The sequence below is a fragment of the Squalius cephalus genome (assembly GCF_949319135.1).
Source record: "Squalius cephalus genome assembly, chromosome: 7".
In the NCBI taxonomy this organism is placed as follows: Eukaryota; Metazoa; Chordata; class Actinopteri; order Cypriniformes; family Leuciscidae; genus Squalius; species Squalius cephalus.
The window spans coordinates 11,722,484-11,857,421 of NC_137128.1; the positions used below are offsets into that span (position 1 = coordinate 11,722,484).

Genomic DNA, 134,938 nt, shown 5'->3' on the forward strand with positions numbered 1-134,938 from the left:
TATAAAATCATTATTTATGGGCTACTTTCAATTAGGAGGTGGCTGTCCCAAACCCTAACCCCTAAATTTCAACTTGTGAAAATTATATTGAAAAAATTTTTGCAAATTTTTCCATTCTTGTTTTAAAAAATATATTTTTGTTTTCTTTTAAAAAATGAAGTTAAAAAAAATATTTATTTTATTTTTTATTTTTAAATCATGAAACTTTATCTAAAAAAACTTGTCCCGCATTTTCATGTCACTACCAAAACAGTGAATGTTGTAGTCCATTGGCTGAGACTGATTTTAACCACAGCCCTACATTTTTGATCAGGAAATATTCCTGTGTCCCTCTCTCTCATGTGCTATATGGTGAGTAGATTGATCCCATCATTTTGAAGTAAATGTGTTCTAAAGTCTAAAAATCTGTGTTGTAACTTTAAGGAATGTCACTACCAAACTCATTTTTTCTGCTATTGAGAAAACTTTTTTGGATGTTATTCCATAAAATTTAGTTGTTATATGTGTTCAACTGTTCTGACCAGTGATTGCTAACCATGTGCTGATTAGCATCTTCGAGCTAGGCTCAAAAGTATCTAAAATTGTCACTACCAAAACAGTCACAACCGTAACATGTCTTGAAGTTTCGGTTGTGACATTATTGTTTTGGTAGTGACAAAAGGGAACACATAATCCTTTATTTGGAGGAATAAACTACATTTTAGTACAGTTATGCAAATAATTACTACTGTAGTATGTTTTAGTAGTGTTTTAGTATGCAAGATTCTGTTAAAATTCTGTAATGTGATGAGGTTACAATTACTTAAGGTTGCAGTCCATGATACTAGCTTAGGTGTAAGGTTGTTGTCAGTAATGTTAATTTCTATGATTAACTTGACAGGGAGAATGACAGAAAACACCAACATGACAAAAAAAAAAAAAAAAAAAAAAAACTACAACAGAGAGACAGAGAGAATACAAACAAAGGTTGAGGGAAGACCCAGTGAAGTACGAGGAATACTTAAAGGATTAGTTCACAGCAAAAAACTTTTGCTGATAATTTACTCACCCCCATGTCATCCAAGATGTCCATGTCTTTCTTTCTTCAGTCGAAAAGAAATTAAAGTTTTTGATGAAAACATTCCATGATTTTTGTCAATATTATGGACTTCAATGGGCCCCAAACGGTTCAAGGTCCAAATGACAGTTTCAGTGCAGCTTCAAAGGGCTTTAAACGATACCAGACGATGAATAAGGGTCTTATCTAGCGAAACGATCGGTCATTTCAAAAATAAATAAAAAAGTTTAAGTTTTATAAGCACAAATGCTCGCCTTGCTCTGTTCTTCTTGCTTCTGTTTTCATCAAAAACCTTAATTTCTTTTTGACTGAAGAAAGAAAGACATGGACATCTTGGATGACATGGGGGTGAGTAAATTATCAGCAGAAGTTTTTTTAAAAGTGAACTAATCCTTTAAGGAAAGAAAGAGAAAGAAATAAGAAACAAAGGGAAGGGAAGGAGGAAAGTTGAAGAGTATCAGTGAATTATCTGACAGGGAGCAAAGACAGGTCAGAAAAGCATGGAGGAAAAGACAGAAAAGACACAGGATGATGGTGAAAAGACAAAAAGAGGTGGAGACATTTTGCAGGGCTTCCACACCACCTAGCACTTCCAGTGAGGGTGATCAGACACCAGTACACACACACACACACACACACACACACACACACACACACACACACACACACACACACACACACACACACTTCAGTGGTTCTGGAGATTTATCTGAATGAGGAAAATTATTCTGAAATTAATGTTTTATGTAAACACACACACACACACACACACACACACACACACACAGTTCAGTGGTTCTGGAGATTTATCTGAATGACTCAAACAAAATGTTGAAAATGTGAAAATAAAACAAAGTGGTTCTGAAACAGTCTACATTGTAAGTTGTTGTTGTTTTTTAGGAAGAAAAATCTATGAGCATACCTCTTCTCACTTGCACCTCAAGACCCAAAGTATAGAATAGCTCTAGGTGTGCTTATAAGATCTTTACTGTCAGATGTGTGTCTGCTATATTTACTGACTGCATATGTGCATCATAGTTATTTATTTATATTAACATAAAATGTGGACAGTCTGATTCAGCCATGGCAAACTAAGTATTGTGGTCACTACCAAAACATTACTGTCACTACCAAAAATGTGAAGTCACTACCGTAACATGGGATGTTTTGTCAAAAATAAAGTATATTGAATTATCAACTAAGATGTTATGATAGTGTTTGGTTCAATGCATATTCAAACTAATGAATCCTTAACTTTGAAATCAGTATGATAAATTTTATGCCTTCTACAAAGAAAGATTGGATTAAAAATACAACAAATCTCATAAATTACATTTAAAATATTATTAAAATTATAACCTTTATTGATTTAACCTGTAAAAATATTTTTTTAAAATAGAAAAAATATATATTTATAAGGTAGATGTAAACAAAATCTTAATAGGTCATTATAAGCCTTCTTAATAAATTATTTAATATTGTGTTTCGGTAGTGACAAATTTGGGGAGAAGGAAAATATTCCAGGATTTTCTAAAAATACAATATGAGAATTAACTGCACAATTACTAGAAAAGCGTACCTTGGATATTATACAATTTACATACATGCAAAATTTGTGTAAAAAAACAAAAAAATTTCAAGATGTTTCCAACTCTGACTTTGCACCAATTCTGTAGAATGGCCCATACAGTGAACACACCATCTGCTCTTCAGATTTTCCAGAGCTAGACCAAATGGAAGGACCCGATACTTATACGTCTTTCCCCAAAAGGCGAACCGGAGGATCTTCCTGTGGCGTGGAATGACCTGGATGTGGTAATAGGTCCATGGTGACGAACCAGTCCCCTGTTCGAATCTGCGCCAGGATAGTTTTCAACGTCAGCATCTTGAACTTCCCTTTGTAAAGGGAAAAATTCAGACGACGCAGGTCCAAAATGGGGCGCAGACCCCCATCCTTCTTTGGGACGAGGAAGTAGCGCCTGAAGAAACCACGGTTCAAGTCTGAAGGTTTACCTGAATTTTACTAAACCTGAGGCTTAGTATAATGCCACCTTTATACTCAAAAACATCTATAGAGGATGTAACCCATGTTCTTATTACATATGTATTACCTTATTCAAATTGAAATGAGTGACCATTTTAGAGGGTTCACACACAGGCCTCTGTTTGGGCTAATTCAGAGTTGTTTATGATCAAAGTTATACAACTCCAATTTAAGTTACTTTTGGGTGCAATAACTTTTACATTGAAAGTCAAGTCTGTGTTTTAGAAAAAAAAGGGTATGTGTCCAAAAACACATACTGAGTAGGAGTTACATGACATAGGCTAAATCGTTTACATCTCTGGTTCACCCCAAACAAAGATAAAACCTTACAGTAATCTCATAAAATCATGTATTCCATAAGTATGCAATCATGTCAGTGCCCAGAAAACATGGAGTTAGGCGCCAAGATTACTTGACTAGGTCAAATAATGAAGGAGAATAATAATAATAATAATAATAATAATGTTAGGACATTTTAAGGGCTTCCTGCCCATCTTGGACGCCATCTTGAAAATTACACCTTTCTAGTTGTCAAACTTTGGTAAACTTTTAGTATGTTATTAAGGACACCTAATACTACAAAAAACAGCTGAGAAACCTTTTGTTAGAATTTTTTTAGGGTTAGGTGTTTTTTTTTTTCATATATGCAGTCGCCTTCTGTAGGTTTAGTACTATGAGCTCCACTGAGGGCTATCGTAGAGCTAGCTGTTATCGTTATGTGGGCCAGGTAGTTTTTAGCCTGAGCGAGGAAGAGCTTCCATCACCATTTATCATAAGCTTTTACTGTAATGTTGTCAGTGTGAGAAACATGGACAGGAACTGTAGAGTTTAACATGTAGCGTATGTGCTCTTTTTATTTATTTTTTTACAGCAACAGCAGAAGTGACAGACCAGGAGGATGAGGGCAAGGGCATACCTGAGGTGCCACAATCATCATACAGCACTATTTCCACCCAGTGGGAAGATCCATCGCTTTGAGACCACATCTATGGTGAACAGCAGGGTGTTGACGAGACGGCCAAAGATGCCACAACACAAACTGAAGATTTCAGCTACTCCATGCTCCAGAGTGATGCCGATTCGTTCTTCTACACTGGAGTCTCACTGGAAACCTTCAACTCTCTTGTTTCCACCTTAGATGGATTTGCTGAAAGGGCTTTTGTTTTGTCAGAGCGTGATCATATACTAATGACACTGATAAAATTGAAATTAAATCGTGTGCTGGGTGACCTTGGTAGGCAGTTTCATGTGCCTCAGAGTGTTGCCAGTAAGGTTATCTCATTCTGGATTGATAAAATGGAGGAGGTCTTGCACCCTCTTATTATCTGGCTCCCAAAATAAACCATTAAGGCCACTATGCCAACTGCATTCAAGGAGTGTTTTCCCAACACTACCTGTGTCATTGACTGCAGCGAAAGTTTGTTACAGAAGGCGAAAAATCTTGACTCTAGAGGGGAGTCCTACAGCCATTACTACTCGCACAACACAATCAAATACCTTGTTGCTGTTGCCCCATGTGGCTTAATCATGTTTATCTCAACTGGATATTAGCGTGGCCATTTCCATAACACCAAAAAGGCATTTAGTGAGGCAAGAATAATTGCATAGGACTCTGGTGAACTCGCAACTACAATACAATGTTGTCCATCATATCAATGGTATCATGATACAGTGATTCTGAAATAGCCTACTCTATTCATTGCCAGACAATTTGATCTACGATATACCTTGATGTAGACCTATGTATAACAGAAGAGGAAAAAAAGTGTTTGTTCACAGTATTTGTATTTATTCAAGACATTGTGAGGTCTGTTTCAAAAACTGACCACTGAGATGAACCTGTCTTGAAAAGTGCACAGTGCCAGAAAACAACATTTCTGGACTTCTGGAAATAACAGAAATACATAAATAAACAAATAATGTATGCGAAAAATAAATAAAGTTCTTAACAAAGAAGTTCACTCTCTGCAGCAGCTCAGGCGACAACAGCACCTCTACGGTCATCATGGCCACCAAGCCCCCATTGCCTCTGGGCTTGTTCATCTCAAGCAGGGAGTGGTACACATAAAAACATAGCAAAAATAGTGTTTTCAGCCTTCAAAAATCTGTATTGTTTTAAACCCAATACATATTCATATTTCATATAGCCCATTCATAAAATCAAAATGCTGCATTAGAGAGCAATTTGGCTTAGGAGCTTCCTACAGGAAATGAGTGAAGCCTATATTTGCTTAATTAAATACAATACACAGCAAACTAACTGTATCAGATTTGTGAACACATAAGACTAGTGTACTCACCAAATAGTTGATTGTCTATCTGCAATACTTCTGCCCTTTCCTGGCTGCATCCAAGAGTTTTTCGTTTCCAAGGAACTTCTTGTACACGTCTGTGCAGGGACTTGGAGCTCAGCCTTGACGCTGTCCACATCCAGACGATTCCTCTCGTATCTCCATGCAGATGTCATCATTGAAAATACTCGTTCTGTGTGTGCATTTCTGCATGGGATGGAGAAAATATAGGAGCTGATCTTCCTGAGATTCACAAGTGGTACGTCTGCTTTGGAAAACAGTTTCAGATATCGCTCCTCACTGTGGCAACCTTTCATTTCTGGAGAGGTGAAGGAAGCCTCCACCATGGTATATTCCTCATACAGTCCATCCATATCAATGTCTTTCAGATTGCAGGCCTGGACGGCATCACTGAATTCTTCATATGACACAGCAGTTGTGAGGTCAAACTTTGCCACTTTGCTATGAAAGCTGTTCTCAGAGAAGTCATATCTTTCACTTATATATTTCTTGGCTCTTTCATAGAAACCAAGAAAATCCTCCACACATTTATTTGCCAGGTAAGGGAGCAGCTGCTTGAGTTTGCTGTTCACAGTAAAGCCAAAGAACCTGTCCGTCATCCTTCTCTCAAGTTTCTGTTTTGTTCAGTCATTACCTTAAACACACATGTTATGCTGAACGATTTGACCTCAAGTGTTTCAATGGTGTCTGAGAACACTTTTAGAATGAAACTGAGGAAAAGAAAATATAATGTCTCAGACACTTCAATGCTTTCCTCTCCAAAACATTTCCACAAAAACTGGGAGGATTGCTCCTCACCTTCGCTCTGAAAGTAGCTGGTCAGGGGCTTCCAATACTTCAGTATTCTGTCAATAGATGGAAGCAGGGACAGCCACCTTGTGATGACGTGCCGTCAGGGGCGCAACTACCCAGTGACAGAGGTGTATGCAGCAACAATTTTGGCATGTTTTTTGGTCAATTTTGAATTCATCAATCTAGTGCACTTTGAGAGTTCAACATTAAAAGCTCTAACCCATATTCAGTGTGCAAATTAAACAAAGAAAAATTCAAACCTTTTTTAGTAGCACTGTCTGTCTACATTACACTACTACATAATAGTTATAATATTAATCCCATGATAGTAATAGCCATATATTGTAAAACAAATGCACTGAAAAATAAAGGAAACTTTCATAATTAGTTTTGTACTAATTTCTATGCTTCACATTAAAGATGTGATTGGTCAATCAAGAAAAGAACCAATGGGCCGCTGATCTACGTGTTTAATGAAAAATGTCAAAAAAAAAACTTAAAAAAAACTAACGCTGACTTTTTTCTTTTTTTTTTGACCAATGCATTACAACGGCACACCCAAAACGAATGAGCCGCCGATGTACGAGTTTTATGGGCCGTTAAGACAAAGACACAAAAAAACAAAAAAAAAAAGCCTATTTATGTATCGGTCCAAAAAGCACGTCGGCCCACCGGGAATCTCCTAGCCTACATGCGTGGACGTCACACTTTAAATCCTGTTGCCTTTGACCATCCACTTATTTAGCTGCTGGCGCATCAATTGACATGCCATCTCCTTTTCCCTCTTTCTTTTTCTATTTTTAGTCCCGACAGCTTTTTTGCTTTAATCCCCCCCCCCCCCCATGTCAAAATTCTATGATGGAATCTTATGAATATCCTACTCTAGCCTGTTAGTCCTCTAAAAAGTTATATAACATTGAGGAAATGAAGAAATTATTTAGAAACGCACAACAGCAGCTAGGCCTACGTATAGATAAAAAAATTAAAAATAAATTACCACCGCTTTGGCGCGCCCCTATGCGCCGCATATAGCGCATACCCACTTTTTGCGCCACTGCGTGCCGTAGCAGGTTGCATTCTTCCACTTCCACAAACTCACAGAATTCCTTCAACTGGGGTGTTTGGTAGTGGCTGAGCACCTGACACCCTAATGCTAAATTCGTCCCCTGCCCTGTGGTGACTGAAGTTTATGTCCCTCAGTTGTTTTGGCTCAATGTTCCTGACTGTCCCTGCATTCCACCTGCGCTGCTCATCTGTACACGCAAGCCCTGTCTTCCCGGTAGTAACTGCATTCTCAACCTGTCATGAGCACATTAATCTAATACGTTACCAGAGTCTGATCAATATCCATTTGCCGTGTGTTTCAGATTGTGTCATCCCCACATCGCTGAACTAAATCTAAAAAAAAAAAAAAAAAAAAAAAAAAAAATCAAAAGTGATCTAATCACATTATTTTTATTAAATCACAGATAAAAACAAAATGAACATTTTTTTTCTTCATACCTTCATACCAGGATAGCTGTTGTTGCTGCTGCAAAAAAAGACTTAGTAATTTTACACATCAAAAACAAAACAAGATTGATTAAATAAAACATCATTCTTTCTTATAATGTGTGAAATGACAAATTTTCATATAAAATTAACAAATCATCTAATGCTGTTAAATATGAAGTGTCTTTTTTGTTATTTTGTGAACAAATGTGTCTTTAAATACAAATTTACGGCTAAAAACCATACAGACACTGGTTCATGGGTTTGACTTTTTATTTTAGTTTATTTTTATTATGTATCAAACATAAAGGATTGAAAATATATGTTAAGTTTCACACACACACATGTAATTCATTGAAGTAGCTGTGCCTTTATAGTAACATTATATATTTTAACTGAAATGATTTGGAAGAATCAAGCGCTTTATACCTATGAAGATATAAACTATTTCAAATGTTTTGAGTTTTTTCACACTGGAAAAATAAATGGATCAGTGTTTCATCCCACAAAAGTGAACCGCTGACATATCGAAACATATCAAAATAGTTATGACTTAACGAAGCCTGGTTTACTGAAATCACGTGACTTTTGGCAGTATTTATGTGCTATATTTTTGTATGTTGTTAAGTATGTTTTGTTAAGTCATCTGTGATCTGTACCTTTTTTTATTGCAATAAAAAAAAAAAAAAAAACGTGCCTTTTGGCAGTTTGAAACGCGCTCAGATTCACTGGTTCTAAACAAATGATTCGCAAAAGATTCGAAGCTTCATGAAAGGAAAGCTAATAACAACCAGGCGAAAATGGCTCCAAAAGCGAGAGCATATTATATTACAGCGCATTCCATAATAAAAGTGACATTTGTGTAATTAAACAATTGGCTAACCAAAATAATGTCATTCTTTGCCCAATAACTTATCATAATAAATGGATTCATTTTTGTACAGCATATCCTTGCTGTGACAAATGATATAGCTCTGTGGAGATAAGTTGTTTATAAAAACAGATAGTTTGACAGGAATTTTATCAGCGCTGTTGTTAAATTAACAAAAAAAAAAAAAAAAAAGTACTGTATTGTTTCGTATTTTTCCCCCATATCCATTTAAATATTTAATTTCAGTTCTACTGGAGACTTTTATTTTGATTTTATCCTTCTTCGCGTGACGTCATAAGCACTGCGCCCGCGTCTTCTCTAATGTCCGCTGGATAAAAGGTTTGTGTTTTCAGCGGTATAAAACCATACAAAACGTTCACAAATTTATACACATTTTGCTCCAGCAACTTGGTAATGTTACTACAACTGTTTTGTTCAATAAAATGTTGAAATTAATGTTGGTTGTTATTGATTGTATTTACAATGCATGCGACGTGTTGACAACGTCTTTTTACCACAAACCTTAATGTCTGAGTGTTATATTCCTAAGATCACCCGTAACAGAATACCGTGTTGTGTCCTTTTTTCCTTTCGATTTGATCTTCATCCTCGTCTCGATCCTAATCGCTGACCCGTTTCCAAACAAGCAAGAAAAGCCAGAGGTTTGTCGATCGAGATCTGCGTGACGATGGAGTTTATTAAAGTGGAGATTGTGGATCTGACTGATCTGGAGCCATTCAGAGTCAAAGAAGAAGAGGAAACCGAGGAACAAAGAGGTCGGTGTCTGATCCTGAATAGACGGAAAATATAAATGATCATCATGATGTTGTTTGTATTTGTTTACCAACGTTTGATGCCATTTTATCACATCAATAATCATAGTAAAATAATTCATCTTTTTACCTGCCCTCAAAATGAGGTTCATTTATTCATCATCTTTCACCATTGTTGCTCTTGAATTGATTATCACCGACTTGTTCGTTTCAGACCTGACTGAAGTGGAAGAGGCAAGTCAAGACCAGAATGAAGTGGAGAAAAACCAGGAGCCTCAGAGCGTCACATCAGGAGAACACTCACAAATGACACAAAGCAAAAAGTCGTTTGGATGCCCACATTGTGGAACGAGTTACAAATGTAAAGAAGACCTTAAGGATCACATGACTATCCACAGCGAGAGGCCGTACACGTGCCTTCAGTGTGGGAAGAGTTACACGCAAAAAATCAACCTCCAGAACCACTTGTTAATTCACAACGGAGACAAGCCTTTCACATGCACTCAGTGCGAAAAGAGCTTCACGCGCAAGGGAGACCTGAAGAAACACATAATATGTCATTTCGGAGAGAAGCCTTTCACGTGCCATCAGTGTGGGAATAATTTCAGACATCAAGGAAACCTCACAAGTCACATGAAAATTCACGTGGGCGAGAAATCAAGCCGAAGTCCTCACAGTGACAAGAAAATTGCGCAAGTGTGCAATTTCAAAACTCCTGTGCTCTATCATGCTGGAGAGATGCCCTTCAAATGTGACCGTTGCGGTCAGAGGTTTATCCTGTCCGCACACTTAAAGAGACACCTGAGATGGCACGCGAAGGAGAAATCCTGAGTGTCTTACGCAAAGAACCAGAAAATATAATCTGTGTGTGTTGGGTGTGTGTGTTGGGAGTGGGAATGCAGCGAGTAACCTGTACCTGAGCTTTCACCCGGTCGTAGAGAAAAGCATTGTTTCAATTAGTGATGGCAAATTCAAGAAAATATTGAGAAATATAAAGAGCAATTTTAGAATATTACAGGGTAGTTTATTAAAATGAACTTTAGTCACGAAGATTGTGCTTGTTTGTGAAGGACAAGTCAAAATATTCATTCGGAAAACGAATAACATTGCTTTTGTTTATGTTGGGACTAGCAGTTGTAAATCATATTAATTGTAAATAATTTATTGTACAAGAGGGTTGCTAAATAATATTATCTCTTCCTCCATGTTAGTTTAAGCATTCGATTTAATGAGAAGTGAAGTGTGGAGAACTGAACTTGCGTTGAGACCTGGAGTGATTATTGCGGAGAATCCCAGATAAAAACACACTTGCTTGCGCATGGTGATTGAGTAACGGAGCCGCGGGCTTAAAAGTTCACACTGTATTGTGTAACTATCAAATGAGAAATGAATTGACTTGAGCTGATTAATGGCACTATATTTTCTCCTCTTGAGGTGCGTTTTAGTTATTAGAAGTGGATTCATTGTTTCCTCATTGAAGAATTTTGCAACATTGATGATTTGATTATATGACATGTTTTTTTCTTTCTCCTTTGTATGACTGTAAAGATGTTCTGAATTAATCTGTATCGTATAAAGTGCTATATAAATAAATGTGACTCAACAAGCAGTGTTGGCTTTGTACATGTGAAATGCATAAATACGTTACATTCATCTGTTTCAATCTCTTGACTTTCCCCAGTGGTCTACCGTACTTACGATCATCGGCTGGGAAAAGTAATGATCACTGAATGACATTGGATTTGATCCCAGAAAATGTAATAACAGATTTCAGGGTAACACAGACCCTACCAAATTCAACATTTGCAGAAATATATATAATCCACCATCATATACCAGTAATACAATAAATGTTCTCATTCCACTTTGCTCATTATAGGTACACTTTATCTTCTCGCCTTCCATATTGTACATCTATGAACCAAAAATAATCACATTTATCCTAAATGAAGAGATTACGCTGACCAGTCATGTTTAACTCTTGTTCAGCTCTTATGATTATTTAATAAAATATGAAGCACTGACACCAAAAAGTGGGCTTATTTGGATAACAGGATATCTTAAATGGTACACATGAACCACTACAGAGCTCTTATTTACATTAAAAAAGATATTTTTGGCAGTTTATGATGAGCGATTATTCTTTGATTTAATAGACTCTTCTGATGTGTCCGAAGGCTATTCAGATATCCATAAGAAAATATCTTGGACTACGGCGTTATATTTTTATTGGCTTTAGCTTTGTAAAATATGTTCAGGCTCAATGGTCTCTTTAGCCTTCAGTTATTGCTAAGAAATTCATTCACATATTGCCTTATTATCTCATGCAGGTCCACAAGAGCTTTCGTCCACGAAAATCTGCACGCGTGGCATTAGGTGACAGAAAAATTCAATGTAATTCCTTGCAAAATCACGGATTAAAATAAATAAAAAAAATCATTATGGAATAAGCCCTTTCAGACTTAAAGAATCAATTTAATAATGGTCATAATTTATTTTTTTACAGTACATATAGCCAGATGACAATTCTTAAAAAGTCCATGTAAAAAAATTGTTCTAGAGGCATTTGCAATCGAGTTGCACAGACCACCATAGTTCATTTCAATTGAAGATTTTAATGGTCTAATAATGTTCTGAAGTTTGGATGGCATCACATGACAGAAACCATGAAAAGCAACAGAAAAAAATCATGTCCACTGGAACAAGTGAGGGTCTGAAAGTGTTAATATGCAACTATTTACTGATTGCCACTATATTAAGTCGCTGACCATTTCTAGAATGATTTTATCTAAAGTAACAGCAATTATGATTTTTGGGCCTTATAGGATGTCTGGGAACGTACATAGAAGCACATTTCCAAGGCTAAATAGAAATGATGAAAAATCCAGGCACTTTAAAGGGTTGAGTAACCTTGCTCAAGCATTAGATCTGCATCAAGCTAACATGCTTAAAGCTCGACTCCTTGTAAAAACTAGATTCAGTGCTGCTTTATTACGACCCAAAACAGCTTTAATTATGCCTGCTGCACTTAAGCTATAAAAAAAATACATACTGAGTAAGTACAACATTTGATGAGAAACACCTCACAAATGTATTCATTGGGTAACGTCAAGCTCCAGTTTGATTGGTTGCACGACTGGCAATTCTCAGGAGTTACATTAGGGTAGTTATCAGTTATTAGTTATCAGTTTAAAAGGAAGCAAAGACACGTTTACGAGGCGCCGGCCGCAACAATTAGCATGTCGGATTGTTAAACTGGAAAATGTTTTCAAAGTCAGTGCCATCAATCTCTGATAACCTTGAGCACATCTGTATATTCAGATTTGTTAAGAATTACAGAATACTATATACACCACACCTGGCCATAATGTTAAAACAGTTGACCGTTACTGTTTGCTTTAGATGATGGTCAGGCAATAAAGTTCAGACCACCAATACAACTAAACAGAAATGTAAAAACGTCACCCTCTGGAAGTATGGAACAGATGAACACTTAAAACGAATACTTGCTGAAATGATTTTAATAAACACATTTCAAGGAACATAACAGAAAATCAACACTGGCTCTCACAGTGCAGTGCCTCAACACCGCCGCATCCAGCCAGAGGCACGTCAAACAAATCTCGGGAAGTTTGAGTCAGAACTACTTGTTCTGGGAACTAGGAAGACGCATTTCTATTCTTCCGCTCATGCAGATCTAGTGTGGTCTTTCAGTGAGGGATTTAGATGTTAAGAAGCATTATTTATTTAATACAAAACAATCGTGGAATAATCATCCAACACTCCGCTGGTCCAAGTTCAGGCCAAAGTGATTTCTAGGTTCCTTCGGAGAGAATCCTGTAAGAACATTATCAGCATTAAGTGATGAAACCATTTATTCCTGACCCAGAAAGACACGAGTAGTTCTTGAATGTGACAAAAACCAAACGAGCAAACCTTGAAGAGGCCCGTAGACTCACTGGAGGGTCACAGCCCACGAACGCTCGGTTATCATACGAGTACTGCAGCAAAGCACTGAAACACGGGTCCTGCAGGAATAGATGCGCACACACACACACACACACACACACACACACACACACACACGCATTTAGACAAACACTACGAGAAGGACCAAATGAAACTGTATGCCAGGCACCATCAACAATCCAGAATTATTTCTTCAATAGTTTTAATTTCACAAACACATTTTAAAGCATTAATAGTGTAGTCAAATAAAATTAAAATCTGTAAATTATCAGCATCATAGTGAACTTGCTCTTCTATATCTTCAAAATATGGCATTCAGAAGTACAAGAACCGATCTCCTTTACCCCTGCTAGATATATTACCATGGTCTTTTTTGCCCTTCCTTCCATGTAAAGAATGAGGTTTGTCTAGATAGTGAATGTAAGACTAGTTAAAATTGCAGCAAGACGTTATTCCATTACTCTATTCAGAAGCTTGTTGTGATTTTATATGTTTGATATTTCTATATTTTTACTGCCTTGCGGAATGTCATACTAAACTACTTTTTTTGTAGAGCAAGTGATAACTCTTGAATAAAAAGACAATGAACTGCTGTATAACAGAATAAAAAAATAAAATAAAAAAATCAGGTCAAACAAAAGTCGTCATGATTCCTTTAAACCGGCTCGTGGCAGCCCTGATCTACTGCTCAGGATCTATAGAGTGGTGCAGGAACGACATCATCACTTTGTAGACCAAAACGCTGTATTGAGTTCACATTTTTGCACTTCCGGTTCCATCGTCCCGAACTCAGTGGGTTTTTTGAACAGGGTTTTGGTTAAAAGGCTGAAATAAGGTCTGTGTGAACACAAGCTCAAGACTCTTTCACGTTTTATTCTACGACATTAAATACATCAGTATTACCCCACTCGTGATTTTTTGAAGCTGTTACGTGTCTTGAAAAAGGCGGTTGCTAAAAAGTGGCTAATGAGACTACAGAGGCTGTCGAGAATAAACGTCATCAGACGAACAGTTAAAGTCCTCTTTTACAGCAGCGTTATGCTTATAATTGTGCTCTTATAAACTATTCTACCTCAAACACACTGGGAAAATGTTTTTAGATAAAAACTGAAAGCTTTTTACTTCTGGCGACTGCATTTAGGCTTCAAAATTCATAAAAGTTGTGTTCATCTGTGATAATTATCTTGATGGACAAAACATGCAAGTATCATAAACTTTTGTTGATCACAGAGCTTGTTTTTGGCCATAATCCAAAAGCCTATGGGAAAATCCTATTGGGTGTTTGTTGAGGGACTGACGATTGGCCTACAAAGTGCTATCATTCCTGCACCACTCTATACTGAGTTGACAGAGAAAGTTTATAGAGTGTAGCGCCCCTCATTGGATTCTTTTTTGCATATCCATACAAAAGACATTCAGTTACTGTAAGTAAACAGGGCTTTAAATCTCACCTTGATTAAAATGTGTGGGTTTCCGATAACAATGAGGAGAGCTTTGGCTCGTGTAATGGCAACATTGAAACGCTTTGGGTTGGAGAGAAATCCCAGCACGTTTTGCAGTTCTTCATTCAGCAAGGACTCATTGGACCGGACCTACAGTTAAAAAAAAAGAAAAGAAAAGTTGATTCATCTTAGAAGAAAGATGAATCTGAACACCTGTCACTTATACCTGTGTTAAATCATTTAATAGACCACTTCATACATTTCTTCTAGAGGTGGGCATAGATAAATTTTTTTAATCTAGATTAATCTAGATTAATTTTGAAATTAATCTAGATTAATCTAGATTAAAATGGCTCATTTAAATTCTGCCGAAGGCATTCAGAATATGTGTGCTACCCAAATAATGACTATAAAAGTAAGTCTTTGAGAACGGGTTTCTCAAGCCAGGTGGCGCATTAGACCAGGGGCTCATCTCCTGTTTCCAAAATGCATCACAAACTGCTTGAGAAAGCTGTTCTACTCATAGACTGCAAAAGGTTACTACTGTACTGTTACCGTCCGTAGGCAACATTAGGTAGGCCTATGTTATTATCAACTACTATAGGCTATCAATTAGGGATGGGCGATATGGCCTAAAATCCATATTGTGATATACATTGCAGCCTCTTGCGATAACGATATTATAATAAAACCATTTCAGAACAGGTTACACAGACCCTGCTAAATAACTGCTAAATGTTTTTTTTTTTTTTTTTTTTTTTGAAAGGGTGTATGTAGTTTTGAGAACATATATTGTGCAAAACTGTAAGTATACAACATAATTTTGCAGATAAATAAAATTTAAGTACACTAGCTGCAGAGACTTAAGTAGGTCTAATGTTTATTATGGCTTGGAGCTTATGAAACCCCAAATTTAAAATTAGAATATTGTCTAACTGATGTCTTTTCAGTTAAAAAGAAACACAACAAAGATTCTTAAAATCGGGCGCTTTTAATAAAAAGAGATTATGTGCTACACCACTAAGATATATTGGGAATAATACGCGCGCGCTGGTATTCAGTGATATGTTTCGTTTTGAATTTGAGGTGGTAGAACGGATTAGTCGTGTGTTAACTTACCGAACTGTTACACCACACAGTCTACGTCGGACGGCTTAAATACAAACCAAGTCCAAATAATGGATGTTGCACGGATCTTTTACACCAGCTTTCACTTTCAGCCGTGTTTACTTAAGATGACGACGAATATGATACGTTGCAGCCGGGTGTTCCTCGCGGCTGCGGGTAGATTGCGTCATCATAGCTTGTGTAGCTTGAGCCAGCTCCCAACGCTCCCAACCCAACTTGGAGAATAGATTAACGGCGATATTTTTTTTATCGCGCGATAAGAGTCTCGCGTTAACGCAGCGCGTTAACGCCGATAACAGCCCACCACTAATTTCTTCTAAACATTCATTATAATTTGTTTGTCAGTCTGGTTGTTAAAAAATGGCATTACATGTTACAGTGGATATAAAAGTCTACAAAATGGCCTCAGTTACTCCCAAATTAGTTAAATTAGGTCTCCGGATTCAGAACTTTTCCACAGTTCACTTATTTCCAAAGCACCCATCCAGGAAGAGCTTCTTACCGTTGACAGGATCATGATGAGGAACTCCTGACCCTGAAACTCTTCCACTGAGCCCACCTTCACATCTCCCAGACCCACCCTGTGGAGCAGCACACGGATCTTCTCCACCTGACAACACACACACACACACGAAATCTGGGTGATCCTGGGTTTCAGGTTAATCCTGGGTATTCATAATCTGACATCACTGTACATTCCTAAACTCTGGGTTAACGATCTTATTTGCATATTTGCTGTGTCAGTGTCATTGACTGGACGAACAAACTATGCGAACCATTTACATAAAAGCTCTAGCACCGCACATCCTTGTATTATATATTGCCGACTGTACTTTTCTGAATGGACTTTTCAAACTATATGAAACTTCACTCAAATTGGTGAGTTTTCCATCACCATGTGACATTTCCTCCCCCTCAAATGCTGAAACAACTGTTTACAAACAGCACATGGGGTGCTTCTCAATTCTTATTTGTGCATCCTCGTTTCCTCTCCTCGCTTCCTTTCCTCGCGTCTCAGCTCCGCCCCCTGTAGGATGCGAGGGAAGGCTGCAAGGAAAAGACGCGAGGACGGAGGGATCGAATGAAAGCTTTTTTTATACATTGGAATACTTGATCACTCGAGCGTCACTTCATCGCGTCAGCAGCAGCGCTCAGGATCTGCCCTCATGTTGTTGAAATTTGTTTATTTAAGAAATTCATAATAAATAATAATAAAGAAAGATACCCTGTTGAAATATGTGAGGTGTGTGGTTTATATAAACTGCAAAAGTAAAGTATAAATCAAAATGATTGTGACCGATGTGAAGGGGGAGGAGAATTTAGACGTGCGTCACGTTTAAGTCGATAAAACTCTTCCGCATAGGATGCACCTGTGTATCCTCGCTCATGACTCCTCAGGAAGCCTCCTAACTCCTCGATCCTCGACTCCTCGCAGTGCAATTAGAGAATTGTGATGTCCTTCAAGATGGCTGTGCTCGATCGGTTTCCGGGTCATAGGATGGAGGATGGAGGAGAGAGGAGACGAGGAGGGATATTGAGAAGCACCCATGGTGTTTCCGTGACTGTCCAAAGCACATGAATATGAGGCATGCAATTGGCTGTTGGTTGCTAAGCATCTAGCCGTTACATTCTAACACTGAATCGTTTCACACTGCACAAATTTTTGGCAAAATTAACAGCACAAGAGCAAACTCCAAATCATCTGTCCTTATTCTACTAGACCTGTATGCAGGTTTTGACACTGTAAACCACCAAATTAGAGCTTAGATCAGGCCCAAAAAAAAAAAAAAAAAAAAAATCAAGCCCGACCCTACCCGAGCCTGTGCACGTTGTGTCCGAGCCCGGCCCGGCCCGGCCCGACACATTAACTGTAATTATGAGCCCGAGCCCGATTTAAACCCGACCATTTTTTAATACGTGGGCCGTTATAACCAGGGGCGGCGTCAGAGAATGTAACGCAGGTGCTGAGGGGGTGCTAGTCTAGAAATATTATATATAAATACTATTAATAAATGAGCAAACATAGGCCACTTAATATTTAATATTCAATTATTTTAATTATCACAATTAAAGTATTAATTTTATTAAATAGAACAAGCACAACATTCAGCATTCAGTCAAATATTCGTAAAGATTTATTATTATTAAAAATGTTATTTCAACATAATATCTCGTTATTTCATAATATGTACATAATATGTGTGCGTGCAACAAGCAAGATGTGCATTTGTAAATCCGGTGACACGCATGCATTGATTTTTATTAATAAACAGTGTCGGCTGCAAAGATGAAGTTGATGATCGCCATCTCCGTATCATCATGGACATCATGGATTACATAATCAGAGAGTAGCCTATTTCTTTTCGTTTTGAATCGTTTCGTTTAAAGACATTTCAAGCTTTCTTTAGATATATTTCTCATGTCTGTGAGGCATACACTGAGTTTCGGTTAATTTATGATGAGATGCGCTCCAGTTCACGTGCAATGCAAGTGACCGTGCCGGCGCCTCCATGATTGTATTGTCTGCTATATTTGCTTCTCATTTAAGATGCAATTTATACAAAACGGAATTCACTTTAAAGAAAGGCTTTCTACAAAACAAAACAATCAACTCAATGAAATGAATTATATTTTAACAAATATGAAACTAAATGAGCTTATTTAATGGCTACAACACGCATATAAGCCTACAGACTCTCTATTTGTACAAATTGCTGCACATTCATTTACTTCTGAATTTTGCACACACAAGTTGAAAGGCATTTGTTTGTGCATAGTAAAACATATCTGCAACATTTATCAACATTCATGGATAATTGTGCGTGCATTTATTAATTATCTTAATGAATAATGCAACAAGGACGAAGCATGTAAACTGTGTTTTTTGTTTATTCAGAATGGATCGCAAATGTATCCGAATGAAGAAACATAAAAAAACTAAAAAAACAACGTGAACAATGATGATCTCAGAAAATGAACAAGAATGAACTTTCCCTACTCTAATATACAGTACTGTGCAAAAGTCTTAGGCTACGTTTACACGGAAACGATCTGAAGAGAAAACGCAAAAGTGATCACTTTTTATTCTGCGTTTAGACGAGCGTTATGGGGGGGAAATCTGCGTGCATACGGTGACGCAAAAGTGTGTGAAATTCAATGTAGTATGCACTCCAGGCGGCTAGGTGGCAATGTGAAGCACTGATCGGTGCCTTCACTGTCTAGCAGACTTTTGCGTTTTTACCGTTTAGACGGAAACGCGACAGTGGAGCGTTTTTAAGATTTCCACTCTGGAGGGTGGTTTCACTTTTTTGCGTTTTTAAGCCCCAAAAACGCCGTCGCCGTCTAAACGAAAGGCACATCTGATAAAATATTGTTACGTTTTCACCCGCGAGCGTTCTCGTGTAAACAGGGCCTCAGGCATGTTAATACCCCCCCCCCCCCCTTTTTTTTTTGGGGGGGGGGGGGGTATTAACATGCCTAAGACTTTTGCACAGTACTGTAATTCAACAAGGTTTTAGAATATAGAATATATTTTAATCCTTATAATTTTGGTATATTTTGCTTCTATAACATGTCGTCTTTAACAGTAAAACCATAAAAAGGATTTTTATTTTTAGACATTGTGTTCTTACGTCATTTTCCTCTAACTTTGTCAAAAGTTAGCATTTTTCATACCAATATACCTCAGTGGTTGCTTTTAAAAACAGTGTGTGTTTGGTATCTGGAAAGCTCATTCTCTCTAGCGTCATGATAGCTAGCCTAAATGTGTTAATTTCCTATTCAGAGCTCACCAATAGGGAGAAACTAAAGGCCAATCTAACCCACAAGGTGAAATTTCATTGGCTAAAGAAGATTAAAATCCATTTCTGGTAACCTGATTTGCCAAAATGTGTCACGTCATGTGACATCAATGCAATGGAGACATCAATGCGGTAGAGATGGTGAAAACGCAGAATGTCCATGCAAAAGCATCAAAAGAGAGACCTAAGCAGCTTTCTATAGCTCGAATAAGAAAGGAAAGTACATGAAAAAAAGATTCTATTTGCGAGAAAATAGACGTTTATAGTGCATCGAAGCGCAAAATACATGCAATGAATAACGATAGGAATATATCTGTGGATTTCAGCCCAGTTACACAGCAGTGGCTAATAATGCACATCTCACGTTTGAACGAGTTGATTGAAGAATTGATTTGTCCAAATCGTATGTCAGATGCTCTACAAATAAACATAGATCCCCAAAATCAAGGTTTTGTGGCAGTCTGTTGCTAGAGTGCAAAGAATGTAAATCACGAGAAAATGGGTACAGGAAAAGTGTTTTCTCATCCTCACGTCTACAGGAGTCATCAAGGAGTGATGTAGCTTTTGATATAAATGTAAGAATGGTTCTGTTAGCACACGAGTTAGGACTGGGATATGCTGCTCTAAAGAAAATATCCAAAATGTTGGGTATCCCTTTACTGCACCTGAAGACATTTCAGAGACAGAACTGGAGAGTGACGGGTAAAGTCAGCCAGTTAGAAGTTGTCCAGCAATGTAAGAGGTTGTTCCGACAATTCAGGGTAGGCCTATCATATTTCCACTGCACAATGAACGAATAACAAGTTAATTATTCAGCCTGATTTATGCTTACATTTACAATTTATTGTGTAATACTTTGATTAGCACTCGTATAGGTACATTTTGATAGGTCGAACAGTCTTTTTATAAACTACACTTTTACTTCCAGTGGCAGAGATCCAGCAAGGCTTGGAGTCATTAGGAAAGGCCAGAGAGCAGGTCAGACAGACATATGAAGACACTGACCCAGATGTGGCAGAAATTCTGAGGGAACATAAGTGTGTCTTTTGATGGGACTTGGCAGAAAAGGGGCTTTACTTCACACTATGACATTGGTGTGTGCATAGACCTTATTACAGGGCTTGTGATAGACTTTGAAGTTTTATCATCTTATTGTCATGCATGTGACAATATGAAAGTAAAGGAACTAAAGGAAATTTCAAAGAGAGAAAGAAACATCACAGAGGAAGAGTGCAACACATGGAAAGAAATGTACAATGACTGTACAAAGAACTTTTCTGGTTCCAGCAAAGCCGTGGAGCAGGAATCATCAGCTGCGCTACACTCAGATGCTTTCTGATGGAGACAGTGCAGCGTTTAAGGAGGTTGTTGCACTGAATCCTTATCCAGGAAATGAAACAAAACTGGAATGCATCAACCATGCACATAAACGTATGGGTACAGCTCCTAAGAAAACTTAGTGCACAGGGGGAATTGGGTGGGAAAGGAGCAGGCAAGCTCACAGCTGCAAGCTGTAATAGCTTGCAAAATTATTACAGAGGGGCAATACTTACTAATCAGGGCAATGTAGAACAAATGAGAACTTCTATTTGGGCTAGCCTCCTCCACTCCATGTCAACTGACAAGAATCCCCTGCACAACAGATGTAAACCCCCATGGTGCTGGTACAGGAAAGCAGAGGAAAATGGTTTGACACCAGAGAGTCACAATGAGCATGCAGGTTGCTCTCTGACAAAAGAGGTTGGCAAAAAGCTTATTCCTTTATATCATAGGATGTCCAGCGATAGGCTATTGCAGAGAACGCAGCATGGGGGCACCCAAAATGCAAACGAGTGCTTAAATTCAGTCATTTGGTCAAGGTGTCCCAAAACTGTATTTGTTGGCAAAATCAGAGTTGAGGCAGCAGCCAGTGTGGTCTGACGTTTTGCAATCTTTATAAATAATAAGACCATAATATGAGGCATTGAGTTTGGACATAAACACGGTCAGATAGATTTTTTTTTGTGGGGGAGGGGGGTGCCCTTTTTTCAGGTCAGAGCAACTGCCCCTCAAAATTCCTGTGCACGTCCCTGAGCCAGTGTGGCTATTTCAACATTCAATGAAGGTGCTTCAGCCATGTTATCTGTAATGGACAGACTGGGACTCGAGACCACAGGGGTCACAATTAACGCAATTAAAAGTGTAGACAGGCTTCGAATAGTAAAAGCATATTCTCTGACTTCTGCTTGTGCAAAACATAAAAGAAAGAGCTGTGACAGCCAAAAAGGTCAAAAGACATAAGCAAGAGCTCAAAGAGGGGCCAACATATGAGGCAGGCATGGCAGACTAATCTCTCCATCTCTTACTTTTCTCCTCTCTCTACTCCACTTCTCTATTTTCCCTCCTCTCATCACATCTCTGTCTAGAATATAGTTACACAAGGCTATATATGCATCCATTTGTGTAGTAGAGCTTTGAGGGAAATGGTAAATGAGTAATTGTTACAAAAAAGTTATTTCTAATCTGTAAATATGAGATTATGCAATCTATATCTTAACAGCCATTTTCTCAGAATGAGTTTTTTCCCCCAACATTCTGAATCAAAAATGTCAACTTGTGTAGCACTTACCTAAGCCATACTTTCCATGTTCATTCTCAGTTATATCCTGATGATTATTACAGAAGGATTTATTAACACAATGATTTTTACTTGATTTACATACCATTTTTGGATTAAAAACATGGCAATAATTATATTTTAATATTCGTGCATATTTAAGGAGATAAGAGCTCATTTGCATATCTAAATATGTTTTTTCAGTAAACTTGCAATGCAAAAAATAGTTATTATTATTATTATTTTTTTTTTTTTATATATATATATATGTGACCCTGGATCACAAAACCAGTCTTATGTTGCACGGGTATATTTGTGGCAATAGCCAACAAAACATTGTATGGGTCAAAATTATAGATTTTTCTTTTATGCCAAAAATCATTTGGATATTAAGTAAAGATCATGTTCCATGAAGATATTTTGTAAATTTCCCACCTTAAATACATAAAACATTTATTTTTATGAATAGATGCAGCACTATCGCCAATAGAAATGGACAACTTTAAAGGCGATTGTCTCAATATTTCGATTTTTCTGTACCCTCAGATTCCAGATTTTCAAATAGTTGTATCTCGGCCAAATATTGTCCTATCCTAACAAACCATACATCAATGGAAAGATTATATATTCAGCTTTCAGATGATGTATAAATCTCAATTTAAAACAAATTACCCATAAGACTGGTTTTGTGGTCCAGGGTCACATATATATTGGTAAAGTTAATATCTTTATAATTAAGAAAAAAATCCCTGTTTACCTGCAGTGTCTCGCCTTAAGAAATAAATAGTGAAGTGACGTGTAGCCAAGTATGGTATCCCATACTCGAAATTTGTGCTCTGCATTTCACCCATCCAAGTGCACACACACACACACCCAGAGAAGTGGGCAGCATTTAACCACTCCAAAACCAATGCACTTATAATATCTCCTTTTTAGGGGTGTAATGATACACTCATGCCACGATTCGATACAAATCGCGATACTAAACATGCAATACAAACCATCACGTTATTTTAAGCCAAAATGAAGAAGATAGGTTTTTTTTTATTATTATTACTTTATTATTATTAAAAATAATTATATTATTATTTTATTTTTATCAGGACCCACAAATATTCCTCCACTGAAAGCATGATTCTATATGTTGAATATAGAATGCAATGCAGGCATTTGCTCCTACACAGATAAGCCGCGCACACACAGACTCCCGCATTTGAACGTACGTGTTTACTATTCACTTTGTTGTGAATCTGTTCATCATATAAAGCCATCGTGTCTCTTCAGGCTTGGATTTGGATTAGACCACTCGATAGATTATTTTTACGAAACTTTTAAGTTTTAGAGGAATGGACTTTAAAATGGAGGGACAGAAATTTCTAAGGTTTCAAAAAAAAAAAAATTTTGTGCTTCATAAATACAGTAAGCTTGGATTTAACTAACTCTATATCACGAATCATTGTTTACATCAACGATACATATCGTCGCATTTTCATATCACAATATCTCGATATGACTGTGTTGTTACACCCCTACTCCTTTATAATATAATATAATATAATATAATATAATATAATATAATATGTAAGGGATAATGTATAGTGAGGCGGTTGTTATAGCGAATACAACCCCGACAGGCTGATCAGGACCCCGACACGTAGCGGAGGAAATTTTTTTTTTAATGTGTCCTTGTTACAGAGCAATTACAGGCTGCGTTTACACAACATTGGCTGAAGATCAGATCTGCTTGATCACATGTTAATTTAGGGGACAGCGCATTTACACTGGTCAACATCAAGTGGCTTCTGTATCTGGAAAACTGATCCCATCTCCGTTTCCCACACAATATTTAAAACATATATTTTTAATATTTAAAAGTCTTTAATGGAAAAAATGACACTGGTGTAAAGTCAACCTGATGTGATGAGGTTTCTTTTAAAACTATTTTCCGTCATGGGGCTATATGCATTTCAAATTTCATAAAACAAGGAGGGGGAGGTTGCAAATAATAATAATACATTGCATCGATGTCAAACAAAACAGTAAAGAGACATAGGGTCTGAAATGGTGGCCAGATGGTGAGAAAACTGTCCATCTGCAGTACAGGTACTCACCTGCTTTTTATAGGGCGCGATGACGCCGATGTCTGTAGCTGGTATGGGGTTGTAGAGTCTCTTTGCTAGCTGGCAACAGTACATCATGACCTGCACTGCCTCCGCAGGATTAAACCATGATGGATTACTGCCCTCCCTCATCTCAGTGCCCTTCAAAACACAGTCGACATGTACAGCAGACAAAAACACATGCAGGGCCTGAGAAGTGACATTTAAGCCTTTACTTACCCGAACTCCATGAAAAATAAAGGGGAAGCCCTTAGTTGGAAGTCTGTTCCAGTGGCAGAGAGCATCCACCACAGCTCTCTGAGAGCGCACACACAGCTCGCCCGCGTAAAAGAGTCGTGAAGGCAACTCCAGCAGAGCCTCGTGGGAGCGGTAGTTATAGACCAGCTTAGTCACCTACAAAATACGGATTAAACTAGATTCAACAAAGGGGAGGTTTTGTGATGGAGAGCCTGGGAAGTGGTTCCCCATCACAGGATCTGAACAGAGCCACTCGTTCATTGCTTTATCCGTTCTTGTAGTATTACTCATTTGGAGTAGTACTACAAGCCTAAATTAAATCGGTTCATCATAGAAAGCGATCGACTCCCTTCAGAAAACTTTTCACAATCTCTTTATGAACTTTTTGAAGTGTCAAAATGGTAGTTGCGTAGCTGTCAATGGAGGAACAGAAAGCTGTCATATTTCAACAAAAAGATCTTCATTTGTGTTTCGAAGGTGAAAGTCTTGCGGGTTTGGAACGACATGAGGGTGAGTAATTAATGACAGAATACTGAAATTAGTCTAGAGAATGGACCATTTATATGCCTCATTTTTAAATAAAAATTTAAAGGTGATGTCAATTTATTTTGTGTGGTAACTGACAGCATTTAACTCAGAATATTGCTTTATATCACACAAATAAACAGTAATCATTTGTGATCTCTCCTGACCAGCAGGGGGTTGTAGCCTCTCTCGCTGCAGCTGTAGAGTGGATTTCCCATCAGCCTCTCGAGAAGAGAAACCCCTAGTCCAAACACAGCAGCAAGTCTCGACTTCACCACTGGCCCCAGTTGCTTTGGATCACCAGCAAGCACAATCTATTGAATAAAGATTGGTAAAAGTCAGAGGATATAGGCTAATAAACAAGTGAACAGTATAGCTCAATATAGTTCCAAAGGGTCAACACACAAACATTGTCAAGTCTCACCTGCCCACTTGCCTCAGACAGCAAACCCAGAGGGATCAGAGTTTCAGGTTCAGTGGCCTGACCAGCCTCATCCACAAACACATGGGTAAAATGACCAACCCTAAAAACACACGTTAAAAAAAATAAAAAAAACATCCAACATTAAATTCAAACCTCGCTGGTTCTTTGCATGGCATGTGACATGATGCCATTGTGCAAGAACCAATGACATTAATTTGAGAGTGAATAACCCTTATATTTCAATCAGTATACAAACAGTCATCTGGATTACTTTTACGATATCTTTACGTCCTTTTCAGAGGATGAAACTCTTGGACCCCATTAGATATGTTTACATTAGGGCATTTCGATATTTTGTTTTTCTGCAATATTTATTGCGATATGAAAATTTTCAGCATTCTAGAATGACTGGGGTGATTTTGTAGGGGACTGAATCTGCATAGAAAATAAAGAAATGACCTAGATAGCCTAGATAAATACAATAGAACAAAGATACAAATGAAATAAACAGTGCTTTATGTTTTTCAGGTAAGTCTAACAGTATTCAGGTACAGGGATTGAATAATCAAATGTAAAATAACACTGCATAGTCTTCACTGAATAAATTAAATATAATTAATCTTTATTAAAGCTACACAATCGGTTTTCTCTATGTATGTTGTTGGTTGATTAACATGAATGACAGTCAGCAGCAGGAATATTAGGCTGCTGTCACTTTAAGACCAAATGCACAGATAAGCCATAATCGACTGCGTTTCCTAGAATACTCACAGAGAAGGACATTTTTACATAATATTTGCGTGTGTGTTCGTTCAAGCTTATTCTTGCACTCGAACGGTTTAAAATCGCTTGAATGTTTAAACTGACAGGACCTAAAACACATGCAAATGATCAACTTTCCCTCTATGATGGTTAAACTTTGCAATTAATCCAAGACTCACGTGCGTTTGAAACAGGGTTCCTGGTCTGTACGGATCAACTATGATCCCTATACGTCGTACATCCTGCTATGTGACTATCGCGGATGCGTACACCATGATATCGATGCTAAAGCGATATATCGGGATTTTGGATTCTGAAATATGATCTCTTTGGATCTCTGTTTATATGACCCCCAGTCCGATCACATTTTTGTTTACATGTGCATTTACATAGCCTGGAAATCCAGACCTAAATCTGAAAGACTAATGGTCTGGCGTCGACTAATGAAAATGGGCCAGCTCGAGGGGCGGCACCAAGCATGCAATTGAAAATCTCACTGCACACAATTGGATAACACTTCGACCAATCACAACAAGCCCCATTCGCTTAGCTACCAGCGGAGCTAACTGGTAGATTAGACTCTTGCCGTATCCGGTCGGCAAAACAGCAAAAATGCCCTTCTTGCAAAGGAAGGATTCGAGCGCCGTCTTCTGTTCCTCTTTTAGATAAAAAGCCAAGTCTAACTCGTTCATTGTAGCGGCCAAAGCCGTTTCAAACAACTGGTGGTCATCCATAGCCATCTTGCAATGTTTACTAATGACTTCGATGTCACAGCGCTGTCGTCATCTCGCCTCTGGCCCGCCTATATCAGATAACCCGATGTGATTGGTGCAGATGGATACAAGGGCATATTTAATGAGCATCATTACTCGACGCCAGAGTAACTCGCTGAGCAAATTCAACTTGTGCTCTCGCGAGAACTCTGGATTACCAGGGTAGCACTTACATGTATTCAGCACAAAACTTCAGCGCATGTGCCATATTCACACGTCGGTCGTTATATTCACAACTGAGTGAATGATGACAGCATTCTCATTTGTGAACCAACCCATTTAAGTGTGGTTTAAGTGTCAAAATAAAGCAAAATAGTTTATGAAGTATATTTAAGAACAGAGCCATGTAGTGCACATTATGCAATAAAGGCCATTAAATGTCAGCGTCTTACCGTAGACCAATCTGGTTGAACATTCCAGCACTGGAACAAGTGCAAACAACAATACGATGAAAACTGGCATGTCGAATATCTTCTCCAGCTCTTGCGTACTGACGCAACTCCTCTGGCATAGACTGTAGAGCACAAAATGTGATCACAATAAATAAAATGCTTTACTGCCTGTAAAGATCAGAAGGTCCTGGAATAAAACCTCCTTGGTCTATTTAATCAGTGTAGAACCGTCAGATGGGAGAGAACGACAGAATGAGAAACGCATTAAAACAACAGGCTGCAGTTCCAGCTGAGACACAACACACCTCTTCTGGCCTGCAGGTGGCGTTAACACGAGCCAGAATGGCAGTGTTCAAGTATCCGCTGTGGTGCAGGCGCGTGCAGACGAGGTCAGCGGCGCTGTTGGAGGGGGTGCACACCAGCACACGACTGCAGGGGATGCGGTGATGCACCTGCGCACACACACACACACACACACACACACACAATCTGACTTCAAGACAAACTCAACAAAATACACAATTTATACTACAAACAGTGCTGAGAGATTAGAAATTCAGCGATGAATTATTTATTTCCAACCCAAACAGCAACGCTTGCTCTTTTATTTAGCAGCAGTGCAAGAGTTCACTATTGCAGGTTAGTTATTGTTGTGGGGTTTGTCTTTTGACAACTTGCACAGATTGCATTGCAATTAACTTCTCGTCCACATAATGTTTATGTACATTATTATGCTTTGATGTGAGAGAAAAAAAACATGTAATCTTGGAACGGAAAACGGAAATGTAATCATATGTTCTAATAAAGCATCAAATGACGACTCTGATTCAAATGATGACTGATGATTCTGTTTTAGTACATTTCCTGTATTCTTTCTGACTCAGCTTTACATTAATGTTATAATAAAGAGAAATATACTTGTTTAGTGACAAATTGAGCAAACTAGTGATCGTTTATATGAATGCGTATTTGCTGAATACTGACAGTATATGAGAAAGTATTACAGTGTTTGCCTTTCGATTACCAATTAAAGGAAGCCAATTCTGTTTAATAGTCTAATAATTTTATAAGACAGAACTTTAAAGACAATAAGCTAATGAAGACAGAGAATGGGACGTCCTGTGTATCTATGTACTTTCAAAATAAAAGTCCTGCTTCAGACACTAATAGGTTTAAAAATGGCAAATATCAGCCGACCTCTAGAGCACACTTAAACATTATGCAATCCTTAAACATTTATTAATAGCATTTGTTTTAAAAGAATTTGCTCTGCCTCGCAGATTTCCAGGCACATGCACAAACTATGTAGTAACTACCTGCAGAATAGCTTCTATGAGTGTAATGGTTTTGCCTGTGCCAGGAGGCCCAAACAGGATGTAGGGCGTGGGTCGACACTCTCCACTCAGAATCCGTTTAATGGCCTCTTTCTGGGCAGAATTCAGCTGAACGTTGAAGAACTGGCCAGGGTTTGGGATGCGTTTTGCAGACAATGTCAAATCTGAAATGGCACAGATTTGTCTCAAATCACATAATGACAAATTCCGAAGGAAATATAGATGCAAGCAGCAAGAGCCACAATAAAAAACAAGATCATTGATTAGTATGCTAAGCTAACATAACACAGGGCAAACACACACACACACACGGTCCACTTCAGAAAGGTGAGCGCTAAGTGGCTCTGTCTTCAAACTTGTCATGGACCTTCAGGACATGCTGACTATGATCTCTACCAAATTTTGTGCTGATGCATTAAAGTGTAAAAAAAAAATAAAAAAAAATAAAAAAACAACAAAAAAGAAAAAGAGCAAAATTGGTATTGACGGATTAAGCATGAACCACAGAACACATTGGCAGATCATGATATTTCAACAAACATTTCAATGTAGGAGCAAAACCAGACATTTTTCAGATCTCTTGTCCTGTAGGTGGCTCTGTTCCCAAATCTGGCCAGTACCCTCAGATCATAGTGCTGATTAAGTTCATGTTGTTTAAAGTGCCATGGGAAGTCAAACTTCACTTAACACTTTCTTACACTGAAAAAGTTCATTTCCTAGCTACTCCTTAACAGTTTATCAAACTCAATGACTTGTCATCTCTTGGAGTATCTGAAGGACAGGTTTTTCCTAATATCGATTGTTTGGTCAATCAAGAAGGTCCAGACTTTAAAGGTCCCGTTCTTCGTGATCCCATGTTTCAAACTTTAGTTAGTGTGTAATGTTGTTGTTAGAGTAGAAATAATATCTGTAAAATTATAAAGCTCAAAGTTCAATGCCAAGCGAGATATTTTATTTAACAGAAGTCGACTACAGTGAACGGCCCGTTTGGACTACATCCCTCTACTTCCTTCTTTAATGACGTCATTAAAACAGTTTTTTGACTAACCTCCGCCCACAGGAATGCTCCCTCAACTCTACCGAAATTCGTTTATGTACTTGCACACTTCTAATAACTTACTGTGTTTACTCAGCTCTTACGGTGATTTTCTGAAGTAAAACTGACGCTTCATCTTTTGTGTGATGTACAATAAACTTTATTAAACTCATCAGTATATGTTTGATCATCATTCAGACAGCAGACTTGTAGGCTATTAATAAATAATGGATACATACAAGCAGATGACAAATACGTTATAATAACCGTAATTAAACTACTAAACTATACCTGTTTCATCTCTATACAGCACTCTGAATCTGTAGGCATTATTGTCCGACTCGAAATGAACACCGTTACTGAGAGTTTCTGATATTATCATCCTTCCGTGAGGTGAAATTGTCCTGAGAGACTGAGCGCGAGCTCATGAAGCTCCGCCCCCTGTGCCATCCAGCAGCAGCTTATTTGCATTTAAAGGGCACACAATAAAACAGCTCGTTTTTCTGAGCCCCAAAAAATGACAATTTAAACATGCTGTAAAAAATGATCTGTTGGGTATTTTGAGCTGAAACTTCACATACACACTCTGGGGACATCAGAGACTTATTTTACATCTTGTGAAAAGGGGCATAATACGGGACCTTTAAAGCTCTTGATTAACTACAGCATTTGTTACAATAAGGCTATAATTACAGGTAAGACTGATGGCTTCTCACAACTATGCTACGGCCAATGTTGATTATTATTTAAAAAAAAAGATCTATAGCATTTGTTATGAAAAATAGCAGCCTACACATCTAGAAACTATGGCTACACTGGGCATACACTGCGATTTCAGCAAGGTTACCTACTCAGACTGAACGAGTAGATCTCATGCGATGTAAAGCCAAAGCTCGCGTTTTATGTGCTCACACTATACGGTCTGAACGTCGAGCTGCGACTTGACTGCTCACACTATACGTGTGAAATATGTGCGATAAACCCGTGTTGCGCTAATAGACCATGATATCGTGTGTCCAGAGATAGTCAAAACAAGCATCAGCTATCAATATCAAGAGGATTTAGCATTTCCAATTTATGTATTAAATTATTATTAGTATTATTGTATTATTATTATTATTATTATTATTAGGGAAGGCCTACTTTTATTATTAAATTGATAGACTATTATAATTCATTTGCCACACAATAATTTCATAGTGCATCACAGCATAAGCAAAAACTGAACATTCACAAAGCTGAAATTCGGCCTAATTACTAAAACGATTAGTAATTAAACTCTGTAGCAAGTTAGTCAAAATTTACCACAATAAATACACTAAAACTTGATAAATCATAGTAACGGTGATTCAATTTCCAATAGAATTCAATTGGGTCACACATTTTATCATTATTTTATATTTATCAAACAACTGGGCTACAGTCATACTGTGCTGATAATTGATCCGATCAGCTCATATGGGAACTCAGAGCTTATAAAAGCTCACAACACCAGTATATACGATTAATTAATAGCCTGATTCTGTTTTCATTAACCATGGTATAAACATTGGGGGGGCTGTACTTGCTAGTTTTGGTTAAGACACTGATTGTGATCAGCATGAGAAGAGTAATCGGGTGAACAAGGGGTGTCACCAAAAGAAAAGAGAATATTGGAACTGCCGGTGGTGCTGTGGAGTTGGTCCGAGAGTCACATTACTATTCAGGAGCACCATCATCAGTGTGCCAAATTTCACCAGTTTCCTATGAAGGGTTCCCTAGGGCGTCCATAGACAGTTTTAGGAAGAAAAATAATAAAGAAATCCAACCATTACAATAGGGGCTAAAGCACTTGGTCCCTGAAAGAGGTGTACAGTTAAAAGTGAAGAAAATGTAAGTTAATTCCACTTATTATTTTCTGAGTTACCTGTTTTAGTTTGTGTGGCCACAGACACCATCTCCGCTGTCAGTGACGAGGAGCCATTGATTGTTTGGGTTGCGTCATTCTCCTGATGACATAATCAGAACACAGCCAGACTTATCAAGCACATGATCATAATTACGGACTCCAAGCGTGTTTAGGTCTCGTCATAACTAAGATGAATAAATGAACGCCCTCACTTTGACCTCTTCTGGGAGATGCTCTTCCTCTTCCTGAGGACCCCACTCTCCGCTCCACAGGGGCGGCTGCTGTGCGAGCATGCTGGGAAACAGAACTCAACCGAGACAAAGCAACACCAAACATAAACTATTGTTTCTCCATACAAAACAACTCAAATGTTCATCCACTTTATATTTTTAAATGGTAAAAATCTCAACAGTAGGACCGGGATTCATCCAGAACAAAACCACCATAAATTTTTAAAACCCGATAACATGCAAGTCTTGTTGACCCCTTTCTGTATTGATTGAAACACGCTGTATTCTTAATTCTTGACAAAATGTAATATCTTGTAATATGTAATGCACTGCATGCTGCGCCAAAGAGAATGCGCACTCTTGTGTAAACAAGCCCAAAACACATGAGCAGCGCATGGCGGGATGAGTGAAGGAGACGCGCTGAATAAAAACACACTCTCTCTCTGACAGCAGGTGGCGCTGATGTATCGATATTAATACAGAATAAAATATATTGATATAGAAATGCAGCGGTTACCCCGGTAACCCTGTAAACAAAGCAACCGCTGCTTTCTGTAAATGTACCGAACTCGTATCGAACCGTGAACACAAAACCGAGGAACGTACCAAACCATGACTTCTGTGTACCGGTATACCCCTAGTATATATTTAAGTAATTAAATTAATATCGTAAACGTGCGACTAGAAGACTAGCTGAGGGCATCCACTAACAAATAGAGTTCGGTCACAATTGATTGAACTGTGTAGCAGTAGTCCGATACTGTCATTAGATTGGCCATTGTAGCAGTGTCTGAGTGTCTGAGACTGTCAGAGGCTGTGATTCAATGAAAAGATATTTAATTGACTGCGGTTTAGCATGTCACACTAAATAATCCAAGACTGTGTTTTTATCTCTCATAGGAGCGCTAACGTTTTCTAGACATTATGTCAGGAACTTCAGAAAGGTGTCGAGACTCGTTTTTAACTGCTACTCACATTTTTACGCAAGAACATTTTCAGAAATAAAAGTATGGGAGTGTTATATAATTTGCCAAATGGTGAAAAAAAAACATTTGCAACCATTTGAGGAGAGCTATTCCTCAAAGCAATATGACTTTGCAAATATATATGATAATTGGCACAATGTGGTTCTTACTGTTGTCGCCAAAATGTTTGACCTGCTCCAAAGCACAATGGCACCTCCTCGTGGTCACCCTGGGAAAAACAGGATATTGGTGTAAGAATCTTTGGACATGAAATGCCAGCACTGTGAAGGGGGAGCGAGCCAGCAGCACCTGTTGAAGGTGAACTCCACGTCCAGAGGTTCTCCGAGGTAACTGTGCTGGAAATCAGCATTCACACGTAAACTCACGTCATCTTCTGAGATCTGGGAGAGTCAATACACAGAGTCTTTGACTGACAAATCTCAATCACATTACAAACCGTGACCAAAACAAGAACACATTATATATAGATGTGACATATAATACTGTTATACTGCAAAACAAGTGTTTGTGAAACTACACAAGCCACAGAATAAGAGTGCAAGTTAGGGTTATGCTCAAAAGCATTTTATCAGGTGTTTTTTTATCAGATTGCACGTGTTGTTAAATGCACATACATTTACAGGACAAAGCTACCTCAGTAATGCATTACTATGTTCAGAAGAGGGGATTTGAGTATTCCTGCAAAACATTCACCCTCTTATTGGTTACAAATTCATTTGTTTATTGAAACATGTTTGTTTTTTTGTTTTTTATGGGTTTGATTACCAGGAAATGCAGATAAAAGCATTGATAAATGTAAACGTAAATTAATTATTTGAAGAAATGGTCAGATTAATAACTGAGATGAACAGTCATTAGTTGCAGACCTAAAAGGAAAGAATAATCTGAACATTATGAATAGAAATGGTCAAGATACCTCTGTGATATATGACATATACTCAAGAACAAATCCTCCACTACAGGGTTTCTTCAGAACCACTTTATCACCTAGAGGAAGATTAAACAATTTTAGTATTCTGTACACCAAACAAAACAGTAATACAAAATTAGATGCAACATTTGCTATTTTCCTTTTAACTGATCACCAATGTTAATAGTTGTTTATTTTTTTAAAGGAATAGTTCATTCAAAAATGAAACTTTTTTTAGCATTTACTCACCCTCACATTATTCTCACTCAGTATTATCTCCTATTATCAGACAGTGATTAAAGCTGTAGTCCGTAACTTTTGACGCTCTAGTGGTTAATAAACAGAACTGCATGCGTCTTGTAGAAGAACATTATAGCCGGATCTACTTCTCTCGGTTTATGTCTATGACGAGTCACGCACGTACTGGGCCAGTCTAAAATAGTCCCAATATAAACACACTTATTATAGGTGTACCGTAGTGATTCAGGATAAGACAAAAACACAGTTTGGAAAACGGATTCATGATGTACTTGCTCATTTTACAAATTTTGAACACAAAATTATATACTGCAACTTTAAAGATACACTGTGTAATTTTTTAAGTTGATTATTAGCAAAAAAACACTTTGTTCTTTCAAAATGATATGTGCTCATTAATGTGTAATTACTTCTACCAACTAATCAAGTATTCTCGTAAGCATAGAATCTGCCATTTATAATGGGAGTTAAAACGCCCTCGGAATGGGAGGGGCTAGAAAGTAATATTCAGTTGGTAGTCATAAACAATTTCACCGCTAGATGGGAGAAAATCCTACACAGTGTAGCTTTAACGATTATATTTTGGATTCAGTATTTCTCTAGTTCCTCCTTGCCTCAGTGCTTGATTTAGTGGGGCTATTTTATGACATATCTTATGCTTTCCAATTAATTTTAGCTGAATCATTTTTCCCCTAAACGTATACATGCTAACGATTAAAAGTTACAGATTACTAGAGAACATCCTCACCAATGAAGAGGTTTGGCCGGCCCTCTGTGAGTCCTGGCACCTCCAGGTGTAAGTTTACCGCTCCCTTCCTGAGGATGGCGCCGATGAGGCTGAACTCTCTGAGCTCCCTCTCAGCCTCCAGCTCCTCCAACCACAGAAGAGCAGAGAAACGCGGCAACATAGACGACAAACTCAAGGGCTGCAAAAACAGGAGAGGAGCTATGATGGCTTCTATTAAAAAGCGACGTGTATTAAAAAAGTAGCATTTCAAAATACTTCTATCAAATGCTGAGATTTGGGGTGGGGTTATGTTTGTCCAACCAGATGGAGGTAGTGTTCAAGAAATGCATTTAAAAGTCATTATTGTGCAATTCTATTTGGTGATTACACTTTAACTCCCAAGCCTTGTTTACACCTGCTATTAAAAAGCCCTTGTTATGCTATTAAAGGTTCCTCGTTTTGTTTTGGAGGTCTCATATAAGTTTGCATGCATCAAAGGTCAAAAAACACTTTCTCATAATATACATCGCGAGATCAGCTCTTTTCTCACAAAAACATAATCTAATCATTTGTAATTAAGGTGTATTGAATGTTAAAACGGCTTTCAAATATAAATGTTAAGTGGGTATCGTTACCCATTTTATTCTTAGTAATCATTTAAAAGTTCTGTTTGGAGGCATCATATCAGTATCGATTTCAACGTATCGGTATTGTATAGAAATTGTATAGTAGAATGTAGAATTTGTGATTTTAAAAATTCAGTTAAATCATTAAAATGGAATACAGAAATCACGAAAATTTTTATAAAAAAAATTATAAAAAAGGATTTCATAGAGCCCTAAAAATTAAATTGTTAAACTTAATATATTGTTGTTAAATTATGAGTTTCATAAATTCACCTAACTAGACATGCTTTTGGATAACAAACATTTAATTTAACCATTAAAACTGAATCCAGAAAAAGTTAAACGGAAAACACAGAATTTGGTAATTTCATCAAGCCCTATGAGCAACGACTGAGATGAATGATGATGTGGGAGAGACAGCACTGAAGTCAACGTTACCTCTGCCAGAGCCGGCTGGACAACCAGCACGTCCTTCTGGGCTTCAACACAATCTCTGAGAGCCTGCGGCACGGCGTACTGTCCCAAGAAGTTTGGAAGATGCCGCCTTGTAAGCCTGTCGAAAGAGACAAAATGCTCAAAAAAGTAAAAAAAAGTTGTACATATTTAGTGTACATTTTCACTATTCACACAATTATGCACAGTATATTATGGAAGCTTGTTTCCGCCACAGAATGAAACAATTTAAAGGATAATTGTGACTTTTCATCTCATAATTCTAACTTCTTTTCTCAGAATTGTGTGATATAAATTCGCAATTGCGAGTTATAAAAATCATAATTGCGAGTTATAAAGTCCAATTCTTTTTTTCTTCAGAAAGACTTTATAACTCGCAATTGAGATGAAGATGAGGGAATGTAATAAATGTAATAGAAGTGTAATGTAATGTAATGGAAAAACAACAGTTCCGAGTTTGTAACTATCCCCCCCCCATTTTTGATCATTGATCTGAACTCAAATGGTTGTAATTCATGAATGCTTTGGAATATGGTTAGTCTCTTTTTAAAGGTGGGGTAAGCGATATTTGAAAAACGCTGTTTGAAAGTTAGTCGGACCGACACGACAACAAATGTGTAGCCAATCAGCATTAGGGGGCGTATGACGGTGGAGGAGAGAGAACGAGCAAGAGGGAGATGTGAAGAAAGACTGTAGAAAGAGAGATGGCTGAGAGACATTACAAAAGAGAAAAGCTTATAAAAATATCACTGGAAAGAGCTTTAAGACCAGTGTTAATATTAGAAAAGCTTTCCAGCGCTGGAGAAGGCCTGAAAACAGACGTGGGGGTTGCTTTGATTCGCTCCACATGTGAGTAACACTGGGTTTGAGTGTCATGTGTGTCTGGAGCTGCTGTGCTGTTGGCAACGAACAACCAACTCTTGTTTGTATTTACTCTTGAGTATGTATGTTAATTTTTTGTGCTTCCTTGTCGTTCGTTTATCATCTTCGCTTCATTTTTCGTGAAGCATTATTTTGTTGAACTTCTGCTACGATAAACAGACATCCACTCTTGCAATGCGTGTGTAACGGAGGCCAGCTAGTGAGAGTTGAGCAGGCTGACGACTGCTAGAGAATGCTGTGTTTAACGCATGCTAGCGATCGGGGTTCGAGAAAGGGCGATAGGATTGGAGGGTGAGCTTTGGAGACGGAGCAATGAAAAGAGGGGTGTGTTTATTTGGGTTTTCAAATATCAACAATGTTCAAAAACGACTTTGAGAAATAAGATACTGCACCTTTAAAGAGGACACTCAGCAGATTATTGTAGAAAAAGCAGCTTCAATAAAATGAAAGTGTAAAAAAAAGTTATAGAAGTTTAACCTGTAAATTCTCAGTGTGCCGGAAACGGATCATTTGGTGCACTTTCTACTGCCTTTTTTCAGACATTATTTATAATGATTACTAAAATATGTGATAATTAAAAAACTTAAACACTCAACAATTCATACTGTGAAAACCGTTTTTCGTAGATACTTTAAAACCGGTACTTTAAAACCTTCTGACGGACTAAAATTTTGTCAACTTCAAATTTTTAACGCAACTTGGTTAGACATGTGTCTTTGATTTTATAGCAGTTTTAGAGGCCAAATTACTTAAAATTAATATATATAACTTAAAGGGGTCATATGATGCGATTTCTTGTTTTCCTTTTTTTTTTTTTTTTTTTTTTTTTGTTTGAGCATGAATAAGATTTGAAGAGTTACAAAGTTCAAAGTCTCAAACCTAAAGATACATTCATTGTAAAAGTTAAGGCTCAGCCACGCCTTCCTAAAACCTTTCATTCGATCACGCCTCCACAAATCTACGTCAGTGTGTGGGGGCAGAGTTTCATAACACCACCCAAATGTATACGCAAAGAAGGAAGGGGTAACTTTTATTCTCGCTGTGTTACTGTTGCCGCCGGCACGTCATGTCGTGGAGACGCTGTGTTTTTCGTTGCGAAAGCCAAACTACTTTGTTTGGCCTTCCAAGAGAGGACACAATTAGAAAATAGTGGGCAATTTCATCTTTGCAAGTACAGTCTGGTGCTTCTGACTCACAGACACAGCCTGTAAGTATGTTTTCATATTTCTAGAATTTTCTACTAACTATTCAAACAGTGTTTTGAGCAGTATAGAGTAGCACTTTCTTATCGTTTCTACGATCACAAATGCAGACATGGTTTTATGTTTACATAGTGTTCTCCCCCCATTCTCACTGAGGAAGTGAAGGAGGAAAGGAGACACATTTGAGCAGACGATCAGTGATGTTCAGGATGAGATCAGCGAGCGTCACCTGATGGGAGCCGGAGGAGCCGTGACCGTGAGCACCTGGACGGGCTTCGGCTGCGCTGGCACTGCGGTTAGAGCGGTGTAGGGCATGCTGGGTTTGAGCAGACCCTCCTCTGCACAGCTCACCAACACCTCCAGACGCCTCGCGATGGTGAACGAGGAGAAGTGCAGGAGCAGCAGCTCAGCAGAGCGGCCCAGAGTCCTACAGCAAACACATTCAAAGAGCATTAAAACACCTCACCATGCGTTTCAACCAGGAAGACGTGTGCAGCCGTCAGCTTGCACACACACACACACCAGAGTCATTATAGTCAACTAAAACCATTAAAGAAAAAACATTTTTAAACTTTTTTTTTTTAATTATAATTAAAATTTAAATAATTATTTTCCTTAAGATTGCTACCAAAGCAATGTTCCTCATTTTCATTTTAGTCTAACTCGATACACTAAAATAACCAAAACTGAAATTAAAATGAAAAAAAACACAAACAAAAACTATATACATACAACCGGCGTAGCGTCATAGAACGTCTCTGAAAAGGTTCACGCCCACTTTTAGGGGAAAACAATCCGGCGAGCGCCATACACAGTATCGGATTGAGGACGTGTACTAACCCTTACAAACATGTAATTTGTATTTAAACATTTTTTTTTCACACAGTAGGCTACCCCTATTATGTATTTGTATTTAATCAAATTTTTCCACACAGTATTTTGTATTTTTATTTTATTTTAAATACATTTCCATGTATTTATGCCCATCTCTGCCTGCCATCATCATCAATATCTTGCTGTTATGGAAATATCATGAATTACGGATGATGCTATCAAAAGCTAAATCAGGCTAGTTGTATAGCTGGACAGAAAAGTGCACTCAGTAGCTACTCTAAATATAAAGACATAATATTATACATTTAAAGATGTTTACTTCTTAAAACCGTAGTAAAATCATTCACTGGCTACCTGGTGACTCGATGAGGTACGAGTAAATGTCCGGGTAAGACACTTCTGGCCAATGGGTGGGGTTGTTAGACCAATTTGACGATGGTAGAATGAAAGGGACATGTTTTTAAGTTGCCCAAATTAAGTTTATAAATGTATCGTTCACGCTCTATGGAAAGCAGTGTGGACATATAATTACTCGACATATTTCATCTAAGTGATTTCTGAAGTTACACACGTCTGCCGGCTGTGTACGGACGTTGTTTTGTGCCGCTATTTTGTATTGAAGTCTATGGGAAGTCTGGCTTGTTTTCCCCTAAAAAGGGGCGGTTACGAAATTGACAGTGAAGTTCCCGGATGTGCCGGTTGTATGTATATTAGATATTTTAAAAAGAAAGAAAAACCCACAACAAAATTTAAATTTGTTAAAGAGGACCTATTATGTTTTTTTACATATGTATCTTTAGTGTGTAATGTTGCTGTTTGAGCATGAAAAAGCTCTGCAAAGTTATAAAGCACAAAGTCCCTCCAGCGGGAGTTATTCTCTATATTACTGAACTCCCAGAAACGCCTCCATTGTAGTCTTGAGTTTTCTTCTGGGAACGAACACGTCACAATATTCCTCATTTCAATAATTCCAACCCAAGGCATCCGCAGAATAAAGGTGCGGGCCTGGTTGAGTTAGTTACTAGTGTGGGACATTTCCTAAACACGCTGGTTGACCAATCACAATCAGAGCACAGTGTGCTTTTCAGAAGGAGGGGCTTCATAGAGACAGGAACTAGCTTTTTCCTTCAGTCGCAACTGTTTCATGCCGTTTTTGTCTACTGACATTTTTTGTTTTATCGGGAAGACGTGATGTCAGCTGAATAATGCATGTTGTTAAATAACAGTACAATCCACTGAAAGTAGGGATGTAATCAGGGACGATTAAGCATTTTTTTTAACTGATCGGCCCAAGCCTTTATTTTACATCAGCTGTCAGATTCAGAAATATACGTTTCAATTTAAAGGCAGAGATCTGTAATATCAAACAATACAAAGTTTTGCCTATCAAAGTTGTGTTGTGTCCAAAGTTTGCGTCAGCTCCGTCACAATTTTTTTTTTTATAATTCTGAATAAATCAGGCAATGTCATGGTCATCTTTAACTTTGAGGACCCCTTTCCTATTTCCTGCTCATCGTGGATCTCACAGTAGGACACAGTCCTGAAAGTTTTTTACATTTTTATATTTTATACAATGCTGAAGTCTCTGCAGTCCCAGTTGTTGTTGTAACTTCAGTTGTAAGTTCAGTTTTGTCAACGCCGTCAGTTAACACAGTCAGATGAAGGTTTCTGTTCAATTTGAGATAAATATTTCATTATTTTTCCCATTTATTGTGTTAAAACATTAAAACCGGACTAAGGTCTATTGAAGTCAAGCAAGCATAATAGAGTACGCATACACACCCCATCCTCATACACACCCCATCCATACATATCCCATCCTCTTCATAACATTGAAATTCTAGAGTTACATAGTTCAGTTTAGTGCAGCAGAAAGCAAATTGGTGCAAGCGAGAAATTGGTTAGAGACTGGCGAAAAGGTGAAACAACACTTAATGAAATGAATATGACTAAAGCTAATGGTGGACACAAAGCTCGCTGGCCTGAGCTGGAGGAGAAACTTCACAGATGTGTTCTCCATCAGCGTACAGTTACGTCTCCCTGCACAGTCACTTGCATTTCGAAAATTTGTTTAGGCTCGGCATTTATGATAAATACTGTTTATATGAACACCACTATACCTAACATTATTTCTGAATGTAATAATAAAATGCGACTTAAACAGATTTTTTTTCTCAACAATGCAATTTTGCCCCAATGGTGCATGATGTGGTAGCTAAATCAAGATTTCAGTTTTATTCCAATATATCATGCAGTAACAATAGCCCCTTTCACACATCCAGTCTTTACTGGTAAATTACCGGTAACAGATCATGTGTGAACAGGACCTTTTCAAAAATAGTAAGGGAAGTTGTAACACTATCAGTATTTGGAACTGATGTGTGAATGGTCCGTTACCGGTAAAAAGCCAGAACACTGTTGCTTGTGTGAACAGCACATTTTTGCATTTACCAGTAAAGTCCTTCAGGCAATTTTACGGTAATTTACCGGGATTGCTGTGTGAAAGGGGATATGGAGTGAATTAATGCATTTATAAACCCCTCACTTGGCCTGACAGCCGATGGTCACGGACACCTTCTCTCCGGGTTCAATCTCCAGCATCCGCAGGGATTGAGTCTCCACAGAATCTTCATCTTCACCGTCCTCTACCTCCCCGCTGCCGGAGGCACGCATGTCTTGAGTTTTGCCACTGCTGAGAGACACAGAACTGAGACAGAACTGCTGGCCCGAGTCCCATCCTGCAAACTCACAGCACTTCAGCCTGTGACTCTCTGAGCCCGTGTTTCTGTTTTAGAGAGAGAAGCAACATATGCAACACGAGCAATCAATTTCAACTCATGAAAAGATGTCACAATGTAGTCCTTTTAATTACGTCACATTACTGTAATAAAGGCATTCAAGCATTAAAGGAACAGCACACCTAGTAATGAAATGTCATCACTTACTCATCTGAGTGGCTATCTTTCATTGAAAACGATAGAAGTTCAGCAAAATGTCATTGCTCTCATATATTTTTTTGCTAATTTGGTGCAGCGCAATCAGTCACGCCACACACAACAGCAAATGCCAATCCTGTTTTTCCTGCACATGGGTCATACAGGTTACTCTTTATGGGATTTTTATTTAATTGTATGGAGAAAAAAACAGCTCAGACACTGCTAAACATTTCCTTTAGTGTTCCACAACAGAAGTCACACAGGTTTGGAACTGGCGGTGCGAGATATGCATCTTCTCAGTAATACGGTAATTGTTGTCTTGATGCTGTGGAAGCAGACATTATCGAGTACGTCACTCACTTTGCCTTGACAGTCCTAGTCGAATGACCGAGAATATCAGCACAATTGTGAATGTGTTATTGATTTTATACAACAGTTCAATAAACTAGAAGTTATTTTTGCAAGTCATAAGCAGGGGTCTCCAAACTTTTTTCATTTGAGAGCTACTTTTTAAAAATGAAAGTGGCTGAGAGCTCCTCATGTAACACAATACTTAAATCTCTTAAATAATGTCTCATAACTCTCATATTAACAACTATCCAAACTGTTTTAGACCTAAAAGAGTTTTTGTAGGTCTATATGTCACCCTTAAATGTCAGAGAAAAGAACAGAATCAGAGATTTGTTTTTTTTCCGAAAATTGTACTTTGCATATTATACTGAAAAAACACAATTATAGTTGATTTTAGTTGATCATAACTAGAGATGAAATGGCATGAAAATTTCATTTCATGATTATAGTGACCAAAATGATCACGGTTAATCACAGAATTCAAAAAGTACTAATTCTACACAATGAAATCAATTCACCAAGTTTTACATCGAATATAAAATAATAACATTAAGAATGATGGCCAGATTATCTACTAACATGTACAAGTTCAAATAAAGTTTTGACAAAAAAGGTTTTATGAAAAGATAAACCTCACATATTTCAGACTTTAGAGTCAAAAAAGATAAATTACTGACATTTACAATGCACTTTAGCTTATCTTTTATTATTAATAGTAAAATTCGGTCCGATTTTCCCGTGGCGTATGTCGTTGCTATCCAACCATGCACTGCGCTCTCCACAACGACAAAGAAGTTTTAGTGGCTAATGGATTTCCACCACCGAAAAACGTTTGCTGTAGCTCTGCTACAAGATTTATTAACGGAGAAGAGAAAAACACCCGTAGTATTTGGGTGCACCCCCATCCTTCATGTTGACTGAGCTTTCAATGTTGTTACGGAAAGGGTGAAGCTGATTGGTTGGTTCTTGTCACATGACCTGCGGTGCGCTTGCGGCATTCTGAAAAGTTGAGATTTTTTCATCTCGCTGCACCTGGAAAAACTGAGCGCATCGCTTCAATTATAACGAACTCGAGCGTGCAAAAGACGTGATATGTGAACGGCCCCTTGGCGAGCCACCTCCTGGTACCTGGCTACCACCTACTGGTAGCCCGAGAGAGGTGTTGGAGACCCCTGCATTATAGACACAGTGTCTGTTTTGCTCAATTTCGCCAAGCTAAAATAGTTCCAAACAAAGCTGCAACAGAAGCGAACCCAGCTGACAAACTGTAGTTTGACAAGCTACGCATAAGTTAAAGTAGTTAAGATATAGTCAACTACCCCTCTCAAAAAGTAGTTAGCTAAACTACAAGTTAATATAAAAAATTAGCTAGCTACATTGAAACTTTTTTTTGTTTTTGTTTTTTTACAATGGCATTGTATATTTTGGGGTTTAAAGCAACGTAATGCAAATTATGATTTTAAAGAGTATTGTTTTCATTTGTGAAACTATTCAAAGATACTGACTGTCAAAGTGCAAAATTGCCACAAATGTAACATCAATGCAAGAACAAAATGTATGTAAGTTAAACTGGATGCACAGGAGTAGAGTCAAAAATGCAGATTAAACTCACAGCACATGCAGCGATGGAGCTCATTTTCTGTGAACTGTGAACAATCATGAGCTGCTGGCGTGAACAATGCGCTTCGCTCTGAAACCCGCCACAACCTATTCAGTAAGATCGCAGCCATTGCCGTGTGATATGTGCACTAAGCTATGTCACAATTTTGTTTTCTGTTCGATTAACAGATGCTTTGCCAAAGCAATGACGCAAAACACCACGTTAGTGATCTTTTAGGTTCATTACAAAACAGGACAGAGTAAACTATGGCGGGACAGAGTAAATTATGGCGGGTCATCATTGTAATTAAATCAGAAATAAACATTTGAAATAAGAGTGCAATAAAGCAGGATAATTATCTATTCACCTGTATGTGCTTGAAGTCTTCGACGTAGACAGTTTTAATCTTTCGTTTGCTTAAATTGCATACAACAGTATAACCTATACAAGCCTATTCATGTGAAATATCAACCCACTCCTGTACGTCCTTTACATTTCACTGAGATCGTCTGATGATTATGTAAAGCCTCAAGATGTGCGATATAACTAGGGCTGTGACGGTGGCAGTTTTTTACCACCGTGGTGGTAATGGCCCAACTACCGGCGGTGACACCGTGGTGTGTGTGTCAGCCACGGCGCTACCATTGGGCCTGGGTGGGCCTTTCCCCAATCTCAAGAGATGCTGTTTTTCGTAAGTCTTGTCGTCATGTCCCTGAAGCAGCTTATGAGGATAGATTCATTAATACGGGCTTCAAAGACTGGAAACATTTTTCTGAGGGTTGTGGCAAATATGAAGCCAGCAGGGCACATGCTGCAGCGCTGGGGAAAATGGATGGTTTCAAGCAAAGTCACCTGCCAGGACGGAGAAATATTATTAACCAGCTGAACAACGATGCCAGCGACAAGTCCTTCTTCGAAAGACATAGACAGCACATCATGATGGTACTGCACCACGCTATACAAAATGAGATACTGGAAATCGCAGCATCACTCCTTGTCAAAACAATAAAAGGCAGATTTGCATGATGAGCCGGACACATATTATGCGATTTTAGCAGATGAGTGCAAAGACTTGTCAAAAAGAGAGCTAGTGGCAGTATGCGTCAGATACCTGCACAACGGCACATTGAAAGAACGGGCTGTGGGATTTGTGGAAACGGACAACATGACTGCAGATGCTATATCGGCTAAGATTTTGGAAGTGCTGGAGCCATTGCAGCTGGACCTGGGGTTGTGCGTCGGATTTGGGTTTGACGGCGCATCAGTCATGTCGGGGAACAGAGGAGGGGTACAACAAGACCACAAACGAGAAAAAAGAAACACTTGTAGAAGTGCTCGACGCATGCCCCCGTGATATTTTCCCCAACATGAACAGTCTCCTGCGGGCCCTCCTCACATTGCCCATGACGACATGTACTGTGGAGAGACTCTTTTCAGCTGTCAATCGGATAAAAACAGGCACCAGGGCAACAATGTTGACAGACAGACTGAACTCTTTGTCCCTGCTTTCATTTGAAAGGGAATTGACTGATTCACTGGAATATCAAGACATTCTTGCTGTGTTCAGCACGAAACCCCACTGTCTCCTGCTGTAACAAGCCCCAAGTCCCACAAGCAAGTTTGAATTGAATTGTGTGCATGTGTGATTATTTATCAGCCATCTCGGATTGTTATGCTGTTGTTTATATGGTTAGATATGTTATTCATTTAATTATTCTGAAGAAAAAAGCTACAGGAGAAATAATTGTGGAATGTCGAAATGAAATGTCGATACAGTTCTTCTGTCATTCTGAATTTATGAGAAACAGTTAAATAATTTTGGACAGTTCCCTGCCCGCCGTGCTGGGTAAATAAATGGAGAGAGAAACAGACCCTCCAAAGATATAATTGAACGTATTGAACGTTCAAAAGAGATAAATGAAGTTAGTAGCCTGGCAAGCCTCAATCGGCTCAATCCGAGGGGCGGGATAAACGGTTGTCTCTCAAAATCCCTCTGCACGCAATAGGACAGCGCTACAACCAATCAGAGCAACGAAGGCAGCTAGTTGGTATATTAAACTTTTGCCGTATCCAGTCGGCAAAACTCCCAACACATCTTCCTTTTTTAAAAATGACTTAAAGCAACACTAAGGAACATTGTTTACCTTAAAATAATGTTTTCCAAAATCGTATTAGTGGTTCATCAAGTCGTAACAGGGTGAAAGGCACTTCTGGATTCGCTTTGCAGCCCTATATCTGCTATAACCACACTATGCAAGTTTGCCAAACCGGGTCGCGTTTCTGTAGTTCTAATGAGACATAAGAAAACTACAAATTTGACTTGCTTTACGTCAAGCATTACAATAGTCATTATTTAGTTTTTCTTTGTTTCTGATGTCGCAATACATCATATTTTCATGAAATCATGCAAAATACTCGACATTGTCTGTGGACGTCGTTCATTTCAAAGCCGGTGCTGGATAAACAGCGAGCGTGCGGGCAGCGAAATTATTTACAACAGCGGTAATGGACAATTCCGCTTCCAACCTGTAGGGCAACCGAAGAGGAAAAGTTCCTTAGTGTTGCTTTAAGTGCCGTTCTTTGCTCTTTTCTCAAAGAAACGCTTAACTTCAAGTCCTCCAGAGTCGCGGCCAAAGCCGGTTCGAAAGACCGCTGTTCGCCAGCAGCAGCAGCCATTCTTTGTTTTCAAGTAGCAGGGAACCGTCGCAACTCTGTCGTCATCACTTTATATTGTATGTGTACTGGAAGCTACTGTCACCAAGACAAATTCCTTGTATGCGCAAGCATACTTGGCAATAAAGCTCTTTCTGATTCTGATTCTGATTATGTTAAGCCCGCCCACCGTCTCTATACATGATGTGATTGGCCTGACCTGAGTTTGGTTTTTCCAGCTCGAAAGTCAACAGAGAGTTGGTAGACCACACTGGCTGCAAAATAAAATTTGCTGCCGCTAGGGTGCGTCTAGATTTCTAGGCTATGAAGTTAGGCTTACTGCCAAGGTGTATGTCTTTGTCCGCTTCAGCACTGAGCTGAGGACAGCGACACAAGAGCCACACAGGTAGGCTACTGAGTCGCTGTCCTCAGTACCGCAGAAAAGTGCTGGAACGGAGATGAAGGGGAACCCGTTTTTTTGGGGAGGCTTATTTTAACTGGCCCATCCAATTTTCTGGAGGCCCACCTACAATCAAAATCCTGGCGCCGCTAGTGGTGTGTGTGTGTGTTTGGTAACAGCGCGTGTCTATTTTAGCATTAGTGAAACACCACACTACAGCCTGTACAACATTGAAATACATATCAGTAAATATTGGTAACCTAAATAATATAAGTTACATATTTAAAAAAACATTTGTTTTATATTTTCCGACAAAGACGCTTTATATAGCCTACCGCTCTGCGCTTGGAGAGGGATGTGGGACACAAGCAGGACAGAGACCATCTCTTTTCTGATATCTTCATGTTTTCTCCTGATGTTCCAACAACGGACACTTGTTGTAAAAGGTCTGAAGAGCGAATTTTATCTTCCGCAGTGTCAAGACATTTAGGCTATGTTTGATTTTGTGCTGCCAGCGAAAGCGAAACTAAAATCCCAAGTGTGTGTGAAATGCACTCGACAAATGCACAAATAAACTTGACGCGCCTTACCATAATAACAAGCGCAAACTGTGTTAAATAGAATTTGATGTGCAAGCAAAAAGGCATCAGGCCTATTCTATTCGCCTTTATACTGTGGTAAAGTAGAAAAAAAACGCTGTAGGACAAATTAAAAGTGAATCAAAGGAAGAAACGTTTATAATCCCCCAGCGAAAATGGTCTAGACCAGAGTGAAGATTTGGGAAAAGAAACAAGATATTTCACGTCCAATGGAATATTGATAATCGGGTGACCAGATTGCAAAACATAAGCCGACAAAGCTTAAATGTATGGGCTCACGTGATGTACCTCTCTCATTCGGCAAGAATCCAAATGCTTCCGGCAGACGGTCGTACAAATCGTTTTACGCCAAAAGAGTAACACTTGAACTTGACGCACAACGCAATGATGGCAATTGACACCTCTCAACAACACACACAGTTCAAACACACAGGGCTGGGCAACCGCGTTCGTCATTACGTTGTGCATCAAGTTCAAGGGTTACTCTTTTGGCGTAAATCGATGTCTTACGGCCGTCTGCTGGAAGCTAGTTATTTTAGTCGATAAAGTTTTAAATATGGATATTTTTCGTACACAAACGCATCGCTTCACTTCAGAAGGCCTTTATTAACCCGCCAGAGCTGCGTGGATCACTTTTATCATGGATGGATGCACTTTGATGGACTTCCAAAGACATACAGCCATTCACTCCCATTATAAAGCTTGGAAGAGCCAGGACATTTTTTTTATATAAATCTGATTGTATTCGTCTGAAAGAAGAATATCATATACACCTAGGATGACTTCAGGGTGAGTAAATCATGGGCTAATTTAGATTTTTGGGTGAACTATCCCTTTAAGTGACTCATTAAGACAGTGACTTGCTGCCACATGCTGGCAGTTTTAGCTTCATATTTAAAGTATCATTTCATTAAAAAAGGTTAATAAAACTAATTTCATATTTTAATACTTAACATGCATTTAAAACATTAATCTCATTGCATTATTTATTGCAATTGTAATTATAGTGTAAATACATCTAAATTCAGCTTCTGTGCCACTTCTGCAGTGCAAAAATGGATTTTGATATTCAGATTTGATTTATTTGATTTATTTACCACGGAGGAAAAGATTCAGGAGGTAAAAGTCTTTAACCAGATGCACTTTAAACAGTCAGTGTTCGATGAAGAGGGATGAAGAGGTGTTTTAGATAACACTAGGCAAGTGCCTGTATCTTGTTATTTTAATTTAATGTATTGATTAAATGTAACAAAAGATAAAGGATAAATTCCCCGGAAATCAATTCAAGGTGACAAATATCGCCTTTTAATGGAAAAGTTAAATTCACTGCTGTGAACTGACCACTGCTCAGAAAATGAAAATCATCAGCAACCAGTCATTCATTGATACCAGCATGAAAAACACTGCAAAATATTGTCTGATTATTACGATCAACAAAATACCTGGATTGACAAAATCCCAGAAAAATCAATATAATTTTTGGTCAATGTCACCCCAATTTGGTAAATAAATTAAAGGATTTTCGTTCTAATTAAAACTAACTAACATGTGTGCGTGTGTGAACTCACTGGATCCAGATCAGCAGCTCCTTGCAGTGTCCCAGTAGGAGAGGCCCAAACTGTGTTTCCTGGCTGACCTGAAGCCCACCCTTATTCTCCAGCAAACTGTGAATCTCAGCGTCGGGCATTTTCAGCTCCGAGGGGTTTGGACTATCAGAAACACACACGGAGAGAAGATGTGAGGGGAGAAAGTCATGACTGTAAGTGAATGAATGTTTCAATTCACGATTATGACAGTTTGGTTTGTGACTGGTTTGTTGTAAAAAGAGTTGCAATTAGCAATTGAATTGTCTTTTTTGTTTTCTTCTTTTATGAAACAAAACAACAAATATTGCACAGGGTAGAATGCCAAGAATTTAATATTTTAAATAGTGATGTCCTACTTTTTTTTTTTTTTTACCGAAACCAAAATTAAAGTTTCGGTAATTACATTTAACTGGGCAACTGATCTCCTTATTTCATTTACTCAACTGATCAAATTAGTTCTTAGAACAAACTTTTCAATGACTGGTTTAATTCATGATGCAGTTTATAATTAATTATGTCATTAATTATGTAATTATGTCAATTATGGAGAGGAGTGTTCAGTTTGAACACTTTCCAACACTTGTGCTGAATGGCCCCTTAAAGATGCTGAGTGGTACTTCATTGGTCTCTGGACTGTCATTGGAAAAACTGTTGACAGTTTAGATTTTTTCCGTTCACATTATACATAACACAGCCTGCTAAAGTGTTCGCTTTCTCAAATTACTGAGAACACGCACTGTTTGTTTAATCCCCCTCTCGAAGTTCATTTTTCGAGTTTTTGAACATATACAGTTATATGACATTTCCAGTTTACAAGCCGTTTTATTGATGCCTTTCCGCAGTTAAAACACTGATTAAGCGATTACATGTGACATGATACACATTTCAGTAAATTCTACTATATCTTTCAACATACCTCCTGAAATATATTTCGTGTTATAACTCGTCAAGCAGAAAGAGATGATCGCTTTCACATGTGTAATGGTTGGGATGCTAAAAATGATTTTAATAAACAACTGTTACCCAATCACAGCAGTGGGTGTTGACTTCTAAGTCTCGTGTGGTGTGCTCAAATTCTGTGAGTGGACAGCAAAACACATGTAAAATTTGCCGGTTTTCTCGGATAAATGGCAGTCGGTGTAAACGTGGCCACGCAGGAGCAAGGGAAGACGTCACCTGTGCTGAACGGGCGTCATGCAGAGAGCTCTCCAGCAGTAGAGCGACTGACTGCTCTCCAACACCACCACATTCACCACGTCACCGCGAGCAGGTCTGAAGCCCGACGGCACCATCAGAGACTCCAGGCTGAAGAACACGCTGTCCTCCACGACGCCACTGTTGCCTTGTGTTCTCGTCACACTGACCTGAGAGACAGACGGCACAAGAGTCCTGAGCAACGCACGAACGCTCAGCACAAATGACAATAACTTGACTTATCACAACTAAATTCCCATTCCAGCTCTGGTTTCTGCATTTGACAAGTCACCTTCATTTTTGTAGCGCTTGTGCTTGAATGGTTTAAAACCACATTAAAATGCACACACGTGAATCGATAAGCAGAACAGAAATTTTAGTTTTATAACAAGTATCTAATTCCTGATCTTAACTCTTTCCCCGCCAGCATTTTTTTTTTTAAAAGTTGCCAGGCAGCGCTTTTGATCATTTTCACAAAAAATGTCATGGCCCACAGAATATCTGATTGTATGAATAGCTGAACATGCAGTATATCAAAAGAAAGAACAGACCCTCTGCTTAAAAAAAATAAAAAAAAATAATAATAATTCTAGCTCAAGGGTGTCCAAACTCAGTCCCGGAGGGCCACTGTCCTGCAGAGTTTATCTTCAACTCTCCTCAACACACCTGCCTGAAGTTTCTAGCCTAGTAAGAGCTTGGTCAGCTGGTTCAGGAGTGTTTGATTAGGGTTGGAGCTGAACTCTGCAGGACAGTGGCCCTCCAGGAGCAAGGTTGGACACCCCTGTTCTTGCTTCATGCATTCTTTATCATCAACATTTGAATGTGGATACGTTTCATTAAAAAAAGCAATATTGAGCAAAAAAGCTGGAAAAAAATAAATAAATCACATTTTTAATCAAAGACTACATCTGGATCGGATTCAGAACAGTGATCAAAACTCAGATGGAGTAGATCGAGTCCATCAACACCCCCAAAGCTTCACAGTCCTGTACCTCGTCCTGGGTCGACATTTCATACAGTAACATTAGGCAGTTTTGATTTACAGTCAAACCAAAATAATATTAAACCAAATTTATATCGTTTTACTAGTGGGTGCAGGACACTATAGTTCATTTATGTAAGTGAGGATAGCAAAATAAACTGACATATTATACCCAAAAATTCTTCATACAGAGACTACCAGTAAAATTTATAAATATTTGGGACCAAAAATTATTCAGACACTTTGACTTTAAACCACAAACTGAACAAAATGAATTATTGCTTGGTAATTGGTTGAGCTAAATGGGTATTATCTAATTGTGTAGTTAAATTTAACAGCTGACAGATATTCAACATGATTCATTTGTGAGACAGTCTAACAGAAGGATGGCCAAAACCAGTGAAATATCAACTGATATGATAACTCTGAGTTCTTGTCATATTTTATTACCATTTTCTAAACTATAGGGAATAAACTGTGATAATGTGAGAAATGTTGAAGGTGTCTGAATAAATTTTGGTTGGACTGTATATTCTGTTTAATGTTGATGATCGCGTTATTTTACATATGCATATGATTATGAGATCACTTGTTTCTGCTGCTTTTTCACATATTTTTTGATCAGGAGATTCAGCACTTTTTCACCTCTACCGTATAACAGTGAAAAAACACGGAAAATTCCGTCAATGGCGGGGAACGCCGATTCCAGAATTGGAACAGATTTTCAATTCCCAACCCTACCCTAGCCAGGACATCCCTAAGTGTGATCACTCTTGACTTTTAGAGAGCCCAGATTTTCGCACATGCCCAGCGTGAGAATGACTGACCCCGTCCATGCGGCGGTAACGCAGTGGAGAGACAGCTTGAGCCTGACTGCTACATTCTGCAGGACTGACCACATACTGCGCCAGCACCCAGTCACCCTTCATCGGCTCGAACCCTGAAACACACACACACACACACCATCAACACTCTGTGAAACTGATTTAAAAACACTGTTGCATTTCTTTTTTACCATTTAAAAAACAATTTTTATATGTGATGTTTGTATGTATTTTACATATGAAATTCTTTGTTGTTTTTTCAGTTTTTCCTCTTTTACACAGCCAGGATCAGCTTTATGTGGCATTGCCTCCTCTGCTCAAATCCTTCTCTCGGTGTAATGGATTCGTGATCTCAACAAAACCTAAATGTTTTTAGACCATTTGACACATCAGAGACAGACCAGCTGCAAAAACCCTGTAAAGGGTTCAAATTCAAACTTTTGAAAGTGAATAGCAACCTTCACTCCGTTCATCATAGAAAGAGGTCGCATCACTTCAGAAGACCTGGAGTCATATAGATTACTTTTACACTACCTACATGTCCTTTTTCATGCTTGAAACTGTTGCACCTCATTGACTTCTCTGGACAAAAACAGCTAAAAGATTAAAGCTTCACTATAAATTTGGGTAGCTGGCTAACTTAAATCAGTATTCAGTTTTTATTACAATCTATTGTTGAAATATAAACAGTGGCTGTACTAAAAACTAATTGTTTTGACAGATTTATTCAAATACATTAAGCTGTTAACTTTCAGTCCCATTTTTTGAGCACAGACCTGTAAATGACATTTCCAGCTTAAATTGTTATAAATGATGCTCTCGAGTTTTCTCTTCTAGCTGACTAATGAGTTAATATTCATTGAATGACTTTTCTGAGGTAAATGTGACATACTATTGTTTACAAGCTGTTTTATTGACATCTTTCCTTGGTTGAAACACTGATTAATCGATTACATGAGACATGATTGATTTCAGTAAGTGGTTCTGTTATCTTTCAACATTCCTTCTGATGTTCATTCATGTTAATTGCTATAACCAGTAGTAAAGAGGAACAGACAACCGGTTGAATTTGAAAGGTCAATTTAAATGCTGAGACTTTGTTTCATAGCAAAAGAAATGCACAAAGCATATTGTGGTTATTGGATGGGAGGCGCTGTTCACGCATCAACTGAAAACAGCATAGACTAAAAGATTGAATTTGGGGATTTGAGAATCAATATTGTTCATTAAAAAGATGATCGTATAAAATCAAGAAATTGTAAAAGCCTAATTTCAGCCATAACCCAATGTTTTTCTTTTTGCTCTTTCTGTAAAAAATAATAAATCAGTTTTTATTGAAATGTACAAAATTTCTGCATTATTACTACTAGCCTAAGAGGATTGTTGCAACTGGCTGCAAGCCCCTGGATTTGAATAACAGCATCTATTCTCCTTTCTCTTTATTACTGTACCTCACCATGACTGTGAAGACCAAGTATTAAGACATCCAACATGTGTCACTGACATGGGCGCTTGTGTTCATCGATGTCATGTCACAGAGTTCAGAATAAATTCAGTTTTATAGCTCAAACTAGTGTTCATTTTTTTTTTAACGAAATTATGACAAAAGATTTCCGTTGACAACCTTTTCTTTTTATGACTTACGATGACAAAACGACACCAACGCCACTAAACGATAACTGTGATTATATCAACATGCAATTTCGATGACAAAAAATATGTTTTTAAACAAGCCTCTACAAGCTTTCCTGTTTGCGGTTACCAGATGTCAAGATTTTAAAATCGCCCAATCAGAGCTTTTCTTGGATACATTTTCTGCCAGGTGTTGTTTTTTTTTCACTTAATATTTGCAATCTGACAACTATGCGCGCACACTCTCTCTACACTGCGGAAGCAGCGGCAATCTGAAAACACAGAAAACACAGACAAACAAGTAAACTGGAATTCAGCGATCTCCATTTGAGATATTCTTCTTAAATTGAAGTGTAAATCAGTCAGTCTGTGTTCCTTTATGAGCTGCTTGCACTGGTTTCGGTGACTAAACCTAAGATCCATCCTTCTCAGTGACGTACTGTTATAAATCCACACATGGATCTCGACTACATGAATAAATGCACTTGCGCAGCTCTGTGTGACAAAACACAATACTTTTTTTGCTGTTGTTTTAATAGAAAAACATGAATGTAATTTGGAATTATTGAAATTACTATGAGGAATTTCACAAGTTTTCATTTGTGAGAGAATGTGTTAATCCATGACAAATAGCCTGTTAAAAAACCCCTCAGGAAAAGGTAAAGGATAAGGTAAAATAAGCCATGAGTAGGAGTTGACATTCTTTAGATTTGTGCTTATACTGTATATGAAAGTGCAATAATTCTGATGAAATGCAATTATTTCTTCTTTCCGATTTATCAATTTACGTTTTCATTATCTAAAACACATTTAGTCGACTAAAACTTGACTAAACAAAAACAGGACAAGGTTGACTAAATATGATAAAAACTAAAAAGAACATTTGACACAGGACTAAATTTAAGACTACAAAAATAGCTGGCAAAATTAACACAATAAATGCTTTTTGGGGAAATTCAATCATGCTGGGGAAATTGTTTTGTGTTCAGACAGTTACAGATACATGATAAAAGCCCTTTAATTATTGACACATTGAAATACAATATCAGTATGTGAGCTGCAATAAAGGCCTGTCACAGCATCCTATTGAGCATTAAGTGAATAAACTGCTCTTCTGACCTTCGCAGAGAGCCGATCGTGGGAAAAACGTGGTCTGGTTTATAAGTCCTCCATCCCGATCACATGACGTCACTGTTCCAATCAGAGGCCTGGGTTTGTCATCCTGATTGAGTGCCTCTGATCCTCCACTCTCCCACATGTCCTTCTGTAGCTCCACCTGAAAACAACAAAACAAACTGTACACATCATTTACTTTTTAATAAATGCATTCCAAAATCAACAACACTTCAAATAAAAAAAGATGCTCATAATATCACTGCTTTCGAAAAGAGGTTAATGAACAACACCTAGACTGCACAATCAGTTACTTTTCACTCTCACAACACAACTATAGAAATACCCAATAAATCAATGATTCTCAACCCTGTTCCTGGAGACAGTGTGTGTGTGTGGTCAAAGTCAGATCTGTCTGTTAAAAATAGACAGATTGTGAGTCTCTGGTCTCTTTATTTTCGTAAAAAATGTTTTAAATTTAGATGTCTAACTAAAGCCACAATTTTATTGTGTTAATCAGCAAGAAATTCCTTCATTTTTAGTCGTCTACCCTGTTTTTTGACAGGTTGAGAATGGTGTGATGGGGTTAAAGACTGTAACCGGTTTGAAGGGAGACATTACCTTCAGTTTTATATATTTCTTTATTTTGTCTCTCTCTCATATTGTGCTCTTCTCCCGGGTCACCATATTTCTACAACACTGTCTTTCTGCTGCTGATGTGGCTGCCATTTCTGACATAGGATGCTTGTTAGTGTTTAAGTGGACACATTACATCAAATATTCTATTCATAACAAAATTATGAGTTGTCAAGTATACCTTTACTGAAACCATGACTATTTTTTTTTTTTGTATTAAAATTATTCATAAATGAAATGAAAAACTCAACCCTGTCACAAGTTTGCAACCCAGAAACAATGAGAAATATACATATATGTGAGAGTTTGAGGGGGGTTGAGGTTTTTTGCACAAAATGGCCATTGCTCCTTGTGTAGTGTAGGAGAGTAGACCATATATGGCAGCAATGAAATAGGCTATATTGTACAAAATAAAATTTTGAAAAATAATAATTTTCCATCTTTTTTTTTAGTTGTTAAGCTTGACAGTACACTCCCTGACTATAATACACATCAAAAATATGAATATGTATGACGCTACTTACCATCTCCGGCACCACTGTTAAAGAGACCGAATGATGTCATTTCAGGTAAATGTTGTCACATATGGGTGGAGTCTAAATTATTCTAGGCAGAGAATAGTTGGCGTGACGGGGTTGAGTTCAGACAGGGACATCACTTTATAGTAACATAATATTTTTCACAAGAATGTAAAAAATAGCCTACTTACAATACTGGCAAAAATTATAGACACCGTGCACATTTTGTACACAAGTACAAATTCAGTGAAGTGCTTCAGGGACATGACAAAATGCATACAACAGAAATAAGACATTATTTTAGGGGTTGGGGGATCGATTCACATATGAATTGCAATTCTATCTTCTGGCGATTCACAAATTTCAAAAATCGATTTTCTAAAGTGTTACATTTCATAAACTTGGCTGTACTATTTAATGTAAGGATGTAGGTAAAAATTCAGCTCTCTTTCACAGCTTATTGCACTTCATTGGACATACCAAAGTAAACCAACAGTTTAAAACGTCTAAGGGGCTGAAATATTACCAAATATATATAAACTGTAAATATTTTGTTGTATTTGAACAAACCAGCCAGAAAGCAGGAAAACGTTTAAAAGAGTTTGAAAAAATTGGTTGACACTAAATGTTATTGTTTTACTGATAAGCTCTCCTTAATACCTTGACATGTTTCAACTGAATTGACAAACATGTCAAGGTAAGCAAGGAGTCCTAATATCAGTAAAGATGTGTGTTTTAATGCTTTATTGAACACAAATATTAAGCCTATTAAGAGCAAGAAGATATAAGAAGAGCAGATGCGAGTCAGAATGCCAACTGTAAATGTGTAAGTTACTCTGTGCTCATTCATGGACATTCATCTCACCCTGAGCGCCCTCCACTGTCCATGAGCTCCTTCCCGGACGGCCAGGGCCTGAACCGAGTCTCCCACACACAGCACGACTCCTCCTAACACAACTTTGGATGTGAAATACACCGCATGATCTATGAGACCATAATCCGCGCACAGATGCGTCACGACGCCCGTCTGCACCTGCCGGATCTGCGCCACACCTGAACACAGACACAGACAGACACACACACACACACACACACACACACACACACACCTCAGTCTCACCTGTACGCGCGGGGCCTGCTTTACAATAACACATGATCCACTAACCCTCAGAGTGAAGATCCTGCTCCTCCTCATCCTCATGAGCTCTGCGCCACAGTGGGGAAAGCAGCTTAGACATGAAACACTGCACGACGCTCACCATGGTCTGTCTGCTACCAAACAGAGCTGACCTTCACCAATAGCACTTCACAAACAGCGCAAATATTGTTGTTTAGAGTTCCCAGTACCAGATGAAGGACACATGTGTCCTCACAGTGAGACACCGCTTGCACGTGTGACGTGTAGACGCTTGATAAAGCTAGTACGCGATCAACACGTGACGATGAAAATTTAATGTTTGGTAAAACTAAAGTTTGCTGCACACTCCTCCTGCCACATTTTCCATTAAAAAAAGGTACGAGTACACAAGTGTTCAGGCTCAATTACGAATAGGAAAACATGATAAAATTATGTCATTTGTATTAGGCCATTATTGATTGTCAACGCACGCGATTAATTCAAAATCCTTTATGCGTTAAAATAATATTATATTGATTTGCAAATAACGCACTGATTGCACATTGTATTTATGCACAAACACATTTCACTACACAGACATTCAGGATAATATTTTGATTTGTCATGTGTTGCTGTGTTTAGAATAATGGGGTAATTATTTGTAGTCAGTCGAAACAGACCCCCTGGTGCTCTTCGGTCACCTTTGACCGAAAAGTTTTACATTGAAATCGTAGCTTCATCGGAATGTTACAAAAACCTGGTGACTTTTATGGCACCTGGTATATGAACACACACAAAAATTGAGGTCATGAGGTCAATTCACAGACAACATTATATTCATGGCAAAATTCAAACGGGACCAGAAAATAATTATTTATTATTATTTTCTCACATTCACTTGCATTGACGATTTTTCAACCTAGAGGTCCAGTGGGGTTAGCGGAAGGGGCGCGGGACTTACCAGCTCGTGGAGAAATAGGAGGTATATGTCTCCCGGACATGGATGGCCTCCCGTGCGGAGTTGTTGCTGCCCACTCGGGTTACTGCCTGTAGGCCAGCAACTTCCCTGTCTGCAGCTGGTGGTGGTCCTGCACGTCTTGCAGTTGCCCTGGTTGGCGTCTTGGAGGTCCTCCTCAGGAAATTATGCAGGACACAGGTAGCCTTCATACAGGCATCCACATTTGCAGGGCTGACCCCAATGACTCTGTACATATGCCATTGAGACGTGAGAATACCAAAGGTATTCTCAACTATCAGCCTTGCATGTGACAGCCTGAAGTTGAATACTCTGCGCTGCTAGAGTGGTTGGAGCCAGGAAAAGGCCGCATGAGGTTGGGGCGCAGTGGGAAGGCTTCATCAGCAACAAAAACATGTGGCTGCGGTCCTAGATGCTCAGCTCCCGGCAGCAGAGCATCCTGTGGCAGGCCAAGACTCCCGTCCAGTAGTGCCCGGCCGAAGGTGGAGTTGGCCAGGACACCGCCGTCACTCGTCCTCCCGTAGCTGCCCACATTCACTACCCGAAAGCAGTATTGGGCATCTACCACTGCCAGAAGCACACCTGAATAAGTCCCCTTGTAATTAAAATACATGGACCCTGAATTGTCAGGAATCACCACATGTTTCCCATGTTCCTAGTCCCCCTGGTGTGTTAAAAAAGGTAAATATTAATGGGAATATACTTCAGAGATATTTTATTCATAAAAAATTCTAGGGGTATGAATAATTGTGGCCAACGTGTTTTGGAGAAAAAACATTTATTTCATAATGTGATCCCGGGCTTCCGCATGATGATTGGAGGGTCTGTCGAAAGGCTGTGTCAGCTTTTGATTGACAGCGATTTCATACAATAAAAAGTCGCTGATGTTGAAGCTGTTCGAGCTCAGTCCCATCGCGGATTTTTCAAAGACAAACTGCTGCAACCTATTTCTTGGTATTTGCTTGTCGAAATTGCTAGCCAATTTTTATACTACATTTCACACAATTATACATTTATACCTTTATTATATTATTATTATTAGTAATAATTCAAAAATAATTATTAAAATAATTTAAAAAATATATTATTATTAGTAGCATTATTATTATACTTTATTATATTATTACATTCATTTTTCACAGAGCATTTTCTTGAAAAGGAACGTAGAATTTACGTATAAATAAATGAATAATTTTTATGATGTAGGCCGAAAATTAGCTTCCCCTCTTTGAAAGACCAGCAACCGCCACTGATATATATATATATATATATATATATATATATATATATATATATATATATATACATTGACAAAAAGTAGTAAAAAGTAAGAATTTTAGTAAATTTTAGTAAAGTAAAACAAAGTTTTGTCCAAAAACTAGTAGGGAATTCACAAGCCTCTCTATATAGAGCTATCCAGGCTAGTGGTAACACCATAAAATTACGTTTTATTTTATTTTCTCTCAGCAGATGGCGCCAATCTGCCTTCAAAAATTGGATTTAAAAGGCCTAGTCTCTATATTAATCTGAAATTCGGCATTAATTGAAAAATTATTTTTAAAAAATTTGAAATAAAATTCAATGGCAAAAATGGACCATAATTATTGCATCATATCCCTTTACCTTGGTAGTCTGAGTTTGACGTGTGACTGTGTTTGGATCTTTTGCCTGCTTACTATTCTCTTCCCCTTGGATCATCCTTGTGTATGGTAACAGATTGGACTGATATTGTGGTTTTGACCTTCTGCCTGGCCTAACGTTTCTGTCCCTAAGCCTGCTGTTAATAAACTTTTGCAAATGGATTCTAACACCGCCTCAGCCTCTTCGTTACAGAATACTTCGCCTCAACTGAATCCAGCAGAAGTTTCTAACCTACAAGCAGCTTTCGCTATCAAAGTGAAGTGTTAAAGGGATAGTTCACTTTGAAATTAAATTTTGGTATGTTTTAGCTTACCTCAAGGGCATCCAAGATGTAGGTGTCTTTGTTTCCGCAGTAATTTCAATTTTGATATTTTTAGGTCAAACCGTTCTTGTCTGTCAGTCATATAATGCAGGTCTATGGTCACTATCTCAAAGAGCATGCACAGAGAAGTCCAAATTAAACAATTCCCCATCGTCCAAATTAAACAATTCCCCATCGTAAAGTACACATTGATGGCCTAAGACACGAAACGAGCGGTTTGTGTGAGAAAACGAACAGTATTTATATCGTTTTTACCTCTTATACACAGCCACGTCCAAGTGATGTCGCCTAGATGTCACTAGATGTCGCCTTGGCTACGGCAGTTCATTGGAACGAATGTCTTTAAGGCGCCATCTATTCTAGTGTATGTATATATCTATGCACCAGTCTGCGTACACGTCACACACCAGGATGCGCGAGCGCCCTCCGATCACTTGGACATGGCTGTGTACAAGAGTTAAAAACGATATATAAATTATAAATACTGTTCGTTTTCTCACACAAACCGCTCGTTTCGTGTCTTAGGCCATCAATGTGTACTTACGATGGGGAATTGTTTAATTTGGACGATGGGGAATTGTTTTAATTTGGACTCTGTGCATGCTCGTTGAGACAGTGACCACAGACCTGCATTAAATGACTGAGAGACAAGAACGGTTTGACCTAAAAATATCAAAATTGAAACTATTGCGGAAACAAAGACACCTACATCTTGGATGCCCTTGAGGTAAGCTAAAACATACCAAAATTTAATTTCAAAGTGAACTATCCCTTTAAAGGGCTGCCAATATCAACTTACTAAACTCCAGTATGTCAACGAACACCTGACTCATTACATCCAGTCTCTTCCATCGCCCACGCCAAAAACGGTAAGCTTTGCATTACCTGATAAATTTGATGGATGTGCAGAGCAGTGTAGAGGCTTTATTCGTCAAGTAAAGATTTACTTTGATAACCAGGAGGACAAGTTCGAGTCAGATGATGACATCGCTTTTATGATGACATTATTATCTGGCAAATCTATTGACTGGGCTGCGGCAGTTTGGGACATGGATGTACGATTTAGAGCATCTTTTGATTATTTCGTCCAACAACTGCAAGAAGTGTTTGCAGATTCTCCAAATGTCACAGGGTAACCGTACCGCTGCTGATTATGCCATCATGTTCAGAATGCTTGCTGCTCAGAGTGGATGGAATGATGTTTCACTGAGAAGCTGTTCCAACAGAGCCTCAACCCTGATCTTCAGTCAGAGCTGGCTTGTAAAGGTAAGAATTGATCATTTTCTGACTTTGTGACTCTCACCATAAAAATTAATAATCTGATGAGGCAGGTCCCAAAACGAAAAAATGTGAGTATCTCAACACTCCCCACCTGTCGTCTCGCAACCGATGACCACGTCCGCCCCCAAACGAGGCAAAGACAAACCGATGCATTTAGGTCTCTCTTGACTATCTGAGGAGGAAAGAATGAGGCGACGACAACTCCGACTCCGATTATTTTCATTTCATTTCATTTATTCACTCTTATAGCACAGTTTAATGCAGCATGAGTTGCCCAAAGTGCTTCACAATAATAAAATAAAAAAACAATAAATACACAGAACCACATAAAACTGACACAGTTGCAATCGAAACCCCTTCATGAGAGTGCTCACATAGCGTTTAACAGATGTAATTTTAACCTAAATTTTAAAGTAGAGAGGGGGAGATCATTCTAAAGTTTTGGACCCACTCGTGAGAAAGCTCTGTCACACTTATATTTGTATTTTGTCCTACTAACACATAAAATATGATGATTCTCCGATCTCAAGGATCTGGGGCAGTCCCCGGTTTCCATTTCAGAAATCGTGTCACCTTGAGAGAAGTCAAACAGGAAAGAATGGGATTTTAGGCAAGGCAAGGCAAGTTTATTTATATAGCACATTTCATACACTATGGTAATTCAAAGTGCTTTACACAGAAAGGAATTAAAATAATCACAAAATAAAAGCAAGGAAAATTAAAACAGTTATAAAAGGAATTAAAAGAGATATAAAGATGACACAGTTCTAAAAAGAATTAAAAGAGTAAAAAGATGATACATACATAAACTTCTCATTTGGCAAAACACCGGTGTATCATATTTTGCACATCTGCTTGTTTTACTGTGAGATTTTCCCATGTTGATTGTACTGAGTCTGTGGTGTTCTTTCGGCGCGCCTCAGTAATCTATTGGACGTCTCCAATAGATCCGATTTTTCCCTAAAATCGGACAGGAAGAGCTCTAGGAAAGGAATCGATCCAATCCACACCCCATTTGTTCGGAGGCTCTAGGACTGACTTCAGTCCGCACCCCACAGAACAGATTTTGTCCCTGACCTCAAGTTTCACATTAAACTCACTACTCTACCACAGACTCAGGTCATCAACATGGTTTCATCTCTCAATTTCCCAATTTACATTTCAGAGTAATTTATGTTTGTCTCTTACCCAATTCTCAGTGCCACTTGATTTCAGTTTAGAATCAAAAGGTGGAATGCAAAAATAGAATACAGTGTAATCAGTCAGACGTACAGTGGATACAGTTCTAAAAAGAATTAAAAGAGTAAAAAGATGATAAACTTCTCATCTGGCAAAACACTGGTGTATCATATTTTGCACATCTGCTTGTTTTACTGTGAGATATTCCCATGTTGATTGTACTGAGTCTGTGGTGTTCTTTCGGCGCGCCTCAGTAATCTATTGGACGTCTCCAATAGATCCGATTTTTTCCCTAAAATCGGACAGGAAGAGCTCTAGGAAAGGAATCGATCCAATCCGCACCCCATTTGTTCGGAGGCTCTAGGACTGACTCCAGTCCGCACCCCACAGAACAGATTTGGTCCCTGACCTCGAGTTTCACATTAAACTCACTACTCTACCACAGACTCAGGTCATCAACATGGTGTCATCTCTCAATTTCCCAATTTACAAAATTTTTAAGTAATTTATGTTTGTCTCTTACCCAATTCTCAGTGCCATTTGAGTTCAGTTTAGAATAATCACTTTGTGGAACAATCAAAATATGTTTTTGACTGATTGGCAGTTGGCCACCCTTACAAAGAGAAGAAAATAGACAATTAATGAAGTAACTGTGGCGAAAGTGTTGGGGAGATTCCAGAAAGAGAAAAGGGAGGAGAGCACCTGCAAATGAGGTCATTGGTTAAAACTGTATAAAAGTGGTGAGTTGCGAGTGAGATCTCGGCTTTGTTCAAGTCTTGTTTTGACTTCTGGAACTCTGCCTCTTGAGCTTCATTTGCAAGAAAGAGATGACTTTTCTCCACAACAGTAACTGCACTCCGGAAGAGGTCGCAGCCAAACATCACTGCCCACAATTTTTACCAGGGCAGTGTAAAAGACTCCGCCTCCCTAACTAAACATTGTAGGGGCTCAACAAAATAAAAACAAATCAACATTTTGTGTTAAAACGTGTGTGGAATGTCTGAGCATTGCCCATGGTTGTCATATGTAGAATACATTGGTGATTAAACTTATTCCGGTTAATATAAGATGCTTAAGAATATATGTTTTGATGCACTGGTTCTCCCACATTGCCAGAGGAACTCCAGACGTTTCCGGTAGCCTGGAGCGCTATCTGGGGTGCTCCTGCGTTGCCAGAGGTACCTCATCTACTTCAGGGTTGTCTGAGGTGCTATCCGGTGGTGCTCCCTCGTTGGAGCAGGCTACGGGTTTTTAAACCACCAGTTGAGTCTGCTCTTTCTGCTAAACACTGAGGTGCTTGTTGATCCTTCTCAGTCTCTGGCTGTCATATTACACTCAAAATTGGTCTAGCTACTAATAAAATAGACTCAGGCAATAAATGATATTTGTCATGCAAATGAAAAAAATAATAATTCAAACATCTTTCTTATGGTCCCCTTAAATCTGGTTGCATTACCTCGTAACACGGGCAATGACCTGCTTCTGACCCTCATCGTCCCCTTACTTTCAGAGGGGATCTTGATTTTAATAAATAGATTATAATAAATGACTTCAGGAAGGGGTATACACCAAAATAACAAACATAACACCCTCTAACTTCCTGCCTACTCTACCCCAATTCTAATCATGCTAAATAATTTTAGAAAAAAAGAAAAATACAATGAGCATACTGACTCCCTAACTGTCCAAAGAATACAATCAATTTGAAAATAAAGAGTAAAGAAAAGGCACCCCTTCCCTACCACATTTTGCTTAAGGGGTTTTATTTAATCTCGTCCAGTTCATCCAATCCAGGACCCATTGGAAACATATTGGTGCATCAACTCCAGATCTCCTCACAGACACATTAATCATATGATTAGCTGCTGAATTGGTCATCATTGATCTGAGGAAAGGCATAACACAACAGAACAACAGCACAAAAATAACAACTACTGTAGCTATTATTGTTCCCATTTTAGTAAGCCATTTACATCATGATCCAAATATATAACTAGTTCCCAATATGCTTATCTCCCACATTTTCAGTGACTTCTGTCCTTATTATTCAGTTTCTTCAATGCCTCGGTGAATGATTCATCAAGAGCTGTATTATTTGGAACATAAGTAAAACAGTTAGCTTCAAATTTTACACAACACATTCTTTCTCAGAGAATAACCAATTTAATGTTTGTCTGTTTTGCCATGTCATGTCGCTTATGGGTCCCCAAATGTTCTCCCAAGGCTCTCAATGTGCCTTCGGTGTGTTAATGAACTTCTGTTGATTGCAATAAATGTAATTCATCCTTTCTGCATTTTATAAGTTATCCATACAAATATACTCAAAGCCTGATTTACTTCATCCATATGCTTAAACTTATTTGGTATTCCAATTGGTTGACCAATCAAATCTATACACACACCTTTTCTGACATTGTTTTGAACACAAATATTGCATTTGGCTATCTATCAATCATCTATCATAGACTGTTTTTATTTTCTAATCACTTCCCCCCTTGCGCAGATGTCAAAACCACGCACATCTGAAATTAAAATAGTAAATAGTGTTGTTAGTGTAATTATTTGTTCTTTTATACCTCATTTGTCCAACAGTCTGAGGCGTTTTGCTTATGCCTTATTGACTTATCGATATAGACTTCATTTTATATTCAATTATCCATCCTAAATATCAAGGTTCGAATACCACCCATTCTAAATTGGTAACACAACTCTGATGATAAAAGTTATTGAATGTAGTCAATGTGGCATTCCCCATGTGACAGTGTCTAAATGTTTGGAATAACACAGCTGGCCGATATCAGTTGCCATTTGGTTGTGTTAAACACTGATGTCATAAACCCCAAATTTTTCAATATCTAATAGATCAAATGATCTGGTAGGCCTGGACATGCTGCAGCTTGAAAGAATCAATATCAATTTCTCTAATCTGATTCGTCATTCATCTGTAAATTTAATTTCTCTTCATAATCTTTTCTTCTGTTGCTTATGAGCTGCTCTTTTAAATGACTGGAGATCTCAGCATAATCTCGAATTCATGACCAACAATATTAACATCTCGTGATCCCTGGTAATGACAGCATTTGTGATATCACGAGTTTGACATTTTTGTAGTTACTATTTTATTTCTAAACCTAAAAAAATTAACTATTGACCAAGATGGAGTGACCAGCCCCATATCTTTATCATCCACATTGTTGTCCCTTTTTTTTCCTGATAGAGAGCTCAGTATCATTCAAGCTTATCAGCTCTGTCTTGAAAGCAGATCCCAAAATTTCTCTGTTCATTGGACAACATCATCAATTATTCATTTACCCCTAGTTGGTTAATGCAATAGTCCCTCTCTGCTAAGTCCAGCCCCAGTTTTAGTTAATAGTTGAGTCATGCAAACACTCAACTTCTCCTCCTCTTTTCATTCTTTTTTAATTTTTAAAATACGTACAGCTGGACTAATGTCTATTGAAAGAAAGCAAATAGAGAGTGTTAGCTTAACAGAATATAGAGAACTGCTGTTGGACCAGTGAATAATCAAAATACAATTAAAATGGCCAATCAATGAAATTTGAAGCGGTCTCTGTAGTGATCATTGAAAACGTATCACCTGTGCCCAAGTAGTAAAGGATGAAGTCCTTCTGCTTGGATCAGTTGAACTGGTTGGGTTGCTGTTTGAGTGTTTCCCTCCTCATCCGATGCATTTGATCTGTCAGTCTTTGATGGCATTCAGGAGCCTGGCGTCATGTTGGGACATAGTGGTTTGACTCTGGATGCTGTTGTCTCTCTGCCTCTCCTCAGCCTGGCTTTTGGTCAAGCCATGGAGGAGGTAATTTTGCATAATGTTTTTCTTGGTTGTTTCTGCATCAACTCAGTCTTTGTCCATACAAGTTTCAACTTCCTCTTTCATGGGGGATGAAGACCCACCAACCAAACGCCTCTTCTTTTCTCTGCAGCCGTGTCCTTGTGTTTCTTGCTCTCACTTGTTGCACAGTCCAGTTGCTGTTGGTTATGTTGAGGCAGCCGTCCCAAAAGCTGTCTGGTGTCATCTGGAAATTGAACACTCAGAGATCCGCATGAATCAAATTCATCCTTTATAAATTCTGCAACCATCTCTTTCAATTGTCCCTTAATATCATCTGGTTGATAACAGCAGTTTCCCCATGCAATTTTAATAAAGAAATGAGCAAGCATCTTTCTTCCTTGCAGAATGCAGAAAATAGCAGCGTTTCAGTCTGTCTGGGTTGCCTTATTTTCAGTCACATATATAGTATTTTTATCACTCGTTATATTGATTCCTACTCTCTCAAACCTTTTAGGATTGAGTCTCATTTCTGTAAAATGTGTGTAATACAGTATGTCTGTTAAAAATGTCTGTTTAGCTTGGTCACCCAATCCTGCTCATTCAACACAATGCACAAGTTATTTTAAGTAACACAATCCAAAAATCTCAAAATTTCTGCAATGGATCAAATTTCAAATTGTCTCCCAGGGATAACAAGATACAAATATCATAGTCTTTATATAACAGGTCAGTCATACCCACATCTAGCATGTCTCTCTCTATATATTTTTATCTCTAAATGTCCGATATTTCTATAATCCTTTTTGTCAATTATTTGAATTTCCTTTGGGAACTGCACAAACCGCTCATACATAAGGAGAAAACTCCAGTGTTTTTGATGGCCACCAGTTTGTACAATCCTCCATATCAATCCCTGTTAGGCCTGCTTATTCATTTAATTCCCCTATTGACCGGTCAACTAACATTAATGCAATTTTATTATTTTCTTTTAGGTTCATTTCCTATCAATTATTTTTATTGGTGTTTTCTTGGTAATTGTGAAATTACAACAACACGTTTTGGTAAACAAAATTGCATCATCCATTGGCTCAACATATTTCTGATTGAGCACATGTTAATAGACTGTTGCCACAACTGATAAAATTAAATTCACAAAAACCCAATTAGGCCAATTGAAAAATGTATTTGTGACCAATCATTAGAAATGTTTAAATTGGACATTTTTGAGTTAACCTTTGATTGTCTGTCTTTTGCTTTCAGAAATCCATCTTTGCCAGCTCTTTTCTCAGAGCTTCCCTTTCTTTATCCATTCATCACTCCTTATGTCTTGCTCTTACTCCTTCATTTTATCTGCCAAACTTTCATTAGATGTCTCTCTTTTCTTTAGGCTTTCTTCATATGGCCTTTGTGTCTCTTTTCTTGACTCCCACTTTCGGCTTGATGCCTCCTTTTCCCTTTCATCCTCATGTCTTATATGTGCACTTGCTCTCACCTTTTCCCTGTAACTTGAACATAGCCATATCAAATGTTCTCTCAGCTGGTCATTTTGTTTTTAGTCTTTTTGGCCTTTTTTTTTTTTTAAACATTTTTGGAGGGTTGTCTTATAGTATCTCTGCGTAAATGATATCCTGACCATGGTATCTCTAAAGGTGTTGATGTCATTATAATCTTAATTATTATCACTGTATGTTTCACACCTTTTTAGTATACCCTTACTAACCCCAGCTTGCATCAATTCTTAACTAGATTTCGCCAAGATGTTCAGACAATATTAAGATATTTTATTAGTCTTTCTCAGGTATTTAAAAAAAGTCAGTTCCTGTATTTCTGGTCCACTAGTGGGGATGACAGTTACCAATAAAATCTCTCAAATTGTTGTTCAAAGTGTATGTTGGAGTTGGTTACTTCCTTTCTGGTTAATAAACTAGACAGAACCAGAAAGGGTGAATTATTTCTCTCTGTCTCCCTCATTTCCTTACACACACACACACACACACACACACACACACACACACACACACACACACACACAGTGGTGTCACATGTCACCCGGTCACTGTTTATTTCTACTTGTGCGCAGAAAAAAAAACAGATACTTCTTATTTTCTTATTATTATTAGCCGTGCTTCTTTGTTTAGATCAGAATCTGCAATTTGGATGATGTCCAAACATTTGGCAAAGCAAATGTTTGGGCATGTTTTTTTGTTCTGGGGGGTGATTTTTCTGACTTCTTTTACTTCCCCCTTGTCTTACATTCAATATTTTTTCTTTTTTGTTTTTACAATTTTTCTACTAGTTTTTTCATGCCAGAGAATCCTCAAGCCGTCACAAAAACATTTATATTCAACACACTTTGCATACACAACACAACACAGCCAGTGCAATTAGTACTTTAGACGAACACCCAACACAGAGACAACTAATATCACACACACAGCACCCAACATGAAAACACTCAATTTCACACGCTTTTTCAACAATTAAACAAATACTACACAAACTCAGACTCACATACTAACAGTTCACTTCTCAGCTCCTGAGCACCTGCCCGTGCAGAACTTCCCTGAGTGGGACACGCCATGAGGCCACCCTTATCGCCTACCAAAGGGGCTCCTCACTTCCCGAGGCCGCGCCCACACTGGAAGCGGTATGGAAGCCACACTTCTCACCCCTCTCAGGTGTTACACGCCTCTCGCGTGTAAATACTCTTACACCCCTCTCTGGTGTCACACGCCTCTTGCGTGTAAATACTCTTACACCCCTCTCAGATGTCACACGCCTCTCGCGTGTAAATACTCTTACACCCCTCTCAGGTGTCACACGCCTCTTGCGTGTAAATACTCTTACACCCCTCTCAGGTGTCACACGCCTCTTGCGTGTAAATACTCTCACACCCCTCTCAGGTGTCACACGCCTCTCGCGTGTAAATACTCTTACACCCCTCTCAGGTGTCACACGCCTCTCGCGTGTAAATACTCTTACACCCCTCTCAGGTGTCACACGCCTCTTGCGTGTAAATACTCTTACACCCCTCTCAGGTGTCACACGCCTCTCGCGTGTAAATACTCTTACACCCCTCTCAGGTGTCACACGCCTCTTGCGTGTAAATACTCTTACACCCCTCTCAGATGTCACACGCCTCTCGCGTGTAAATACTCTTACACCCCTCTCAGGTGTCACACGCCTCTTGCGTGTAAATACTCTTACACCCCTCTCAGGTGTCACACGCCTCTTGCGTGTAAATACTCTCACACCCCTCTCAGGTGTCACACACCTCTTGCGTGTAAATACTCATACACTGCTCTCAGGTGTCACATGCCTCTTGCGTGTAAATACTCTTACACCCCTCTCAGGTGTCACACGCCTCTTGCGTGTAAATACTCTCACATCCCTCTCAGGTGTCACACACCTCTTGCGTGTAAATACTCTCACACCCCTCTCAGGTGTAAATACTCTCACACCCCTCTCAGGTGTCACACGCCTCTTGCGTGTAAATACTCTTACACCCCTCTCAGGTGTCACACGCCTCTTGCGTGTAAATACTCTCACATCCCTCTCAGGTGTCACACACCTCTTGCGTGTAAATACTCTCACACCCCTCTCAGGTGTAAATACTCTCACACCCCTCTCAGGTGTCACATGCCTCTTGCGTGTAAATACTCTCACACCCCTCTCAGGTGTAAATACTCATACACTGCTCTCAGGTGTCACACGCCTCTCGCGTGTAAATACTCTCACACCCCTCTCAGGTGTAAATACTCTTACACCCCTCTCAGGTGTCACACGCCTCTCGCGTGTAAATACTCTTACACCCCTCTCAGGTGTCACACGCCTCTCGCGTGTAAATACTCTTACACCCCTCTCAGGTGTCACACGCCTCTTGCGTGTAAATACTCATACACTGCTCTCAGGTGTCACATGCCTCTTGCGTGTAAATACTCTCACACCCCTCTCAGGTGTCACACGCCTCTTGCGTGTAAATACTCTTACACCCCTCTCAGGTGTCACACGCCTCTCGCGTGTAAATACTCTTACACCCCTCTCAGGTGTCACACGCCTCTCGCGTGTAAATACTCTTACACCCCTCTCAGGTGTCACACGCCTCTCGCGTGTAAATACTCTTACACCCCTCTCAGGTGTCACACGCCTCTTGCGTGTAAATACTCATACACTGCTCTCAGGTGTCACATGCCTCTTGCGTGTAAATACTCTCACATCCCTCTCAGGTGTCACACGCCTCTTGCGTGTAAATACTCTTACACCCCTCTCAGGTGTCACATGCCTCTTGCGTGTAAATACTCTCACACCCCTCTCAGGTGTCACATGCCTCTTGCGTGTAAATACTCTCACACCCCTCTCAGGTGTAAATACTCATACACTGCTCTCAGGTGTCACACGCCTCTCGCGTGTAAATACTCTTACACCCCTCTCAGGTGTCACATGCCTCTTGCGTGTAAATACTCTTACACCCCTCTCAGGTGTCACACGCCTCTTGCGTGTAAATACTCTCACACCCCTCTCAGGTGTTACACGCCTCTCGCGTGTAAATACTCTTACACCCCTCTCAGGTGTTACACGCCTCTTGCGTGTAAATACTCTTACACCCCTCTCAGGTGTCACACGCCTCTCGCGTGTAAATACTCTCACACCTCTCTCAGGTGTCACACGCCTCTTGCGTGTAAATACTCTTACACCCCTCTCAGGTGTCACACGCCTCTTGCGTGTAAATACTCTCACACCCCTCTCAGGTGTAAATACTCATACACTGCTCTCAGGTGTCACACGCCTCTCGCGTGTAAATACTCTTACACCCCTCTCAGGTGTCACACGCCTCTTGCGTGTAAATACTCTCACACCCCTCTCAGGTGTCACACGCCTCTCGCGTGTAAATACTCTCACACCCCTCTCAGGTGTCACACGCCTCTTGCGTGTAAATACTCTTACACCTCTCTCAGGTGTCACACGCCTCTCACGTGTAAATACTCTCACACCTCTCTCAGGTGTCACACGCCTCTTGCGTGTAAATACTCTTACACCCCTCTCAGGTGTCACACGCCTCTTGCGTGTAAATACTCTCACACCCCTCTCAGGTGTCACACGCCTCTTGCGTGTAAATACTCTTACACCCCTCTCAGGTGTCACACGCCTCTTGCGTGTAAATACTCTCACATCCCTCTCAGGTGTCACACGCCTCTTGCGTGTAAATACTCATACACTGCTCTCAGGTGTCACATGCCTCTTGCGTGTAAATACTCTTACACCCCTCTCAGGTGTCACACGCCTCTTGCGTGTAAATACTCTTACACCCCTCTCAGGTGTCACACGCCTCTTGTGTGTAAATACTCTTACACCCCTCTCAGGTGTCACATGCCTCTTGCGTGTAAATACTCTTACACCCCTCTCAGGTGTCACACGCCTCTTGTGTGTAAATACTCTTACACCCCTCTCAGGTGTCACATGCCTCTTGCGTGTAAATACTCTTACACCCCTCTCAGGTGTCACATGCCTCTTGCGTGTAAATACTCTCACATCCCTCTCAGGTGTCACACGCCTCTTGCGTGTAAATACTCATACACTGCTCTCAGGTGTCACACGCCTCTTGCGTGTAAATACTCTCACACCCCTCTCAGGTGTCACACGCCTCTTGCGTGTAAATACTCTTACACCCCTCTCAGGTGTCACACGCCTCTCGCGTGTAAATACTCTTACACCCCTCTCAGGTGTCACACGCCTCTCGCGTGTAAATACTCTTACACCCCTCTCAGGTGTCACATGCCTCTTGCGTGTAAATACTCTCACATCCCTCTCAGGTGTCACACGCCTCTTGCGTGTAAATACTCATACACTGCTCTCAGGTGTCACACGCCTCTTGCGTGTAAATACTCTCACACCCCTCTCAGGTGTCACACGCCTCTTGCGTGTAAATACTCTTACACCCCTCTCAGGTGTCACACGCCTCTCGCGTGTAAATACTCTTACACCCCTCTCAGGTGTAAATACTCTCACACCCCTCTCAGGTGTCACACGCCTCTTGCGTGTAAATACTCTTACACCCCTCTCAGGTGTCACACGCCTCTTGCGTGTAAATACTCTTACACCCCTCTCAGATGTAAATACTCTTACACCCCTCTCAGGTGTAAATACTCTTACACCCCTCTGCTGGTGTTTCACTCTTATACTTCTCTTCTCTAAACACCTAAATCAGGTATTTCACATGTATGAGCACTCTTACGTGGTAAACACTGTAAGGCCACCCTTTTCTCCTACCAAGGGGCTCCTTACATCCCATGGCTGTTCCCAGGCCAGAGTTCTCCTAATCTACACTACCCACGCGCATGCGCATCTTTTGAAATCTGGAACTCCTCATCTTCTATTTTATTAAAATTTTCCAGATTTGGTGAAGCCCTTTCTTCGATCACCGCCACAGGTTTGACCCAGCAGATCAAGCTAATTTTTTAAACTAATAAGCAAAAATTTGCTCTTACTTCATAGGCGCACCGTTGTTTGCGTGATCTGCCAAGCCCCACCAGCCACGGCTCTCATCGATGTCAGGCCTCGGACTGCTCCTGGCTGTCATTCGCAGTAAAGTCATCTCTTTCTTGCAAATGAAGCTCAAGAGGCAGAGTTCCAGAAGTCAAAACAAGACTTGAACAAAGCCGAGATGCCTGCAGGACATCTGACTTTCTCACTCGCAACTCACCACTTTTATACAGTTTTAACCAATGACCTCATTTGCAGTTGCTCTCCTCCCTTTTCTCTTTCTGGAATCTCCCCAACACTTTCGCCACAGTTACTACATTAATTGTCTATCTTCTTCTCTTTGTAAGGGTGGCCGACTGCCAATCAGTCAAAAACATATTTTGATTGTCCCACAAAGTGATTATTCAGTGTCTTATCTCTCTTCCTTCATTATCCTGCATTACAGCTTGCGATATCTGAATGATTTTAATAGGCTACTTCAAAAAGTTTAGAAAAGTCAAAGTTTTAGGCTGATCCATATAGCAGAGTAATTGATAATAATTGATATCCTGACCGTGGTATCTAAAGGTGTTGATGTCATTATAATCTTAATTATTATCACTGTATGTTTCACACCTTTTTAGTATACCCTTACTAACCCCAGCTTGCATCAATTCTTAACTAGTTTTCACCAAGATGGTCAGACAATATTAAGATATCTTATTAGTCTTTCTCAGGTATTTAAAAAAAGTCAGTTCCTGTATTTCTGGTCCACTAGTGGGGATGACAGTTACCAATAACATCTCTCAAAGTGTTGTTCAAAGTGTATGTTGGAGTTGGTTACTTCCTTTCTGGTTTATAAACTAGTCAGAACCAGAAAGGGTGATTTCTTTCTCTCTGTCTTCCTCATTTCCTTCCTCATACACACACACACACGCACACACACACACAATTCAGCCATGATAGAGACAAGCTGATTCCTACTCAACTCACTCAACCCCTCTTTTTATTTCTACTTGTGGGCAGAAAAAACAGTACTTCTTATTGTCTTATTAATAGCTGTGTTTCTCTGTTTAGATCAGAATCTGCAATTTGGATGATGTCCAAACATTAGGCAAAGCAATTTTTTGGGCATGTTTTTTTGTTCAGTATTTCTTTTACTTCCTCCTTGTCTTCCATTCAATATTTTTTCTTTCTTGTTTTAAAATTCTTTGTACTAGTTGTTTTCATGCCACAGAATCCTTAAGCAGTAACAAAAACATTTATATTCAACACTGGAAGCGGTATCTGCTGTATAAATACTCTTACGCCTCTCTGCTGGTGTTCCACTCTTATACTTCTCTTCTCTAAACACCTAAATCAGGTATTTCACACGTGTGAGCACTCTTACGTGGTAAACACCGTAAGGCCACCCTTGTCTCCTACCAAGGGGCTCCTTACATCCCATGGCTGTTCCCAGGCCAGAGTTCTCCTAATCTACACTACGCAAGCGCACTTTTTTGAAATCTGGAACTCCATATCCTCTATTCTATCATTAATTTTTCTAGATTCGATTTGGTGAAGCCCTTTCTCCGATCACTGCCACAGGTTTGACCCAGCAGATCACGCAAACTTTTTAAAATTAATAAGCAAAAGTTTGCTCTTACCTAATAGCCGCGCCTTTGTTTGCGTGATCTGCCAAGCCCCACCAGCCACGGCTCTCATCGATGTCAGGCCTCGGACCGCTCCTGGCTGTCATTCGCCAACTTTATGTTATTGAGAAAAGTCATCTCTTTCTTGCAAATGAAGCTCAAGAGGCAGAGTTCCAGAAGTCAAAACAAGACTTGAACAAAGCCGAGATGCCTGCAGGACATCTGACTTTCTCACTCGCAACTCACACTTTTATACAGTTTTAACCAGTGACCTCATTTGGAGGTGCTCTCCTCCCTTTTCTCTTTCTGGAATCTCCCCAACACTTTCGCCACAGTTACTTCATTGGACTTGCTTGTCATTAAAAAGAGTTATTCAGTGCAATAAGCCGCAGAAAACATCTCATTGTGGTCTTGCGCCATCTGACACACACCCAAAGCGAGCGCACAGAAAGTGTCCTCTCATATATTGCGCAATCCTGAATCCAGTTATCTTTCGCGGCCCACTGCACTCTAACAGTCAAATACACATACAGTTCTGTCAAAATGCCTGTCTTGGCAAGTGTTCATGTAAACATATTAGGTTATGTCATTTTAGTTTTTAAATATATTTAAATATAATTTAAATTTATTTTACACACTTAAAGCAATATTTTATCTCATACTGAATATCGCATTTTCTTCAATATCGTGCAGCCCTACCTCTTACTTCTACTGTTCCTGTTATGTCAGACATCTGTTTCTCTGAGGGGCCATAAGGTGGTGCATGGGGGGGGGGGCAGTGTCACGGCGTGGGTTTGTGTCTTGTTCTTGTCTGTCATGTGTTCCCCTGTCTTTTCATGTTTAGCTGTCTCCCGTTATGTTGATTAGTCTTCCCAGGTGTCTCTGATTAGCCACGCCCCCCTTGTTATCTTGTTTAGCTTGATTGCCTTTGTATTTAAGCCCTGTGTCTAGTTCAGTCTTTGTGAGTTCTTGATGTGGTTATGTTGCCTGTTCTGTCCCTTTGTCTTTGTCTTAGTTCAAGTTTATTTTTAGTCTTTGTCATAATTCAAGTTTATTTAATAAAAACACTGCTGCATCTGGATCCTGCTTCCTGCTTCCTGCTCTGCATCATAACAGTCTTTCCGTTTTCTTTTCAGTTTTGTCATTATATCTCCTTTTGACCTGTCTCCTAGTTTTTAATAATTCTTCTTTTTTAAATAAAATCAGTACTTGTTGTTCTTCCCTTTTTATTTCCCCTTTTTTACTCTTACATTTGACCTTATATATATTTAATTTTATTTATTTATTTTTTTTAGCAATGATTCAGTGTCTCTGCACATTGCCACATCAAATGTTCCCTCAGCTGGTCATTTTGTTTTTAGACATTTTTTTTGTGGCATTTTTTACCCATTTTTGGAGGGTTGTCCTATACTATCTCTGTGTAATTGATGTCCTGACCTTGGTATCTCTAAAGGTGTTGATGTCATTATAATCGTAATTATTTTCACCGTATGTTTCACACCTTTTTAGTATACCCTTACTAACCCCAGCTTGCATCAATTCTTAACTAGTTTTCACCAAAATGGTCAGACAATATTAAGATATTTTATTAGTCTTTCTCAGGTATTTAAAAAAAAAGTCAGTTCCTGTATTTCTGGTCCACTAGTGGGGATGACAGTTACCAATAAAATCTCTCAAAGTGTTGTTCAAAGTGTATGTTGGAGTTGGTTACTCCCTTTCTGGTTTATAAACTAGACAGAACCAGAAACTGACTTACTGCCTGTTTATCGACCACAATTGTGTTTTCTCTAAGTTACTGTGTTAGCTGGTGCTCGACATTTGATCACGATCTTAATAAAAGCCTGCTTATGGATCCCACTTCGAGTGACGCTTCGTTACACTACCAAGGGGCTCCTTACATCCCATGGCTGTTCCCAGGCCAGAGTTCTCCTAATCTACACTACACAAGCGCACTTTTTTGAAACATTTTTCTAGATTCGATTTGGTGAAGCCCTTTCTCCGATCACTGCCACAGGTTTGACCCAGCAGATCACGCAAACTTTTTAAAATTAATAAGCAAAGATTTGCTCTGTCTTACCTAATAGCCGCGCCTTTGTTTGCGTGATCTGCCAAGCCCCACCAGCCACAGCTCTCATCGATGTCAGGCCTCGGACCGCTCCTGGCTGTCATTCGCCAACTTTATGTTGCCGACAAACAAAGCCGAGATGCCTGCAGGACATCTGACTATCTCACTCGCAACCAATTTTAGCAGTTTTAACCAATTACCTCATTTGCAGGTGCTCTCCTCCCTTTTCTCTTTCTGGAATCTCCCCAACACTTTCACCACAGTTACTTCATTGGCCGACTGCCAACCAGTCAAAAACATATTTTGATTGTCCCACAAAGTGATTATTCAGTGTTTTTTAATTATTTTTATCAAGAGACCATGTTGAAGGCACAGTTGTCTGGGGAGGGACCTCGAGGGAGCTTTGCCGCATTTGTGGAGTGGGTGCTGGTATCCTGTGGATCGTCGTTTACTATTGGATACAACGACAACACCAGCCCCACTCCCAATCCAGTGCCCGACCAGGAACCTCCAGACGGCGAGGAACGGCATGAGCCCACCGCAGACAGAGAGCCCACCGCAACCGTGATGCAGTAGCCAGCGATTAAAGAAATGACTGAGCTAGACATCGCCGCGGAACCGGAACCTCGAGTGTCTGACCAGGTGTGCAAGCCGGCTGCATAATCCATCGCAGAGGGAGTTTGTGATGAGTGCGAGGGTGTAGAATGGAGCCCCACCCACACTCCTGTCACTGAAAGTGAGTTTCTGGCCAGCAAAATTAACTATTGTTTTGATTTTGGAGAGGAAGAACCCCTACCCCCTTTAATCCCTCCCGAGCCTCTCTGCTTTATGTTGGACGAGCTGGTCCCACCCAGCCTCCCTCCAGACTTTTTGCCAGAATTTTTTTTTTTTTTACCAATTCTTTTGTTCATCATCAGTCCCTTCTCCAGCCCTCGGGCGATGTCTGAGCCATGCGGAGCCAATGGTCCGAGGGCCCTTGCTGTCTCCCATAAGTCCCTCAGTTCCTCCTCAGGCTCCTCTCATACCCCTTTTCCACCAAGGCAGTTTGAGTGCTGGTTCAGAGCCAGAGCCTAGTTTCAAAAGTTGTAGCACCAAAACATTGCTGGTCTAGAAGTAAAAACCGCTTGCGTCAGGGGCTGGGGGCGGGGTTACCGTGACCAACAAGAAGAACAGAAACTTGTGACCGCAGTTTTTTTAAATATCAGCTAATCGAGCTAATAGCAGCTCGATTGTAATCTCCGTCTATGAAAATTACGGTGAGCTGCACGAATGTGTTGGATACGCCGTGTTTGGATGCCGATGTAGGTTCACAAAGCCATGAGCATCAATAGTAACACAACGACCGCCATTGTTGATGGATTGCTTGTTCGAGATGCATCAGAGCTGTGCAGACCAATTGGAGTGCTGCGGGAGTGGCTTACGTCACTTCAGAGTTCCTACTGGCAGTGTGAATGCAACCAGGAAAACGTTCCTAGGGGAACCATAAGTTCTTGGGGAACCACCCTGGTTGCTAGTTCCTAGAACTACCCGGTGCGAAAGCCCCTTATGATTCAGGCTGCATCACAAGTCAGAATTCAGATAGTCTCAGTGGTCTATTAACTGTCTAATTTGCTTTAGATGGTTATGATCAAAGCTATATGTGATTCATCTTTGGACGCACCACACACACACGTGTTGTCATGTCGAGTAAGATTTGATGACGTCATCACAGTTTGCCATACCTTGGCTTTTGGTGAATTGACGCCACTGTCTCCAAGTGTCCTTTCTTGGAAAGACACCTAAATTTACCTTGAAAAAAGCTTGCAGGAAGCTGCAACTTTGTTGTGAGAATCTCCCTTCAGTCTGATTGTTTACTTTATTGGATATAGCAAATGATGACAAAATGTTAAATAAGAATGGTGTATGCTCAATTTCACAATAAGTTTGTGATTAATCGTGAGTATATATTTAATTTAAACTAGCTATATACTAGCTTTATTTCTCATTTCAGTTAAAAATATAAAAAGGACAGTTCACCCAAAAATGAAAATTCTTTTATCAATTACTCACCCTCATGTCGTTCCAAACCCGTAAGACTTTCGTTCATCTTTGAAACACAAATGAAGAACTTTTTGATGAAATCTGAGAGCTTTCAGTCCCTCTGTTTGGCAGCTACGCAACTACCACTTTGATGCTTCGAGTTCAAGTACATTATTGTCATTGTGTAGCACAACGAAATGACTAGAATCAAAATATAGAGAAAAATGGCCATTTAAAATAAAACAACACAAGTAGTTAAAGGGATGGTTCGGAGTAAAATCAACCTAGGGTCCTTTGCACCATGACCTCGAGCCAAGGTCCAATTCTGGTTTATTTCTTTGCTCTTGGCTGACATGTGGCATTGCTATGTAATGTAATGTAATGTAATGTACTTTATTTATATAGCACCTTACATCGACCGGTAGGTGAACCAAGGTGCTTTACAACAAATTAAACAACAATTTAAAACAACACACCAAAAAACAAATACAGTAATAAATGAGAAAATAAAAAGTAAAGTAAAAAATAAAAATAAATATAAAAAATAAAAGTGCCACCACACTACTGGGTACTAAAAAGCCATTTTAAAAAGATGCGTTTTAAGTCTTGATTTAAAAAGGCCCAGATCAGTAACGATACGCATCTCACTGGGGAGCTTATTCCAGAGCTTAGGTCCAGAAACTGAAAAAGCGCGGTCTCCCCAGTGTTTAAGTTTTGACCTGGGCACTTCCAACATAAGTTGATTAGACGACCTCAAAGTCCTACCGTAATTGCGAATGGTCAGCATGTCTGATATGTAAGATGGGGCAAGGCCGTTAAGAGCTTTAAAAACAAACAATAAAATTTTATAATGAATTCTAAAATGTATCGGGAGCCAATGGAGGGAATAAAGAATCGGAGTTATGTGCTCTCGTTTTTTAGTGCTCGTTAACAGACGGGCAGCTGCATTTTGGACAAGTTGAAGACCAACAGAGGACTGGGAGACACCAATATACAAGGCATTGCAGTCCACTTACGATACTTTTTTTAATTAATTTTAACTAATCATTTTTTTCAGTGCAAGTTAGTTAGGTTACTTGGCTGACGTCGACTGGAGAGTTATTGAAGTATAATAATGAAGTATACGCGCTAGAGTATTATTGAATGGACAAGTTGATTGTAGATGAGACCCAGGTACATTAGGTTTAGGGAAAAATCTACCACAAGGGTTTTACATATAAAAACGCATCAAATCATTTCAAAATGATGAGTAAACGGACTTGTAATCAGATATCGTTCAACTGCATAATTTTTTATCATGTCCACAACCTTTATATGTGACCATTATGCTTAAATCGCTCACAATTCATGTAAATGTTATAACTATTGAATGGTTGATTGAAAGTGTGCCTTACTTTGTACCGTTGTATGTATCTGTTCAGACGAATTAATTCAGACGATGGCTTGATTGAAATCTGTGTAAAATGTATTGAATGCCTAATAATAGAAATCATGTCTAAACTGTACTCTCTGCTTAGAGCAAGAAGTTAAGAGACCACAGATAATATGTAATTTATGGTCGAAGAGGAGGGAACACGGTCACCTCTGAACTAAAGACAATACCTAATGGGTCAGACCGCATCCAGGAGGATGGGCAGACATTTGAGTTTAAAAATCTCAGGACACCAACAAAGCCTTCAGCAGAAGCATTTAAGCCATCTCTACTCTCGTCTCAGTTTTCTTTCCTTTCTCTTAGTTTCTTTTTTTTCCGTTGAGTCTTGTGTTAAGTTTTAAATTCTTCAAGTTCCAACCAAGACTCATTCAAACGCCAACACACAACGCGATTGGCCACCCAAGACGTCAATCCAGACATGAGTAACCCGCCAGTTAATCAACTAACCCAGAAAACCCCCTTTTCAAACCAAAGGACTTCGCCTAAGGGAATCCCCAAACACAAAAGTAGCCTCCAGACTCTTAGCAGAATTGGTGTATTGATGTAAAATGTAACAACTCTGTCTAAGAAACGATAGAAGGGTTAAATTAATGGTTGATGGTTCGTTCAGGTCAGGTTTTACAAAGTTCATATATTGCTAGAAACTTGGGATTTCATAATTTCACTCTCTTGAAATTCACTCTTTCCTCCTTTTCTTTCTTTCTGCAACTCGTGTGTATGTGTGTGTGTTTGTGTTAGGTATTAGTTTTTGTATTAGAATAGTCAATAAAGCCTTGTTTGTATTTAAAGAGAAGTGTCTTGTGTTATGTCCTTATAAGAATTGAATGTCTTAAACTTCTGATCTAAGTTACCTTGCTAATAAATATAGTTTTCTCTATAGTTTGGATATTTATATAGAGCTGATGGTCACGGCCCATTCAAATGAACGCTGGACGAGCCATTTGCTTGGCTGTAACATAAGTGACTTTCAAAATTCCCTATAAATTAACTAATAATTCCTTTTGAGCTGTTTCCCTTACAGTTATCTTACGAACACACTCAACAACAAATAGAGTGCAATAAATAAAACTAAAGTTTCTTGAGTCTTTTTATAATCGATATTTGTTTGGAGTTTTTGTAGCATTATACTTGATATTTTCAATGTACAGTAAGTTCATTTTGAATACATTTTGTTAAAATTTTACCTGAAGAAATCCTGATGTTCATGTCTGACCTGTTTTAACACACCCAAAGGTGATCAGAAACGCCACCCTCTTACAACACTTACCAGGAAGAGTCTGACTTCTTTCAGTTACACTCTCTTCTCTCTCAACAAAAGCAAAAAAACAACAACAAAAACAGCAATCAATGAAGAAGGAAGAGAAAAACTTTCAATGAGGATTTTTACAAAGTTCTAAACAAACAGCAGATCTTTGTGATTCTTGTGGTATAATTTTTGAAAACATCTTTCAGAAAGTGAAAGTAAAGTTCAGATTGCTGGAGATCAAATAGAGAAAATGGCTTCACTATCTGAAGATGATTTTTCTTGTACCGTGTGCTGTGAAATCTTCAATGATCCTGTTGTTTTATCATGTAGTCACAGTTTCTGTAAAGAGTGTCTTCAACAGTTCTGGAGAACCAAGGAAACTCAGGAGTGTCCTGTCTGCAGGAGAAGATCCTCAAGAGATGATCCTCCACTTAATCTTGTGTTAAAAAACTTGTGTGAGTCTTTACTGAAGAAGAGAAATGAGAGGCGTTCATCAGGGTCTGAGGAGCTCTGCAGTTTACACAGTGAGAAACTCAAACTCTTCTGTCTGGAGGACAAACAGCCTGTGTGTGTAGTGTGTATTAACTCGCATAAACACGTCAATCACACATTCAGACCCATCAGTGAAGTTGTTCCATCACATAAGGTAAGACAGATTTATAGATGGGGATAAACACTTGTTTGAGCTTATGTATTACACATAAAATCATATTACAGAAATTTCTTGTGCCTTAAATTCCAGGAGGAGCTCATATCAGCACTGAAGTCATTACAAGAGAAACTTAAACACATAGAAAACATTAAAGAAGAGTTTGAGAAAACAGTTCAACTCATAAAGGTAATTGCTGATTCTTTTGACTTGTTTACAAGTTTGATTAGAACAGCGGAAATAATTTGTCTGACATAAATACATATTCCTTTATTGAAACACACACACACACACACACACACACTAAAGAACTAATCCCACAGGCTAGCGCTCACCTTACGCATTTTCATGTAAGTTAATTAGTTTGGGCGAATGCAGATAATGTGATTCACGAGTTATTTTGCTCATATAATCTTTAAGCCAATAAGGTTAAGCGTATTTGGCTTGCTGTCCACAGTGGATGGGCTCGAGAAAGCAGCTTCAACTCGGGCTTAGATATATCCCCCAGTGGGACTACTAATGCTTGGAAGACGAGTATGGTAACGAGATGCCTAAATTATGTTGGTGGAGCTGGGGAGAGGATTTGATTGATAATGTGTATTTTCACCCTACAGACACAGAACATCAACTACAACAGTACTAGTACTTCAGAAAGTTAAAGCTGTAGTTAACTATCCCACATTTTCCCACTCACTCTTCATGCTGCTCCAGAAAAAGTTGCGTGTTTGAGATGATTGAAGTGAATGTGATTTGATTTCAGTCTCAAGCTGAGCACACAGAGTGTCAGATTAAACAGCAGTTTGAGAAGCTTCATCAGTTTCTCAGAGATGAAGAAGAAGCAACAATCACTGCACTGAGGGAGGAAGAGGAGCAGAAGAAGCAGATGATGAAGGAGAAGCTGGAGGAGATAAACAGACACATCTCAGCTCTTTCACACACAATCAAAGACATGGAGGAGATAATGAAAGCCAATGACGTCTTCTTTCTGAAGGTCTGATTTCAGATCATTGATTCATTGATGATTGATTGAGTTCTTGATGATAAATGGTGTGTTTGTTCTGCAGGAGTTTCCATTCTCAATGCAAAGGTGAGTGATATGCTGGTGTCTCTGGTATCTCTGCTTCTGATCCAAAGCCACTGCAGTTCTGACGCCTGAATGTTCTTCCAGAGTCCAGATCTCACAGCCGGATCCACAGATGGCTTCTGGAGCTTTGATTCATGTGCCACGTTATTTGGGCAACCTGCCGTTCAGAGTCTGGAAAAAGATGCAGGACATCGTTCAAAACAGTGAGTCTGTAGAAGATCTGTGCTGTTTAACACACACACTAGAAATCACACATGATGGACAGGTTTTTTTTATGACACAAAGTACTATATTGTTTCAGTTTGTTGTAAGTAAAGGTCATACTAGTTCTGGTATATAATTAATATTATCAACTCTTTTTTGAGAATGTTTCTCATTTCTTCATCTACTCAAGGCCGGAACAAACTCACTTTTTAAAAGTGAAAAGATTCTTGAATCTCCATTTGTTATTCTTCAGACTGAAACACTGAAGCTCAAATATATTATTGTGAACTCAAGGAAATACAATATGTTTTTGAAGTTCCTCAGAGTTTCTATTATGATGGTTTTACTAGAGGAACTATTTACAGTCTCTCGAGTGCATGAAGAAAATGATTAATTTTATAATCTCCTCAGAAAGCTGCGGCCAGATTCACAACATTAAGGATAAAATTATTTTCTTATTATATTATAACTTGAGAAAAAGTTAAGACTTGCTACTTTTCTTATCTGTTTTTTTAAGGTTGTTCTTAAGACAAAACTTAAGAATAATTCAATATCTTATAAAGAATGTTCTTAAAAATCATTTTGTTATATTTTCAGATTTACCTTGAGAAGGATAGTACAATCAGACAACTTCAAAGCTTTTCATTAATTTGCCCTAAATAAAATATATTTCCATATATTTATGATCAATAATGGTTTGAATATATTTAAAAAATATTTCATTCATATATTACAATATATTGAATAATACCTAAGGAATTGATTAACTTTTGTATGTATTTGTGTTGACAACTTTTGTATTAACAATGTCACAGAGTGACTGTAGTAACACACACAACGAAGAAGATGAAGATCCAAGATAGTCTTTAATAGTATCCACAGGAAAATCCTAGCAGAGGCAGGCAAGCAAACACAACCATAACATTGACAAGACCCAACAACACTGAACTGAAACAAGGGACCTTAAATTCAGGTAAATGAGGATAATTAAAGACACACACCTGAACTGAATAATGAACCACATTAGTGTCCATGACGACAGATTAGGCGGTGTAAAATGAACACAAAGTCCAAACAAAGGGAAACTGTTAAAGTATGCCCCCTCCCTGAAGGCACGAAGGCACCGTGCCTGAAAGAATAAGAGAAAGAGGGTGGGTGCTCTAGGGGCAGACGAGGGGATGGTAAAGGGTTGGAGAGGAGTGGGCGAAGGGATGGTGAGACAGGATAAGGCTTTGGGTCGAGGGTGAAGATCCGGGAGGGGGATGGATAGCAAGACAGTCCAGGGTGGTGAGGATTGTGGATGAATCCAGGGGATGGCCTTCAACAGGGGTGTGCGGATGGAGACCCAGGCTTGAGGGAGGAGCCATGGTGTGAAGATATTCAACGTCACCTTGGGGACGACTGGAGACAAGGATGGTAATGGAGGTGGAGCCCACCGCGCAGACAGAGAGTCGATGAGGTGGAGAGCCATGGGCTCCAACATCACGGCTAAGGTGTTCTCTCCGTTTGCGGTGGGCACATACTGTAGCTCCTACCAGCGGGGTGGTAACTGGCTGGGCACTGGGTTGGGAGTGGGCCTGGCGTTGTCATCCGCTGTTCCGACGGTCAGCGCTGATCCGCATGAATGGGATCCACCAAGATGGCCGCCACACCTGAGTCTCATCCCAAGATTGTCACCACGCCATCTCATCACCAAGATGGTCTTCAGCCCCTGACCAGGGTCCAGTGATGGATCCAGCCCCTGACCAGATCTCCAATGATTGCTCCAGCCCCTGAGCCCAGCCCAGAGAGCACAGCCATAGTTCCCTCCAAGACAATTTTGGGAGGGGGCTACCCATGCACAGCCAAGGATGCCATCCCTGCACTGCCTGCTCCGCCCTGTCCACCTGTTCTGCCTGATCCACCCTAGGTCCTTGATCCTCCTCAGTATCCAGTATCCTCAGTATCCAGTTCCACTGGCCTGGCCCTCTCTGTTCCGCCTCTGTTCCACCACCCTCCTGAACTGTTGTTTCCTGCAGAGTATCTGGAATCTGCTACTTTAGTGGGGGGCTCTGTCATTGTCCCAGCCTGTGTTCCCTTGTCTTGTGTGAGGACTTTTTCTATTTCCTGTCTTGTGCCATGTTTTATAGTTCTTTGTTGCTTTTCATGTTGTTTGGTCTCCCCAGGTGTGTCTTGTCAGTTCTCTTGGTTACCCTCTTGTGTTCTCATGTCAATTTAACATGCCCCCTTGTTACCTTGTTGAAGCTTGTCTTGTGTATAAATAGCCCTTGTGTTTTACTTGTGTTTGTGCCATGTTTGTGCCACTCAATGCCATGTTTATTTGAACTTTTTTTGGTTTTCTTAGATGCTCTGAACTCACTATCACTTCCAAATTCAACCCAAAAGTCCTCCCCACCACCTCAGCCTTACCTGTACTCGATAGCGAAACAATCTCCTATTTGATTAAACAAAGAAAGCAGACCAAGTTAAAAAAAGGTAATTGTGTTTATATTTTCAACCTCTAGTCACCAATCCAACCATACCAATATCTTTTCGCCTCCCTCCAATTCAGAAGCTCTCAGACCAAATCCCCTTTTGAACCTCTATTCATAGATGACAACAATCTTGTCACATGCTTTTGTTTCCAAAAACACCTCAAATCTGTTCTCCTACAATTAGACACATTCAAAAGCTATATAACGACCAATCGGTTCCACATTAAAATGGCCTACCAAACCCTACTCGGCTTACTAGCCCACACAGGTCGAGCGACTGCTTTCTTTATGTTTTTTCTTTCGACTGGTGGCGATGTTTACCCAACCAATGCCGTTATGCATTGATCTCCCGTCGGATGCTGCGAGAGCCCTCCCGATTTGAGCAAACATGACTTTATTTGTCCGGCAAGGCTTATCCGTCTTATGCCGTGAGTATTGAACTCCCGTCGAATGCTGCGAGAGCCTCTTGGCCGAGCAACCTTGCCTTTCTCTTGCCTTGCCTTTCTTAGACAGTGCATTTCCCCCGGTTGGGTGGCTAAAATCATGCTCTTCCTCATTCATCGGCTGGTAGGGCCCACCTGTCCGACGCCGAAACCTGCTCCCGTCGAAGGTTGAATGGACCATCCCGGTCAAACGACTAGGCTTCTTCCAGAAATGCCAGTCTACCAAATTTCGGCGCTCATTTTGATGGGTCTTTTAGTTAATCCATCTGCTGTCTGTTCTTTGCTCATTTGCTTTTTAGGGGAGTACTCTGGGTTCGGGCCAAATTCCGAGCTCGGAGCCCTCCCCTTGGACAGCAAGCCAAATACACATAACCTTTACTCTATTTAATTATATGTAAGTGTGAACTTGTGAAATAGTTATCATTAATATATGGATATATATTTTTTTTATCTCCATAAGGGATTTAAGAAAATATCTCAAGTTGTTTTTGTTGGTATAATTGAGAACCTCGAATTTTTCAAGCATAGCATTTCATGAATCCTGTATCAATTTTGAAAGGGTTTCTAGAAGTGCTGCCTCATGTATCTTAATTTTTCCATGTTTCAGAAACGTGATGAGGGTCTGTTCAGATAATGAGAGATTTATTACATCTTAAAATATTAAAATGATTGCTTATTCATTACTAAGTCAAACAGTCTTCAGACACATCAGACAGTAACAAAGTATTTAAAACAAATACACACACATTAAGACCCAGTTTAATGAGCTTGATCAGATGCTGAACATAATTTTTACAGATACAGTTTTTCATCTCTACAGCTCTGATTGTTTGATTGTGATTTAAACTTTTACAAAATATCAGTTTCTCTTGATGAGACACACATGTTTGAATCACACATTTGATGTTTGTCGCTGATGCCATTACACACCGATGATAAAAATTAGTATGAAACTAAAAACACTGACAGTGATTAGAGGAAAATGTATGATGTGTTTGATCAATAGGGCGAGTGTCATAATTCATAATAATATGTGTACGGTTTCACTCTTGATCATTATATGAAGATCAGAATAAAAGCAGCGGTTGATTGTGTCTCATCAGCTCCTGTGACTCTGGATCCAAACACTGCAAATCCATGTCTCGTCCTGTCTGATGATCTGGCCGGTGTGAGATGGAGTGAGAACAAACAACCACTTCCTGATAATCCAGAGAGATTTGATATCTATGAGTGTATTCTGGGTTCAGAGGGTTTTAACTCAGGAAGACACTGCTGGGATGTGGAGGTTAAAGAGAGTTCAGCCTGGAGTCTTGGAGTAACTTCAGAATCAAACCAGAGGAAGGGATGGGATTTCAATAACACTGATATCTGTTGGGTGCAGTGCGGACTGGGTGAGCGGTTTGGCTTTCCTGTTGAACAGGATCTTGAGTGTGTGAGAGTTGATCTGGACTATGACAGAGGAACGGTGTCATTCTCTGACCCTGTAACTAACAAACATCTACACACATTCACAACCACCTTCACTGACACAGTCTTTCCATTCTTCTATACTCTTTACCCTCTGACGATCTTACCGGTCAACAGTCAGTAAATGTTACACCTGTAGGTCTGGATCGAGCTGCGTTCATCTTTTATAGTCATCATGTTTCCAATATTTGTATGTGTAAATCTTCTCAGAAATGCTCTTAAAGGGATAGTTCACCCAAAAATTTAAATTCTGTCATCAATTACTCACTCTCCAATCCTGTATGAGTTTATTTTTTCTGTTCAACATGAAGAATGCTGGTAATGGCTGGTCCTCATTGACTTCCATGGTATTTTTTCCGTGCAATCTGGTCAAATGGGATCAGAAACTGTGAGTATCAAATGAGCGACACATCGGCCTCATATCTCACGAGGAGCTACGGAAGCGTAAAAAAGAAGGAGCGATGACAGTGAAGGACAGTGAGAGAGTACCAGACCTGTATTTATGTTGTTTTGTTTGTCTGGCAGTCGTCCATGAGGGGCCGCCGCTTTTACTTTGGTTTTGTGTTTGTTTTATTATTAAACTGTTCAACGTTTGCCGGCTTCCACCTCCTTCCCACAACAATTAACCTTGCTACAGTTACCCATATTCTTCAAACTATCTTTTGTGTTCAGCAGAAGAAAGAAACTCACAGGTTTAGAACAACATGAGGGTGAATAAATGATGACAGAATTTTCATTGTTGGGAGAACGATCCCTTTAACTAGTTTTTACACAGATATAAATTGGGCCTGCAAAACTTACAGTTTTTATTTTTATTATTTATTTTTGGGGATGAAATAGAAAAGCATCAAGTGCTCATCACACATTTTCCTATAATAGTCTTAATGAAGTCTGATTGGTGAATCTATAGTGAGAATCAAGTGACAAAAAAGAAACTCAAAAATAAGAGTTTTTATTTGTCTTGCATGTTTTGATCACTACATCATTCCCAGACTTCCATTTGTGTGATTTAAGAGTTTTCATGATATTAGTATTATTTCAAAACGTGGTAACAATAAAGTACAAACAGATAGAGGAGAGAACAGGATGTCCGACGGAGAGGAGGGTGACGGGGGCTGGGAATTGTCCAGAAGGAGCAGAGGGATGTTAAGCAAACAGTCGCTTTGAGTGATGGGTGGCAGGAAGTGTGTGCCACAGTCTCTGCTCTGTTGCTCCTCCCATTTACATACTGGATCTGCCCTGAAGCCACGTCCACCAGAGTCGTTCCAGTGTCGTTTTGTGGTTTGTTCCCTCTTTCTGTCTGTTATTTCTAAACTCTGTAACCCCTGGCTGAGGTTTGACACCTCGTCTCTGATTTTTACATGTTTATTTTTGTTTTTTTTCTCGTCACCTTTGGTGTCAGTCCCCTCCAAACTTTTTCAAACAAGTACTCTTCCTTTTCAGTCCTAATTCCTGTGTCTCTGCCACGGGTCCTCGCTGTAGCGTTGAGTCGTCCGCCATGATGCCTGCACTAAATGCTGACCGTTTGCGGCTGTTTATTCATGGTTATCTCATCATCTTTTTGAGGGTTTGTACATACAATTTGGGTTAATGGCCTGTCTTGTGACTGAATGCATTTGAGTCCATTTAAGGGCGTTTAAGCTCGACCTGTTAATGGGTCGGAAGGGTTAACAGATTGACCCCGATGTGTTTTGGGTCATGCTTAAGACTGAACGCAGGCGATGATGGGGTGGCAAACTAGAACACAGACCCGTCAGACCCACTGTACGGAAGAGCGGAGCGGGCCGGAGTTTTACCATGTGATGCTTCCCGCGTCCCTGCTAGTTTTGATGATGAACCCGAACAGAGATCAATGTTTTCAACTCCACAAAAGCCACGTTCACAGATTAAAATAATTTTGATTAAAATAAATAGGGGTTCTCAATCACGCTACAACCTCAAATGATAGGTTTAGCCTGTTGGGTCATTTTATTGGTGTTACGTGTATGTTCAGTTTGGTTTCGTTTAATGTTTTCTATCCCTGTTTTGCCTGTCTGTGTTCCCTAGTTAGTTTCCTTGGTTTTTAATTAGTTCCTGTCATGGTTTTTTTTCTTGTTCTTGTTCTTGTCATTGTCATGTTTCTGTGTTTTTTCATGTGATCCTGCCATGTGTCTTGTCATTGGTTAATCGTCTGATCAATGTTCACAGGTGTTCCTTGTCTTGTAATTAGTCTGTGTATTTAAGCCCTCATGTTTGCCTTGTGTCTTTATCGAGTATTGAATGTTTGTCCAGGTTCTTGTTTTGAGTTTCATGCCTTGCCATGCCCTTGTTTTATGTTTGATTATGTTTTTGAAGTAAAGTTGTTGGTTCTCTACCAGCTTGCCTCCAGTGAATTCATTACAGTTCCCCTCACCTGTTTCTGTTCAGTTGATTACCTTCTCTGTGTAATTAAGCCCTGTTGTCTGTTTTTAGTACATCGTTGTTGTACGAACATACCCTTAGACTGCCCCCATTAGACTGTCATAAATACACATACAACTTTTAAATCTCACTCAACAACAGTTCCTCACACAAAGCATCAGATCCCAGAGATTATGATAGGCTACTAATAAAAGTTTGCCCAATGATAAACAAAATTAATGAAATGTTGCATGATTATGCTTAAATGATCCCAAAAAAATGTAATCAGTTCAATATTTTAAACTGTAGTATTGTTTAAAATTAATCTTTGAAATGCAAAGTCATAACCGATGAAACGTTATCATTTCAAATCATTATGAAGTAAATTGTAAATCAGTCAAGTCAGCTGCATTAAAGTGCACTTAACTGGCCCAAGGTCACAATCCTGATTTGGAGCAGATGGGACACGCGCCTCACACCAACAATCGGCCCTCATGTTGTTTGCCGTGATCATACTCTGCCATCATTGCCACACATGGCCCAGCTCTGGCTGACAGGAGACATGCCATTGCCCACAGGAGGCCAACACCCACTAAGCAAAATTATGTTCAAAAGGCATCTTTTCAGCGTATTTGTCCCAAAAGCGTACATTGAAAAAACGTCCTCCGAGGAGCCACTAGAAAGTTTTTATGACGGCTTTTTTTTTACGTGTTCTGAACGTCTGATACAGACGTACTTGGAGCCTCTGTACAAGGTTAAAATCTAGTTCAAATGTGGTCATTGTGGACATAATTTCAACGTCATTTAAGGTCTCATTTAGACAATTTATACTGTTTCTGGACCAAATAAACACTCTCAGGATCCATTCAATTTAAACTCACGATTATTTCAATGTAGTTTCCATTTGTAATTGCAAAGCAACTCACAGACAGTGTGTGTTTGTTCAAAAATCATGAAAATAAAAGAAATCACTCACACCTTTAGACAACTGAGCATCTGTAATTCACACATCTTTGGATCAGGAGAGAAACCAGATCTGAAGGAAAGACTTTCTGGCTCAGACAATGTTTCCCACTGAGCCACTTGTGCTGCCCTTAATCACAGACATAAAATTAGAGGTGAAATTCCATTCTTTATTAGCCTGGCTAACGTCAGACCTCTTCTCATTGAGACGTGGTCTGGGAACCACATGTTCATTTTCTCGTATTTGAGGCGTGGTTTACGAATGCCCAGAGCCGTTTATTAGGCGATACGAATGTCTATCAAATGCGCCTGCACGTAGCTCATAGCCAATCGTTTCAATTATACCAGATGACGTATGTAGAGCGACAGATATTCGACGAGGAAGAAGACGAAATAAACTTGCGTTCTAAACTACTTAGAACACTATCTAAGGCTGCATCGAAAGGTAACTTTGCGTCTGATGCCATGTTGGTTCGGTGTGTCGCATAGATGTTGTCATCGTCTTGCTGCTCCCTCCCCGATTGGTTCCCTTTTTGAGGGGAAAATCTGGTCCATGGTGTCCAGGCTGCCTAGCAGCGGGAATAAAATCGCGCTGCGCTCAAGGCAGCAAGGGGAAACCCAGGCTAATTCTTTATAGATTCATTAAAGATAGCTAAAATAAACGCATCTCTGAAAGGTTTAAAAAATTCATTAGTAAGCCCATCATTACCAAGAGATTTGTTGTCCTTGAGTTTCTTAATATTGTCGATAATTTCTGTAATACTAAGATCCATTTATGGTCGTGTCTTATAGTCTAAATCCAAGGGTTTGTCAAGGTCTGTGTATATCTCCTAAGCTCTATTTGTATCCAAGACATTTACCAAAGAGTTTGACAAGTTATTATTTGATTTTGTTTGGAAAAACAAACCTCATTATTTAAAGAAAAATATATTATGCAATCCATATGATCAGGGTGGTTTGAATGTTGTGGATTTTGACTTTTAAAATAAATTGGTTAAAATGTTTTATTAAAAATAATTGCTCTATGTGGAATATTTTTCTTAATTAATAAACTTGGTGGTATACATTTTTCCTTAGATGCAGTTTTGATATTAACAGAATACCTCTTTGTTTATCTAATTTTCACAAGCAAGTCCCTTTGACATGGTGTTTGACTTTTAAACATAACTTCTCTCCTCCTTTTTTATTTGGAATAATAAGTATATCACACACCAAAGAAAAACTTTATTTTTTAGACATTGGTTTGAGTCTGATATATTATTAGTTGGTCAGTTGTTGAATTCTGATGGTCAGTTTTTGAGTATTACTGAACTATGTCTTACATTTAAGTGTCATATTTCTGATATTGTATTCACTAGCAAGGACCACGCCACAACTGCACGGAATTAGCTATTAGCTTTGTGGATGAATAAGGGTCGAGGGAAATGGGGAAAGATGTAAACGACGGATCTCCGTCTGGCTGATCAGGGAGTCTGACCCGGGAGACTCAGAGTGGGGGCTTCGTCTCGGTAGGCAGTAAGCTGAGTTACTTGAAGACCCCCCTGGATGCAGCCTGTGGAATTAAAATTGAGATGTTAGAGATTGGAGGAGAGAGGATTGGGGTCGGGGGGAAGTGGGATGAATGGATGAGTTGGAAGGGGTCGAGTTAGAGGTTGAGGGGGGGGGGCTGGGGTCGGGGGGAAGAGGGATGGATGGATGAGTTGGAAGGGGAAGGGTGGGTGGGGTCGAGCGCTAGAGGTGGAAGGGTAGGGGTGGGTGGGGTTCGAAAAAACTGAGACGAACGGTGTGGTGAAGGTGGGTTCCGTGTATATATACAGACGGGGAGAGAGAGCTGATTAGTTGAGGCGTGGTCCTGCTCCCGAACTTCAATTAACTTGTTAACTACATTTATTATGAATTATATTTCTGACAAAATCTCTATTCAGAAATCAGGGCACTTGGTGTAACACTGTAGGAAGTAAAGTCTCCAAACATTTGTTTTTAGATAAACTTGATTTAATTAATGACAAATGCAGTAACCAATCAATTAGATCTCTTTTTGTTAATATCTCTTCTCCTCCATCTAAATTTGTTTGGGTTAATATGTTTCCCTCATTTGAGTGGGAACATTTTTGTGGAGTTCTTAGTCGGTATAGTGTAACAAATAAAACCAAACAAGTGTCATTTAAAATTGCTCACAGAATATATCCTGTGAAAGACTCATTAGAGTGTTTTCATCTGGATGTTGATTACAATTGCTTTGTTTTGTAATTGTGAAAGAGAGTCTATTGTGCACTTATTCTTGAATGTCCCTGTTCATCTTTCTTTTGGTATGAGATGTCTCAATTTCTTAGTGTAAAAATGAACTGCAGCCTAGTCTTACATTTGTCCTGTTTTACTTCATTCAAATGAATATGACTTTTCCAAAATAAAAAATATATGTTATTGATATGTTTTTTGTTATTAGGAAAATGTTATATTCATCAAACTAAATGGAGTAACTCGAAACCCAATTTTGCTCTTTTTAAAACAGCCTTTAACATTTATTTAGAATCTGTAAAGTAAAAAAAAAAAATCGAAAAGCCCAAAGAACTGTATCTCTGCTAAAATAATTTACCATATGTCTGTGATGCCCTTTATTTTCAAGTTTAATTTTTATTTAAATTATTGTTTTGTTTCAGTTTACACTTACAAAATGTGATAATGTGTAAAAGAAAGTTGTCAAGAACTTGCTATTGAATTCTGTAATTGTCGAAGTTCAAAGTTAAAAAAAAATAATAATAATAATGTGAAAAGAAATAAGGTGGATTAGAGCGCGCTGCAGTTCCATTTTTCACCACAGATTTACATTGGAGAATTTGTGGGGCGCTGTAGAGCTGGCGAGGGTCCTGCCTTACTATCATAAATACTTTAAATCCATGCGCTACATTTCCGGAAAATCCGAAAAATATTGAATTTATTATTAATTTAGTGCTTATAGAGGTCTAATGAATTAATATTTTGAGCAGCTGTATAAAGACATGAAAACACGCGGTGGTTGCTGTTTGTCTGTCAGCTGCAGCCCGGGACGTGTGTGTGAATGCGGGCCGAGCCTCGGTGTCTCTTCTTTAAATATCTCTCTATCGACTGAGACTCTCGCTTACGGCCATACCACCCTGAACACGCCCGATCTCGTCCGATCTCGGAAGCTAAGCAGGGTCGGGCCTGGTTAGTACTTGGATGGGAGACCGCCTGGGAATACCAGGTGCTGTAAGCTTTTGCTTTATCAATTCACTAATACACCTCATGGCTCGGCTCCCAGGGTTGTTCTTTTATCCTTTTCAATTGCTTCATATTTGTCTTTCATGTTGCTTTCTCTCTGGCTCCTGTCTGCTTTCGGTGTGGTAAAGGACAGCTCAGCCTCGTCCCAGTGTGTCTTCCTCCTCCAGGGGGCGATGGACAGGCTTTTCTCTCTCAGTCTACAAGCAACACACAACTCTGAGCGCTTGTTCTTTTGTGACCCGCTCCTTTCCTCAGCTTCCTTGAGGTTCCCAAAACTTTTTTGTCAGCCGAACACTCAGATTTGAAGCTAATATTTCAATTTCCACACAGATTCGCATGTTCATGATTTTCTGACGTTGGGAACGGTCACAACATGCAGGTAAACAGATGGAGAATATATATATATATATATATATATATATATATATATATATATATATATATATATATATTATTATTATTATTATTATTATTATTATTATTATTTTGTAAATGTTTTCTCTAATTACAAAAAGATATATAAATTACAATAGTGATTGTGAAAAGCAGCATTTTCTGTGTGAACCGAGACGCTGAAAACAGCTGAACCTGTGTTACACAGTGTTGCTCTGAAACAAATCAAATGAAGGGTTACTCAAAAAGATAATTTAGAGTATATGGCAAGAGTTGCCATTTCTTTCTTTCCTTAATCTACATCAACGCTTCACACTCCGTCCCAGTAGGGTGCGGAAATGCGCCAAAGCTGGCTTTCCAACCGCCATTAAATTCAAAAGAAGAAGAGGAAGAAGAAGAAGAAGAAGAAGAAGAAGAGGAAGAAGAAGAAGAAGAAGAAGAAGAGTAGAGTAGAGGAAGCGAGTTTGGATCGAGACGTTTCAATAATGCAGCGATTCGCATCATCTTAAACTTGAGGAAGACTCAAAATGAGCGGGGAGAACTCCGGGTTTAACAGCTCAAATATGTGTGATAATATTGTAATGATGGAGTATATTAAAGTAGAGATTGTGGACATGAGTGATCCAGAACAATGCAGCGTGAAAGATGAAGATACTGATGAACAAAGAGGTTGGTGTCTGTTTTCATCAGATCATCACACATCCCTCGGCTGTGGTCAGAAGTGCTGTTGTAAATAATCTCAGGTCAGGGGTGTTACTCGTGCTGGAGATCTACTTTCTTGCAAAGTTCAGCTCCACCCCTTATTAAATACACCTGGACCAGCTAACCAAGATCTTCAGGGACACTTGATAATTATATATATTGAGTTTATAAATATAATATATTATATTGAAATATTTGGACATTTAACACGTATTCTTTAAGGATGATTTTGAATACATGTTGGGTAAATGCAAATGCATGTATAATTTATTCATATATACATATAAGCTAAGCTATCAGGCTAATTGGGTATCTTAATGTTACGCTGGTATGTAACGTAAGCTAACTAATACAGACATTAATGGTCATTATAACGTTGTTCAAGCCGAATTTATCATACCTATTAAAAGTATTTTGAGCCAATGGGATTGCTTGGGGTCCTAACAGAGACCCGATTTCGAAGGAGGACCTGATTTTGTTACCAAAACGTCTTGTCGAATTAGAAAAAATGTAGTCCGACCTCGTGCCGACACTACATCAGAACAACAGAAGAGATGTTGTTGCAAGAGCAAGGGGAAGTTATTGTGATGAAAGAATATGAGGCATGTGATTTTTCTTTTTTTAATTGACGTGCACTGATAAATCACTTATAAGTACTGCAATATTTCATAAAAAAATCAAATAATTTATGTTGAATGCATGATGCCTTTAAGTTGTCTGGGATTACTGCGCGTTCTGGTGTCTGTCCGAAAGTAGGGGTGGACATTGGGCAATACTGTAAAATTTGGTATCGAACCGATACTTTTTACTCTTAAAAACTAAGCTCGAAATGTAATCTGTGCGACCTCAACATTTATTTTGGAGCATTTTAATGACCACTAAACTATTTTGTGATTTGTGCTCTTAATGTGCCTGTAATTAAGCCAAAAAAAAAAAAATATTTGTATTACTGTAATAAACTGAATTTGCAAACATGAACTTTGCACCAAATTATTACTGGGGAATAGTAATAATAACAGATTAAGAACAGAAAAATAGAATAATAATATAAAATAATAATAGAATAAAACAATAATATTGTAACAAAACATAATTTCTCCCTTTCCCAGTACTACTACTGTTTAAAATAAATAAATAAACAAAATGCACAATTATTACTGAACAAATGTTTTAAAACTTTTGGTTCAGTGTTTTGTTAAGGCACAATAATAGAACAAATTAAAAATATTCCCTTTCATTACACTTCTCTGCCTTAGTTTATAAACAAAGTGCACAGACTTGTTTGTGGAAAAACAAAGTAAATAAAGTGCAAATAACTCAATAATAATAATAAAAAAACTACTACACACCTGTTTAATTCTTAAAGGAGAACTCCGGTCAATTTTAACATTGAGCTCATTTTTTTGTAAATTTGGAGTGCTGTCAATACAGAGAACAAGACAAAAATCGGTGTTGCCTACACCGTGTTATCCTCTTTTTAAAATTTGCACCCTGTTGACTTCAATGGGGCAAGTTTTAAACCTGCTTTTAGCCTCTTAACATCCTTGATGTGTCATTACAAGTGCACAGGTCATGTGAGTGATTCCTTCAGAGTGAACGCGGGTGAATCTGACTGCAGTAGATGTGCAAGATATGGATAAAAATGCTATTTATTTAGCCAGCGCTCATACCTGTATTTACATCCTGTTTTTGGTCAAAGTCCACAGTAATCGATTGTCGAGTTCACGCGCATGATCATAGGTACTAAACCAATGCGCGTGAACTCGACAATCGATTACTATGGACTTTGACCGAAAACAGGATGTAAATACAGGTATGAGCGCTGGCTAAATAACATCACTTTTATTCATATCTTTCACATCTACTGCAGTCAGACTCACTCGTGTTCACTCTGAAGGAATCACTCACATTTTCTTTCACTCACAATGACACATCAAGGATGTTAAGAGGCTAAAAGCAGGTTTAAAACTTGCCCCATTGAAGTCAACAGGGTGCAAATTTTAAAAAGAGGATAACACGGTGTAGGCAACACCGATTTTTGTCGTTGTTCTCTGTATTGACAGCACTCCAAATGTACAAAAAAATGAGCTCAATGTTAAAATTGACCGGAGTTCTCCTTTAATCTTTGGTTTTTAACCCCAGATCCCTCCTGTGTCCAAGGAAATGTTCCCTGAGACCCCTTTTATGCCCTGTCACCCTGTTACTACTGAGTACAAAGGTTTTTGTTCAGAAATAATAGCATGTTTACATTTTTCCCTTTTATTGCACTTCTTCTCTGGCTTACTAACTGTCCTGCCTTGGATAAAATCCTCCCTGCAGGAGCAGATGAAGCAGTGACGACGTCCAGGTGTTTCTTGGCAAGCTTGCTAAGACAGGGGAATGTTGGCTCATTCATTTCCCCCCAAAGTAGTGGTTCTTGATCCCGTGGAATTGTCTTTTCTTCTGAGTACCGGCACATTTCAATTAAGGCATCAGTGCCAAATGCTGCTGGGAGGAGAGGAGCTTGAGGTAGTTGCAGTAGCCATTGCTGAGGCCGAGCATGAGCTTGATTCAGGAGCTGAGGTCTGGTTCATTAACTGAATTTCAGTGATGAGCCGTCCTTTAAGAGATTCAACATTTGCCATGTCGCGGAACCCAAGGTTTTTAAATCTGGCATCCCGGTAGGCACTGACAGCAAGACCAGAAAAGGTTTCGATACCTCTGAAACGACGCTGGCATTGTGCTGACATCTCAGCAGCCAAAATGTGCCGCTGTTGAGCGGAATCGTAAACACCTCTGATTGGCCATTGTGTTCACATGCTCATTATGTCTGTGATTGGCTACAATGATCAGCGCTTCAAAAACATGTTGTAAATATACATCAATGACGCTCTTCACCGAGCGCTTGCACAGATGCACACGGGAGCGTTTGAAAGCAGGCGTCTATCGGCGGACCGGTCCACTGATAGACGCCTGCTTGTTCTTTTTAAACGCTCCAGCTCCCGTTTTTTAAAACACTTTCAAACACTTCCGTGTGTTGATCATTGTAGCCAATCACAGACATATCCGATAAGCACATGAACACAATGGCCAATCAGAGGTGTTTACGATTCCGCTCAACAGCTCTCAAAGAGACACAATTTAAAAATTTCGTACTGAAGTTGGTACTTTTTAGACAACTCTACTTGCTACCTTGGCACTCATAAGATGCAGTTGGTCAAGTCAAGTCATCTTCATTTATATAGCGCTTTTAACAATGTAGATTGTTTAAAGCAGCTTTACAGAGACAAACGTATAATTTAAGGTAACAGAGATTGTTTTGGCTTTATAGCGGTTCTTTAACCCTTTAAGTGTCACCCCCCTTTTTTTAAATATACATGAAAATGCACATTTTGACTTTAAATGGTTGTAATTAAAGAATGCTTTGGAGTATAGACGTAAAATTGGTCTTGTTTTAAAGAAGACATTTGGCAGATTTTTGTTGAGGTGAAATAAATTAAGAAAGTGAAACAAAAAAAAAGTTATAGAAGTTTGAGTTTATGAAAATGTACAATGTAAAAAAATTAATTATTCATATTTTATATAAAATATATATTTTTAAAACCTGGCCGACTCTAAAACTGCTAGAAAATCAAAGCCAAAAATCTGAATAAGTTGTGTTTCAAATTTTAGGTTGATATCTCAAAAAATGAGCTTTCAGTGAGATTTTGTTTGGGCGCAGTACCAAACATTTTCACTAGGTGACAACCGGACTCCATTACTGCCCATATAAGGGCGCCTTCATTTCCATATGCGTTATTAAAAACATTTTAATATCTTTTTTTCTAAAATAATTTAATGGATGATACCTTTTGAACTCTTGGCATGAAAACAAACTGAGGTTTCAACCATTCTTTCATGATTTTTCATGTTCATTGCTATTTCAAAATAAAGGTCTGAACACGCCTTAGAAATATGAAAATATTCTTGTTGCAAATTGATAAATTACAGCTCCTCTCTAATTTATTTTGAAAATCATTCACCAAATATGAAAACTAGAGTTTGTAAGCTTTCAAATGATATATAGTTTGTCAAGATTAGTTTATGTTTATTATAGGATATTACTGTTTTAAATATGTAATGATTTTGGGCCCACCGGTGGGCCGGTGACACTTAAGAGGTTAATAAAGTTATTTTCCAGCTAAAGTTAGTTTTGATTGATTCGCTTCCGTCGCAACGATCATTTGTTATTAAATTAGGGGCCGCTAAGACGACACCATTCTCTCTACACAGACTTTAAACGCGATCCTGTGAGAAACGCTGATGGCGTTCACATGCGCATTAAGAATTGGTTCAATAGTTATGTGCGTTTGAATATACGCAGGTTTGGAATTCCCTACAAGCCAAGCCTAAACAAATTACTGGTGTTTCCTTATAATTTTTGATACAGAATTTTATTTTATTTGATCAATTCGGGGTAGATACGCAAATTGAGTTTCCCGACAACGCTTTATCTGTAGAGTGGTAAAGGGATCCTCCATAGGGAGAGACTAGTTTGCACTTCAGCACTGCGTTGTCATTGAGTCCAGGCGAAGGTCCTTCATCAGATCTGGATATGGCCTGGATCCGGCAGGCTGCGGGAAAACCTCGGGATAAACAAAGACACTAAAATTAGCGTAGATGCCATTCTTCTTATGATGTAACGAGTACATCAGGATTTATGGGAAGTGTTACCGGTTCCAGCTGACCTAATCTATGCAGCCTAACATTGAATTATAGAAGTCTATAATGTATTATGTGAATGCTAGGTCAAAGAGATGTGTCTTTAATCTGGCTTTGAACTGACAGAGTGTGTCTGCTTCCCGGACAATGGTAGGAAGGCTGTTCCAGAGTTTTGGTGCTAAATAGGAAAAGGATCTACCGCCAGCAGTCGATTTTGATATTCTAGGTATTATCAACTGGCCGGAATTTTGAGATCGCAATAGACGCGAAGGACTATAATGCGTTAAGAGCTCGCTCAAGTACTGCGGAGCTAAACCATTTAGTGCTTTGTAAGTGATCAGCAATTTTTTAAAATTGATGCGATGTTTAATAGGGAGCCAGTGCAGTTTTGACAGAACCGGGCTAATATGGTCATACTTCCTGGTTCTGGTAAGAACTCGAGCTGCTGCGTTTTGAACTAGCTGTAGTTTGTTTATTAAGCATGCAGGGCAACCACCCAGTAGAGCATTACAATAATCTAGCCTTGAGGTCATGAACGCATGAACCAATTGTTCCGCATTTGTCACTGAGAGCATATGACGTAATTTAGATATATTTTTAAGATGGAAAAATGCAGTTTTACAGATACTAGACACGTGACTTTCAAATGAACGAATGGTATCAAAGAGCACACCCAGGTTCCTAACCGACGACGAAGACTTAACAGAGCAGCCATCAAGTGTTAGACAGTATTCTAGGTTATTAAGTGGTGACACCAGGGGAATCACTTTTGAAACTGAAACATGTTTTTCCGTTGATATCTCTCTTGTTACTTCAAATGGTTTCAGAGCATGAATAGAGAAACTGACTGTGGACGATCTTTCTCACTTAAGCACAGTGAGGCCTTTCAACTGATTGTATCAGTTTGTGTTCTGGAAACTTCAGTTGTTTCTGAACTACTTCGAGCTTCTGCAGCTCTTGTGCTGTGGTGAAAGAAAGCTACAACACCACTGCATCTCTGCTGGATGTGAAGGAGATCAGGGAGAGCCTCAATGGAGTCTTTTACTACTAAATTTAGGGTGTGTGCAAAACATGGATAATGTGCCTAACCTGCTTTGTGCACAACAGCAACAATGTCGGCATCATTATCTGTGATAACAGCCTGAACTGTCTGTTATGCCCCATTCATCAGTGACTCTTTTTAATTCTGAGCAAATGTTGTCCTGAAAAACGCCAGGTTTCTGCTTGGACATATGCTTGCATTTGCCAGTTCTCATCAATAATGAGACGGTTAAATAAGCCTCTGTGGCTCTTGATGTCCACATGTCTGTTGTGAGTACGACGCTGTTTGCACCATCTAGAGATTTTTTTCACTCTTAAACGGCACTCATTCATATTTTCCCTTCCATTAAATTTTCCCTACTTGTAATCATGTAGCGTGGATCGTGTGTCCTGACAAAATTCCTAAAACCGTCAGAGAGAGAGGTTGCAGGTCTTTTGCAATCATTTCAGCAAGGCTCCTTGTAAAATCCATGGCTCTTAGGGAATCACCTAGGTGAAATGACAAAATGATTTAGTCTAGCCTTAAGCCTGTCTACATGTAGTTTAAATATAGGAATCCTATAGTGCCCTTTTCACGGGTAACACAAAAGGAATATTCCGCCATTTTAATTTTTCAGGTTTGAGGTGTATATATAGATTTAAATTCCAGTGAAATTATTCATTTAGATAACTTTAAATAATTTTAAATAAATATTTTTTTAAATAATTTTCAGTGGGCTGAATATATTATTTTATGTCTGAATATATAGTCTATATTTAATAAGTCTGCTATAGGGTGAATTACACTGTGAAAATGAACATTAATGCATAATACTTTCACCACTGTAGCTACCTGGATATTCTTTGCCTCTCTGAAGCTGAGATGACAGTGGTTTCTGTCTCTGTCTGTCCGAAGGATTTCTTTCGTTCAAGCTCTTTTTTTTTCTTTCTTTTTTTTTTTTACCTCGCTTTTTCGTGTGTTTTGATTTGTTTATATAAATTAGTGGTGTTGCCACGGTAGCAAATTGCTTTTCTACATACATCGCAGTTCACAGTGTTTTCATTCACGGCAGTGAAATAACTCCTTTTTTTTTTCCTGTTATGATGCCAACTGTATATATACTTATGATGCCTGTGAAACTGATGTGAAAGGAGAGGTGTATGAAAAATAGTTCATAACTACACAATTATTAGCTTCAGTAGTAAATAAATAAAATCAGTAGTCATAAAATAACTTATTATCGATATTTTTATTTGAGGATTGATCCTTTCAATACAACATCAGTATCAATACTTCAGGATCGATCCGCCCACCCCTATTGGAAAGGGCAGATGTATCGAAATGTAATGATATCCTCAAAGTTTTCAGATCTCTGGAACTTCATAAGATCAAAATCAGACAAGTGACCAAAAAGACAGAAGGTTGTAAAAGATAGATGAAACGTGTAACTGTTTGTCGCATGATTCCCAGTTATATTCATTGAGCATGTTAACATGCATACTAGTATGCTGATAACTTGCATGCAAACCCATTTATTAATATATCAGGTTATTTCCTGGTAGGGACATCAAAAAATAATAATTTGCGTATCTGATTCGAAGTATTTCATTTGTCGTTTGCGATAAACAAAGCATTAAAAACTGAAGAAGAGTATTGCAACATGCCAGCGGGAAACATACGGCTCATATATTATCCTCTCATTACAGATGCAGCATTTTGACTGAACCAATTCTCCTTCTGCTGCAAAAGATGAGAGCACTTTTTTTTTGGTGAAGAAAGAGTCTGAGTTTGCGATATATTTTCCTTCCTTACTGCAAAACGCTCGCTCTGTCTGGATGCGCTTAAATCCACATTAAAGAAATAGTTCACTTAAAAATGAAAATTCTGTCATCATTTTCTCACCCTCAAGTTGTTTTAAATCTCTAATAGATATTTTGAAGAATGCCAGTAACCAAACAGTTGTGTTCAGCAGAAGAAAGAAATTCATACAGGTTTGAAACAACTTGAGGGTGAGTAAATGATGACAGAATTGTATTTTTTAAGTGAACTATTCCTTTAACGACGCGTTCCTGTAACGTATTACGCATGCGCACTTCAATAAGACGACAGAAATCAGGTTAATGCATTTACATGCTGGGCGAAATCGAAAATAGTCGATCAGTTTATGCTTAAGCCATTTATGACCTTTATCCGATAAATGAAAACGGGTTAATGTGTTTACATGATCATGTGTGTTGTTGACTTAAGCATAATCGGGCTTAATGTTAAACACTCATTATTTTGTGATCTCTATAATTTTAACATGTTTTACTTTTTTTTTTTTTTTTTTTTCAACTTTGCAAAGCTGCTTTGCTTTATGATGGCATAAAATAAAGCTTCCCATGTAAAGCTTAGAAAAAAACTGCATCCCAAAACTGCACTGTTTCCGCCTCATTTTCAACACTTCTTTATATCTTTAATTTGCAAGGCTTTCGGTGTCAATCGCCTCCAGTTACTTTAGCTGTTTCTAGTATCTGATATTTAGCTGTATCGAGCAATATCTAGTATTGACCAGACGTGTGACGTGTTGTCTTCTGTTGTTTACGTTTGTCCCCTTTTTTTGTTAGTCCTGGTGGAGGTGAAAGAGGAAAGTGAAGAACTGACTGCAGTGGAGTGGAAACATCAGCATCAGGAACCTCATTTCATAAGTGGAGAAAATAAAGGTAACCTTAACGATCACATCAGAATTCACTCCGGAGAGAAGCCGTTCACATGCCACGAGTGTGCAAAGAGTTTCACGTGTAAGAAACAGCTCAGCGATCACATGAGGGTTCACACCGGAGAGAAGTCGTTCGTGTGCCGTTACTGTGATAAGAGTTTCAGTCACAACGGACACCTTAAGGATCACGTTAGATGTCACACCGGAGAACGGCCTTACCGATGTGACCAGTGTGGCAAGAGCTTCACTCAAAGAGGACACCTCACCGATCACGTCAGAATTCACACCGCAGAGAAGCCGTTCAAATGCCTGCAGTGTGGGAAGAGCTTCATACAAAAAGGCCATTTGAAGAGTCACCTGAGAGTTCACACCGGAGAGAAGCCGTTCACCTGTCAGCAGTGCGGGAAGAGCTTCACGAACCAAGGAAACCTCATGAGTCACACCAAACTACACTCTGGAGAGAAGCTACACCACTGCTCTCAGTGTGGCAAGAGTTTCTCCGGGGCGGCGCTTCTCAAGAAACACCTGCTGTATCACTTCGGAGAACGGCCCTTCAGCTGTGAGCAGTGCAGCCAGACTTTCTTCTTCGCATCGCAGCTAAAGAGACACCTGAAAGTTCACGCGAATGAGCGGCCCTACACCTGTTCTTTCTGTGACAAGAGCTTTGTGTGGTTCCACAATTTAAAAGACCACTACAAAACTCACACCGGTATGAAAGATCATGTGTGCTTTGAGTGTGGGAAGGCCTTTAGCAGAGCCAACTACTTGGAGCAACACCAAAACACTCATACTGGAATCTCACCGTACAAGTGTTCGTACTGCGATAAGAGTTTTAAAGTTTCGGGATCCCTGAAAGCACATGAAAGAATCCATACGGGAGAGAATCTGTTTCACTGCCTGACGTGTGGGAAGAGCTTCACTCATTCAGGACACATGAAAGACCACGAGAGGGTTCATACCGGAGAGAAACCCTACAAATGCCCGCAGTGTGGCAAGTGTTTCGCCACATCGAGTAATCTACAGATGCATAAAAAACAGCATTGTCCAAAGTTGTTACAGTGAGCAAAGTTCATCCTCAGGTCCAAACACTTGCATGTTTTGATGAAATTGTTTTTTTTAGGGCCCTGTGATTTCTGTGATGCGAAATACATGGCTGGGAATCGAGTTATAAAAATGAAATTTATCATATAACATGGAATGTCTAAGAATTTGGCAAATTTTGGATGAATAAATCAGGAGTATTGCTGTGCACTTAAACAAATCGCCAGTGTCTGTGAATATCGAATCACAAAAAGACTGCTAGTGAAATCTGCATGTTCCGCGTGTCTCTGTGAATGAGCGCCTCAGCTTCATGAACCACACATTTTCAAGACAACACAGTTTCTTGAAAAATATATACATTTTAAAATGTTTAATGGTTAAAGCTGCAGCATCATGAATCCATTTTCCAAACTGTGTTTTTGTCTTATCCTGAGTCACTTCGGTACACCTATAATAAGTGTTTATACTGGGACTGTTTTAGACTGGTCCAGTAGCCGCGTGACTCGTCATAGACATACACAGAGAGAAGTAGATCCGGCTATAATGTTCGCAAGACGCATGCAGTTCTGTTTATTAACCACTAGAGCACCAAAAGTTACGCACTGCAGCTTTAAAGTCTTATGAATTTAATTGATTAGAAATGCTTGTTGATTATTAAAATTTATTAAAACCATTAATCATGAATTGACTTTAAAATAGAAAGAGTCTTATAACTTCAGTTATTAAAGGGTTAGTTCACCCAAAAATGAAAATTCTGTCAGTAATTACTCACCCTCATGTTGTTCCAACCCTGTAAGACTTTCGTTCATCCTCGGAACACAAATTAAGATATTTTTTATGAAATCTGAGAGCTGTCTCACTCCTCCATAGGCTTCTCTGTAATTTCATCTGCCGGCCCAGTAATTACTGACAGAATTTTCATTTTTGGGTGATCTAACCCTTTAAGAAAGATGAAATTGCGCTCTACTGAATCAGGTTGCGTTGATCCATGTAAATTGCATTAATTTCAAGAAAAAATGGAAAGATCAGCACTCCTAAAATTAAAATGTAATAAGATAAAGAAGTGCAGATCTATCTTTTTTTTTCTCTTGACAATAACTTCAGTTATCGGACATGATTACTAAAATTGTATTTAACCATTGTAATGGAATCCAGAACAATTAAAATAGAGAAACATTTTTAATTTGGGAACAAATTCCAGCTGATTTCATAGGGTCCTATTATTGTAGAAATGATTAGAAATGTTTCTTAATTATTCATTTTATTGAACCATTAAAGCAGAATCCAGAGAAACAAAAAGCGGAAAACCAATTCTGGAAATAATAAAAACAAATTCTGGAAAAAGCTAAATGGTTTTCAAAGGGCCATGAAAAGTTTTTGTGAACCTTTTAATAAATTTAGTTTTATGACTTCAATTAACATGAATACTAAAATTTAACTTAACCATTAAAACGAAATCCAGACTAAATTATTAAATTGGTAAAGTTTTATGTATTCAATTGATTAGACATGCTTTTTGCTTATTAATTTAACCATTAAAGTGGAACCCAGATATTAACGAATTTTGGAAAGAACTAAAAGGATTTCATAGGACCCTAAAACATTTTTTTGCTAACCTTTTAATAGATTGTAGTTAAAGGGTTAGTTTACCCGAAAATGATCCCATAATTCACTCAACCTCAAGCCGTCCTGGTGTTAATGATTCTCTTCTATTATATATATAAATTATCCTGGCTCTTCCAAGCTTTATGAGAGTGAATAGTAACTGAAATTTTGAAGCCCAAAAAAGTGCATCCATCCATCCTAAAAGTAATCCATAAGACTCTGATTGTATTCGTCTGAAAGAAGAACGTCATATGCACATAGGATGGCTTGAGGGTGAGTAAATAAAGGGTTAGTTCTCCCAGAAATTATCCCATAAAGTTAAGTTTTATGACTTCAATTAATTAGACATGATTAATAGAATGTAATTTAACCATTAAAATAAATAAAATAAAAAAATCCAGAAAAATTGAAATGGGGGAAAATACAGAAATTGTGAAAAAAATAATTGAATTTGCAGGGGGAAAAAATGGCTGATTTTACAGGGCTCTAGTTTTTTGTTTGTCTTTCAGTAAAATGTTTTTTTTTTTTTTATGATTTCTGATGAAGTGTACAATACTCTTATCCAGGTGCATTGTTCTTCAGATAAAAATAGGGAACATGTTTCACTGTGACAAGTTTTGCACACTACTGCTACCATTTGAAGCATACTCCTCATAACCACTGCTGTGTGTGAAACAGGCCTCGTGTTTATGGACATCTCGGCCTGTTTCATCTTTGTGTTTGTCTTTTCGTTTATGAACCTTGCTTTTTTTTTTTTTTTTATACTGAATTTTGATTTGTTGTCTTTGACTGCCTCTTTAATAAACTGATGCATATGATTTCCTATAAATGTCGCCTGGTGTTGCTGTATGAATCAGGAGTGTTTGAGATCAGCTAGTTAGTCTAGCTAGCAAATCTGCATGGCTATAACATAAAGGTGAGAAAAGACTATTAAAAATTTGTTGAAAAATACTTTATATTTTAAAAAAACACCTGCTATAAATTATTTTATAATTGGCCAGTTAAAAATATATCAAAATTTGTGTAAAATACTTAAGTGATCGATTTCAGTCATAGTTTTAAATGTAATATTTCTGTGGTAGGTCTTCATGGTGTCAGACTGAAAAAAGTAATGCAGCAACAAAATCTAAACATTTTGAAAAAGTAATTAATAGAAATAAAAATCAACCCAAAGTGCAAACATTTGAAGAATCACCATGATGAAATCACCTTTAAATGGGGGATGACATATTATGCATGTGATGACCAATATAGTGCTCAATGTCAACTTTTTGATAAAGGCAATTAAAATAAGAAATCAAGCATTCAAAACATTAAAGAAAAGTATTGAATTGGAAAATGTACTAGAATACCAGAAACTAAAAGTAAGTTGTAGAACAATTAAAACAAGGACAAGAGAATACTGGAGGAAATATTGCACAACGATTGGACGAGACTAGTTTAAATAAATAAACAATCAACAAATTATTTAGTGTAGATTAAAGTTAGTATAATTCGGGTGCCAGACAGGAGTAAACCTGTCAATATTTTAAGAAAAATAACCCAGAGAGCATAAATACCACCAGTTACATACATCAACTCAAATCCAAAAGAAATAATCACAAAGGACATAGGATTCAGTATAGAAATATTTTTTTTGTATTTCACACAAGACAGAAACCAGAATTTAAGAGACCACCTTAAATTCTCACTCTTGGTTAATAACCACAAACAAACAAAAACCGCAACAATATAACAAATCTTTGAAGTCTGGTCAATGCTGCATATATTTCCATTTCAAAGACCACAGATTCGGGAGTTCCATACTCCCATGAACAAGATCAGATTTTTGCAGAGGAAAAAACAGAAATGTCAATTTTTGTTTTGGGGCAAGAAAAAACAAACAAGCAAATAGAGTAAATAAAATGAAATAAAAAATAAATAAATAAATTACTCGCTGCTCATTTTGAGAGGAACCATACTATGGGATAAAGGGTGTGTGTGGAAAGTGCAGAGGTGAATTGTGTGAGTGTTTGGGGAAAGACCAGCCACGTCTCCAGCAAAGCCATCACCTTCAGCAATGGTGAACTTCTGTTTGCTGGAGAATGGAAACACCAACAGCTTCGATAGTATGGAAGCATATGGGTAGCAATATTCAATTTGAAATGTAATATGCAAAATGACAATGCATTCTGTATTTAAATTTACATTTTACATTACCATTTGTGCAACGTTTGGTGCAAAATGAAAATTAAATTACATCATTTACATTTGCCATTTCATACACTAGTTTTAATATGTAAATTGAATACTATTTTAATGCTTTATAAGTAGCAAAATGAAAATGTATTACAGAACTGATTAGATATGTGTAACATGTTCAAGCAAAAACTGTGGCAAAATGATCATTCAAATTATATTTTTAGGGCCCGAGCACCGATGGTGTGAGGACCCTCTTGGAATTGCTCTGTTTATTATTATTATTATTATTCTTCTCCGCATTGAATTGCATTTTTGAGGGCCTAAACATGCGCGAAAACTCACGAAACTTTGCACACGCGTCAGAACTGGCGAAAATTTACATCTGATATAGGTTTCAGAATTGGACGGGGCAAAATGGCTCGATAGCGCCACCTATAAAAGTTCAACGGAGTGCGCCTCCCGCAACGTTCAACGTACGTGCACGAAATTCGGTACATACGTGTAATGACCTAATACCTACAAAAAAGTCTCTTGGAGCATAGCCCTAAACACAACAGGAAGTCAGCCATTTTTAACTTCCTCTCAGATTTTTGTGCAGTTTTTGCCATTTTCAGGCCTCGTACTTTAACGAACTCCTCCTACAGTTTTAATCTGATCATCTTCAAATTTGGTGAGTGTAATCTTAAGGCCTTTGCGACGTTAAATTGCGAAGATCTTGAGTTTTCGTCGAAGGGCGGGTCCTCGGCGGCCTGACAAATTTCGATGTTTCGCCATGAAACAGGAAGTTGCTGTAACTCAGGCATGGAATGTCCAATCTGCCCCAAACTTCACACGTTTGATAAGAGTTATGTCCTGAACACATGACCATGCTCATATTCAGTTATAGTCATAGCGCCACCTGCTGGCAACAGGAAGTGACATGTTTAACACTGTTATGGACTCCTAATAACATATAAAAAAGTGCCAGCAAGTGCTAAACATGCTAACAACATACTAGAAGCATGCTAAAACATGCTAGCAAACTCTTAGCTAAGTGCTAAAGCATGCTATTATTGCAATTAAATAGGAATTTGCTGTAACTCAGGCATGGAATGTCCAATCTGCCCAAAAATTCACACTTTTGATAAGCGTTCTGTCCTGAACACATCTACATGAGAATATTCAGTTATAGTAATAGCGCCACCTACTGGTAACAGGAAGTGTCATGTTTAACACGTTGATGCCATTCTAGCAACATGTTAAAAATGCCATTGACTTCTAAACATGCTAGAAACATGTTAAAACATGCTAGCAATACTTAGCTAAGTGCTAAAGCATGCTAATTCAATGAAACAGGATGTTGTTGTTACGCAAGAAGGCAATGTCCATTCTGCACCAAACTTCACACTTTTAATAAACGTTCTGTCCTGAACACATGACCATGCTCATATTCAGTTACAGTCATAGTGCCACCTGCTGGCAACAGGAAGTGACATGTTAAACACTGTTGTGGACATATAAAAACATATAAAAAAAGTGCCATCAAGTGCTAAACATGCTAACAACATACTAGAAACATGCTAAGACATGCTAGCAAACACTTAGCTAAGTGTTAAAGCATGCTATTGCTGCAATTAAATAGGAATTTGCTGTAACACAGGCATGGAATGTCCAATCTGCCCCAAACGTCACACGTTTGATAAGAGTCATGGCCTGAACACATCTACATGAGAATATTCAGTTATAGTAATAGCGCCACCTACTGGTAACAGGAAGTGTCATGTTTAACACGTTGATGCCGTTCTAGCAAGATGTTAAAAATGCCATTGACTTCTAAACATGCTAGAAACATGTTAAAACATGCTAGCAAAACTTAGCTGAGTGCTAAAGCATGCTAATTCAATGAAACAGGATGTTGTTGTTACTCAAGAAGGCAATGTCCAATCTGCCCCAAACTTCACACTTTTGATAAGCGTTCTGTCCTGAACACATGACCATGCTCATATTCAGTTACAGTCATAGCGCCACCTGCTGGCAACAGGAAGTGACATGTTAAACACTGTTGTGGACTCCTAATAACATATAAAAAAGTGCCAGCATGTGCTAAACATGCTAACAACATACTAGAAACATGCTAAAACATGCTATCAATCACTTAGATAAGTGCTAAATCATGATATTACTGCAATTAAATGGGAATTTGTTGTAACACAGGCATGGGATGTTCAATCTACCCCAAACTTAATATGTAACATGCAAGAAACATGCTAGCAACACTTAGCTAAGTTCTAAAGCATGCTATAAAAGCTCAAGGAAGTTGTTGTAACTTAAGCATAAAATGTCCAATCTACCCCAAACTTCACACATTTGATAAGAGTTATCTTTTGAACACATGTCCATGCTCATATTCAGTTATAGTCATAGCGCCGCCTGCTGGCAAAAGGAAGTGACGTTTAACACTGTTCTGGACTCCTAATAACATATAAAAAAATGCCAGTAGGTGCTAAATATCCTACCAACATACTAGAGACATGCTAAAACATACTAGCAAACACTTAGCTAAGTGCTAAAGCATGATATTACTGCAATTAAATATGAATTTGCTGTAACTCAGGAATGCAATGTCCAATCTACCCCAAAATTAATATGTAAAATGCTAGAAACATCATAAAACATGCTAGAAATGCTAAAGGAAGTTGTTGTAACTCAAGCATACAATGTCCAATCTGCCCCAAACTTCACATGTTTGATAAAAGTCCTGCACTGAACACATCTACATAGCAATATTCAGATATAGACATAGCCCCAACTACTGGCAACAGAAACTGACATGGTTAACACAGTTATGCAGTACTAACAACATAATTATTGTGTACTAAGCATGCTAGAAACACAATAAACATGCTAGCAACACTTAGCTGAGTCATGAAGCATGCTATTATCACCATTATACAAAACATTTTGTAACTGACTTTGACATACTCTTACTATATATACCTCCTTAAATGTACATTGCCCAACCATGCTCTGTCTTCCTAAAGCCACCGAGTGTTGATGGCACGGGTGCGAGGGCCCTTTCATCGTTGCTTGCAGCTTTAATTATTATTATTATTATTCTTCTCCGCATTTAATTGCATTTTTGAGGGCCTAAACATGCTCGAAAACTCACGAAACTTTGCACACGCGTCAGAACTGGCGAAAATTTACATCTGATATAGGTTTCAGAATTGGACGGGGCAAAATGGCTCGATAGCGCCACCTATAAAAGTTCAACGGAGTGCGCCTCCCGCAACGTTCCACGTACGTGCACGAAATTCGGTACATACATGTAATGACCTAATACCTACAAAAAAGTCTCTTGGAGCATAGCCCTAAACACAACAGGAAGTCAGCCATTTTGAACTTCCTCCCAGATTTTTGTGCAGTTTTTGACATTTTCAGGCCTCGTACTTTAACGAACTCCTCCTACAGTTTTAATCTGATCATCTTCAAATTTGGTGAGTGTAATCTTAAGGCCTTTGCGACGTTAAATTGCGAAGATCTTGAGTTTTCGTCGAAGGGCGGGTCCTCGGCGGCCTGACAAATTTTGATGTTTCGCCATGAAACAGGAAGTTGCTGTAACTCAGGCATGGAATGTCCAATCTGCCCCAAACTTCACACTTTTGATAAGCGTTCTGTCCTGAACATATCTACATGAGAATATTCAGTTATAGTAATAGCGCCACCTACTGGTAACAGGAAGTGTCATGTTTAACACGTTGATGCCATTCTAGCAACATGTTAAAAATGCCATTGACTTCTAAACATGCTAGAAACATGTTAAAACATACTAGCAATACTTAGCTAAGTGCTAAAGCATGCTAATTCAATGAAACAGGATGTTGTTGTTACTCAAGAAGGCAATGTCCAATCTGCACCAAACTTCACACTTTTAATAAACGTTCTGTCCTGAACACATGACCATGCTCATATTCAGTTATAGTCATAGCGCCACCTGCTGGCAACAGGAAGTGACATGTTTAACACTGTTATGGACTCCTAATAACATATAAAAAAGTGCCAGCAAGTGCTAAACATGCTAACAACATACTAGAAGCATGCTAAAACATGCTAGCAAACTCTTAGCTAAGTGCTAAAGCATGCTATTATTGCAATTAAATAGGAATTTGCTGTAACTCAGGCATGGAATGTCCAATCTGCCCCAAACTTCACACTTTTGATAAGCGTTCTGTCCTGAACATATCTACATGAGAATATTCAGTTATAGTAATAGCGCCACCTACTGGTAACAGGAAGTGTCATGTTTAACACGTTGATGCCATTCTAGCAACATGTTAAAAATGCCATTGACTTCTAAACATGCTAGAAACATGTTAAAACATACTAGCAATACTTAGCTAAGTGCTAAAGCATGCTAATTCAATGAAACAGGATGTTGTTGTTACTCAAGAAGGCAATGTCCAATCTGCACCAAACTTCACACTTTTAATAAACGTTCTGTCCTGAACACATGACCATGCTCATATTCAGTTATAGTCATAGCGCCACCTGCTGGCAACAGGAAGTGACATGTTTAACACTGTTATGGACTCCTAATAACATATAAAAAAGTGCCAGCAAGTGCTAAACATGCTAACAACATACTAGAAGCATGCTAAAACATGCTAGCAAACTCTTAGCTAAGTGCTAAAGCATGCTATTATTGCAATTAAATAGGAATTTGCTGTAACTCAGGCATGGAATGTCCAATCTGCCCCAAACTTCACACTTTTGATAAGCGTTCTGTCCTGAACATATCTACATGAGAATATTCAGTTATAGTAATAGCGCCACCTACTGGTAACAGGAAGTGTCATGTTTAACACGTTGATGCCATTCTAGCAACATGTTAAAAATGCCATTGACTTCTAAACATGCTAGAAACATGTTAAAACATACTAGCAATACTTAGCTAAGTGCTAAAGCATGCTAATTCAATGAAACAGGATGTTGTTGTTACTCAAGAAGGCAATGTCCAATCTGCACCAAACTTCACACTTTTAATAAACGTTCTGTCCTGAACACATGACCATGCTCATATTCAGTTATAGTCATAGCGCCACCTGCTGGCAACAGGAAGTGACATGTTTAACACTGTTATGGACTCCTAATAACATATAAAAAAGTGCCAGCAAGTGCTAAACATGCTAACAACATACTAGAAGCATGCTAAAACATGTTAGCAAACTCTTAGCTAAGTGCTAAAGCATGCTATTATTGCAATTAAATAGGAATTTGCTGTAACTCAGGCATGGAATGTCCAATCTGCCCCAAACTTCACACTTTTGATAAGCAGTCTGTCCTGAACATATCTACATGAGAATATTCAGTTATAGTAATAGCGCCACCTACTGGTAACAGGAAGTGTCATGTTTAACACGTTGATGCCATTCTAGCAACATGTTAAAAATGCCATTGACTTCTAAACATGCTAGAAACATGTTAAAACATACTAGCAATACTTAGCTAAGTGCTAAAGCATGCTAATTCAATGAAACAGGACTTTGTTGTTACTCAAGAAGGCAATGTACAATCTACCCCAAACGTCACACGTTTGATAAGAGTTATCTCTTGAACACATGTCCATGCTCATATTTAGTTATAGTCATAGCGCCACCTGCTGGCAAAAGGAAGTGACGTTTAACACTGTTCTTGACTCCTAATAACATATAAAAAAATGCCAGTAGGTGCTAAACATCCTACCAACATACTATAGACATGCTAAAACATACTAGCAAACACTTAGCTAAGTGCTAAAGAATGATATTACTGCAATTAAATATGAATTTGCTGTAACTCAGGCATGGAATGTCCAATCTGCCCCAAACTTCACACTTTTGATAAGCGTTCTGTCCTGAACACATGACCATGCTTATATTCAGTTACAGTCATAGCGCCACCTGCTGGCAACAGGAAGTGACATGTTTAACACTGTTATGGACTCCTAATAACATATAAAAAAGTGCCAGCAAGTGTTAAACATGCTAACAACATACTAGAAACATGCTAAAACATGCTAGCAAACTCTTAGCCAAGTGCTAAAGCATGCTATTATTGCAATTAAATAGGAATTTGCTGTAACTCAGGCATGGAATGTCCAATCTGCCCCAAACTTCACACTTTTGATAAGAGTCATGGCCTGAACACATCTACATGAGAATGTTCAATTATAGTAATAGCGCCACCAACTGGCAACAGGAAGTGACATGTTTAACACGTTGATGCCGTTCTAGCAACATGTTAAAAATGCCATTGAGTTCTAAACATGCTAGAAACATGTTAAAACATGCTAACAATGCTCAGCTAAGTGCTAAAGCATGCTAATTCAATGAAACATGACTTTGTTGTTACTCAAGAAGGCAATGTCCAATTTGCACCAAACTTCACACGTTTGATAAGAGTTCTGTCCTGAACACACATCCAAGCTCATATTCAGTTATAGTCATAACGCCACCTACTGGCAACAGAAACTGACATGGTTAACACAGTAATGCAGTACTAACCACATAATTATTGTGTACTAAGCATGCTAGCAACACTTAGCTGAGTCATGAAGCATGCCATTATCACCATTATACAAAACATTTTGTAACTGACTTTGACATACTCTTACTATACATACCTCCTTAAATGTACATTTCCCAACCATGCTCTGTCTTCCTAAAGCCACCGAGTGTTGATGGCACGGGTGCGAGGGCCCTTTCATCGCTGCTTGCAGCTTTAATTATTATTATTATTATTCTTCTCCGCATTGAATTGCATTTTTGAGGGCCTAAACATGCGCGAAAACTCACGAAACTTTGCACACGCGTCAGAACTGGCGAAAATTTACATCTGATATAGGTTTCAGAATTGGACGGGGCAAAATGGCTCGATAGCGCCACCTATAAAAGTTCAACGGAGTGCGCCTCCCGCAACGTTCAACGTACGTGCACGAAATTCGGTACATACGTGTAATGACCTAATACCTACAAAAAAGTCTCTTGGAGCATAGCCCTAAACACAACAGGAAGTCAGCCATTTTGAACTTCCTCTCAGATTTTTGTGCAGTTTTTGCCATTTTCAGGCCTCGTACTTTAACGAACTCCTCCTACAGTTTTAATCTGATCATCTTCAAATTTGGTGAGTGTAATCTTAAGGCCTTTGCGACGTTAAATTGCGAAGATCTTGAGTTTTCGTCGAAGGGCGGGTCCTCGGCGGCCTTACAAATTTCGATGTTTCGCCATGAAACAGGAAGTTGCTGTAACTCAGGCATGGAATGTCCAATCTGCCCCAAACTTCACACGTTTGATAAGAGTTCTGTCCTGAACACATGGCCATGCTCATATTCAGTTATAGTCATAGCGCCACCTGCTGGCAACAGGAAGTGACATGTTTAACACTGTTATGGACTCCTAATAACATATAAAAAAGTGCCAGCAAGTGCTAAACATGCTAACAACATACTAGAAGCATGCTAAAACATGCTAGCAAACTCTTAGCTAAGTGCTAAAGCATGCTATTATTGCAATTAAATAGGAATTTGCTGTAACTCAGGCATGGAATGTCCAATCTGCCCCAAACTTCACACTTTTGATAAGCGTTCTGTCCTGAACACATCTACATGAGAATATTCAGTTATAGTAATAGCGCCACCTACTGGCAACAGGAAGTGTCATGTTTAACACGTTGATGCCATTCTAGCAACATGTTAAAAATGCCATTGAGGTCTAAACATGCTAGAAACATGTTAAAACATGCTAGCTAATGTTAAAACATGCTAGCAATACTTAGCTAAGTGGTAAAGCATGCTAATTCAATGAAACAGGATGTTGTTGTTACTCAAGAAGGCAATGTCCAATATGCGCCAAACTTCACACTTTTAATAAACGTTCTGTCCTGAACACATGACCATGCTCATATTCAGTTACAGTCATAGTGCCACCTGCTGGCAACAGGAAGTGACATGTTAAACACTGTTGTGGACATATAAAAACATATAAAAAAAGTGCCAGCAAGTGCTAAACATGCTAACAACATACTAGAAACATGCTAAAACATGCTAACAAACACTTAGCTAAGTGCTAAAGCATGCTATTGCTGCAATTAAATAGGAATTTGCTGTAACACAGGCATGGAATGTCCAATCTGCCCCAAACTTCACACGTTTGATAAGAGTCATGGCCTGAACACATCTACATGAGAATATTCAGTTATAGTAATAGCGCCACCTGCTGTCAACAGGAAGTGACATGTTTAACACTGTTGTGGTCTCCTAATAACATATATAAAAGAGCCAGCAAGTGCTAAACAGGTTAGCAACATACTAGAAACATGCTAGCAAACACTTAGCTAAGTGATAAAGCATGCTATTACTGCAATTAAATAGGAATTTGCTGTAACTCAGGCATGGAACGTCCAATCTGCCCCAAACTTCACATGTTTGATAAGAATCATGGCCTGAACGCATGCCTATGCTCAAATTCAGTTATAGTAATAGCGCCACCTACTGGCAACAGGAAGTGACATGTTTAACACGTTGATGCCGTTCTAGCAACATGTTAAAAATGCCATTGAGTTCTAAACATGCTAGAAACATATTAAAACATGCTAGCAATACTTAGCTAAGTGCTAAAGCATGCTAATTCAATGAAACAGGACTTTGTTGTTACTCAAGAAGGCAATGTACAATCTACCCCAAACGTCACACGTTTGATAAGAGTTATCTCTTGAACACATGTCCATGCTCATATTTAGTTATAGTCATAGCGCCACCTGCTGGCAACAGGAAGTGACGTTTAACACTGTTCTTGACTCCTAATAACATATACAAAAATGCCAGTAGGTGCTAAACATCCTACCAACATACTAGAGACATGCTAAAACATAATAGCAAACACTTAGCTAAGTGCTAAAGAATGATATTACTGCAATTAAATATGAATTTGCTGTAACTCAGGCATGGAATGTCCAATCTGCCCCAAACTTCACACTTTTGATAAGCGTTCTGTCCTGAACACATGACCATGCTTATATTCAGTTACAGTCATAGCGCCACCTGCTGGCAACAGGAAGTGACATGTTTAACACTGTTGTGGACTCCTAATAACATATAAAAAAGTGCCAGCAAGTGTTAAACATGCTAACAACATACTAGAAACATGCTAAAACATGCTAGCAAACTCTTAGCCAAGTGCTAAAGCATGCTATTATTGCAATTAAATAGGAATTTGCTGTAACTCAGGCATGGAATGTCCAATCTGCCCCAAACTTCACACTTTTGATAAGAGTCATGGCCTGAACACATCTACATGAGAATGTTCAGTTATAGTAATAGCGCCACCAACTGGCAACAGGAAGTGACATGTTTAACACGTTGATGCCGTTCTAGCAACATGTTAAAACATGCTAACAATGCTTAGCTAAGTTCTAAAGAATGCTAATTCAATGAAACATGACTTTGTTGTTACTCAAGAAGGCAATGTCCAATTTGCACCAAACTTCACATGTTTGATAAGAGTTCTGTCCTGAACACACATCCATGCTCATATTCAGTTATAGTCATAACGCCACCTACTGGCAACAGAAACTGACATGGTTAACACAGTAATGCAGTACTAACCACATAATTATTGTGTACTAAGCATGCTAGAAACAAACTGAACATGCTAGCAACACTTAGCTGAGTCATGAAGCATGCTATTATCACCATTATACAAAACATTTTGTAACTGACTTTGACATACTCTTACTATATATACCTCCTTAAATGTACATTTCCCAACCATGCTCTGCCTTCCTAAAGCCACCGAGTGTTGATGGCACGGGTGCGAGGGCCCTTTCATCGCTGCTTGCAGCTTTAATTAGGGCCCAAGCCCTGAAAGGGCGAAGGCCCTATTGTTTCCGTAAGGATTTTTTTTTTTTTTTTTCTTCATTATTTTTTTTTTTGCCTTTTTGACACTTTTGGGGCCCTTAACATGCTCAAAAACTCTTGAAATTTTGCACACACGTCAGAACCCGCGGCCATCAGGGCCGGGCTGAAGCTGGTACCGGGGCGTGGCAGGGGGGCTCGACGGCGCCCCCTGGAATGGGGTCCGAAAACTTGGTCCATAAATCAAACACGCTTGCATGTAATAATATGAAACTCAGTACACATATAGATCTCATCGGGCCGAACAACTTTCGTGCTCTAAGTTTTACAAAAGCCCAACAGGAAGTCGGTTATTATACGTTGTTTGGAAAACGCATACAATGGAATGTGAAATACTCCTCCTAGGGATTTCATCCGATCGCCACCAAACTCGGTGAGAATAAAGTCAAGACATTGAGGATGAATTCTTGCGAACAGATTTTTGATATCTCGAACGGTTTGGCCGTGGCGAGGAAACTAATTTATGGCGAATAATGGGACACAGGAAGTGTGTTATAACTTCTGCATACATTGACTGATCTTGATGAAACTTCAGCAGTGTATTCGTTGTAAGAGGCCGATCACATGGATGTGACTATTGTGAGTCAAAGTTATAGCGCCACCAACTGGCAGCAGGAAGTGTGTCACTTTCAAAATGCTTTGAAGTCACCCTCTTACTTTTACCCGATTTGCTTCAAACTTTGTGTATAATGTAGACACACGGCAGATGTAGACCTGTGAAAGGATTATTGATATCTTAGATACTGTTGCCGTGGCAACGCATCAAATTTGAATATTCTTTTCGGATGCGTTTGAAACTCTTAGCATGCTTGAAATTGGATGAAACTCGACAGACACATAACACTTATTAGCCAGTAGACATGTGAAAAGTTTCAGAAACGGGCGTGGCAGGGGGGCTCAACAGCGCCCTCTTGAACAGGGTCTGAAAACTTGGTCCATATATCAAACACGCTTGCATGAATTAATATGAAACTCGGTACACATATAGATTTCATCGGGCTGAACAACTTTCCCTCTGTCAAGTTTCACGCCAGCCCAACAGGAAGTCGGCTATTATGGGTTGTTTGGAAAATGCTTGCTGTGGAATGTGATGTACTCCTCCTAGAGAATTCATTCAATCACCTCCAAACTCAGTCAGCATGAAGTCAAGACATTGAGGATGCTAAATTGCGGACGGATTTTTGATATCTCGAACGGTTTGGCCGTGGCGAGGAAACAAATTTATGGCGAGAAAAGAGAGGAGACGAAGTGTTATAACTTCTGCATACATTAACTGATCTTGATGAAACTTTAGCAGTGTGTTCGTGGTAAGAGGCAGATCAGATGGATGTAACTATTGTGAGTCAAATTTACAGCGCCACCAACTGGCAGCAGGAAGTGTGTCACTTTCAACATGCGTTTGACAAAAGTGGGTGGGTTAGTTTTACCAACAGTTACAAAAATCAGTATATATATTGGTCTCACCGAGCCGGACAACTTTCTAATTTACAGTTATTAGCTCAGAGCAAAAGGAAGTCAGATATTTTGGTTTGAATGTTGATTTTTTGGATATTTCAGACTCTGAGTTTTTAGCTACTCTTCCTAACTGGTTTATTTTATTCACACCAAACTTTTTCAAAATGATAAAGATACATTAAAGATGCTAAATTGTGAATATTAAACATCTCAAACGGTTTTGCTATAGTGAGGGACTAAAGTAAAGTAACACTTAAAGCCTCATCTTCTAAAAATGTAATTAAACACCATTTATTTCTATATAAAAGTATAAAAATATCACAACTAAACCCATTTTATTCTTTTTTTTTAATTTAATAAATATTTATAAGTTTAAAAATAGTAATTGTACTATTTAGTCCCATAAAAGTCAAGTCATACATAGGGCTATACTGCCCTCTTGTGTTCAAAATCAGGTAGGCCTATTGTATCTACTTAAAAATATACTAGGTATGTGACGGTGAGAATATTTTACCACCGGTTAATCGACGTGTGACACCGCTGGGGGCTTTTGAATCGCCAACTTAAAAACGAAAGTAAAATATGTTCGTCCACACTGACGTTGATAGTGGTTGAGCGAGCGTTTCAAATTAATTCCTATGGAAGTAGGAATTAACTGAAAAACGTTCACTCTGTTCTGCTCGTTCCTCGCCGTGGATGTGCACCGTTATGAATGCCCGTGCAGCCATGAGCATTTTAGTTTAATTTTAAAATTAGCGCCTTTCGGGGGTTGATTGCTTGAAATTATTTTACAAAAGCACAATGTTGTGTTTTATTGCGACTGTACACAAATATAAGTTAACACTTTGCAGTTTGAATGTCATCCTGTATAATGACGGAGTATGTTTTTATGTGTCCACTGTTCAAACGCGCCCACGCCACACACACACACCCACCCACACACACACGGTTTACTATCTTTGTGGGGACTCTCCATAGATTTAATGATTTTTATACTGTACAAACTGTATATTTTATCTCCTTACACTAACCCTACCCCTAAACCTACCCATCACTGAAAACTTTCTGCATTTTTACATTTCCAAAAAAACTCATTCTGTATGAAGCTTGTTTACCCATGGGGACCTCTATTTAGGTCCCCACTGTGATACGAGTCCCCATGAGTCTGTGTGCATTCAGGTTAAAGTCCCCACCGGGACAGAAAAACATGAACACACACACACACACACACACACACACACACACACACACACACACACACACACACACACGCACACACACACTAGCATTGCAATCTTGACATTGCAGCCTGTTCATTATAGACTTAATAAAATATAATAATAAAATGGTCAACCTAACATATAAAGATTACACTGCTCTAAATAGTCAGTAGTACAATTCGTACAATCACAGTAAGCACCGCTCCACTGTGAATTTTCCAAGGACATTTTTGCGCATGTGAAGAGGATCATTTTTCCCTTCGATATTGGAACGTGAGTGAAGTACAAAGCATATAATAAACAATAGTTTAGCATCCAAAAAAAGGTAATTATATATATATATATATATATTTTTATTTTTTTTTTTTTATTTTTTTTTAAGTGACAAGACAAAGAATATTACTTGTCTGATATATATATATATATATATATATATATATATATATATATATATATATATATATAATATATAATATATATATATATATATATATATATATATATATATATAGCTGCGAGCAGCGATGGAGGGCCCAAGCCGGTGACACCGCCACCCCGGTGCATTTAGTGTAACTAAAGGCACCAGGTTGGCGGTGCCACCGGCTTGGGCCCGCAATCGCTGCTCGCAGCTATATATATATATTTATTATTATTCTTCTTCTTCTCCGCATTGAATTGCATTTTTGAGGGCCTAAACATGCGCGAAAACTCACGAAACTTTGCACACGCGTCAGAACTGGCGAAAATTTACATCTGATATAGGTTTCAGAATTGGACGGGGCAAAACGGCTCGATAGCGCCACCTATAAAAGTTCAACGGAGTGCGCCTCCCGCAACGTTCCACGTACGTGCACGAAATTCGGTACATACATGTAATGACCTAATACCTACAAAAAAGTCTCTTGGAGCATAGCCCTAAACACAACAGGAAGTCAGCCATTTTGAACTTCCTCTCAGATTTTTGTGCAGTTTTTGCTATTTTCAGGCCTCGTACTTTAACGAACTCCTCCTACAGTTTTAATCTGATCATCTTCAAATTTGGTGAGTGTAATCTTAAGGCCTTTGCGACGTTAAATTGCGAAGATCTTGAGTTTTCGTCAAAGGGCGGGTCCTCGGCGACCTGACAAATTTCGATGTTTCGCCATGAAACAGGAAGTTGCTGTAACTCAGGCATGGAATGTCCAATCTGCCCCAAACTTCACACTTTTGATAAGCGTTCTGTCCTGAACACATGACCATGCTCATATTCAGTTACAGTCATAGCGCCACCTGCTGGCAACAGGAAGTGACATGTTTAACACTGTTATGGACTCCTAATAACATATAAAAAAGTGCCAGCAAGTGCTAAACATGCTAACAACATACTAGAAGCATGCTAAAACATGCTAGCAAACTCTTAGCTAAGTGCTAAAGCATGCTATTATTGCAATTAAATAGGAATTTGCTGTAACTCAGGCATGGAATGTCCAATCTGCCCCAAACTTCACACTTTTGATAAGCGTTCTGTCCTGAACACATCTACATGAGAACATTCAGTTATAGTAATAGCGCCACCTACTGGTAACAGGAAGTGTCATGTTTAACACGTTGATGCCATTCTAGCAACATGTTAAAAATGCCATTGACTTCTAAACATGCTAGAAACATGTTAAAACATGCTAGCAATACTTAGCTAAGTGCTAAAGCATGCTAATTCAATGAAACAGGATGTTGTTGTTACTCAAGAAGGCAATGTCCAATCTGCGCCAAACTTCACACTTTTAATAAACATTCTGTCCTGAACACATGACCATGCTCATATTCAGTTACAGTCATAGTGCCACCTGCTGGCAACAGGAAGTGACATGTTAAACACTGTTGTGGACATATAAAAACGTATAAAAAAAGTGCCAGCAAGTGCTTAACATGCTAACAACATACTAGAAACATGCTAAAACATGCTAGCAAACACTTAGCTAAGTGTTAAAGCATGCTATTGCTGCAATTAAATAGGAATTTGCTGTAACACAGGCATGGAATGTCCAATCTGCCCCAAACTTCACACGTTTGATAAGAGTCATGGCCTGAACACGTGTCTATGCTCAAATTCAGTTATAGTAATAGCGCCACCTACTGGCAACAGGAAGTGACATGTTTAACACTCTTGTGGTCTCCTAATAACATATAAAAAAGAGCCAGCAAGTGCTAAACAGGTTAGCAACATACTAGAAACATGCTAGCAAACACTTAGCTAAGTACTAAAGCATGCTATTACTGCAATTAAATAGGAATTTGCTGTAACTCAGGCATGGAATGTCCAATCTGCCCCAAACTTCACACGTTTGATAAGAATCATGGCCTGAACACATGTCTATGCTAAAATTCAGTTATAGTAATAGCGCCACCTACTGGCAACAGGAAGTGACATGTTTAACACATTGATGCCGTTCTAGCAACATGTTAAAAATGCCATTGAGTTCTAAACATGCTAGAAACATATTAAAACATGCTAGCAATACTTAGCTAAGTGCTAAAGCATGCTGATTCAATGAAACAGGACTTTGTTGTTACTCAGGAAGGCAATGTAAGAGTTATCTCTTGAGTTATCTCTTATCTCTTGAACACATGTCCATGCTCATATTTAGTTAGTCATAGCGCCACCTGCTGGCAACATGAAGTGACGTTTAACACTGTTCTTGACTCCTAATAACATAAAAAAATGCCAGTAGGTGCTAAACATCCTACCAACATACTAGAGACATGTTAAAACATACTAGCAAACACTTAGCTAAGTGCTAAAGAATGATATTACTGCAATTAAATATGAATTTGCTGTAACTCAGGCATGGAATATCCAATTTGCCCCAAACTTCACACGTTTGATAAGAGTTCTGTACTGAACACATGACCATGCTCATATTCAGTTATAGTCATAATGCCACCTGCTGGCAACAGGAAGTGACGTTTAACACTATTGTGGTCTCCTAATAACATAAAAAAGTGCCAGCAGGTGTTAAACAGGCTAGCAACATACTAGAAAGATGCTAAAACATGCTATCAAACACTTAGCTAAGTGCTAAAGCATGCTATTATTGCAATTAAATAGGAATTTGCTGTAACTCAGGCATGGAATGTCCAATCTGCCCCAAACTTCACACTTTTGATAAGAGTCATGGCCTGAACACATCTACATGAGAATGTTCAGTTATAGTAATAGCGCCACCTACTGGCAACAGGAAGTGACATGTTTAACACGTTGATGCCGTTCTAGCAACATGTTAAAAATGCCATTGAGTTCTAAACATGCTAGAAACATGTTAAAACATGCTAACAATGCTTAGCTAAGTGCTAAAGAACGCTAATTCAATGAAACATGACTTTGTTGTTACTCAAGAAGGCAATGTCCAATTTGCACCAAACTTCACACGTTTGATAAGAGTTCTGTCCTGAACACACATCCATGCTCATATTCAGTTATAGTCATAACGCAACCTACTGGCAACAGAAACTGACATGGTTAACACAGTAATGCAGTACTAACCACATAATTATTGTGTACTAAGCATGCTAGAAACAGACTAAACATGCTAGCAACACTTAGCTGAGTCATGAAGCATGCTATTATCACCATTATACAAAACATTTTGTAACTGACTTTGACATACTCTTACTATATATACCTCCTTAAATGTACATTTCCCAACCATGCTCTGTCTTCCTAAAGCCACAGAGTGTTGATGGCACGGGTGCGAGGGCCCTTTCATCGCTGCTTGCAGCTTTAATTCTTAATTGCATTTACACTCACAGTCAAGACACTTGCGATTGCGCAGTTTCATTAAATGTCTCGCAATGAATGTAGCAAAATTCAATGTGCACACTGAAAATGCATTCCGAGCCGATCACGTCTCCGCCCCCTCCCGCCCTGTCAATCACTGCATCAAGGCGGGGCTTGAGTTGCGTTGTCAATGTATTACACAGAAGGTCAAGAAGGTTCAAGTAAGGGAACATGGACAAGTCAGTTCCACAGCTTCTCCGAGAAGCTGCCCAAGCAATAGAGCGACAAAGTGCAAATGCTGCCCCTTCAGAAAGACCATCGTCCAGCTTAAGCATGACGCCTCCGGATCGAAGTGGTGGGACACGGGGTAAGTTGGCAGAAAGAGAAGAGACAAGGGGTCTGTCGTCAAACGGTTAGGCCTAGAGTTGCCAACTTTCACTCGGGGTCTGGACTGTGGAGTGTATTTGACGATCACACTCTTACGTGACTATAGAGTGTCTGTACGAAAAGTGCTCGTTTTGGCCAAAAAAAACGGGAAAGGATGTTATGGTTCTCCGTCTGGCTGATCAGGGAGTCTAGTCCAGGGAGACTCAGAGTGGGGGCTTTGTCTCGGTAGGTAGTAAGCTGGATTACTTGAAGACCCCCCTGGATGCAGCCTGTGGAAGTAAAATGGGGGATGTTAGATATTGGGGGGTGGGGGGTGGGGGGGGGATTGGGGTCAGGGGGAAGTGGGATGGATGGATGGATGAGTTGGAAGGGGAGGGGTCGAGAAACTGAGACAAACGGTGTGGTGAAGGTGGGTTCAGTGTAAATATACAGACGGGGAACGAGCTGATTAGTTGAGGCGTGGCCTTGCTCCCGAACCTCAGTTAACTTGTTAACTACATTAAAAGGTGTTCATAAAGTTAGTATACAATTTGAACAGTTGAACGTATCTTGGACATACCATTTCTTTGACCTCCACTTTAGTTAGGGTAATACAAAAGGTAGGCAAATACAGAATTTTTTATTTTTTAATAAGTATGAGCATAGCTAATAGAAGGGTTTATTAAGAATGGTCATCTGAGTGCATTTTTCTTGTTATAAATTTACCAGATAACTGTGGCAAAACACTTTTATTCAACGGAGAAGATGATCACAAGGTTCCTTCGACATCTAGAGCACTTTTGGATGGTGACCAGTTCAGAGTTGTGGGAAGAATGATTGGACATCCATTTATTAATGGAGGTCCACTCTACTAAGGACTTAGTGCTGCTTTCTTCCCCCTTTTAAGTGGCAGTAAGGATGATAATCCAATTCTGGAATTGAAGGACTGTCCTGATACAGATGTGATTGAAGTTGTGTCCCTTGTATGTATACTCTGTCTTAATGTGGAAAAATATAAATTTTAACAAGCTTAAGTCTTACATTTTCACACTTTGTATAAATCATAGCTGGAAAGCCAGAATGAATTGAATCCGAACGAAATGGACAGTATCAACAATCTGGCCATCAGTTGGGACCTGCCAGTAGTCAGCAACATCAACAGAAGATGGTTGGCAGAAACCATTCTCTACCATGGGGTATGTATTATCTTATTTAAAGGTGAAAGTTGTTAACTGCAGTTGGATATGTTACTTGCACTGTCTACCACTACAAAAGAAAAAATATAGCTGCGAGCAGCGATTACGGGCCCAAGCCGGTGGCACCGCAACCCCGGTGCCTTTAGTTACCTAAAGGCACCGGGGTGGCGGTACCGCCGGCTTGGGCCCTCCATCGCTGCTCGCAGCTATATTTATATATATATATATATATATATATATATATATATATATATATATATATATATATATACATACATACACACACATACATATATATGTATATATATATATATATATATATATATATATATATATTATTGTTCAAAAGTTTGGGGTCAGTAAGATTTTTAATGTTTTTAGGAGAAGTCTCTTCTGCTCACCAAGGCTGCATTTATTGATTAAAAATACAAACAAAAACAGTAATATTGTGAAATATTATTCCAATTTAAAACAGCTGTTTTCAATTTTTAAATATTTTACATAGTAATTCATTTCTGTGATCAAAGTTGAGTTTTCAGCATCATTACTCCAGTTTCAGTGTCACATGATCCTTCAGAAATCATACTAATATGATGATTGATGCTCAATAAATATTCATTATTATTTTCAATGTTGAAAACAGTTGTGTACAGATTTTTTTTTTCAAAATGCTTTGATGAATGTTAGTTCAAAAGAACAGCATATATTTCAAATATATATATTTTTAACATTATAAATGTCTTTACTGTAACTGTTGATCAGTTTAACTCATCCTTCATAAATAAAAGTACTGATTTATTTTATTTATTTACCCCAAAAATACAATTTTAATTATTACTAACCCAAAACTTTTGAGCGGTAGTGTTTAACGTTACAAAAGCTTTAGATTTCAGATAAATGCTGTTCTTTTGAACTTTCTATTCATCAAAGACTGTACACAACTGTTTTCGACATTTAAAATAATAATGAATGTTTCTTGAGTATCAATCATCATATTAGAATAATTTCTGAAGGATCATGTGACAGTGACGACTGGAGTAATGATGCTGAAAACTCAGCTTTGATCACAGGAATAAATAACAGTTTAAAATATATTAAAATAGAAAGCAGCTGTTTTAAATTGGAATAATATTTTACAATATTACTGTTTTTGTTTGTATTTTTAATCAAATATATGCAGCCTTGGTGAGCAGAAGAAACTTCTCTGTTATGTGCGCGCCACAGACTGCACGCACGTCCGCTTAGAGTTCCGCCTTTTGCCTTCCGTCAATATTACGTTATTAGAAAAAAATTTTTTTAGAGAATCGATTTTTTGACATTTGTGAATCGATTCAGAATCGTCCACGTCCGCATCGCGATGCATCTAAGAATAATTTTTTTCTCCCACCCCTAGATTTCATACAAATAAACAGTTACAATTAAGTCACTTACATTTTAGATGCAATGTTGACTGTTTTTGTTCTGTTTCAGCAGCGAAAATAGTTAAACAAAGATCACGGCAGAACCATCACTTATCACGTGTTTTCTCATAACTGAACGATTCAGCATTTTTAACGAATCGGTTGACTCAAAGATTGAATGATCAATCCATAAACATCTGTCTTAATCATGATCGACTCATTCGAACGAATCGTTTGAACGAATGAATCAATGACTCACTTATTAAGATGGATGCCTGGCGACACCTAATGGCGGTTTAGTGTTGTTTATTCTTTCCCACATGTGTGTGATTTGTGTGTGCAACATTATCATTATTTTTCTTTCACTATTATATTAGCGATTTAAAAGCACCCACTCGTGTCACACGTCGATTAACCGGTGGGAAAATATCCTCAGACACATACCTAATAAATGTATATTTAACCCTTAATCAGTGTTTGGGGTCATTATGACCCCACTGGACTTTTCTTTCATTTTTTAAAAATGTTACCTTCATCTCAGGGGCATGAAACTCTGGGACTTTTCCTAAATAACCTATCTAAACATGCACAAAAAAACTGGGCTTGATTTGGTTGTTCTAAAGGTGTGTAAAAAAAAATTTACCTTTTAAGGTGTTTGGGGTCAAAATGACCCCACATTGAAAATGAATGGGAAAATGAAAAAAATGACTTTTTTTTATTTTGTTTGTCAAAAAAATCAAATTAAATCCATTATAAATCTGAAAATTTCTACATATAAACCAAGGTCTGGTCCTAGAGCATAAATAAAAAGTAGAACGAACTTTCTATCTCATACACACACACACACAGACACACACAAACACATAAACAAACAAACAAATGTATGTTTTTGCAACAGAGAGCATTTTTACAGAATTTGGCAAATAAAATAAACAAAACTGGCATAAATCTAAAAAAAATTTACATTTAAATCAAGGTCTGGTCCTAGAGCATAAACCCAAAGTGGAACGAACTTTCTATCTCATACACACATACACACAAACGCACACAAACACACACAAACACACACAAACACACACATGTATGTCACTGCAACAGAAAGCATTTTTATAGAAATTGGCAAATAAAATAAATAAAACTGGCATAAATCTAAAAAAAATTTACATTTAAATCAAGGTCTGGTCCTAGAGCATAAACCCAAAGTGGAACAAACTTTCTATCTCATACACACACACACACAAACACACACAAACACACACATGTATGTCACTGCAACAGAGAGCATTTTTATAGAAATTGGCAAATAAAATAAATAAAACTGGCATAAATCTAAAAAAAATTTACATTTAAATCAAGGTCTGGTCCTAGAGCATAAACCCAAAGTGGAACAAACTTTCTATCTCATACACAAACACACACAAACACACACAAACACACACATGTATGTCACTGCAACAGAGCATTTTTATAGAAATTGGCAAATAAAATAAACAAAACTGGCATAAATATAAAAAAAAATTACATTTAAATCAAGGTCTGGTCCTAGAGCATAAACCCAAAGTGGAACGAACTTTCTATCTCATACACAAACACACACAAACACACACAAACACACACATGTATGTCACTGTAACAGAGAGCATTTTTATAGAAATTGGCAAATAAAATAAACAAAACTGGCATAAATCTAAAAAAAATTACATTTAAATCAAGGTCTGGTCCTAGAGCATAAACCCAAAGTGGAACGAACTTTCTATCTCATACACACACACACACACAAACACACACATGTATGTCACTGCAACAGAGAGCATTTGTATAGAAATTGGCAAATAAAATCAACTAAACTGGCATAAATCTGAAAAATGTCACATAAGCAACATGGAACAAGCTTGTTCCCACACACACACACACACACACACACACACACACACACACACACACACACACACACACACACACACACACACACACACACACACCAATACACACACACACAATCATGTCATAGTGGTGACTTGTAATGGTTCTGCAAATGTATATAATAATTTGATAATAATTATATAATTAATATTATATAATTATAATAATTAATTTGATAATAATAATAATTAGATTTTTTATGCATTTCAAAATGTTTAAATAAATATTCACATATATATATGTATATATATATCAAATTTGTGAGGAGAAGTGAAAATGAGTGAATGAATGGTTCTCTATGGCCCTCTATTGGATACATTTGGCCATTGCACTTTAATTCCTTTCCCATAAGAAATAAGTTTTTTCGACTAACCTTTAGATGGCAGTATTCCATCCCTAACACATAGAGCAATGCCCAAAAACCATTTATATTGAATTAATATCATTATTTAAGTGATTTTTTCTTTAAAAAATCATTTTTCATGAGCCAATTTATGGCCTAGTTATGTAATTGTGCAGTAAATAGGTAAAAAACTTCAAAATTTCCACAAAAACACAGCATAAATGTATAGTTGAGAAGTAAATAAAAAAAATGATATATAGTTTTCCATATAAAAATGTATATTTCCTTATGCAATCGCTCTTTAAAAGTTTGGGGTCAAAATGACCCCAAACACCTTAAGTGTCGTCCTTTTCAAACACTGATTAAGGGTTAAATACAATATTGGCCTACCTGGTAAAAAGTTTTATATACTATTTTGATGTCCTTTTGGACACAAGAGGGCAGTATAGCCCTATGTTTGCTTTTTTGTTGAACCAAATAGCACTAAATAGCCTGTTTTAACTTTTTCATTCTTCTTGAATTGCAAAAACAGAATAAAATGGGTTTAGTTCGATATTTGTATACTTTTATATAGAAATAAATGGTATATAATTACATTTTTAGAAGATTTTTAGTGTTTCCTTTTTGGACATTACTTTAATCCCTCGCCATAGCAAAACCGTTTAAGATATTTATTATCCATTCACAATTTAGCATATTTAATGTAGTTTCATCATGTTGAAAAAGTTTGGTACGAATAAAATAAATAGTTTAAGAGGAGTGGCTAAAAATTCAGAGGCTGATTTAGCAAAAAAAATCACATTCAGACCAAAATATCTGACTTCCTGATGGCCAGAGCTATTGAATGTAAATTAGAAAGTTGTCCGGCTTGATGAGAACAATATACAAACTATTTTTTCTTTACTGTAGTTAAAACTAACCCCCCCACTTTTGTCAAAAGCATGTTGAAAGTGACACACTTCCTGCTGCCAGTTGGTGGCGCTATAACTTTGACTCACAATAGCTACATCGATCTGATCGGCCTCTTACCACGAACACACTGCTGAAGTTTCATCAAGATCAGTTAATGTATGCAGAAGTTATTCCACTTCGTGTTTCTCTTTTCTCGCCATAAATTCGATTCCTCGCCACAGCCAAACCGTTCGAGATATCAAAAATCCGTTCGCAATTTAGCATCCTCAATGTCTTGACTTCATGCTGACTGAGTTTGGAGGTGATTGAATGAATTCTCTAGGAGGAGTACATCACATTCCACAGCAAGCGTTTTCCAAACAACCCATAATAGCCGACTTCCTGTTGGGCTGGCGTGAAACTTGACAGAGGGAAAGTTGTTCGGCCCCATGAAATCTATATGTGTACCGAGTTTCATATTAATTCATGCAAGCGTGTTTGATATATGGATCAAGTTTTAGAACCCCGTTCAAGGGGGCGCTGTTGAGCCCCCCAGCCACGCCCGGGTACCAGCTTCAGCCCGGCCCTGATGGCCGTGGGTTCTGACCTGTGTGCAAAGTTTCAAGAGTTTTTGAGCACGTTAAGGACCCCAAAAGCCCCTGAAACCTTGATTAACAATATAAAAGCAATAGTCAAATCCCCCCCTCCCCTCACACACACACAGACACAGAGAGAGGGAGAGAAAATTCTTCAGAAAATCCACATTCAAACCAAAATATCTCTCTTCCTGTTGGTCGGAGATGGTTCATGTAAATTAGAAAGTTGTCCGTCTTGATGAGAACAATACACATACCAAGTTTTGTTGCTGTTGATAAAACTAACCCCCCCACTTATGACTAAAGGTGGCGCTACTGAGCCCCTCACCACGCCCGTTTCTGAAACTTTGCACATGTCTACTGGATAATAAATGTGATGTGTCTGTCGAGTTTCATGCAATTTCAAGTATGTTAAGAGTCTCAAAAGCATAAAAAAAGAATATTAAAGTTTGATGCGTTGCCACGGCAACAGTATATAAGATATCAATAATCCTTTCACAGGTTTACATCTGCCGTGTGTCTACATTGTACACATAAAGTTTGAAGCAAATCTGGTAAAAATAAGACAGTGATTTCAAAGCATTTTAATAGTGATGTACTTCCTGCTGCCTGTTGGTGGCGCTATAACTTTGACTCACAATAGTCACATCTGTGCGATCGGCCTCTTACAACGAACACACTGCTGAAGTTTCATCAAGATCAGTTAATGTATGCAGAAGTTATAACACACTTCCTGTGTCCCTTATTCGCCATAAATTCGTTTCCTTGCCACGGCCAAACCGTTTGAGATATCAAAAATCCGTCCGCAATTTAGCATCCTCAATGTCTTGACTTCATGCTGACCAAGTTTGGAGGCGATTGGATGAATTCTCTAGGAGGAGTACATTAAATTCCACAGCATGCGTTTCAAAACAATCCATAATAGCCGACTTCCTGTTGGGCTGGCGTAAAAAGTAAAAGTACGAAAGTTGTTCGGCCCGATGAGATCAATATGTGTACCGAGTTTCATATTATTACATGCAAGCGTGTCTGATTTATGGACCAAGTTTTCGGACCCCGTTCAAGGGGGCGCTGTCGAGCCCCCCTGCCACGCCCGGGTACCAGCTTCAGCCCGGCCCTGATGGCCGCGGGTTCTGACCCGTGTGCAAAGTTTCAAGAGTTTTCGAGCATGTTAAGGGTCTCAAAAGTGCCCGAAAGGTTGACAGAAAAATAAGAATAATAATAATAATAATAAATAATCCTACCGAAAACAATAGGGCCTTCGCCCTTTCAGGGCTTGGGCCCTAATAATCTTCACGTAAGTAGTTAGGAGGACAAAAGTTTATCATGGTATTTATCATGGCTTGCATGGCATTTGTCCTATTTGTATGATTTATGGTTAATTTCTAAGTTATTGGTCAACATGAAAAACAGATCTCACAGCTGCGGAGACAACTCAAAGATACTGGTGTTTTGAGAATGATAAAAGAACAACCCAGTTTAGCTGCAGTACTGTTTCCCAGATCTTCTGCACTAGTGCTGGAGCTTTTTTTTATTGATACTTGCAGTTTTATTGCAGTTTCTAATAAAACACTGGGTAGTTGAATGAATTACTGAATAATTTTTGCTGCCCTGTGTTTAGGCTTGTATTCAATGCTGCCATCTTTGTATTAGATGATACTTAAGAACCTGACAGTGATGAAGATGAAGCCCAATTCAACCTGGAGCAATCTTGTGACGTTACGGCCTTCTCGCAACATTACGGCCTTCTTGCGTGAATATATTCAAACGGAAAAAAATGTGCTTGTACATTTTTTTAAAAATGAAGTTTAATGCACGTTCAATGTTCAGCAGCAGATGATTGTATGTGTAGGAATGATGCAATGTAAAATATTGTGTTTGACCCGAACTGATGCAGGATCACCTGCTGAACTGTGCACGTTGCTGAAGTTTTGGACTGGCTGGGCTGTTCTGCCTCAACATCTTTATGTTGAAGTATCACCTGACATGTCATTGCCAGTGGCTTCAACCTGCCTCACAACACTTAAACTTCCTTTAAGATGCAGAACCTTTCTTGCATTTACACAAGCCATGAGAGCAGCATTTCATCCACAAGGTTTGGCTTTGGCCTTGTCTGAGTTGTTACATTTAAAATTGTTCATGAACTGATAAATGCATGTTTGGTAAAAAAAATGTAATGACGTGTTTGTCGTCTTCAGCCTTTTTTTTTGTTTTTGTACTTTAAAAAAAAAAATGCATGTTCTTGAAAGGAACTTTCCCAGTTTTGCATTGTTCGAAATTCTTATGAGTTAAATTAAGTTAACATACGAATAAATTAAATACAAATGTTAATAAGAAAACATTACTCTTGTATCTCACAAAGCCTTGCTGCAGTTCAGGCATTTCATACACAGTTACAATAAACTCACCAAACGAATGTCAGTTCATGGTGTCAGTCCTCAATGCTCAAAACAAGAACATATAATATCTTAACATCTCTGTCAGTTGTGCCACTGTGGATTTATAAACATTCACTGTGTCATTTAGTGGAACATCCCAGTTGGGAAGACCTGCAATCTCCTCTGCAGTGAGTCTGCGTGGCAAATGCACATCTGGGATTGAAATGCTGTTTGCATCTTCCATGGCATGTGGTCCATCCCAGTCAACACCATAGTCCTCATCAACCTTAAAAAAATACAAGGACAGATGCTTTAATAACAAAATAACCAAAATAACAAGCATTAATGTGCCAGCAAGGCATACATTTATTGTTCTGATGTAGTTATGAGTGAGGAAATTCAATTTAATAATTCACATCAATTATGTGTTAAATAAGTGTGCCTCCAGGACAGGTTTTGGAAGCACTGGTTTAATGGACCAGAAGAAGAGTAAGTGTTAATTGTTCTTGAGTTTAAATGTGCAAACATACAGTCCCTAAATCATCAGCAGCATCTCTGTTTTGCAGCCAAAGTTGAAATGGAGATCGACCGTTCTCCGTTCTCAGTCTGTGCAAGTTCCATGCCTCTTAAAAGTGTTAAGCTGATGTTGTAACTGGGGGGAAAAGGTCCAATGCAGAGCAAAAAGGTGGATCTCATCATCAGGGTTCAATAGTCCAGTCACTTCCAAATGGTAAAACAATGCGTGGAACAAATCAAGGACTTGTGTGTATACATCTCGCCAAAGACGTTCAATCCTAAAAAGAAGATAATAAAAACAAGTATCACACTATGAACACTAAAATTCATAACCTTTTTATAGATCAAAGCCATATCTGTGCGTTTAGATTTGAATTTGACTGGTGTTTAAATAGTCTTGACCACTGGTATCCAATCCAGTACCTGGAGATCTACCTACCTTCAAAGTTCAGCTCCAACCCTGATCAAACACGACTGAACCTAATTAGGCTAAGCTAATTAAGATCTTCCGGAGCACTTGATAATTACTGACCAGTGCATTTGATTAGGGTTGGAACTGAACCTGGCAGGTAGGCAGATCTCTGGGAACAGGAGACTGGACCACCTCCATGGTTGACTGTAAAAAAAAAAAAAAAGATTATTGTAGAATACAGACGAAAAAAAAAGTTGCCTGTAAAACTGTTGTATATT

The 134,938-nt window shown here is 38.7% G+C and overlaps 4 protein-coding genes and 1 long non-coding RNA gene across 7 annotated transcripts; 4 read left to right on the forward strand and 1 right to left on the reverse strand.

The window, feature by feature from the left end:
• Positions 1-8,835: 8,835 nt before the first annotated feature.
• LOC307161480 (uncharacterized protein) lies at positions 8,836-10,949 on the forward strand. 3 transcript variants are annotated; one of them, XM_079876206.1, is made up of 3 exons: positions 8,836-8,906; positions 9,215-9,343; positions 9,555-10,949. In XM_079876206.1, exons 2-3 carry the CDS (start codon positions 9,256-9,258, stop codon positions 10,169-10,171), a joined length of 705 nt encoding a protein of 234 aa, XP_079732332.1. In that variant the 5' UTR covers positions 8,836-8,906; positions 9,215-9,255; the 3' UTR covers positions 10,172-10,949. The 3 variants fall into 3 exon arrangements, with proteins under 3 accessions (XP_079732332.1, XP_079732334.1, XP_079732333.1); XM_079876208.1 differs by having other exon boundaries at positions 8,851-8,906; positions 9,219-9,343; XM_079876207.1 differs by having other exon boundaries at positions 8,904-8,978.
• Positions 10,950-12,845: 1,896 nt separating this feature from the next.
• Positions 12,846-57,333, reverse strand: mov10l1 (Mov10 like RNA helicase 1). The gene is made up of 26 exons (XM_079876192.1): positions 57,063-57,333; positions 56,763-56,950; positions 54,750-54,906; positions 52,002-52,114; positions 50,175-50,362; positions 48,981-49,121; positions 41,420-41,659; positions 38,270-38,467; positions 35,942-36,056; positions 34,899-35,076; positions 33,899-33,969; positions 33,271-33,362; positions 33,132-33,190; positions 31,979-32,073; positions 31,785-31,866; positions 28,825-29,006; positions 27,814-27,960; positions 27,509-27,630; positions 25,582-25,681; positions 25,325-25,471; positions 24,615-24,788; positions 24,387-24,536; positions 16,382-16,489; positions 14,761-14,901; positions 13,277-13,368; positions 12,846-13,177 (listed from the first exon to the last, which is right to left on the reverse strand). The coding sequence occupies exons 1-26, from the start codon at positions 57,157-57,159 to the stop codon at positions 13,156-13,158; spliced, it is 3,399 nt and encodes a 1,132-aa protein (XP_079732318.1). The 5' UTR covers positions 57,160-57,333; the 3' UTR covers positions 12,846-13,155.
• Positions 57,334-61,443: 4,110 nt separating this feature from the next.
• LOC307161484 lies at positions 61,444-69,884 on the forward strand. Its single transcript, XR_013821739.1, has 3 exons — positions 61,444-61,960; positions 62,518-69,622; positions 69,812-69,884. It is a non-coding gene; the product is annotated as an uncharacterized lncRNA (long non-coding RNA).
• Positions 69,885-81,080: 11,196 nt separating this feature from the next.
• Positions 81,081-89,734, forward strand: LOC307162140 (E3 ubiquitin-protein ligase TRIM39-like). Its single transcript, XM_079877241.1, has 6 exons — positions 81,081-81,704; positions 81,801-81,896; positions 82,468-82,698; positions 82,772-82,794; positions 82,876-82,994; positions 87,016-89,734. Exons 1-6 carry the CDS (start codon positions 81,309-81,311, stop codon positions 87,501-87,503), a joined length of 1,353 nt encoding a protein of 450 aa, XP_079733367.1. The 5' UTR covers positions 81,081-81,308; the 3' UTR covers positions 87,504-89,734.
• A 5,002-nt stretch (positions 89,735-94,736) lies between these two features.
• On the forward strand, positions 94,737-104,960 carry LOC307161475 (uncharacterized protein). Its single transcript, XM_079876199.1, has 2 exons — positions 94,737-95,023; positions 103,364-104,960. The coding sequence occupies exons 1-2, from the start codon at positions 94,882-94,884 to the stop codon at positions 104,515-104,517; spliced, it is 1,296 nt and encodes a 431-aa protein (XP_079732325.1). The 5' UTR covers positions 94,737-94,881; the 3' UTR covers positions 104,518-104,960.
• Positions 104,961-134,938: the final 29,978 nt, after the last annotated feature.

Coding starts and splice junctions, on each gene's coding strand:
- LOC307161480 (XM_079876206.1), top strand. CDS start 9,256: ATGGAGTTTATTAAAGTGGAGATTGTGGATCTGACTGATCTGGAGCCA. Junction 9,344..9,554: donor GGAAACCGAGGAACAAAGAG/GTCGGTGTCTGA, acceptor TGTTCGTTTCAG/ACCTGACTGAAGTGGAAGAG.
- mov10l1 (XM_079876192.1), bottom strand. CDS start 57,159: ATGGTGAGCGTCGTGCAGTGTTTCATGTCTAAGCTGCTTTCCCCACTG. Junction 27,631..27,813: donor CCACCTGCAGGCCAGAAGAG/GTGTGTTGTGTC, acceptor TGTGCTCTACAG/TCTATGCCAGAGGAGTTGCG. Junction 13,178..13,276: donor AGTCTACGGGCCTCTTCAAG/GTTTGCTCGTTT, acceptor ATGTTCTTACAG/GATTCTCTCCGAAGGAACCT.
- LOC307162140 (XM_079877241.1), top strand. CDS start 81,309: ATGGCTTCACTATCTGAAGATGATTTTTCTTGTACCGTGTGCTGTGAA. Junction 81,705..81,800: donor AAGTTGTTCCATCACATAAG/GTAAGACAGATT, acceptor CTTAAATTCCAG/GAGGAGCTCATATCAGCACT. Junction 82,795..82,875: donor TTTCCATTCTCAATGCAAAG/GTGAGTGATATG, acceptor ATGTTCTTCCAG/AGTCCAGATCTCACAGCCGG.
- LOC307161475 (XM_079876199.1), top strand. CDS start 94,882: ATGAGCGGGGAGAACTCCGGGTTTAACAGCTCAAATATGTGTGATAAT. Junction 95,024..103,363: donor AGATACTGATGAACAAAGAG/GTTGGTGTCTGT, acceptor TTTTTTTGTTAG/TCCTGGTGGAGGTGAAAGAG.